This window comes from Aphis gossypii, chromosome 1 (genome assembly GCF_020184175.1).
Source record: "Aphis gossypii isolate Hap1 chromosome 1, ASM2018417v2, whole genome shotgun sequence".
NCBI classification, from domain to species: domain Eukaryota; kingdom Metazoa; phylum Arthropoda; class Insecta; order Hemiptera; family Aphididae; genus Aphis; species Aphis gossypii.
Window position 1 is genome coordinate 10,128,722 of NC_065530.1, and position 144,179 is coordinate 10,272,900.

Below are 144,179 nucleotides of genomic sequence, written 5' to 3' on the forward strand. Positions count from 1 at the left end.
TTTACATGTACGAGTCACGAGTGTACGACAATTTTATTTATTTTCAAATAAATACAAATTTCTGTATTATTTATTAATTATAAATTAAATAGAACTATAATATAATACATTGTGGTAAACGAACATGTCCATAATAATTCGGAGTCAGCATTCGCCGCCACTGCTACGTAGGTACTATACAGTTTTAGACACCAATAAGAATTGGAAGAAAATTTGCAAGTAATTTTGTAGTTAATTGAAAATTCATAAAATTGTTAGTATTTATATCTAAAGTTAAAAAAATCAACACAAAAGTTTTTCTTAAAACAACCAAAGAGACAATTTGAAATGTCATTATAAGAAAAATATTCTGAATTTGAAATTTTTACGAAATTGGGTAACAATAGGTACCTATAACGATTTATCCTAAAACGATTTCAAATATTTGTTATTATTAAAAAGTATAAGTCATAGATACTTGAAAATTTCACCAGTTACTTAGATTGGTATTTTCCGTGCATCATGATTTAATTTTAAGTTATTCAGGTCATTAAAACTAACCACCTTTTTCACCACCCAGTAAAAAATATATCCTAGGCTGACAAATCATCTCCATTCAGAATCGTTCTTAGTGCATAATGATTCATTGAATTCAAATTTTGTCAACTATACATTTGGCTACGACACAATTGAGCACAAAAGATCCTTTTTTGCTACACGATTAAGCAAATTTGTCGGTGTATCAAAGGAAATCGAAACACAAAAGAAAACCTACACTATTGAGCATAAAAAACTCTGCAACGTTGTCATTTTCAATTTTGAACAATATTACACATAAATATTTATTTAGATAATTATAATAATAGGTACAAAATATAACATGTCAAAATAATAATAATAATTTCTTTGTCAATAATATAATCGTATTTCAAAAATCTGTTTGATAATAATAATAATAATAAAATATGGTGTCCAAAAGTTTCAATCCCATTACGTTTTTTTAAAAGATTATCTATTTTTCATTCTCCAATTAATTTATATTTGTATAAATTCACTGGGGAAACTTATTTTTATAAAATAATTGTTGTACTACCAAGATTAGGGGTCGGCAACCCACGGCATGTGTAGCGATTTTATACGGCTCGCGATCATAATTTATAATTAGTTTTAAAGTATAGAATACCAAATTAATATGTTAGTTCATGATAAAACAATCAAAACTGTAAATAAAATAAGGTGTTTGGCCCGTGAAATTTTTATTTTTTATTTTTTGGCCCTTGACACTAAAAAGGTTGCCGATCCGGCAATCCCTAATCTAGATTCATATAAACAAAAATAGAAACTATACGGAATAAAAATATAATGAAATGTATTTTATGTGAAACACTGACACGACTATTGGTAATCTAACACTATAATATTATTTCTAATATAATATTTTGAAATTGTATCTTAATTCTTAATTAAAATAATTATCTTATATTTGCCTCTATGTTTAATACCAACGTCGATAACAATAAACAACGTTAATATTAAACGATAAGTCGATAACATTGACTATGAGCTAGGCTCGACTCATAAGTCATAAATAATGCATGAAAATAATTAATTACAATATTTCAGCAACTTGAATGTGGGAACGTTGGATAAAATATTCTATGCTCATTAAATTGTGTTGCTAAAAAGCTATACTATGTTTAATTGTTTTATGCTCAATCGTGTTTAACTTAGATAATTTAATTAAATAACCTAACCTAATAGAGGAGTATTCAGTTTCCAATGTTTCCATACTTCTTACCTTTTTATTAAATCAAGTTGATATACTATATACGTATATTAATAGTAAATTCCACTGATTTGTAGATGCACCTACGTAGATTATGCTTGTATAAAGATTTAACTATAATGATTTCATTGAATGATTACTCAAGTAATGTATTATTTTTTAACTATTTTAAATAACTTAAAATTAAGATGGACCATACGCCCATATAATGATGTAGTAGGGTACCACACCCACTTGCCAACCTTTAGGATTTTGAGCAAAGAAATGAGTGTATTGATTTTACAATGATGTGTGTTTTGTTCGTATACACGATAGGGAATAACAAACAAAGAATTAAGAAGACTGGGAATATTTACGCAAATCCGGGTTTTTTTAAAATCGATTTTGTGTTTTTGGTGTAACTTGAAAACGAATAACACTAAAAAAAAAATTTAATTTTCACCAAATGGTAATATTATGAATTATGATCATTTTCAAGTAGTATATAAGTTTCAAAATATTTTCTTTTAATAAGTAATTTATAAGAAATTGAAATTTTTGAATTTTTTTTCTAGAAATGCCAATAAACAACTTATAAATTGTTAAAAATGCTTGAAATCGTATTGTTATAATATATATTTTTTTAAGCATTTGAAATTAAAATTTTTACGAAATATCGAATATTATTAATTGTTTTGTAATTAGAAATTTATAAAAAAAGTCTGTTTATACCTAAGATTTGAAAATTTAATACAAGATTCTTAATACATTTTGTGACTTATATTGTAAAAAAAAAAAATACATTTTATTCATTATATTAATTTATATAATTTTAATTATATTGAATACCACCTATACTTATTAATATTACTTTTTCTCAAATGGTTTTCATTTTTTGTGGTAATATTTAAAAAAGAGTAAAGAGTAACCGTAGATAAGTACTTGAAAATGTTACCAAATGTTTGTATTATCATAAACATTTTATTTATTAGGTATAGAAAAATGTATTCAATTTTGAATTATATAAATTGATACATACAATAATATAATATATGAGTAAATACATATTATTATAATATAAATATATAATGCAATATTTGTGGAAAAAATGATATCATCTCAGGTACCGAAATACAAAAATAAAATAAATAACTTGTAATTAACTATATACTTATCATGAAATATATGATATATTTGGGCTAACGACCATTTTCGTATATAAAGATATTTATATCATTCATTGAATTAAAATTTAACAAATTAATTTACAGTAACCCACTTGTAACCTGCTGTACAGTAGAACGAATTCCATGGCCAATTAGACTATTTTTTAAAATTTATTTTAAAATTATTTATTAACTGGTCTTAAGATATTAATTAACGCAATGCGAAATTTTTAAATATATGCCTGTAATTTTTTATTGTTAAGAAGAATAGTTTTATTTTAGGAATAATTAATAATTACTAATTTTATCATTAGCAAATGTTTTAATTATTTTTTTTCCATTTCAAGGTGTTCAACTATATAAAATTACACCATTGATTTTAGTGACGATCGATGACTGTTTTGTATTATTAGCTTTTATAGATAAAACACTTAAAACTATAATTCTAATTTAAATATTATATATGTATTATATATTTATATATTTATAATAGTTTGTTAAAAATTACATATTAATTTTTTTTTCAATACTTAACACTTATTAAAATAAATAACAATAACCTACAATTATCATTTACATTTATTAAATTATAATATTATAATCTATAATAGTTAAAAATATGAGTAGGAAATTTACTGTCTAAAACTAGAATAATTCGTCATTTCAGATTGAGTATACTGCTATAATGGTGTGCTAATTGCAGCCTAAAGTGTTTTGCAACGTAACATAAAGAATATCTATTGAACAAATATAAACCCAATAACATAATTACTAACTAATAAGTTATTGATAAATAATAATAAATAATGTGAGTAGTCCAGATGCCACTTAGCTATAGGTGAGACAATGCATAATAATATAAGTTCTTGTAAAAAAAAAAATAATAATAAAAAGAAGAAGAAAGACAATTTGAATTTGCTAGCTGAGATTTTTGCCTGGTGCTTTTCATTTGAGTAGTGGTTTGGATACTTATTGTTGGTTATCTCTATTGCTGTACAAAACTTGTATTTTTTCAATTACTTTTCTATTTTGGCGGTTATTTAATTATTATTTAATAATTTAATAATATTTACCTATTTAAATTTATTAACTTAATAGAAATATTGCGTTATTCTGTTATTATGAACTAGCCTGTCAAGTCTTTAAATAATCTCTTACCAACAAATACTATCACACTCGCGTAGAGTAGAATAAGAATAATATAAACTATTATGATTTATACATTAAAAAGTCTTGTATTTTCTGAAATATTGTTTATAATTCACTATAACTGAAAAACTCTATGTATATTGTATAATTGTATAAACTATATAATTATTAATTATGATTATAATACATATTCTATACTTATCTTGAATAATGGCAATGTCTATCATATAAAAAAATAACCATTGAAAAAACGCAGAAAAAAATCCCACCGAAATTGAAGTCTACGAGAGTGCCATTGCCATATAATTTTTCTATTTAATATTTTATTGATTATAGGTACTAAAATACAATAATAATACATAAGGCTTTTTCTACATTTACTCCACCATCCACATTATCACTTGCATGGTTATGATTTGATTTTGATTCAGAGCTTTCTTTTTAAGATCGGTGTATAATTCTCTCATGCATTTTAATCGCAGACCTCTTTGAATATCTCCAAGTTATTTTGGATTTACCAATATATTTTGCAACGTACACATAACCAAGGCAATATATTTTTTCAAAACCTTTATTTGATTTAATAGTCTCCACAGTAAGTACAAAAAAAAATGTATTTATTGATAGGATATTATGTATCCATTTATCTTATCGTGTCTAAACTATTACATAATATTAAACTTAAACAACGAAAAAGAAACAAATAAGAACATAAATTAATTTTATGTTCACATAGGTAGATTAATTAATTTTTTACATATAATGATTTTTTTCATGGGTTTTTTTCCGTTGGTTTTTACATTTTTTCCCGTCCACCATAATTTCGTTATTCAAGGTAAGTATAAAATATGTATAATATTTTAAATATTCTTTAAACTCTCAATGATTCTATCATTATACATATACTTGAATATTTTAAAAAGTATAATATCATTTCCAATTTAATACCTATATAAAGTACAACATGGCTTATAAATTGTTGCGTGCTAAACATACTTTTTTTGTATATATAATTACATAATTAGTAGAGTTTAGAGTAGAGTTATAAAAATATATAAGTTTTGAAAAAACATGAAAAATGAAACGATATGATAAAAAACTTTATTAAAGTTATATTCATATTAATCCAGTAACCAACATCAAAGTAAGTTATGACGTATATATTATAAATCCATTTATTAATATATATTTACATATAAATATTATGCATACATCAATCTTATATTAATGAGGGGGGGCGGGAACTGATACAATAGTTTTAAAGGGGGCGTGAAGCTCAAAAGGTTGAGAACCCATGATTTACACCACTATAGAAAACGAAATTGTATATTAATCTATGCCACACTTTTAATTTCAATTGTTAGAATTTACCAGCTGATAAATTTACTAATATCGCATCAGCTATATTATGAATTATGATAATACCAACACATACCTAATCTAGATAAATTTAATCTAAAAAAAAAAATACATATATGAAGACTAAAGACAAAAGAAAATTGATAGAAAAAGTTTAGTTTCATCTTCAAGCTACAATAAGTATAAAAAAAAATGCGAGTAAGCAAGGTATTATTAGAGAAGAATTTATTATACAAATAATTATAATATTATAAGTATTATAATTTATATACTTTATATTATGTTGTTTAAGGCATATAAAAGGTAAATGTCATAATATGAAAACCAATTTGTTGGATAATATACATTATATAAAGTACGTATGCTTTTATACATTTATTCATAATTATAATATGACTGATTTTTATAAGTATGTATGTTTTGTTTTTATTTACTTTTTTAGTACTCTTTGAAATAATTTTAAGTAATATTCCAGAAATGTAACTATTAAATGAACTTATTTGATCAATGATTAAAAATACAATATGTTAATCGGTAAAAAAAAGATTGTTTAGTTATTTTAAAAGTGGCGCTGCAAATTGCAATTCGAATAAGGTGAGTAATAACGGCACATGCCTCGTAAACGTTTGCACTTTCGGCCCAAATAATATTTCACGTGTCCCGAACAAAAAAAAGGTTGAGTGTGGCTGTTGACTGTTGGATAGGTACATTGACTGCAAACATTCGTAGGATATGACCTGTGAATTTATAAACGATTTTGGCTCATGTTTAGGTTTGTTATATTGCAGGTTGCTAACATTCGTACGGTATGGCGTGTGAATATTTAAACGATGACCGATCGTCGACAATAACATTATTATTATTGTTATTACTTATTTATATTATTTAATACCTATAATATGGAAGTCGTATTGATCGCACTTCCGTTGACCACGATACTAATAATATGTCTTATAATATTTTTATTCTAGGTCACAAGCGGCGGCGTTGCCGCGCTTATAGTGGAATCATATATACATCCTATAACGATTTAGTATTCCACAGTACGTGACATGATGAACGGTAATCGCCTTTTGCAAAAATTATACTTTACATTCTTGCCGGTAGTCGTCATGGCACCGCCGTAGCCGGTAGCCACCATGGAATTATTGACGTTCGTGATAATGAATAGAGAATGGACTTAAAGATTTTTACATAATATGTCTAATTAATTCAACACCTCGATGAGGTCACGGGGATAAATGTATAGATGACTCATCCATTACAGATTTCATTGAAAACGTTTTGCTTTATTTATTTTTCGTATTATAAAGTATACATTTCAGAGATCAGAAAAATATATTCAGCCCATGTTTCATACCTACTTTTAGAACATATTTTATTAATGTTCATAAAAAAATCGTATCTGTTCATCTTTCGAGTCGAAATTATAGCGTTACAATAAAAAAAAATTTATTTTAATTAAAAATTTAAAATGACGTAAGAAAAATAAATTATAGAAATTGTTTATAATAACTGGTTTTTTTTTTTTTTTTTAATTACAACGGAAATTATGTAGGTATTTACTTCAAATGTAGGTAACTAAATTTAAATAATTTACCAATGTAATAATTATTTTATTAGTTCAAGCATATATATATACTAATAATATTCAAAATAAATAAAAATCGTATTTTCAGCATACATTAATAGTTTGAGGATTGTTAAGAGAATATTTTAAGATTTTAGATATTAATCTCTTAAAGCTAACAGTATAAATTATAAAAAATATCTGTAATATAGTGATGTTTATTTTATAAGCAGAGATTGGTTATAACTGTAGAGCCCGGATTTATGTATGCACTAAAAAGTATCAAACTATGCCATCAAATATGCAGTAAAAATCATTAAAATATACAACAAATATGCTTTTACAAAATTTATATTTAAAAATTCAAAGTTGTATTAAGTATAAAAAAAATATAAAATAATAAAATATAAATATATAAATAAGAACACGTATAAATAAATACATAAATATTACTGTTGCAGCCGACCAACATTTTTTCGCGGCAGCGCATTCATTGAAATATGCATTGATAGGCAAATACCTATGCATTTACGATCAATATGCAAAAATATGCAAAACAAAAATTTAGCAACGAATTAGGTTTTTCACTGAACTGTACAATATTTTTTATAATTTTGCAAACATTTTTAAAGGGGCTTAGTAGTTATCAGGGGAGGTAAGCCCCCCAAGCACCCCGGATATCCGTCAATGATCATTATGTAACGAAATATAACCACAAAAACTTTTTTTGTAACTTACAAGGAACTTCAGAATTTCAAACTTTAATTCCGGATTCTGGCGCGATGTCATCCCAGCACTACAATACCCTTCAAAATGCTTTGATTGATTCGAAATGTTCCCAAAATTGTGTAACCATTTTGAAACCAAATGTAATACAAAATTCAACATTCTTGACTAAATTAAAATTCTGTGAAAACCGTTTTAAGTCATCTGGTCATCACAGTGACGTCAGTACAGCGTTAGGTTAGATTAGGTTAGGTACTCATCCTTTAAAATGATTCGATTGATTCAAAATTTTCATTTTTTACCATTTTGTGTAACCAAAAACTTCAAGATTTCTGACTTTTTTTGTCAAAATTTCAAAGTTAATCTACAGTAGATGCTGATTTGCTTCAATTCAAACTTGTTTTAGAGTTTTTTGGTATAAAATATAAAGGGGGAGTTGCCTATACATTGGACCACTTTGAACATTTAGCAGTATTATAGCTAAACATGTAAACAACAGTTTAGCATAGTTAGTTTTTTTTTTTTGAGGTTTTAACGGTAAAATTTTTTTACTTTTAAAAAATTTATCAAGTGGTCCAACATATACAACCGGTTTCCCAATTTGAACCACCTATACTTTATTGGACTTCCTATATTTTATATCTATATTATACACTCCTAATATTTAATTATACATTTTTACAACACTCTTCATGAAACCATATTGAACATTTTTTGCACATGACCATATCAATGATTTTGTTTCTTTATGCTCTGATAGCATGTTTTAGGTCTTCTTCCGACCATTGTCCATATTTTCCACGTTATTTTAATGGTCCATTTTTGGAACCTATTGGTGGTTTCACAGCACGATTAAAGATAAACTGGTTACACAACTGATATGTAAAATAATACGAATTTGTGGCCCCTTCCGTTATGTTCAGTATAGGCTCCTAAATGCATGTAGAAATAATGTTTAGCGCTTCTAGCGGAGAATTACAATAACTATCAATTATTGTATATTGACTATTTTACGATTATAGATAATAAAACTATAAGAGTATAAATAGAATATATTATATGTATAAAATATAAATGTATAAAACTAAAAAAAGGAATTATTAAAAACATTTGTCATTTGTAACTTTGTAAGTTGTAATGCAAAATTTGTTTTTTGTTTATAACTTATAAAGTATAGTACTTGCCTTATACTAGCATTTAAATACTTAAATAGTTTTGTATTTTGAATATTTTGATACTTAATAAATTGACAATGCCTAAGTGCTGTGTATATTTATGTGATACAAAATATAATGAGTCCTTATTTAGTGTTCCCAAGTACTTAAAAAGAGAATGGGAAAAAGCCCTAAATATGGAATTAAAAGAAAAATCTAAAGTATGTAGGAAACATTTTAACCCGCAGGATATTATTTCAACATGGGAATCAGGGACGGGTTTGAGTAAATATTCTGTAAGTACCTACATTTATGAACTTAGAAAAACAGTGAAAGTTTAATAGTCATAAGTTTTAGCTTTTTATAGAATCTACCTTACAGATATTTTTTTAAAAGTAAAAGTAAAAATTACCTAGTTAAAATTAAAAATTAATTTTATTTATTTAAATTATTTTTTTTTATGTTAATTATATTTTAGATTTGTTTAAAAAGACCTAAACTTAAAACCGGAACAATACCTGTACAAACAAAGTCTTTCAGCACACCATTTGATGATAAATTAGTATTAGACAACAATAATCTAAAGCATGATCATAATTATTTTAAATTAACATTAATTGACTCTCCAGACGAAAATGATATTACTAAGAACACACATATAGTTAAAACAAAAAAGGTTTATTATTGACTTTTTATTCATATTTATGCTTAAGATATTTGTATATTTTTAAAGATAGAAATATGATTTTAATAGTTTTTTCTTTTTACAGACTGACATTACTAATTATGAAGGTGAAGATGATCAAGGCATTCGGGATATTTCTGATCTAGAATATTTTAAATTCGAACATGAGGTGACTCAGGTAACTAAATATTATTAAACATGGAATAAAAGCTAGATAGGTACCTATTAATTAAACATAATATTTATGTAGATTGAAGTTGAAGTCAGTAATGTTTTGACATTGTTTAAAGAAGTTATTGAAAATCTATCAGCAATAACTATTCCACATAATTGGTGTTCTGATATAACTGTACATGGAAAAAAAACAAATACTTTCATTTTATAAACTTTGTCCCTATGGAATAACCTACAGCCGTTCAATTGAAAAACAATTAGTTATTACTGAAGGTAAAAAATATATAGTTGTATAATATACCTACATAAAAGTATAAAAGCACAATTATATCTTAAAACAACTTTAAATTTACAAATTTAAATGTTTGTACTATTGAGTATATAAAAGTCCAATTTATAGCTGTCAAAATATTGCATTACAGATTCTGATTTGGTTTATCATTTGTATGGAGAGATATTTGATATGTCTAAAATTTTGAACACAATAGTGCCAAAATATGTAGATGATTTTAATTATATTTTGAATACATTTGATAAATTAAAAGTGTGTCAAGGTCTGCCTAATAACAATGGATATGATTTGATTAAAACTACATTTGGACCAAATAAATTCGTAGAATCTTTTGGACGCATTCAACATGCAAATTGTGCTAAAATTATTTCTGAAGAAAAACCTGGGTACCTATCTATTATTATATTATCTTTCAAATTTTAATTTTTAAGTATACTTAATTTATAGTTATTTTTTTTATTAAAATTTATCAAATTCATTCCTACTATAGTGAAATATGCAATTGGTGTAAGAAGCTGTATAGTAGCATAAAAGCCAAACTTTTGAGAATAAAAAATGAAAAATGTGTCAATAGTTTTTATTCTCCCAAAAAACAAAAACGCATTCAACATTTGCAATCCATTAAAAAAAATATGAAAAAAAAACTTTAAGAGTTAAATTAGAAATTAAACGATTGAAGAATACTTTAAGTGAAGTACAGAATCAAATGAAAAATTGTTCAGATACAACTATTCAACAATCATTGGAATCTGCTGGTATAAATACCAACCAATCCAATTTAATAAAAGAAATTTTTGCAGCAGCTAAAGTGAAAAATCCAAAAGGGCGAAGATACAGTGAAAACTGGATGATGTTGTGTCTATTATTCCAAATTAGGTAAATAAATTTTCTTTATTTACCTACCATATTTTAGTTATTTGTTAAATATTCATGATCTTTCATTTTTCCCTATCATTAATTTTATTAATGTAGATCACCAAGTGGATACAAGTTTTTAAAGGATCAAAACATATTACCATTTCCTTGTATCAATACAATAAGAAAACATTTACTAGCTATGAAAATTGGTTGTGGTTTTGATATAAATTTTTTCAAGCTATTTAAAAAGAAGTTTTCTGGGAAAACAGAGTACCAGAAAAAAGGAATTATAGTTTTAGATGAAATTTTCTTAAGAACGAGTATAGCTGTTAATAGTAGAACTTTAACTTATGCTGGTTTAGAAGACTTTGGAGATAACATAGACATAAAAACCAAAGGAACAGATAAAGCTGATCATGGACTAGTCCTGATGTGGCAAAGCTTAGCAGAAAATTTTACACAACCAATAGCAGCTTTTGCATCAAAAGGACCAGTCAAAGGTGAAATACATTTCTTAATCCAAATATTATATAAATCTATTATATCTATATGCATCATATTCCATAAAAAACATTCTATTATAGGAATTGATTTAGCAAAGTTAGTCATAAAGGCTATATTGTTACTTGAGGATGCAGGTGGCCATGTAGTTGGACTGACAAGTGATGGAGCCAGTACAAACCGATCAATGTGGAAAGAATTAGGGGTATGTCCGGAAATTGAAGGATTTAAAAATTATTTTGAAAATCCTTATGACAACGATCGTAAAGTTTTTGTCTTTTCTGATGTACCTCATTTGATGAAAACTATAAGAAACCGTTTACATTCAAATAAACAGTTAAGGGTAAGTGTTCTAACTGAATGAAAATATTATAAACTTCCTAAAAATAAATATTAAGTTATAAGTACCTTATTTTTTTGTACAGATTAATTCTTCAAAACAATATATTAAATGGAGTGATTACTATAATTTGTACTTGAATGAAGCTACTTCACTTTTGAAAGTGTGTCCAAAATTGACAAAGCATCATTTTGAACTTAATAACTTCACTAAAATGAAAGTTAAATATGCAACCCAGGTAGGTATAATATATTGGTAATAACTATAATAAATGTTACTATATCATTATTTTGAAATTAATTAATTAATTTTTTTCTAGTTATTTAGCTCTTCTGTTGCAGTAGGGATGAAGTTTTATAGGGAAAGGGGTACAAAGAATCTACAAGATTCCCGTGAGACTGAAATATTTACTAGGCAGTTAAATGATATGTTTGATTGTTTAAACCGCCGATTTCCGGCTGAAGGAATTCAGAAAAATAGCATTGATTTACAGGTTTTTTATATGTTGCTTGTGTGGCTTATAAATTTCTGTAAAAGTAAAATATTTTAAAAATTACATATTTAATGTTGTAGATTAGTCTTAAACAGGTGCGTACTGTGTACACAAAAAATAATTTCGGGGGGTTCTTAGTAGTTTTTGGGGAGGGTTCATAGTCTATATATATAAATATAGACACAACTATTAATTTTCGGGAGAAGGTTGAACCCCCAAAACCCCACCTGTATACGCACCTGATCTTAAATGTGTGTTTGACTTATTAACAGGGTTGCTAATCTATTTTAATTAACCATGTACGTGTTAAAAAATTAAAAAGATATTGCTTTGTCTAATAATATAATATTGTTAGATGTATATGTCTCAATATTCATTTGTTTAGATTTTACATATACCATTAACATTTAATGTATATTGGATTTAACTCTATTAAGGTAATATAACTATTTATAAAATCATTTAATTTTATATTTGGTCTCATATGTGTTGTTGATGTAAATCTAAGTATAATTAATGTATGTTAACACCAAAAGGTATATCTATAATAAATTGTGATTCACACAATATGTCTTTTGTAATTAACAGATTTTGAATAGGTCATTAATATGGCTGAATGAATGGGAATCTAACCTGAACAACGGATTTATTACAAAAAATGAATTTTTGACAAAAACAACTGCAGAAGGATTAAGAATAAGTTTACAATCTACTATGGATTTAGTGAATTATTTGTTAAATGATTGCAATTTTTCCTATGTTTTAACTGGTAAATTGAATCAGGACTGTCTTGAGGTAATATTTTTCCTGTATTATATGTACTTCAACTTCAGAACTAATTAAAATTTAATTTTTAAATTATAGAAATTTTTTGGGATAATTAGGCAAGTGGCAGGTCCTAATGATCACCCAGCCACCCCAACTTTTTTACAACTATATAGAATATTATCTGTATACTCTTTAGTAAAGGCTCCCAAAACCGGAAATTGTTCTGTATCCACTGGTGAACAAATATACTATTTTTTTTAATCTCAAAAATGATAATAATATGTACTTTGTTATATACCTACCTAATATTTTTTTTAGAAAATATTCCAGTTATTACAGTCTCAGATTTAAAAGATATAATTCTAGATCCAGAAAATACTCCAGACAGAATTAAAAAAATAGAGTCACTAAAAAAGAAAATTGATACTATTGTAGAAGATGGTCATTATGATTGCGATGATGTTTTTCTTGACCATGATTACACTGAACCAACTTCATTTGAATGTATTGTGTATTATTTAGCAGGGTACACATACATATATTTTCTGTCAGATTAATATTTTCTTTATTTAATTTTTAATATTTTTGTTTTTTTTTAATAGGTATATAGCAAGACGCATTATAAAAAATTCAAAGTGTGACATTTGTATAAACAATTTAAAAAGTTTCAATACTGAATTCAGGAGTGAAGCATGCTTAGTTAACATGAAGTCCCGTGGATATTTGATTAATCCTGATCAAAATTTGTATCAAATCCTAAAATTATTAGAAAGTTGTTTTGTTCAGCATGCAAATTCTGAAAATGCATTTGAACAGACATTTGAAGAATTTTTCAAAATAAATCATTTACAGCTAAAATTTCCTTGTACTGAGCATAAGTCTCAAGTTATGTGTGATATATTCACATACTATATAACTATGAGAATGCGTCAGTTCACATATATGGTTAACCAAGAAAATAAAAAGAGTAATAGAAATAAAAAAAAAATATCAAAATTAACCTCTGCATGATATTTTTTGTATCTATTGTATTTTTGTTATTATTTTTCTTACTGTATTTTTTTTAATTACCTAACTTTTTAGATTATTATTATGTATAGGTACTTTTAAAATTATTTAAGATGTACAATGTAATGTCTAATTTTATATTGCATCTCTATACTGTTGGTACTAGGTAATACAAATACAAAAATAAGAATAATATGATATAGAATCTGTATTACTCATTTACTTATTGTAGTCTTGGGTAACTTGACTAACTTCAAATATTCTGTAAGCCAATAAGTCAATCTTGAAACGGTTTCAATTTTTTTCCACCAGGAGCGTTACAGTTTAATTCTACATGCATTTTCATGACTGATCGGGAAGGGCCATTTTTTCACGATTAGTTGTGTAACCAGTATATCTTTAACCGTGTTTCACAGTGGCGTAACCAGGGAGATTTTCAGATGACTGAAAATGACAGTTTTTGGAAGTGATATAACATTGATGACGATGATTGATAACAATATGTGATAATTTCAAAGACGTCTTAAAACGGTTTTAAACAAATTTATGAATGTTTTAATCATTAGTTATGTTTGACAGCAGCTGCTGACTAATAGAGGTGGTCCAATTAAGACGCTGGTCCAATATTGGCGACTTTACCCTATTATGCCCTATGCAGGGCATTTAAATATTTTTATACTTAATTACATTATCATAAAATATGATACAAAAAAAAAATGATATAAATATGGTAATAAATATTACCATAAATATATTATGTATACTTAAATAACATGATATAAATATTAATGCTACCTAAATTAAAAAACAATATAACTTATACAGTTATACGTCATAAAACTATAAAAATTAATAAATTAATATTAATATTGAAAAGTATAGTTTACACGTCATTGTTTAATATTATACATACTAATTATATATTACGATTTTTATGTCACTTAAAACGATTCTTAATTGATTAAAGTGAAATCCGGTATCTGGAATATTGTACTAAATTTGGTTTTACATTTTTGTGAAAATGTCGAATCAATCGAATCATTTTGAATTTACGCGCGTGACGTCACTGTGATGACCGGTCTACTTAACACGGGATTTGGCCGATTTGGGATAAGTCAGCTGGAATATTGAATTTTGTATTACATTTCGTTACACAATGATTATATAATCTTGTGAAATTTTGGTGTAGAAATTCACATCTTGGGGGGCTGGAGTAAAAATATAAGTACCTATATGCTACAGAAACACAAGAATATTATTATATTTATTAACAAAATGTATATTATTGAACATTTTAGACTGAAATAGATATTTCACCAGAAGAGATAATATAACGCGAAAAAATTTCCGGGGCGGGGGAGGGGAGGGGTTTGAAACCTCGATCAACCCTCCAGGCACGGCCACGTATCCAGAAAGATACGTACACGTCCAGCAGCTGCTGCTGCTGCTGTCCTCTCTGAAACTCGCGTCGGACCCCGTTCAAGTTGGTAGCTGTTGTAGATAATCGTTAGCCTGCTGTTGGTAGTCTATGATGATAATAATAATTCGTGACAGACGCGAGCGCGATATAATCGTGTTATCGCGCGGATAGTTCAAGGCCAACGTTTATAGATAAGGTAAAAATTAATTTGCACCAATGAACCAAGATAATGTACACCGTCCGCCAGCAGCAGCTGACGTCGTATCTTAGCGCCCGACGTCGACGACGATATCGGCATTCGGCCGTCCGCCCGTCGCGTCGTCGGAGGTTTCAGTAGGCGCCAGGCACTGGTCCGGTATGCTCGTTCCGCGCTGCTGTTGAGTACGATCGCATTGCCGGCGAGGATCTTCGTCGGTTTCACCTGCGTCGCGTCCGTGGTCCGACGACATGAAGCAGCAATTGGAATTGGTGTCGGACAACCGCTGTTTCGACGGACAGCAAAAAGTCTACGCACACGACAGGTTAGCGGTGACGAATCTATATCGCATTATTATTATTATTATTATCGTACACGCACTACGCTCGCATTATTATGCAGTATAGGTGTCGACGAAATTTTTTCGATATGTGTGTCAACGAAATTGTTTTCTTTTTTATTTTTGGAACGTATCCCTCTCACCGACACGTTTTGCAACGTCGTCGACGCATTGCGAAAAATGTTTCGTTTCGTCATCATCATCATTATTTTTTGTAGCTGATTACCGATTACTCTTTCGTTTTTTAATAATTTAGTACCTACATTAAATTTTATTAGGTAGGTATATTGATATTTTTTTTATCGCAGTAACAAACCGTATACTTACCTAACCTTACGATAGTTTATAATGCACTAAGATATGCATACGGCGTATAGAAGATAACTTTTAACGATACACGACTAAATATCTTCATCGAGGTTACAGTACCGTCAAAACATAAATTCACAATAATATACTCTTTTTAATATATATATTGTAGATCTATCATAAACCAATATACCAATACTGTTATAAACACAGGTACATATTACACAACAAAAAAATAATGATAAAATTTATTAATTTATAATTGTCTATGCGATCCCGCATGATAATGTTAGTTATCATGTAAACAAGTTAAAAATTGTTTAATATTTTATGTTTAAATTTTATGTACATACATAATATATTATCCTAAGTATTGAAGTACATGTATATAAATAAAATCAATGTATTTTGTAAATATCTTGTATCTTAAATTCTTAAATCGTATACTTAACGTATATTACGGTAACCATAGTGAAATAGATTAGGAAAGAGCTTTATCAGTTATCACAGGATCGTTTGATTTTTATTATCTATGTTTGAAGATAATGTGAGAGGTGTACTGAATTACCGAATGCACGACTATAATTTATAGAAATTGTAATCCCCTAAGAGGCCTTAAAGAGAAATTGTACATCAGTAATCAGTTTAATAAGAGAAAGCACTTATATTTTTTGGCTATTAGTATTTATAATTATGTGTTAGATAATATTATAAGGATTTAACTTTAAAATTGAATTCACGTTACTTTTATTATAATTATTTTATATATATACAATGTTTAAAACATTGATACTTTTCTATAAAGAGTGTTTATTAAATAATCACTGTCTATAAATATAAAGAAAACTAAATTAAGGTCTTGTGTCAAAAAGTTATGTGCGTCATAAGGTCTGATATTATGTCCGATATCATAAATGAATTCAGGATTGTCACAAAAATCATATTATATAATATAAAAATTTAATAATTTTTCATATATGTCTTACATAAAATACGAGATAAAAACATTAATTAAGTATAAATAATATGTTATAAATTTAAATATTTGTGTTAAAATATAAGAAAAAAATAAGTAATTAATAAAATGTTTAAAATGAAAAATTTTAATGTGATAGCCTTTAGAAATTCTTTATTACCTTACGCAGTTTTATTCTTATCTAATGTTAAATACCTATAATATTTTCGGGATAGTATCTACGCCTATGTCGGCAAATTTTATAAAAAATAGAAAAAAAGATCATATAAATATTTACTACATTTTTTTTTCTTGGAGTAGGGACGGCATATTTAAAAAGGCCTAGGGCGGCACCTTTTCTAAATCCGGCACTGAATTTTTATAGTTTGATATTAATGATATTATAATAGTTAATTGTTTTAGAAATGAACGTTGAGTTTGTCTTTACGATTTCTTCGTTAACTTCCGTTTCCATTTGCTCTTTTTAACTTTACAGATAAGTTTATAAAAATCAACGATCGTCTCGGGAGCAAAATTGCTCGACCAATCAGAAATGTTCACATTTGTTATCAGTATTTGTGAAAATCACATATCATATTATCTGTTATTATCGATTGAATGATATCACCGTGAGCCGCCGAATTTTAAATATACATTATATTACATTAAACTATTAAAGTATAGACTTTTTTTCAAATTTTTAGATATCTACACTATACATGTTTGAATATTGTGTTATTATTATTGTCTATCAAGGACAAGGAATTATTTAATATTATATTATTTTATTAGTTTATTAAGTACTCATTTATTATTTATTAAATAAGTATTAAGTTTTGCCGTGTATTTTATATTTATATTGTAGGTATGGATTAATTATACTCTTGTTATACAGTTCAAAACACAGCATTTGTTATTTATTTTATATTAATGGTGTTAATGCCCTATAATTTCTATATACTGGCAGTGTCCTAAGATATTCATTTTAGCCTAAGATAAAAAAATCTATTAATCTAATTTATAAAAATATAGTCCGATAATCTTAACTTTACCAAGATTCCAGAGTATTCCATCTATTTGTAGAAAGTTTATCAAGATCCTTACTAAGTTTGAAAATTATTTCTTTTATTGAGATAAATATTTTCTTATTCATTCTTTGACTGTTAGAGAATACAGTATGTTGTGTCATTTTATATTTTTCATCATCTTTCATGTATATCATACATGTATCCAGCGCGACGATAGTGCGAGAAGCTAATTAAAAAAAAAAAGCGTAATAACCTAGTGTAGTATATACATTCATAATTATACTTGTGAATGTAGTGATTACATAATCAAATTAAATAAATGCAAACATATTCTTTCTTCGTCAAATATCAAAATAATTTATGTGAAATAACAAAAGAAATTATAGTTCCTGCTTCCGAAATAAATGAAATAGAAAAATCATTAATAAAAACAAATACAGATAAAGAATATGAACAGTTATTTTAAATAAAAAACTAATTAGAAGCTGGAATAGAAATATTATCATCCCTTATTTCAAATAAAAATGAAGTAACTGAGAAAGAAATTGCAGAAATGAATAAACATAGCAGTTCTTTACTTAAAAAATAACAAGGAAAACGAAAGATAATCGAAATAGAAGAAAATAAGAAACCTGTAAATAAGAATGTAGAAAAACAGAAACGATTTGTGACAAAAAAAAAGAAAAGTTGAATTACTCATTGGTAGAATAGAAAGTAATGAAAGAAAATTTCTAAAGGAAGGGTTGGTATTAGGAGAAGTACAAAACATACATACTTCTTATGATCATACTTATTACTTATTAGTAACTTATTAGTTATTAACTTCAACCTTTAATAGTATAACTAATATATTATAAATATTTTAATACCTATGTCCTTTTTTATTATGATTTTTTTTTTTACTATTAGTAGATTTTAGATTGGCAAATATTTTAACGTGATTTTTCAATTATAACTTATTTTTATTTAACTGTTACTAGACTTTTGGTTGACAAATATTTTAATGTGCTTTTTCAATTATGAATTGTTTTTTTTCGTGATTGAACGGAGTAACAGTTAAAGTTAATTCTATTTTTGTTGGATAAAAAAAACGTATTAACCAAAAAGTATGGCGCGTTAAATATTTGTATTCCTAGACTGAGAGTAAATTGAGTAACTATAAAAGAAAATAGTTTATTGTGGCGAATAATATAAAATTGGATATTTGTATGAACTCCAATGTAAACTAAAAACACGCGCGGCTGTGAAACGACCTTAGTATAAACTATAAAGATTAGATTATAGATTTAATTAAAATGTCTTTAAGTCTTTATAGGTATTAATATATTCCAAACGCTATAAAATAATAATAATATTTCGAAAAGAATATCAACATTTTTACAACACGTCTTTTATGAGAAATAAATTTTACAACACATAAATTTAATGAGACTTAAATTTGTGACATTTGAATTTCGAACATTTGACAAAAAACCAAACAAATTGATTCGATTTATTGATATTTTCGTACCATAGTTCATAGGTACTTATTACTTACAAATAGTTATATAAAACAATTACCTACACTTTATACAATATAGTACCCAATATACGGCAGTAACTCTTTCAAAGTATTTAAAATAATATTATTTGAGAAATTATGTTCCATTCTTGGCTAGAAAATTAAGTTGTAGTTATTATTATTATGCAAATAAATTGACCGTTGAATTGCTTATATAATTGAATATTTATGTGGGTGTATGTAGGTATAAGGTACCTATAACTGATTTAATTAAATTATTTACAATACTTGTACAGTAGGTATCGTGTGAGTCACTGTAATAAGTGTAATGGATGTTATTAATTTTGAATTTAATAATTTATAATTGTACACGATTATACGAAAACAGATTTTGAGTGAAGATATAGTTTGCAGCTTAGAGATATATTATCTAGTATATTTTATGAAATGTTTATTGTTGATATTTAATATTTAAAGTAATTTATTTTACTAATGGTATTGTGGTAGGTTGATTAAATTTTTCCTGAAATTATTGCATTAATTATTATATTTTAGTATCTGAGCGGAACGATGAATGTGGGTTGTATGTTTTTTTCTTTTTTGTCTGTCATCAGCTTTTGGAGTAGTGGAAAATTAAGAATGTTTGGATTTTAAAAAATGGAAATGTTTACTGGTAGAAAATTGGATCTAGGGAGTGCTTTAGGGGATCAACAATAAACAAATCTTAATATTTATTTTTTATAATCGGGAAAAAAAATTAAGGAACAACTATAATTTTTAATAAAATCGATTTTTTTTTTTTTTTTTAATGTAACTCGAAAATGAATTCTCGTAAATAATTGAAATTTTAAAATATTTCAACTACTAGCCTTGTAGGAATGAGAAATGTTGAATGTGGTTTTAGTTTTTTTTCTATACGTATCGATTTAAAAATATTTAAATGCGATTCTGCCCAAAATTGTTTTTCGTATACAATGTTAATAATAAGTATATCATTGAATTCTAATGTTTAAACTCATAAAAAATATTGTAACTTTAAATTATAGATTTTTTAACTGGTAAATTAATTAATTATGGGAAACCTTATTGTATTAAATATTTAAGTATTTTTACTTTGCAAATATTATTTTTATTGACAATTTTCAAATAACTATTAATGGTTCAAAAAGATTCAAAATAGGTAGTTTGTAAATTATATTTTGTATAGAATCATATAAAATAATTTAAATATTTAGTGAAAATCTTGAGTACTTATTTACTGTTATTAGATTCTGATGAATGTATCGATCTTATAATTATTATGTGCTTAATTTTATTTTTTTGTATGACATACATAGGTAATAAGAAATTTAAATAATATTTTAATACCTACTCACGTCTTTTTTTTTTTTTTTTATTATTATTATTATTTTAATGTAGTACCTCCACTGGGAGGCTTCTACGCTCTGTTATATACTTATATCTATATTGTTATTCTAATTCTTCATCAATTGTTCTTATTGTTCTCTTTGTAACAGATTGAATAAAACATATTTTATAAACAAAAAAAAAAAAAAAATAATATTTTGATTTTCAACTTTGAGGGTGGTTTCAGATAGAAAATTAGATTTAATTTTTTACTTGAGTGATTAAAATTGGAAATTCTTAGTATTTTTGAAAATAATCTAAATATATTAATGCATTTATAACCTATATTGTTTTTTAGTTATTAAAAATTTAATTGATTGAAATGCTTTTATTTTTAGTGCTGTGTTAAATTTCCGTATGAAATTTGCCATTTATATACCAGACAATTTGGAAGGACCTGCTCCAGTATTATATCATTTAAGTGGTATGTCATGTTCCGAACAAACTTTTATACAGAAGACAGGATATCAACGATGGGCATCGCATTATGGAATAATTGTAGTATCACCAGATGTTTGTCCAAGTAAGGATAGTTATCTAATTTGTAAAATGATAAAACTATTGTTACAAATATTGTATTGTATTTTCAGGGGTTACTTATGGTGTTGAAAAGAATGAAATTGAAGCTAAAGGCTTGTCATTTTATGTAAACGCTGTTAAAAAACCGTGGAACAAAAATTACCAAATGTATTCATATGTGAATGAAGAGCTACCCAGTATTATTCAGGAGAATTTTAATATCAACAAAGATAGACAGTCAATCATGGGTCACAGGTATGTTTATGTAAATTCATAGATTAACTATTTTTATGTATTGTATTGTAATAAATAATAATATTTCAGTATGGGTGGTCATGGTGCATTAATAAGCGCACTTAAAAATCCTGGCAAGTATCGTTCAGTATCAGCTTTTGCTCCTGTTTGTAATCCATCCAAATCTCCTGATATACAAATTATATTTAAGTGCTATTTTGGAGATGATGAAAAAGCTATTGAAGAATGGGATGCTACCTGTTTAGTAACTAAATATAAAGGACCAGAGTTAAATATCCTCATACATCAAGTAAAATAAAATATTATATTTAATATTTCTTAAGAAGACACTACACCCGCATGTTTAATCTTTGTCTTACAAACAGCAAATTTGTATTCAATTGAACCAATTTTGTGTTAGTTATTTTAGCTTTAGTATTAGTGAATTTTTATATTTAAATTTTTTAGCAAGATAATATGAGTATTGTAAATATTACAAGTTAAATGAATCAGTGATTGCAGAAATGTCACGAGTCACATATTTAATGAAATTGAGATATTATTAGTAAAAACGTATACTAGTTAGTCATGTGTTTCTAGGAGTTGAGAGTAAAAACATCTTTAGTTGTATAATTAGTATATGATATTTTAATTCTTAAATTAATTTTTGGTTCAACATATATAGTATACAGTTTTTATCAATTCTTCAAAAGCTTTAAATAATTGACTCTTGAGTTATGACATTTTGCAATCATTTATTCAAATATGTTAATATCTAACTTAAAAATTTAAATATTGTAAAAGTGCTAATAATTAAATTTTGATAATATTTTTATCTTTAACTTTATTATAGCTCAATTCGCTCTAATATTAAATTTAATAACACAATATTGGTTTTACTGAAATCAAATTTGGTATATTGTATCATATATGTTTGTAAGATGGAGACAACACATGGGTATACCATCCTAAATCAGATTTTAAAAGATTTCAATAGCATATTATGATACATTCATATTCATATTAAATACTTTTGTTATTACCTATTATTATTTATTTTTTTTTTTGTAGGGAAACGATGATCAATATAAAGAACAATTAAAATTGCAGAATTTTGCAAGTGCTTGTGAAAAGGCAGGGATTGCCGTTTCCATAAATGTAGAAGATAGATTTGATCATGGATTTTATTTCATTTCAAGTTTTATAGAACAGCATTTTCATCACCATTCTAAATTTTTGTGTGATTCTTAGTAAATTATTAAGTTTATTATATTTTTAAGTAGTATTATATTTGTATTATGAGTGGTGTGTCGAGACATATGTTACCTATACAACTTTATTTTAATTGCATAGTTAAAAAATATTTGGACAAATGGATTATAATTTATAATAAATAATCATTGCAATATGCCAATATAGTAGTGTTCTTAAATTTTAATACTATCAAACTTTGTCACGAGGGATTCCTTTAAATATAATTGTTATTTTTTTAAATTACTTTCTATTTTAAACAAAAATTTAACAGTAGAAAATAATATTAAAAATGCATCACTGTAAAACAAATGACGGTTTTACTATAAATCATTAGTAAAAAATAACAGTAAATTATTGTGTTTGTCATTTTATTTAATTACTTACAGTTTAAAATTGTGTAATCCATTAAAAAAAAAGGAGTACTTAAAATAATTAATGTTGTAAGTTTCACTACTTCTTTAAGTATTATTCATTAAATGCAAATTTTTCTTTAATTATACTCTGATGCTTATACTATTCAATCTTTAAGCACTTTTCTGTACTAGGCTATAAAACTATAATACCACTGTTTATTTATTTATTACTGAAACAAAAGAAGCTTTTTATTAAGGATATCAAATTTCTTAATGATTAAACATAAAAATATTCTTATAAGTACTTATTTTTAATAATAATTGGAAATGACTGGTGTCTTTTAGTACTTTCACTAGTTTCACTAACTCTGTAGACTGTGATGCTAGATGTTACATCTAACTGTTTTTAATAATTTAATATAATATCATAGTTTATGATACTTTACTGATTAATAAAATTGGTACAGTTTGTAATAAATCACAGGTGTTTACCTATAGATGTTAGCGTTGCAAATTTAATTTTTATAATTATTTTCTTAGAATCATTTCTGTGACAATCGAATGTCATTATTAATTAATATAATTCAATATATTTCAATATTTGTTGTATCAAATATTTGAATCTGTTATAATATATTGTGTAGCTATAATTTTATAAGTCATATTTATATAATATATACTCCTTACTGTAGGTATATTGACGATAACTTTAAATGTATGTTAAAATTTACAATATAATACAATTAGGTACAATATTGTGAATCAGATAAATATTATATTTAGTTAAAACTATTTTAATTCATAATTTTAATATCATTTAAATTATTTTCATATTTTCCCCTTAAATGCTAAAAAGTATAATTGTATATTATACAGTTTTTTTAAACTGTATTTAAACTTAAATTATAAATTGACAACATTGGCTTTAAAATAACACCAAATAGCATTTCAATATTCAGCTAAAGGTAGAATTTTAATTCATGTATAATCTCATTATTACCTATACTTAGTAATATTATTATTGGATAGAGTTTAAAAATAATATATTTTTTATTTAGTAATTATTACACTATTACAGTGTTCTATGTAATGTATTTTTAGCTATAAAACTGACATGCATAGTGGTAGCCAGACCTTATTTTAGGGTATGCAACTATGCAAGAACTAAGAAGTCTGTGTACCACAGTAAGCTGGGGGTTAATATACAATAATATTACATTCACATACTTAAAATTAACCTTAACTTACAAAATTCAACTCAGTGTTATTAGTAATTACTAAGAACCGGATTATTATGCATAAGCTATTGTTAAATATACACTCGATAATTCAAAAATATGTAAAAAAAATTCTTTATACTAAAATAAACTGACAATCTTAAAAATACTATTCATAAAAAATTCAACTTTTTTACTTGTATGCAATTATATAGATGCAATTTATATGAATTTTTATTCAAATATGCAAAAATATGCAAAAAAATAAATTAATAACGATATATAGACCACGGTATGTTGACATCTTTAATAAAAATTATTCTAGGTCAATATTGTAGAAGAATATGCATTTGCATAAAAATCCGGACCTTTGTAATTGCAATATTATTACAGAATATAATGCCACCTACCAGTGGCGTAAATTGGACTAAATTTTTAGGGTTGCAATCAGTTTCCAAGATAGACAGACTTGTGGGAGGCTTCGCCTTTACATATACACTCTATTGGTAATTGGTAAATATTATGAATAACCGCTATAAAAATAGGGTATATAATTTATTAATTACCGTCAATAAAATATGTATAATTTTCTTAAACAACATACGAATAGGTACATAAAACACAACAATTCTTTTATTTTATAAAATTCATATTTTAAATTTGTATAATATGTACTATACTAACATTTTGAACAGAATTTGTATTAGTTTTTTTCTAATAAGCAGGTATACCTATAACAATAAGAACCGAAATAAAAAAAAAACCAAAATAAATTTAGTTTGCTCAATAATATAATATTACAGCTGCCATAGACTCGAAGTAGTCAATAAATAAATACAATAAATACACATTGATATATTAATAGAAAATGGTTAATAACAATTAACAAAACTATAAATAGATGTAGAAAGGATATAGTATAATTATAATTCCAGTAATTCGAAACAAAATAAAACTTTGGTTCTCAATATATATAAGTTAGTAAATTAAATAATTATTGATACTTCAATTTTTTTTTAATTGAAATCGTGTGTATTGGGGTCGCAAAAAGATACTCTTGACCCTGTGCAGTGTGCGACCCCCAGTTTACGCCATTGCCACCTACCAAATTGACCCTTATTGCGTCTATGGTTTTAGGCCTTTAGGGTATGCAGTGATATATCCCGCGATCACCCAGGCTACGCCTATGCTAATATGAATTAATATATTCCTGGTAAAAAATTAGATCTAATTAGTACATGTTAAAAGTAAAAACTAAAAAGTAAACATTCCGCAATCCTATTTTCAAAATAACCTTTGGTATACTAAAACAAACAAAAAAAAAAAAAAGGGAAAACTGATTTACCTATTATTGTGTTAAATTTGAATCCAATGATAGGAATCATTGTATACAAATATACAATAAACGATTTTGAACGTAGATAATTTGACAGTCTAGGATATAATATTTCCCAGTGGATGGTGAAAAAGATGTTTTATGTTTTAATGATATTTGAATAGGTACCCCAATATTAAATCATGTACAGTCGTTCAGAAAATGCCAATTTAAACAACTGGTGTATGTTTTAAGTTTCTACGAATAGTAATTTTTAACTTTAACAAAAATCTAAAATTATTTGATAGTAAATAGTTATTTTACACGTGAATTTTTGATTTCATAAAAAATTGAACTCAAGATAAACATTTTTTTTAGTTGGCCAACTTTTAAGTTTTTTTATAACTATTGAAAGCCAAACTTATGAAAATCTTATACTAAATTTTCAATTTAACTTCTAAGCTACTTATAATATACAAAATTTTTTATACATTTTATTAGTTTTAACTACCTACCTACAAAATAATTTACAAATATTCATGATTTTGACGAATATTTGTCATTTGTCAATATTTGAACTTAAAAGTTAAAATGCTAAAAAAAAAAATTTGCCTATGTATTCTTATAATTTTTCAATCACTATAACTCATAAAACTAACTTATGACTTATGAGAAATTTTGTATTACATTTTCAAGTATTTTGACTTGTCCAAAAAAATGTTGTCGATATTTATAAAAAAAAAACTAAACAAAAACGAATATTTCAAATGCCTATAAATAGCATTAAATTAAGCGAAATATTTAAAAAATTTAATTATGTAAGGAAAATGCCAATCTTAATAACTGGTAAATTTTTCAAGTATCAATAACTTATACTTTTTAAATAGGTTGTAACAAAATATTTAAAATTGTTTGAGGATAAATCGTTATTGTTACGAAATTTCGTAAAAATTTATAAATTTATAATTTAAACGCTCATTACATTTTTCCCATAATGATTTTTCGAGTTTTTTTTTATATTTGAAGGAAAACTTGGTGTTCAATTTTTTAACCATAGATATAAATTCAAAAAGTTTTATGAATTTTCAACTACAAAATTTTGATATATTTTGTAAAAATTTAAACTTTAAACGCTTATCGATAAAAATTGTGACCAACGATTGACTTTGTATTAAATTTTTAAGTTTTTTTGGGCACCCAACATTTTTTTATCGACACTTCAAAATAGGTACTCATAAAAATCGAAAATTTCAGTTGTCTATAAATAATTAAAAAAAAGCCAAAATATTTTGAAAATTTGACTGTATATAGATAACACTAATATACACATATGGAGAAAATTTCAAATATCTACAATGATTCGTGTTTGAGTTACAACTATATAAAAAAATTGATTTTTTTGAAAACTACTGAACAATTTTCACTTTTGCCTCTATTATGCACCAAGGATATTCACTTTGCCTTTGGAAACTACATCAGAATTTCAAATTTGAAATTGAAGCATCATTTCGACAAGTTATGCTGACTCGAACTGAAAAAATTCACACATCATTGTAAATGTGAAATCAATACGTTCATGGTTCCATCGCTATTCGCTATAATATTCTTATCTCAGTGACCGTCGAAAGCCGGGCCAGCAGTTGTCCGAAAGTTGATAACAGTTCTTATCAGTTGTCGACTTCTTATCGTTTTTCGGATTATCACTCAATTTCTACAAAATTAACAGTCAACAGAATAGGTACCTATAACCTATTAGATGAATAATTAATATTATGAATATTAAAATATGTTGTTAATACCTAGATAGTTTTAATATATTTGGACAGTCATACCTGAAGAAAGAAATTAGAATCACGAGTCACGACGACTACATTAATTAGAATACTAAAACAATATGCGTGGTCCATTATTTTATATTAATTCTATGTTTTGGTGTGGATATCGGCTGTCCACGGTCTGCTCTTCATCAGGTCTTCCAGCTCACGCAGTTAAGTTTGAGCAGCGGCATACTCGACTGCACCAGGGCAAGCATTTTCGACGTTTTTATGGGTCACGTCAGTGTTCCGATAATAAAAAGCAGCAGTTGGATTTATTGTCGGATAACCGAAGTTTTGGCGGACAGCAAAAGGTCTACGAACATGACAGGTCAGTGGCAACTTGTAATACAAAGGTATCGTTTGAGGGGGGTAAGGTAGGACATGAATTTGTCTCTATATGATTTTTAAAAGCAATCGAATGGGTTGGTTGTTGATGAAAAAATGTAACTGTTTATTATTTTTACATTTATAAAAAAAATATGGAAAATTAAATTTGTTATTAGGTACTATAGTACCTACTGTAGCGCAATGAAAGATAAAAAAAACTTTGTTGGTAGTTGCCTATTAAATATTAAAAAATACTATAATATTATTATACGTACCTACGTTTTAATACAACTATTCGAAATTTTTATAGCCATAATACTAGAACTCTGTACTGGTAACGAAATCGTGAATTGGTCGGATACGAGATATGTCATATGAATCATTATATTTTTAAGAAAACTAACCGATTAATAACATTACGGATTGTTTGAAATTTCAGGTATGATTTTATTAACAATAAGTATATCTTAGAATATTTTATTTCAAATTTTTAGACTTAGGTTCCAGACTGGTCCAGTACCAGTGGCATAACAAAAAAATTTGGGCCACCCGCAAAAATAAAAAATGGGCCCCTAAAAATTAAAATATTGTTGTATTAAATATGACCCTTTAACCAAAGGCCCCAAATTACTGTACTCCCCCCCCCCCGCAAAGCGGAGTTTGCGAGCCCTCAGCTACGCCACTGCACAGACTTTTATACTAGTTCTATATAGAAATCTGTGAGCCACCGTCCAATACTATAATTGTTTGAATTATTATGATTAAAGATATTATCTCTAAACAGTAGCCATGTTATGAATATGAATTTAAAAATAACATAAAGTATTATAAAATTAGATACAGTAATAGTGAATACGATTTTAGTTGTGTAGAATATAGATATTATTTATTAGTTTATTATCATGGTTATCAAACTATTCGAATTATTGAAGTATTGACTAATATAAATTGTGTTACAGTTGGATTTTACATTGGTACTGCCACAAATATATAAAAAAATGTACACTGCTTAGAAAAACCACGTCAAATATTATTATCGAATTAGACAATAACCTTGTTGCTAATTGCTATGCGCTTCTAGCTGAACTTGTGGTATATTATATTCATAAATCATAAACATAGATTTACTGTTTTAGCAATAGTAGAAGTGCGGTATATTAGAACCCATAATAGGGTACCTAACCAAATTTTATAAAGGAACCAACTGTTGAGCTCGCAGTCAGCTGTGATCATATGTAAAGCAGCTGTCATAATGCCTTGACGCATTCTATTAGGCCGGCGGGGAAGTCGTCCCTTTTAAAAACCACGGTAAATGGTAATACTGTTAATTAAAAATTACATTATGATTATACTCTGTAACTACAGAATACTGATAATATATGTATAGTGTATGTATAATTTAAAAATATATGCTGTCTGTGACTATAAAATTTTATTTAATGAAATGATCGATAGATAATAATTAACAATGTAGGTATAAAAAATACATAGTATTTTACTGGAGCCCATAGTCCCTATGGTTCATATCGATAAGAAAAATAATCCGTTTCAAATGCCATTACCCCACCAAAGATTATGATGATGCATTGGTGGATATTGGGGGGAATTTGGAGAGCTTGAGCCCCCTCCCGCCAAAAAACGTAATCAAGATACACCAGACGGTTGAAACGTCTGAAAATGTGTGTACCCTAATGGGTACCTATGACAAAAATATTTAGTACCACTGTGGATGTAAGCAATTATCCGTTTAATTAATGATAGTTGTTGTAAACAATAATTGTCAAATAAACAAATGCGATATCGTGATTTAAAAAAGTAAAAAACTAAATGAATAAAAATGATAAAAAATATTTAAAAATCTAATAATTTTTTCAATTACATTTTTGAAATGATTAGAAAAACCGTAGTAATTGTCAATTGGTAAGAACTAGGAAATTAGTGTTGACGTTTTTATAATCATACAAATAAATTTATTGTGAATTGTTTATTTTGTTGATTTTATCATGTACATATTACATATATACTTTTAACTGATTTTATTAGATTATTTTTATTATTTAGGTTATTAGTTATCTATATATCTAAGTCTTCAAGAAATATTAATAATAATTTATTGATTGTTGTTCGGCATATGCATAATTAGAAAACTATAGCACTATAGCACTTCCAAATTGTGTTTTTAAATCAAATTGAAAATTGTCATTTAATTTTTAATCATTTTTTTTAATGGCTTTTTATTAATAAGAGTAGTAGTTACCTACAACAGATTATATAAGTATAATTTTTTTTGTTCAACTTACAAAATTATTTATTTTTAATATCTTTAGAAGGATTTTTGTATTATTAAATTATTTTTTGTTTGTTAATTATATTACATAATTTCAACTTAATATTCAGAGTTTGTAAGAAAAAAAATTCTTAATTAATAATAATATATTAATTTTAATATTTTATTTTTAATTAATTTTTTTCTTTCAAACATCAATAATTTTATATTACAATAATTCATTGTAGTAGGACTCATATAAAAGTATTTTAAAATAGGAACAATTTTATTATTGATAATTTGTTTTTTTAGTTATTACTTATTTTTATTAATCGTAATGTGCTTTTATTTGTTTTTAGTGTTGTATTAAATTGCCGTATGAGATTTTCTGTGTATATACCAGAAAATTTGGAAAGACCAGCACCAATCTTATATTATTTGAGTGGTATGTTATGTTCTGAACAAAGTTTTATACAGAAGTCAGGGTTTCAACGATGGGCATCACATTATAGAATAATCGTAGTATCACCGGATATTTGTCCAAGTAAGGATCAGTATTTAATTTATTGTAATAATATAACTTTTGTTACAAATATTGTATTGTATTTTCAGGGGTTACTTATGGTGTTGAAAAGAGTGAAATTGAAGCTAAAGGTTTGTCATATTATGTTAATGCTATTAAAAAACCGTGGAATAAAAATTACCAAATGTATTCATATGTGAATGAAGAGCTACCCAGTATTATTCAGGAGAATTTTAATATTGACAAAGCCAGGCAGTCAATCATGGGTCACAGGTATGTTTATAATTATTAGATAAATTTATTAATCATGATATATGTATTATAGTAGAAAAAAAATTAAGACATCTATTTTTATTAATATAATAGCATGCAATTTAAATCAATCAATGATTGCCAGTTATTGGTATTGATGTTACATTTTAAATTCATAGATTAACTATTTTTATGTATTGTACTGTAATGAATAACAATATTTCAGTATGGGTGGTCATGGTGCATTAATAAGTGCACTTAAAAATCCTGGCAAATTCCGTTCAGTATCAGCTTTTGCTCCTGTTTGTAATCCATCTCAGTCACCTGATGAACGACATTTATTAAATTGTTATTTTGGAGATGATTCAAAAACAATAGAAGAATGGGATTCTACTTGCTTAATAACTAAATATAAAGGACCTGAGTTAAATATTCTCATACATCAAGTAATGTTATTTAATAATATATTTAAATAATTCTGAATTCTTTATTTAAATGACATTAACACAATGTATAATGTATGAATAATTTTAATACTAAATAATATATTATATACATTTTTTACATTTTTTTTTTTTTAGGGAAAAAATGACCAATATGAAATAGATTTAAAATTGGAAAATTTTGCAAATGCTTGTAAAAAAGCAGGGATTGCAGCTTCAATAAATTTAGAAGAAGGTTATGATCATGGATTTTATTTTATTTCAAGTTTTATGGAACAACATTTTCATCATCATTCTAAATTTTTGTGTGACTCGTTTTAATTTATTAAATTTAATGTATAGCTTAAGTTGGATTAAACTCATACGAATATAATGAGCGGTGTGTCAAAATATAAGTTACCTACTTAAATGATCTATCCAAAACTTAATTTTGATTTACTTGATTAGAAAACGCATGGACAAATGGGTAATATTCAATAAGTGAATTGTAATAAATAATAATAGGGGAAATTTGAATGCAACTATAAATTATTATTATATTTAAAAACACAACTCTGGACTGAAATTTGTAAAAATTTTATAAGGTAATATTTTTTCAATATTATGCCATCAATGACTTCTTTAAAAGTTTTAGTTAGTTATTTCTGACTGGTAGTTTTTCTTCATGTCTAAGCATATTCTAAGAAACTTAAGAATACTAAACAATTACTTTTTAAAAATGCTATAAATGTGAAAATGTTTACATTATTGTTTTATGTACTTTTACAATATATCTAGAAAAAATGTATAATTCTTATTTTTAAATTAAAATAATAACTTAATTCCTTATGAAGTAATTGACAGTTGTATATCTTAATATTTATATGTAAGAAAGTTTGTTGAAAGTATTTTGATTGTTTTGAAAGAAACATTACAAACTATGTTTTTGTTCCTACAATATTGTATTGAAATAGGATTGTTGGAGACTGGAGTTAGTTATATTTGATAATTGTTAACATTGGGATTGGTACTGGGTACCGTATATTTTAAAAGAATAAAATAGACCAATAAATTTATATGAGTATTTATAAATTATGTTATTTGACTATAAAATATATATTTCTATTTACTGATATTTTTAATTTACTATTGAATTTGCAATTGATATCTTTTTTATTTAAATCCTTTGATGTGTTTATTTTTGTCATAATTATAATAATTAATATAATAAATCCTACAACAAAGAATTATTCTGTCATAAAATTATTCGTAATAAAGTATATTATATCAATGAATTAGTGGTGTATTTTAAGGTGCTATAACATTTCTATTGATCATCCAAAAATTTTATATATAATATAGTCATATAAGTATAGTATCCTTGGATTAAATTAGTGGCATACTTGAGTTTATGTCACGGAGACGGATAGTGGATTCAAGAAACGCCATTGCCTCACTATTCACCAAAAACCTAAATATGTAATATGTAAACGTTGGCGAGATATTAACAAGACAAGAAATAATTTTTTAACAAAATGAGGAATATGTCGGTTGTCCGTTGTACTACAGTGGTGGATCTAGATGCTAGATTGATGGCGCCGCTAGGCTATATGAAAAAAGGTGCACCTACATACATCACATCGATAAGGTAATAATATACATTTTATTAGACTTGACATTGATTGAAAACATTTTTTTTTTATGATAAGTGAACAAAATTCACCGCTCTAGACTGCAGCCTGCTCTGCCAATAATAGACATTTCTTAACCTTTAGCCAAAGTATTTAATCATTTATTTTTTGGTTGGTCGATCTGTACCTACTGTATAATACTTACAACATACCTAATCCATAGCAAAGTTGATAGATGATCTATAAACCTTGAACCCATAGACCGAGGTGTTATCTCATTAAATGTAGAATAAAAACAATTAATTAATGTTAATGAAAAAAAAAAGTCAATGGCAAAACTTGGTGCACAGATAAGATCGTGCGTCCAATGTACATATTATATAGTTAGTACAGATGATTTTTGTGTACCTACATCTAAGTGGATAATATAGTGGACGGCGGAATAGAGCCGGAAATAGTAACGATATTCTATTCGTTAAGTGCTATGAATTTTAGGTGAAAGAGAGGTATAATACCGTGTTAGCCGATCGCTGCACACTGCACAGATATACACTGATAGGTACTAAACGTCTACATACATGTGAAGATAGCGTGCGCGTTGTGTGCATCGCCGCTATATTGCCAACGATCGCGAGTACGAACGTAAACGGTTAAAACGCTATAGTACCGCGACAGGCAGAATAATTGAAGGATAGGTGTGAAAAAAAAAATCAAAAAAGATAAAACACGATTTTTGTTATGGAAATCGCAGTGCGTCGTTTTATTCGACGTCAACAAAATGTACTTATAATCACGAGCAAAATCGTACGAGACTAAAGCTTGTTACCATACTGACTCGGTGGGCGCGGCAGTCGGCGGTGCGTCGTTGGCCGTGAAAGCTGCCAACTGGGCCGATAGCGAGTGGACGGCGTCCTCGAGCGCGCCGAGACGCTCGTCAGCGGTGCGGGGCCCGATCGCGTCCAGCACGTCCGACGGCGGAAAAACGGCGGCGGCGAGACTACGTTCGGGAGCCGCGTCGGCCGCGAGCTCGGAGCTGAGGGACGCCTCCAGGATCCGGTCGGCGCGTTCGGCGATGGCGTCGAGCGGGCCGGAGAGGCCGGCTACGATCGGGCGCACCGATTTGGGCAGCTTCTGCAGCCAAAAATAGCCCAGCGTGGCGTCGCCCATGTCGTCCGGGCAGATGTGGCGCATGTCGCGGAGCAGCCGCGTCGGAGCCTGATCGCCAGTTCGCCCGGAGCGATGATCGACTGAATCCTCTTGGCCAGAGACAACGTGAACGCGTAGATGAGTCTGGCGCGCAGCGCGTCGTAGGTGATTGTTTTCCCGAGGTCGGAGACCGCGCGCGTGCTTTCCTCGTCCAACGCGGCCAGGACGTAATTGACCCGAGCCGCGTCGCTTTGCTCTTTGTTCATCATGTCGAAAATGACTTCCGCGTAGGTGAACCACTGCTTAGGCGAGTGCCGCCAAAAGCTCGGTAGGCCGAAGTCCGCGTTTGCAGCCATCTCGATCGTGTCGATCGCGGTCGGCGTGTCTGTCGGTGCCGACCGCGACGCGGCGGTCGTGTCGGCGTCGTTCTTCGGAGTTGGTAAGTTTTGCATGATGTTCGAGTCGGACCGCATGTCGTCGGATACGATCGGATAACGGTCTCGCGGAAGGACCACGCGTGTTCAGGCGTCGCGAGTTCTGTTGAGAGGTCACCGATGCGTGGAGATGGCGTGCGCGTATGACAATCGCGAGTACACGAACGTTTTTTGTTTAAGAAAACCGAAAAAAACGCAGTGTAGGTATACAACAAAATGTAATTAACAACAAAGTTAAAATACGAGCAAAATTATACGAGATTAACACGTGTCGGCGGTGGCGACGAAAAGCGTAAAAATTGTCTCGATTTTAACTGCAAAGCGTTCACGGAGGTAACGGGTGAGTTTTTAATTTGGAAGTGTTGCGAGCGGCCGCGTAAAAACCGGAGTGACGCGTCGGTAGACGGGCCGTAGTAGTTTCCCGGGCGGATTGCGCATGAGAAACGGGGCGCGGAGTATATAAGGTAAATCACGGTCGCCGACACGACACGCAAATATAAATGTAACAAAACGATTAAGTACGATAAATACAATAATAATTGGACAATATAACGGCGAACGCGATATGATAGTAGTATAGTACCGTATCACCACATACATATCATAGAAAACAGATAAATATACATATCGTCGCAACCATGGCTATATTTAGCTATGGTCGCAATCATAAACTAAGATTAATGATCTTAGTTCATGGTCGCAACGTCGTCCGGCTGTAACCTGTCGGTAGTCGACACACGACGTCGTGCACGGCACTTGCAAGAAACTGCTGGGTCGGCGTTACCACTTATCGACATATTTTATGTTCCAAAGTCCCTTATCCCTATTCGCTTATCTATCTCGGCGATTGTGGATGTATAAATAATTAAATGTCTTTCTGCTTAACCCAACAAGATTTTTTCACTGACGATGACATTTTTCTAAATTGCAAAATCCTTTGCTAATCATATCAGCATTTCTTAACTATCGTCATAGGCGTATAATGGTGGAAGCTAAGGGGGCTATAGCCCCTCCACAGAATTCCGTGTCTGGACTCTTTTCCATAAGAAAAAAATGACTATCGTGACTCGTATAAGCGTGTGTGATACTACTTTGTGTAGGTTTGTCATCGTCGATAAAGTTATGACTAGAATATTAAAAAATACATATTGTATGAATTTCCGTCCCAAATAAATAGTTTGTGTTGATTATATTTATTTTAAAATTGCTATTATACCAAATAATTATTAGTTTTGTGCGATTATATAATATGAATCAAACTTAGCTAGGTAATTTAAAATAATTCGGTTATATGTAAGGTACCTAAATACGACGACAAATATTGAAATATCTTATTCGAAAATACTTTTTTTAGCAAACGAATAATATATTATAAAGTTATGCATTTACAACAAATTTATATGCATGATCATCTTATATTCTTATGGCTTACAAGTTATTGGGTATTTGGGTGAACTATAATTTAACTATTCTCAACAAATATTTTCCAAAAGAATAACAACAAGGGTGTTTAAAATTCCACTTAACTGGTTCTTTTGTTATTGGAGTGTTTTTAAAATTCATTAACTGTAGTATATATGTAACTTGTAAGTGATTAAAAATATTATTTAAACGCTTTATGTTTATGTAGTCGTTCAATAATACAAAAAAAATATTTACTATAATACATTTTTTAAAAATATTATTGTCATTATCATTTGCTATATCAGCTCTTGAGTCCTATAGAGAGAAAATTGTTTTGTATTTAGAAGTAAATGTACTAATGTAATTACTTATATCTTTTTTCAATTTATCCTCATTTTTTGACCAAATAATGGCCAATATTGTTGACCATGTCTAAAAAAATTAAGAATTTCTTAAATAAACTTATAACTTATAATTACATATAAATGACAATTTAATTGTTTTAATTTTTATTAGAAATATTTAAAACTTTATTTTAATGAAATTCAATGTATAGTTACTTAATTATTATTGAGGTGATGGCTAGGACTCCGCACCGATCTTAACGATACATTTTGTAATGCTCAACACGAGTATGAGTTAACATTATAATAAATAAATACAGTGCAGTATGTCATTTAAATTTTAAATCTTTTTGAAAAAAAAAATTATGAAGGTAAACAACCACAGGGTGACGTGAAACATGATAAGTAAATAAAATGTTATTTAAAACGAACGAAGATAGTTCGTAGAGGGTGGAAATGTTGCTCTGATACATTTACCTACATTAAAAAAACGTATACAATAAAAAAAAACATTTTTAACTTTTTTCAATTTAACATTTTTAAAATTTTTTTATGGCTAAAAAATAAATAAAAAATAAGCATAGAAAATCCAATACAATGATTAAATTTGTAATTATGTTTATTTATTTATTTAACTCGCGCGGATACAATTAATAATAATATATAATATACGCGCGGTTGTAACATCAGGGTACGTAATAATTACGTAATAAATTGCGATCTACAGGTTAGTCGCAACGTTATAAATTTATGATGTTATCACTTCTTCTTAAATCACGCACTGGCGGACTGCGATCCCGTTGCGTTTTGCGACTGATCTGCTTTCGGCTTTTTCTTGCCGGAGAGCTCGTCCTGGATTTCCTGAAGAGACTGGTTTTTCGTTTCCGGCACCAGGAACCACACGAACGTGGTGCCTAGAACGCAAAACCCGGCGAATATGGCGAACGTGATGCCGTGATCGCAGTAATTCAACAGTGTCTGGTACGTCTTGACGACGCAGAACTCGATGAGCGAAGCGAGCACGCACACGATACCGATCGCCAAACCCTTGAATTCCGGACTGAACAACTCGCCGATCATGACGCCCGGTATGGGACCGAATCCCAGTGCGAACGTACTAATGTACACACCCAGACTGATAAGAGGTATCAGATTAAACGAAGACACGTCAACGCCGTGTTCCTGAAGCCAGAAGTAGTAGGCCAGTGTGCCGAGACATACGGCCATGACGGAGTCGGATATCAGCAAAAGTACTCGCCGACCGGCCCTGTCCACCAGTTGTGAAGACGCGAAAGTGAAAATGACCTGTGACGTACGTTAGTCAATATGACTTAATCATAATATAATATGGTACCTATATGACGTTATCGTTATCCCTGTCTTTGATAGATGTAGGTATGGAAAATATGTTCGATCAATTAAATAAAAAATCAATAAGTTTAAATTTCGTCTTCCTACCGTTTACAGTATATGAACAGTTGCCAGTTATAAATACTCACTTGAAGGATTCCGATGATGACGGAGCAGAGTTTCGGAGACACACTGCAGTTGCTGGTCTCGAATATGGACTGTGCGTAGAATATTAGCACGTTAATGCCAGAACACGACAAGAAGTTGAGCAGTCCTAAGACGGTGATTGCTGCGCGGATCGTGGCTCTGGACGATATCATATCCTTGAACTTGCCGGTGTGCTGCTTCGACTCCTCGATGTGTACTTGCAGAATCTCCATTTCGCTGGCAATATCGTAGTCCTTTCCGCGCAACCACACCAACGCTTTTTCTGCATCTTCCTTCCTGCCACGTTTCAATAGGTACATAGGCGATTCCGGTATCACCAATAGAACCAAGACGAACCAAATCAACGGTAGTATACCGCACATGATGGCCAGCGAATAGTAATTCACAAACGGCCCGATCGCGTAAACGTATAATATGCCCAATGTGACATTCAACTGTACGTACGAGCACAGTTCACCTGCAGAAAAAGTTCGTTTCATGTGACATATGTTATGGTCTTTGTCATATAAAATAATATGCTAATATAATTATTAATAATAATGTACATAGGTATAGCTTATAATATATCATATTGTCATTGACGGGAAATAAAAATTGTTTGTGGTGGCTGCTAGAAAACCGTAATACATAAATTTAAGTATTTAACCAACAAAAATAAATGAATGGTAGGTACCTATAATAGAGTGTAACATTATTGCGTAAGTGAAAACTTTAGGATGATTTATTTTTTGTACATAATATATATATATAAAAACTCAACAATAATAATATAAAATACTCGGTATAAAATACGAGTATAGGTATTATATATATTAGTCATTAATAAACCACAATACGCTTAAAAATATAATAGGGACTGCAGTTTATGGCGATCGATGAATAGTTTAAAAATATTAATTATAAAATAATATTGCTTTAGTGTATAATAATTATACCAAATATAGTGTATGAACATTTTAACATTACAAATAATAATAATAAACTGAGATAAATAGAAACAGGAATTACCTATATATTAATATAATATTATATATAGTCACCCGGTTACCTTGGTATATAGGGGAAAGTGGGGTAGCTCCGTACAAGAGGCAAAACTGTATGGTAAAATTTTATGAACATTGAGTCAAGATAAAAAAAAAAATTATTGATGTTTATTTATCCATGATCGTATGTTTATTGTTACTGATAAAAATTTACTTCAATTCTAATGAATTCCCGCTCAAATTTCTATTATCATAAAATATGTATAATCGCATTTTTTTTCTTCGCATAATATCATAATTAAAAATGTTCATACTTAATCTTGTTTGATTTGTACAAAAATCGATTTAAATCACGAAAAATTAAGTACAGATTATTTAATAATATAATTTGGAGTAATATTGTTTTTACTTTTTACTTAATTACTGTTAATTTAAAGCCACCTACTGTAGGGCAAAACCGTTGGGGCAAAAATGTATGCCATAATGCAAGCTGTCTATAATATTAATGAGTCAAAAATAGAAATATTTATCAAAACTAAGTATCAGTTAAACATGAAAATCACTTTAACAGTACCTACAATAAATCTCTACTCCATATCCTCCCTCGTCGCTGAGTGCGAACGCCTATGAATCATGATACTTGTATGTAATTGGTTAATGGAAGTCAAAATTATTTTATAAAAAATGAATTTTTTTTACAAAAATTTGTGTTATTGAACATTTTTTAATAAGGATATTGTGTATCACCGATTATATTTTTACTATTTTAGATCATAAAACTATCTTGCTCCAAGACTAATACGGTTTTACCCCACCATGGGGCAAAATCGTATTTTTAATTATCTACTTTCAAAATTTGGATTTTTTTTTAAAAAAATGTTATTGAAGCTAACAATATTTTTAATTTAATTACGTAATCTAATTTAAAATTTTTAAAATTTTGTAAGTTCTGCAGTGCTTAGAAGTTAGTAGTACGGTTCTGCCCCACCTTTCCCTACTTAAAGCTTTATAGCCAGTTAACAGAAAAATAGTTTTAAAATTATGAAAATAATAAATGCAGTTCTGCAAAAGATCGCTTACCTCTGATAGAGCTTTCAGCTATCTCCCCGATGTACATCGGGACAGTAGCGGTGATTCCGCCGAGGCAGGATCCGGCGATCAGACGTGCTACGTATAACATCCAGACATCGGTCGCAAAGTATATTATTGTCCAGCTAGTGATAAATGGGATGGTGAGACAGAGGATGACGGGTTTTCGACCGAAAATGTCAGCGCATTTGCCAGCTGGTATAGACCCGAAAATGGCACCGATGGCGATCAGAGAACCCACCCATGACCCTTGATTGGGTGTAACTTTGATCTTCGAAGTCGGAGACAAAAGCATTGGCATCGCAGGTGACATCCATGCCAACACCGTGCCAACTGCGAACGGTCCGACCGTTGCTGTAAGGAAAAAACAGACTGGTTAGTTATACACATAGTGACAGGATGTTTTAACAATGAAAGTAATATGTTTGAAGACTTTGATTAATCAATTTTAAATTGTTTATATTAATATTAGTGTGTGTGGTATACTCACCGGACAGAGCGGATGCGTATTGCCTAAACTTCTCACCCTCTTGTCTGATGGTCGGTAGTGCTGAACCACTGAAAACAGATAGATCCATGGTTAATTTTGTATATTATTCAGATATAAATATATATATAATTATACATTATTACACGATAAAAGTGGTCGTATGTAAGAGTATAGGTGTACGACACGCGAGAAGAGCGAAAAAAGCAGGCCCTTTAATTTTACGAGGTTCTAATAAGTTAAATCTATCACTCAATGTTTCTAATTGTGTATTGATGCTGCTATTGTTTCATATGAAAAAATAATCTTAAGACTCGGCTGACTATAATTGTTAGACTATAGGTATCGAAGATCAATTTTAATTTTCTAGAGATATTTATCTAGGTTGAATTATACAAATTTTGATTGCTTTGCATCAATTGAAAAATTCTTTTGGATTTAATTTACACCATAAGCGATTTGGTTACGATACGAGTAATTTCAAAACTCAATATAGTTCGTTAAAAAAATTAATTTTCTTGATTGGTATTACTATAAAAATGTACTCATAATTTTTTGTTGCGAAACATATTTAATTAATATTAATTATTTTAGGATGATATTTTATCTTCTTTAATTTTATAAATAATAATTATTATTAAAAAATACGTATTTAATTTGTGTGAATTTTGAATACGTTATTTATTATTACTATATTGTCTTACCCTGCAGCGGTTGTATCATTTTTAGGAGGCGATAAAGCTATGAACGGCTTCTTGGCGTGTTTGATGTCTGGTGGGAATATAGAAATGATTTCTAAGAACCATCGAATAACCAAATATGATGATGCCGACAATTTCCTTACTTTTGGAAAGGAATTCTCAAAAGTCATTTTGGATAAATCAAGTCCAATTGAAATAGTACCTTCAAACAAATAAAATTTTCGATGATTTAATTGATACAAGTATACAATTTAATAATACGTTTTAGTAATTATCTCTGTGTTAATGATTAACGTAATATACCATATACTAGGCTAGTTTGATAACTAAAAAACGCGCTTTTGAAATAATTAAATATTATATACTTACAATTTAAACAATTGTCCAATATTGCTTACTGTTAGAATAGGATTGATAACTGCCACAAACTTTTAATAATTAATGAAAAATAGATACTCGAATTAAATATAATTAATCAAAGTTATATTTTTATGAATATCACGTCAAATGTGAGAAGCAAATATAAATTATGAAATATTTATACTGTTTGGTCTCTTAGTTATAAGTAAACGAAATGAATTATTTTGTGAAAATCGTCAACATACATTAAAGCCAGCTTGTTAAAATATTACGTGACAAAAAAATAACATATAGTAACATATTGTATGCATCTAATAATATTGAATATAATATATGAATTTATTTAAAACGTATACACGATAATAGATAATTAGTTGCAAGTTACAGCTTTATACGTATTTAACTTTAGATGATTGAAATAATTGAAGTAATATTTTTTTATTCGTCAACTTCGTATCTTCGGTTGTTTAATTTCCAAATTTCTAAATATAAAAATACAATTTATGACTAATTATTCAAAATTCGGAGGACAGCGTCTCGGATACCAGATGTTGGGCATTGACGCTGCTTATCGGTACTCATGGACTGCAACGACGACGTCGGCGGCGGCAGTGGTGGCGGAACGGATGTCCGCGACATCGTACAGGGCGGTTGACGCTGTGACTGATTGCAACTGGCAAGACGTGCTTGCAACCGGCTGCAGCGTTTCCGAGTGCATCAGGACCAGTATTTTCGACGTTTCTATGAGTCACGTCAGTGGTCCGATAACAAAAAGCAGCAGTTGGATTTAGTGTCGAATAACCTGAAATTTGGCGGACAGCAAAAGGTCTACGGACATGACAGGTCAGTGGCAACTTGCAATACATAGGCATCATTTGAAGGGGGTAAGGTAGGGCATGAATTTGTCCCTATCTGATTTTTAAAAGCAATCGAATGGGCTGGTTGTTGATGAAAATATGTAACTGTTTAGTATTTTTTAATTTGTAAAAAAAATATGGAAAATTAAATTTGTTATTAGGTACTATAGTATCTACTGTATAGCGCAATGAAAGATAAAAAAAACTTTGTAGTTGCCTATTAAATATTGAAGAATAGTATAATTTTATTATACGTACGTTTTATTAAAAATATTCTAAATCTACTATCCAGTACTATTATTGTTTCAATTATTATGATTAAAGATATTATCTCTAAACAGTAGCCATGTAATGAATATGATTTTAAAAACAACATAAAATATTATAAAATTGGTGAATATTATTAATAGTGAATATAATTTTAGTTGTGTAGAATATAGATAATATTATTTATTAGTTTATTATCATGACTATCAAACTATTAGATCTATTGAAGTATTGATTAATTGTGTAAATTGTGTTATAGTTGTATTTTGTATTGGTACTGCCATAAGTGTATAAAAAATGTACACTGTTTAGATAAATCACGTCAAATATTCTTATCGAATTAGAGTATTAAACTATAACCGTATTGCTAATTGTTATGCGCTTCTAGCTGAACTTGTAGTATACTATATTATATTCATAAATATAGTCTTACTATTGCAGCGATAGAAGAAATGCGATTTATTTAGAACATTAGAACCTATTTTATAGGGTTACCCTATTTTAGGGTACCTAACCCAATTTTATCACGGAACCAACTGTTGAGCTCGCAGTCAGCTGTGATCATATTATGTAAGCTGCTGTCATATGTTATGCCTTGACGCATTCTATTAGGCCGGCAGGAAGTCGTCCCTTTTAAAAACCGCGGTAATACTGTTGATTAAAAATTACGTTATAACATGTTTATACTCTATGCATTATATTCTGTAACTACAAAATACAGATATTGATAATTATGTATAATGTATGTATAATTTAAAAATATATACTATCTATGATTATAAAGTTGTATTTAATGAAATGATTAATAGATAATAATTATGAACTGTAGTTCATGATAATAATTAACAATGTATTAAAAATACACAGTATTATATTGGAGTCCATAGTTCCCATGGTTCATATTGATACGAAAAAAGAGCCGTTTCAAATGCCATTACCCCACCAACGATTATGATGATGCATACTGCATAGGTGAATATTGGGGGGGGGGACTTGGGGGGCTTAACCTTTTTTATCATGTAGCTGTGTATGTATTATACACTTTTAACTAATTTTATTAGATTATTTATACTAATTATCTATTAGTCTTTAAGAAATATTAATTAATTAGATACTTATTTAGAATTTAGATTAATAATGATAATTTATTAATTGTTATTCGGCTTAAATAGAAAACTATAGCACTATAGCACTTTAAAATTGTGTTTTTTAATCAAATTGAAAATTCACATTTAATCTTAGTTAATAATAATATATTAATATTATAATATTATTTTTTTAGTCAATTTTTTTCTTTCAAATATCAATAATTTTATAATACAATAATTCATTGTAGTAGAACTCATAAAAGTATTTTAAAATAGGAACAATTTTATTATTTATAAGTTGTTTTTTTAGTTATTTCTTATTTTTATGACCATGGATTTTATTTCATTTCAAGTTTTATGGATCAACATTTTTGTCATCATTCTAAATTTTTGTGTGACTCGTTTTAATTTATTAAATTCTTTGTAGTTTTAAGCTAGATTATATTCATACGAATATCATTATATTTACCTAATTAAATGATCTTACCAAAACTTAATTTTGATTTACATAATTAGAAAATGGATTGACAAATGGGTAATATTTTATAAGTGAATTGTAATAAATAATAATAGGGAACATTTGAATGCAACAATAAATTATTATTATATTTGAAAACACAACACTGGACAGAAATTTATAAAAATTATATAAGCTTTTATTATTTCAATACTATGCCACCAAAGACTTCTTTAAAGTTTTAGTTAGTTATCTTTGACTGGTAGTTTTTCTTCATGTCTAAGCATATTCTAAAAATCTTAAGAATACTGAACAATTTATACTTTTTAATAATGCTATAAATGTGAAAATTTTTACATTATTGTTTTATGTATACATTAGGTATACCTTTACAATATATCTAGAAAAAATGTCTAATTATTATTTTTAACATAAAATAATAACTTAATTCCTTATGAAGTAATTGACAGTAATAGGTATATGGTATACCTATATGAAAGAAAGTTTAGTGAAAGTAGGTATTTTGATAGAAAGAAACATTAAAAACTATGTTTTTGTTCGTACAATATTGTATTAAATTAGGATTGTTGAAGTTAGTTATATTTGAAAATTGTTAACATTGGAATTAGTACAGTATATTTTAAAAGAATAAAATAGACCAATAAATTTATATGTGCATTTATAAATTGTATTATTTACTTAGATGATAAAATTATGCATTTGATTGACATTGTGAAGGTAAATTACAATGACCTAATAATGCAGATATCACTGGTTGACTTTTATCTGCACCTAATTTATTTGAAAGCCATCCTAAAGCAACACTGAAAATAAAAATTATTTTTATATTACTATTAAATACATACCACAAACACCTACGAATCTTATATTTTAATTCCTAGTTCCTACACGATTATAACATTTAATCATTTTATTATTTATATTCACATACAAATCCATAATAAGCCGTTTTCTATATGTATACAAAGTAAAGTTTTTAAATCTTTATTATAATATTTAGTATAGGTAGTAGGTACTTATAGTATGTAGTTGTTGTGTTAAATATAAAGACGATGAGAAATAATTTTGTATTAAGTTTTAAATGATTGTTTTTAGTCTTTGAATATTTTTCTCCTTTCAATTTTAAATAATTTTAATATTGTAGTTTACTTTAAATTTTAACTCACTTCCAAACAGGCAATAATTTTGAACTGAAGTTTGTACCAGTTTTTACTAGTTTTTTAGATCTTTGACACAATGCTTTGACTTCTTTACAATTCACAAAGGCTCCGTCTACGTTTGCCATCATATTGTCAATTGTCGATACTATGGTCCATGATAACTCGTTTATTTCCCAGAATACGGGGTTGTCGTGTCTTTTAACTCTAGGCGCTGAGCCACCGCGTGATGGCGATGAATTTATCGTAAGTGTTGCTCCAGATTGTACCTGAAATTTACCAGTAAAGATTTCAACAGGGGCTCGTCGATGCTTATCAATTATGATTTATTTATATAACATATTCTATATGTTTCATATATTTTTATATAAAATGTTTAGGTACTATTATTTATGCACTTACCGCCATGGCGTCCATAACTAGATTCATGACAAATGTACCGAACCCCAAGAACGCAATAGCTGTTAAAGTTAGATCGTACATATCCGTTGCAGTAAGTCCCCGTTTTGGTTCTCTGTCAGGAGTATGTAACTCGTCATCCGATTGACTTAATGTTTTGATACCTCTGGTTGTAAGATCATGACCTTTATTAAAATGACGCAAATTATAATTTTAATTTGTGTATAATATGTAATTAAGTACCTATATAAATATAATGCAAAGCTGGGCAAGTTAACGATTTTTTTTAACTCGTTAATTTATGTTGTTTTAAAATAATAAAATTAAGTTAAGTTGAAAGTTATTCATAATTTTTTTCGTTAACTCGTTATGTTAAACGTTAATTTTGAAAAAAAGTAACTTAATTTATTTTGAAGTTAAAAGTTTCTAATTTGCAAAATAAAAAAATTCAGACACATAATAATGTTTATTAGATAGTCTTTCTTTACGCTTAAGAAAATTACTGAGGAAATTTAAAATAATACATCAAAATATTAACTAGCTATCAAAAAAAAAAAAAAAAATAATAATAATAATTTTCCAAAAACCTCATTTAAAAATTTGCATTATTCTTTGGACGAAAATTAACTTAGTTTAGATATTTTTGAATAAAATTAACTTGAAGTTAACACTTTAAAAAAGTTTACTTTTAAAAAAAGTAACGAGTTACTCAACTTAATTAAAATTAACTTAATGTTTTAACTTAATTTTTACTTTTAATTCGTTAATGCTCATCATTACATTATATTATGATGTAATTATATATATTTATATAGATAATGCTACAATCGTTCTTTTAAATTAATTTTAATATACTTTGATGTTATTTGGTGCGGATAAAAGTTAACTTGAAATATAATCGGTGTTAGCAAGTTTGCAAGGTGCTAAAAATACGAAAATATAATTTTAGAAATCCTCGTCATATATTAATATATGATATATATTATATACCTATACCTAACCTTTTATATTTTTCTCTTTCCAGAAAAAAATTGCATGTATTTTTGTTTTTTTTTTTTGATTTATACATATTTGTTAGTTATTACAGAAAATGATAATGATAATATTTCATTATTCATACGAATTAAAACTTACTCACTATTTACGTTTAATTTTTTTGTTTTTATTTTATTATACTATCGTACCTATTTATTTTAAATTATCGTACTTCTACTTGTTTATGGGTACATATTTAGAATAAGCCATAAAAACTATTTGAAATAATATTTTATAATATATACATAGGTAATATTATGTTTAATCGTTTAATGTTTATACAATGAGAAATTACTACATTCGCCATTTTGGCGTATTCGGTAATTTTTAGTGTACTTGATATATTTATAAAATTCTAAACATTTTTTGTATTGATTTATAATACTAAGTATATTTTTGATAACTTACTAACTTCAGAGTTATTTTAGAATTATTTTTGCGTTTAAATACAAAACAAATATTAAAACAGTACAAGTGTATAACACTGATAGTATTTACTTGGATTTTCAGTTGGCGGAATCAATCCAGGATGAGGATACTTTGGCGAACGGCTATTTAAAGGAGGTAGATAAGAGTGACCGTTTGATGGTGTAGGTGATCCATATGATGTCGGAGAAGAGTGTGATTCGTATGACGACGGCGGCGGTCCATATGATGACGGAGGTAGTTCATGATGAGAAGATGGAGGTAGTTCATGATGAGAAGATGGAGGTAGTCCATATGACGACAATGATGGTATTCCATAATCCGGTGGGTATGAAGGTGTTTCATTCAAAAATGGTGGAGGTCCATAGTTAGTTGGAAGTAATGGTGGTGCATGTGTTGGTTGAGTAAAAGAGGGTTGGTATGCTGATGAAGGTATATGGGTAGATTGTGTAGGGTTGAAATCAGGAAGACCAGGGTACGGTTGATTTGGTTTTTTGTACTCTTTATCATTATCTATATCGTACTGTGTAGATTGACTTTGCGTAAAATCCACACTGACTGTATCACTGGGGCTAGAAAATGAATCTAAACCAAAAGAAATATTGTATTCGCTTAATGAATAATTAATTTGTCATTAATAAAACGTATAAATTATTTATTATATATTAATTGACCGGTTAAATATTGTTATTTAAAGTGGTAGGTATTTATTTTCAATTTCAGAATCTTCCACGATTTACACACCCATTTTCTGTAAGTAATATTTACTTCATTAGAAAAGAATACAATATCAACGTATCTGATATGATATAGATCTAAACATCCAGATGCTTTTTTATACTCTTAAATGTGTATTATTATTTCGTTAAACGAAATAAATTAATTTTTAGATTTTGTAGGTACCTAAAACATAAAACTGAAACCAACTGTATTTTGTTGATAAATTTAATTGGTTGACAATTTTACTTTTAAAATAATAAGAAATAATGATTATTTTAATTATCTTAGGTATTTTACGAGTATAATACTTAAGTAGTCTATAACTAACATTTTGTTTTTCAGTCTTTTTTGTAGGTATTTACTGTATTTTACCTTCGTTTGAGTGATAAGGATTTTTCAAATCTTTAACGTCATCTACGTTCTTCATGGTTTCGTAGTCATGTGTTTCTAAGCCTAGAAAAAAAATGTACTTTAGGTATTGCAATTTAGAACGGTATGCATAATTACTTTCATTATTTTTATTTGTTACAGTGAATCCAACGGGTTTTTCGTGCATTCTAACGTTTAAATCGTATTCATCATAAATTTTTTTCAATAATTTTGTTCTAAAAATTAACGTGAAAGACATATTTATTGTTTTTATCTATTATACAATTATTGTATATGTATATTTTAAAAGTAGGTATACTTGATAAGCCATGCATTGTAAGCAGATGAGCCTGGATCAGTTTGCATTATTGACGTTTTACTCGTTCTATGACTGTCTTGGGACATCGATCGGCTTTCAGATGACGTACCGTTTGTAATATCTTTTAATATTTCTTCAACTATGTATTTTCGACAGAGAAAATCATTTATGTTTTTTCTAAAAGAAATTGTAATACATTCATTAAATACCGACAAATTACTTATGTATAAGGGTTAAAGAAAAATATTGGACCATGATGATCATTTAGCTTGACGGTCTAGCCAAATATTATTATTGAATAAAATTTGATACCTATGAAAACAGCTATAAAAGTACTACTAAAGTGCTAATTTGATATCAAAGTAAACTAATATCTAATTTTATACCTAAACATAGTTTTTTATGAAAATATTTCAAAGATAAAATTCTACTAATTTTGTGTTAGAAAGCGTGGAACAAGATATTTTATTATTTTTAGTATAGGTAATAGGTATAATATTAACAACAATGATGTTCTTTAAATAAATATTTTTTTCCTCATTTTTTGAAAATGTCTATTATAATAATTTAAAAATACTTGGAAGTAGTATCAGTTATAATAGTATAGATAGTATAGTGGATACGCATGGGCGCCCATAGGTAACATTTAAGAGGGGGGTGGGGGTCGAAATAAATTTTTTTTCAAATGTAAGATAATAAAAATAATAATAATATTATGGTAATATTAATTATATTAATTAAGCTACAAGTTCATAATATTTTTTTGTCCAGGGGGGAAGTGCCCTATCTTGCCACCCCCAATGGGTGCCCATGCGGTTACCTATTTTACTCAATCCATCTTGTACTGTATATTATTTTATTATATATAATTGTAATATTTTATTATTATTATTATTAGGTACCTATTTAGTTCTTAAGTAATTTTGGACTTGTTTAAGTTTACTAAAACTTCTTTCATAATTAGCAGTTGTTACTGGAATAGTAAAAAATACTCTCAATGGTAATTTTATTTTAGGATATAACTAATATCTTGTAAATTTTGTCTGTTTTGAAAGTAAAATAAAAATAATATTTTTTAAGCACAATTTTTCGTTTCGTAGGCACAGCTTGCATACTCTTGTTAAGCCACTGATTATAAAAGTTTTTATCCTGCTTTAAATCACAACTTTATTTAGTTATTTGACTTAACAATAAAAAATGACATTTAAAAGTAATTTGTTAATCTAATATTCTAATGTAATTTTGTAATAATAATCGGTACAATAAGGTTATCAAATAACTTTAATTTTTTTGTAAGTTTCTAATATGTTTTTAGGTGGATATCAGATTATCAGAAAATAGTTTTGTAAATTTCATTGAACATTATAAAATATGTTATTTAAAAATTAACAAAAATTTTTAAATAGTACCTAAATTTAATTTAATTTTTCAAATACAATCTCATGCAGCTATTAGGTATATGATTAGGTAGGTACCTAAGATTGTGGTGGATTATATAGGAGTATATTTATTATTTGCTTATAGTTAGGTATTAGTATTAAATAAAAACCATACCTGTGAAAATTCATGGTTGTTAAAGCGTCATTTAAATCTCCTGCAATTATTATAGTATTGTTACGATTTTCATCGGATTTTGAATTATTGATCATGTCGGATAAGCCTAATCCTTCAAACACTAAAGCTTCCGGGAAAATGTCATCTGCATGACTGCAAGATAAGCATGTTGCCAAACCGATGTATAATATAATGAACATTTTAAAACCGACTGCCCAGTTAGAATACATCTAAGGCAATGTTAGCACTATTATAATATGTCACTATACTCACTGTATAAGTGTTCAACAACCGGAAAACTTAAACTACGTGAGTAAAATAAAACGATTATATCTAAGTAGTTATCGTAGTTATTTAGACCATAAATTAAAATGCGTTCTAAATTCTAATACATTATATGTAACCGTATAAGTATACTGTATAATACTGTTAGAATGTCACACATAATGAAAATTGAGAGTACTATAATTTGTGAAAAGAACGATTATGTATATTTTCATAATTAGCTATGTTATATTTTATGGTTTTCATTTATTTAATAAGTATAACAATTCAATGATTACACCATTATAGGTATTTATTTACATTTTATATAATAATATACCTATAATTCAAAGATTAAAATTAATATGGTCAATATAGATATTTAGTATGCGAATTGCAATCAATATGAATTATTTACTAACAAAAAAAAAAATAAATAAAAATTCGTCATATTTATTTATAAATTAAGTAAATGTATGAAATGTAATTACTTTAGAAATGGTGAATAGCTAGTTCTTATTTTAAATACATTACAAAATTGTAAATACTTCGTTTAAGATATTAGTAAAAATCGATTTTTTATTAATACATTTTGATCACGAAGGTTTAAAATATTATAAAATATTAGATAAGTATAATGACAACCTTTTCAAATCTTAAACTTATTCAATACAATTAACATCAAGTGTAATCTATTGTACTTTTTAACTTTTTAACTTTACTATTTTAATGTGTATAGTAGGTTATATTTTACTAGTTATACATTGAGAGAAATCAATTTTTAACGTACAATTTATAAATAAAAACTATACATGTGAAATACTGATATATAATAATATATTATTTATGGTTTTCAATATTATATTTTTATATAATATTATTATATCAATTTAAAGTTATGTGTGGTATGTAAAATGAATAAAAATGATTATTTTGTGGATAATATTATATGGTTATATTTTATTGAAGCAAAATATGAAGTGACGAGTGACAAAAATATTGGTTTTAAATCGAATTTGTTAAAATATTTTTTATGTGATTCTGATGTTCTCGCTTTTACAGATCTAAGTATACGATTTGCGAAGCGACTATCGAAGCACAAAACGCTAAAAATGATGCAGTGTAAACGACAGCCGAAGTCGTTCCGGATATACTGACAATTGTTCCCATACACATGGACAAAATGAACTGAGCTACGAATACCATGGAACTGACTACGGCTACATCTGTACCCAAACCTCTGATTTGATCATCTGCAGGTTCTTGACCACAGACACTGTCAGCAAACTGGAGGGGAAAAAAAATTTGAACCGAAAATCTCAGTTATTTAGAACGCGAGATAATAATCTGATACTTACCGTGTTGGTCGAGTGATAATGGGCGATAAGCAAATACGGCATTGTGAACATTGTAGAGTACATGACACCGGCCGCCCAGGAGAAGAATATAACGCTAAACTTGTGCCGTGTGACTGCCATTAAAAACATACCAGTAGAATAAAACAGCAAACCTCCCACGTACACTCGTTTGGCCCTGTCCAATAAACATTTCTGTCAAAACAATATAAACTCGTAGTAGGTACCATACGAATATAGTTGTTTCAGTGTTTACCCTAATCGTTTTATGAGTCTTTCGATTACACTCGAATAACAAGCACACGACAACGAGTACATTGCCATACCGATCGATCCAAATCGCACGCCTTGTTCGTAGAGTATTTTCTTTTCGCTTCCTATCAAAGCCTAAACATCATTTTTAGTTATATTTTCTACTGCGTTAGGTAATGTGTCATCACTTGTCAGCAAATCAATGTGGCTTTAATCGTTTTTATTTTAATTATAAACCTACCGTGGGATCTCCTCCGAATACAGCTTCACCCACATAATCCGTAAAGTATAACGAATAGCAAACGTGAGCCATCCAACAGAACAAATTTGTTAGACACAATAACTTAATAGATTTTGGCATAACGACTATGGTTTTCAAGTAGTGGGCAAACGTCGCGTGTTCCTGTAAAAGATAATGACATAATGAAAAAAAAAATGTATATTATCTTAATAGGTAATTAATAATACAAACGATTTTGGTCACTAATAATCGATAACTACTGGTAATCTTACGGGTATAAGACGTGGTTCGTTATTCTCTACTTCAATTTCATCAACAGTGTCTTTTAAAGTTCCATATGACTTTGGAGCGTATTCAGTAAGTTTATTTTCTACATCGATATCCTATAAAATGTTCATTATGATTAAATTCAGTTTATTTTTGAAATTATTTATTTTGCTAACTTCATCAGCTCCAGTGATCAGTATTCTTGTTTGATTTGACTGTAGTATTTTTAATGGCATCTCTTTAAAACTACTTACAGTATAAGTAACGCAACCAATAAAAAGAAAAGTCACTAATGTGAATACTGCTCTTACGTGACCTCCCATCAATTCTCCTAAATATGTTTGGGTTTTTTTAAGAATTAAAGTTTTAAGCAATAAAATATGTTTTTACCAAATTTTAATGAGTCCCAATCAATTCCACCTAAAAGATAACCGATACATCCTCCCAGACCGGCCATTATCGTGAATGTGCTTAGACCTTTGGCATGGTCCTCTGTGTATATTTTATAACGTTTGAGTCATACTTGTAAAATCTATTTTTATTCAAAATTACCTGGGACACAAATATCTAAAAGATAAGCTCTCGCTGGGCTTTGACAAGCGTCTGCATCGAAATCTAACAGTACTGTACCTAGTACCGTAAAAAATATTGCCCAGAAATTGTTTCCTGATGTCGGATCTCCTTCCACCCAACGTCCCAATAATTTTCCATTTGGTACCAATATTAGACCTATAAAAAAAAAATATAAAAATATTTTATATTCATTCAGAAATTAAGTATATGAGATATATGATTATATACAATATGTATTTAATATTTAACACACTCAGACACTCTGTTACAAATAAATGAATTTTATGGTGCATGGTGAGGGGAGGTAAATAAAGAAAAAATTAAAATTACAAGAGTGCTGAGTGAAGAATCCTCCTGTTGAAGGAACTTTTAAAGGACATTAGATACAGTTTGATTTTTGTAGCTCACCTAAAAATACTCCACAAGCTAGCATTATGAGAAATGGTCTACGTCGGCCCAACGGAAGTGTGCATCTGTCACTTAAAGATCCTAATATGGGAGTAACGAAAAATCCAATGCAAGGAGATACAGCCCATACAAGAGTCATATGTTGATGGTCTACTCCAATGTTCAATAGTGTTGGAGATACAAATGCTGTTTCTGCTGCATACGAAAATTCAATTCCCATCACGGCAGCGGATATGCGTACTAGTTCACGTCTAGTCTTTTTTCTATAACACACGTTTAAAATTATTTTAATATTATAAATTAAAAACACTAATTTAGTTGATTTTTATCCCTAAATTAAAATAATCAGTTTTTTTCTATGAACTAAGAAATATCAATGAATATTATTGGATTTACCTAAATATATGAGAATACTGTTCCATATCAATTTCAGGTGGACTTTCGCCTTCTTTTTGGTTTTCTGGACGTTCAGCCAGACCAAATGACTGTAAGAGCTCCAAAAGTGTTCGAGGGCGTTTTTCTTTCCATTCTCCCCATTTATCTTTTAACGAATCTCTCCAGGTATGTAAAATACCAATTGGACCTTGGTACTCGTGAAGTTTTTCCACCATTATAAATTTATAAATCACCACTAGAATTTGTTAATTTTATTTGTATGCTTTTAAGTGAAAAGTGAAAAAACAATCGTCAGTTTTTTTCAATCGATCAAAATTGCCAGACCTAGAATCATAAACATAGATCATTTCAATATTTTTTAAAATATAAATGTTTATAAAATAAGTCTTAATTTAGAAATATTTTATAATATATATATAAAATCCATTATATAAACATATATATTATACATGGGTGAGAAATATATGTATATACAATTTATATAAATATATTATACCTATACATTATATTACATTTAATATTTATAGTGAAATTTAATAGTTTTATATTTTACAGAAGATAAAAAATTTTAATAGCAAATTCATATTTATTATAGTATGTATTATTACTTATTTAGAAATCGATGTTTGTGTTGTAGTCGTTATGGTTGTCTTAATTAATAATCAACATAAATATCTGCAGGACTTTGCATTGAATTTTGGCATATGTCATGGAATATCGAACTCTGAAGATACTGTTGTATCAGTTAAAGAAGGTCAACTGTGTTCATTTTGTCTTCAGTGATTACTGCATATATATAACAAGGAAGTATTATGTCCTGTAATAATAATTAAATTTTAGTTAATGACAATATAATATCATATGTATATACTTATGTTTTCGTGTAAATTTAGACTTAATATTATTATTCTATTAAAATTTGAATGTTTTTAGTACTTTAAGTTAATTACTTATCAATAATATTATTTTAGATATTTACTATTAAGCAAATTTTTCATTAAAGTTATAATTAAATTGCTATAGAAAAAAATATAAATAAATAACTAACAGTGTTTATGAAATATAGTACTGCGGTCAAAATTCAAAAAAAAAATTAATTTTTCACGAATATAATAATTAATAATGAAAAAGAACCTATTGGTGTACATTAATTATTAAGTACCTACCTACTGGCTACTGCATAGATTAATAGCAATAATATTTTATTATTGAATAATATAGGTAATAATTAATAATATTAAAATAATAAATAACAATGTACCTACTTGCGAGTTATAAATATTTAAAACGTTACGGTATAAGTTAAAATCATATTAAATGTTTGTAGCAGGTAATTAGTAAATAAATAACTGTGCAATATTATTGTCTTATCAGATGTTACTTAGGATGTGATTACGAAAACATCCGTTAGTTTTAATTAAATAGTTCAACAACGCATAATATTATTATTAGTAAAATATATTATTTTGTTTGTACCAAATACATTTTTATACCTTATTATTATTGTTATTATTTAGGTTGATTTTTAGGCAGGAGTAGTTGTTAATTTAACATTTATCAATATAGTATCTTTGCTATTAGATTTGAATTAATGAATAAAAAATATTGATAGACAATTTATATAGTCATTAACTGAATAGATAGATTAAATTCATAATAGGAAATGATAAGTATTTAAAAAATAGCGTATTATATATTGATAGTTATTACTTACCTATTCAGTAAGTAAAGTAATTATAAAACGTCATTAAACTATGTTTTCTTTTTATCGTATTTTAAAATACTAAAATTTTGAAAAAATGTTGTGGTTACATTTTAAAATTCACATAGATAAGCAATAATAAATTAAAATAATACAAGTAAAATTACTTTTAAAACTACTAGACATTTGTGGTGAATTTTACAATATATTTACAAATTATACTAAAAAAAAAAATAATATTTATAACTGTATACTACAAAATACATACCTTATTTTCAATTAATGAATAAACGGTTAACTTTAAAACAATAATTTATTCACATATTTGTGTTTAAGTTCCGAAACATTATAAATAAACGAGAGGAGAAAAAAGGTGAATGCGCTTTGCTCAACGCGGACGAATAGACTAAAAGCGTTAGCGTGATAATCCAAACAAGACACCCTCGATGAAGTTGTATTTTTTCTCCGCTGAGTCGCGGAAACATTATAAAATAATAAATATACAATAATTGTTAAATTGTTTTTGAATTTTCCATACATTTACGTATAGTGATTTAGGTTGAAAGTGTTAAAATGATTCACAAATCAACGAATAAAGCTGATTTTAACAAAGAACCATTCAAAATTTGTTTGCATGTTAAATTTTAATTAGTTATAAATTATATGTTAGGTACACTATTGTAGTATTAAGTAATGTTATTATATGTATTATATAAAAAATGACAGTTCTAAATTGGTTACAGTTTGTTTTGCATCCATGATATTTAGTAAGTCTATGTATTTATTTTAAAATAATTTTTCGATTGATTTTTATTTAACATTGACTATCCCGTATAGATGTATAGAAGACGCTAAAATAAATTGTTCTGATGTTATCGAAGCAATTATGTTTATTGCGCAGAATTTGTACTTACGCGAGCTCGGCTATTAAATCTAACGTAATTGTGATTAACTTGAGTGCGACAACCACCTGGGTACTTTTCAATTTTTCACGTTTTTCTTTTTAAGTATTATACAAATCACGTGAAAAAAATAATGAAATAACATAGCACTCTATTATTCAAAATGCATTATCCTAGTTTCCTTTTTATGTATATATATATTTATTTTTTTGTTGTTGTTGATAAGTTGAATATATAGGTAACGATTAAGAGAGTATCGTACGACTTCATAACAGCTGAAGAAACCCTATAACTCGGTCAAATGTAACTCTTTTAAAATTGATTTTCACTTTAATATTAGAACCTATCTCTTTCGAAGTCAGTGTTGTATAATTATTCCTTTTTGGGTTTTGATATCCAAATAATACAAATTGTATGTAACAAATAAATACTAATAAAGTATAATACTTCAAAAATTTAAAAATAATAATTGTCACTGTCAATATTTTTAATGATTTTCTTCCGTTTGAACTTTTTCACATATATTTATAAATAAAATAATAATTGGTAATAAGTACCTAATAACTGAAGACCGAATTTAATTGATATTGCAATTTTTTGTAGTTATAATAAATCGCATCTGATCAAATATATAGTCGATATTATATATACTTTATATATTTAGCTATTTAATTTTATATTGCAATTTTTCGAAAATGTCCACGTTTTAGCAATATTTTATAACTTCGTGTGTTTAAATGAACAAAATATTTAACTCAGTTAAATTTATTGTCTAAAAACGATATTATAACTCCTGAAGTCCCGAAACCTATTATTACAAGATAAAATGGTTAAATGTCCTTATCTATGCAAATTATTTTGAAAAAATTAAAAATGTGATTGAAAGTTTATAAAACAATGCCATTAGTGAGAAACAGCTTTTACAAAATAATTCAGTCAAAATATGTAGTTTAGCAATCATAAAATTAAACCTATCCTGAGTTATTGAAGTTATTCGAGTTATCTATTAATTTTACAAACTTGGAAATTGGAAGAATCGAATAGTGAACTACTTAGTAGTTAATAGTATGAATATGTTTAGAAAAATCAAAGATATTTTAACAAGTATTGGTATTTATGATTCAAACGGGGAAAAAATAAAGATAAATTTATATATTATATATATTAAAGATATATTTATGTATGTAATTGAAAAAAATGAAAAGTATAAAACTATTACTATTAACTACTATATCTATCTACTATCTTACTATGAAGTTATGTTAGATAAAGCAGATATTAATTTAGATATAACGTCTATCGTAGGTATTGCATTTTTTTAAATATACACCAATAACCAGTGTTTAGACGTAGAACAAAGATGTAATTTTAATGTAAATAATTTGGAAATGTATTTAATTATCAATTTGAATTCAGATAAATTAACATTTATCTAATTTTATTTTTTTGAATTCATTTAATTCAAATAGAGAATTAAAAGTTTTTTTTTAATATAAATTTTGCATTTTCATAGTGGAATTTTCAATTTATTATCCAATTTTTACGTATTTTTTGGTGCAATTATACAGTTTTGATATATTGTATTTTTTGTGTATTTTCAATGCAATCAAAACTGGTTTTTAGTAATAAGTATTAACTAATTAATTTTTAATATTTTAATTAAATCGTTAAGAAAATACGACATAAAAGAAAGAATATAGTGTACCTATATTATAATGATTAAAATAATTTAAGCCCAAACAAACTGACTTAAACGAATAATAATTCAAATAAAATCAATGTGAAAGTATAAAAACACAATTTTTAGTTTTTTAGTTTGATTTTTAAATTTTTATTATTTACCTGGAAATAATTTGGTTTTGATCATTTGATATAATGCAAGGCAAGTAGAACAATTAGCTTAGGAATATGAGTGATATTTCTATGATCAATTCGCGTACAATGGAGGCGCAGCACGCGTATAACTATAATTTATTTGATAAGCACACCAGAATCTAATAGCAATAATTATAATATAAATTGTCGAATAGGCAATAGGCATGCTATCATTATAATATATGGACATTTATTATGCAAACTTTTGATTTCAATATTTACTTTTATATTATACACTATATTACACAAACATATTAACAGACGTATAGTATATGCTTTTAAGATGAGCGTTTAGACTGTTTGAACTTTCTCATGGGTGATATAACTTATATATATATAGGTAATATAAGAGTGGCAATATTACTTTTATAGTAATATAGAAATACTAATCAATTAAATACTATGTCAAATATTTTTTTTTACTACATTCCCTAATTTTTACTGCAAGATTTTGTACAGTAAATTAAAAAAAACCTTATACATCCAAACCAAGCTATTACATAAAATACATTTTCATCTATTATATTCTAAATACCACGATTTTAAAATGATCGAGAACTGGAATTATTAAATAAATTGTTTGAACATATTACATTTTTTCAAATTAATTCATAGTAATTTTTTTTCATTTTTGATATATTTATTAGCTAACATTATTTTAATCTATAGTTTATATTTATTATTGTGATATACTTAATCTAACATCAATCAAATAGAATGTGTTCAACAAAGATTTTGCAGCCTTTGCTGAATGTAGAAGAATGCGTTACATTTAAAACTTATTCGTGGATTAATAACAAACCAAATTGATTCTTTATATTTATTGCTATCCCAAATTAATTTCAAAGTCTCTCCTCGAACATCTCATTTTTAAAACACTTTCCTCATTTCTAGCGCCAACACTAATTATTATTTACAAAATGAGCCTCTTAAACATATATATCACTTGCCAAAGAAGGGCCTTTGATGATAGTTTGTTTTAATGTTTCTCATTTTATTTATTTTATAATTATCCATTAGGAAATTGTATTGTAAATTACAATTACAATTTGTAATGTTCTACTTTTATGTATTTATTATTATACCTACTGTTATTAAATGTAAAAAGGGAAATCCATATATTTTTAACAAAAAAAAATAAATACAATGTTGTTGAAAATTTATTTAGTTTAGTAAAATTTTGATTTTTGTATAAATTTCATATATTTCGTTTAATTAGATTTATCAAAAATATTCTTTTTAGATAATTAAAATTAACTATATACACCTGCACTTTATAGTGTATATATTACACATATACATATATATATATATATGTAGGTAATAGATTATAATATATAATATTTAATAATATGCCTACTATACTTAAATTGTTTACTAAATTAAATACATTTTTCTTCAAAGGTTAAGGAAAAAAATTATAAATAAATTTAAAAAAGTTGTTAATACCTTGCACATGACTTCTAATTTACTGTTCTACCCGTATCTAAGGAAAACTACAAATAAAAAAAAGTCAAGTGGCACTCGGGGACGGCCGCGATAAAGCTATTACATATTAAATAAATAAGAAGTTAATATAATTTAATAAAAAAAAAAAAAAATTAATAACATAAAATAATATTAAAAAATTAATAATATAATATAATATTATAAAATATATAATATATAATATAATATTATTTTAAAAATGTATTTTCAAGTCACCACGCCAGGTCTGCGATAAAAGCTATGCAATAGCTTAAAAATACCGATTATTATTATTTTATTTTCGGTAACCATGGTAACAATTTTTTGGTAACGGTCACGCTTTTTCGTTATGAAAAATGTATTTTCAGTCACCACGTTAGGCTTGCGATAAAAGCTATGCGATAGCTTAAAAATATTCCCTATTCCTCTACCTCTTTTTCATTGTGTTCTGGTGAATTAAGTATTATACATTATAGTTGAGCTTATATATTATAATCCAATAGAGTAATATTATGTTTTAAATTGTTATTTCTGGTACAAAACTTTATTGGTACATTTACATGTTGCATAATGTATAACATTAAAAATCATATTATTATTTTACGCTGCATCGTAGAATAGCCATCTAATTATCGTCTGAAATTAATAAACTTATAAACATATAATGTTTTTTTTTTTTTTTTTAAAAAAAGAATATTGGATTTTTGTGCTGTTAAAAAGACGACGTTTGGTATTTGTAGGAATAATAAAAAATGTAAATAGATTATCTAGATACTGTACCGCCGTAGGACGTAAAACACAAACGATTGTTTTTGTTATTACAGCGAAACGTCTTATTTCTACACGGTATACATGTAATTGGATTTTATCGTCTTCTCTGTATTCCATTCGGACAGTAAATAAAAGCTTTCTATTGGAAGAAAACGTTTAACTCTCCTTATTGTTATCCTTTTTGATAATCTTATGTTTTTATTGCCATTATAATCGTATTGAAGATATTCTCCCAATCACCAGAGGATTTGTCGTGATGCTAGTAATAAGTGTCATACGATTTCAGTGACAGCACCTATGTAGGTCGGTTTTTTATTTTAAGAATCGATATATGAACATATTTTTTAATGATGTCGTATCGCTGTATTCTGTTCGCTTTTTAAGAAGTAAAAGTAAAAATTAGTCATAATAATGATAATAATAATAAATACCATCATAAAAATGAACTCACTCGTATATTGTACATTTATATACAAGCCATAAGGTATTCTCTGGTAGCCGGTAGGTCTAGCCGGTCTAGGAATATTAAATAATACACGTATTGTAACTTATAAGTTATAAGAAAATGAAACGGGAATAGTTTAAAATAATGACAATAATTTATGTTAAAAAACTAAATTAAATTGCGTATTTTTATAATTTATTACCTTATCATAATACTTTTACTATGATTAGTGATTATATTTATTTGATGCCGTAAAGTACTATTTTTTTTAAGTAATAAATTAATAATATGTCACTTAAATCCTGAGATAGTGGCATACGTAAGCCACCAATTATTGTAGTATTTGCTTAAAATTATCATAACCAATTTTGGTTGATACAACTTAGATAAATTATTGAAATATATTACAAATCGCCATAATTTTTCCTCTCTAGACATTTATTTACACATTCAATACACCCACTCACGAAACTCTTTTTATGTACGAGTAGTGTTAAAATAAAATCCTTAAGTATATATACAACCTAAGATAAGGTTTGGCATCATTATAATCATATTAATTTTAACGTTATATTATATCTATATGCCACTCGAAAAAAAGTAAAAACAATTTAAAATAATGAACATTTTTTTTTATATCACAGTTATTATGACAGGTTCAAGTTATTATGTGTTATCAACAATTATTTCTCGAATGAGTTTGTATGCACCGGTAGACTAATAACAGCTGATATATGTATAGCTATACTTAATAATAGTTTTTAATTGCAATAATTATATAATCGGCTACAGCAATGAATCATGAATAATATTAGCACACATTATTGAGTTACGACTATTATTATTACTAAGTACTACATTGATGTGGCAATGAAAAACAAAATGTTTAATACTGACATTAATTTGGATATAATATTTGTTAAAATATAAGTAGTACAATTATATTCATCACGAGACATTATGTATTATTAAATCAATACTATTTGTTAAGTTATAATAAGGACGACGGAGTGCAGTGTATAATAGCTGTTTTAATCCTACTTCTTGTGTGGGATTCAACAAGCAGACAGCATTCATCGAAAATTTTTCAAACGGTTGTTGCCACACCTCCGACCACAACACCGTATGGTGAGCACTGAGCAGAGAGCATACGTTCGACCAATTTGAACGTGTTAACATATGGTAGTTTTGCGTTGTTGCATTATAAAAGTTGATAATTAATTAATGATACTATTTATCTGAGAGTGTGTTAAAACGATAAAATTACTATAAATAAAATTTGTCGATAGTAAATTGAATCAGTAAGATCGAATTAAAATGGCAATAGTTTAATTGAATACATGAACATTAAAGTAATAACATTAATTAGGAACGCTGGATAGAGGGTTGTTATTTTATACATATTTTTGATTATGCCTGCATAGTGTGTGTTGAACACGATGGAAAGAAATAATTCAAAAGGTAAATTTTATTTTAGTTGAATAGTTATACAGCGATTATTAAATTTCGATTTTTAAAACAATAAAATGTTATATGGAAATAATTTATTTTTTATGTTTTAGAAAACGTTAATTCTATGTGTCTTATGAGCCCTCAACAGATGCATTCGGATAAAGATTTCAAAAAGTTGGGTGAGTTTAAATCTGAACTATATAAATTAAACTAAGCATTTATTATTATTAATTATGTGAAAAATTAATATTTTAGAATTTTTTATCTTTTAAAATATTTTAGGAAGTTTGGCTAGTAGATACTTTTTATGTATAACAGACATTAAAATAGCGTTGGTAGAAAGTTTAAAAAAGGTTATTTTATTTGACATGCATTGTAGGTAAATCGTAGTATCGATATTTAATAAATATAGTATACTTCGTCTAATTATATAATTTTGGTTGTAACAAATTAGTATTGCTCTAACTAAAATCTATATAAAAATGAATAATTTGCTTAATATTAATAGGTACTGTTAAAATTTAATTAAAGCATTTTTAAAATGTTTACCTTATATCGTTATAACTATAATATTAAAAAAATATTTTAAAAAAATTATAAAAATTTCATAGTAGACTTGTTTGGAAACGAATGTTGTACTTACTACCTACACAACATGTTATTAATATATTTTCATTTTTAAATAAAAGGAGATTTCGTGAGCTATAATACTATACTCGTATAATATACAAATATTTATAGATATAAGCATACAAAGAAGAATATTAAGATATTTTTTAAACTCTTAATAAAGAAAATAATTATTGACGTCGATAGTTAAAATATTATAATATGTATTTTAATCAAAGTAATCAAGTAAATAATTACCAAGTAATTAGATATTCTAAAATTAAGTCATGTTAAATTGTAAATGAAACATTTAAACACGTATTTAAAGTGTTTAAACATAATATTTGTATACTATCTAAAATATTTATGTTTTATTTTAAAATGTTGATAATTTTATGTTTTTTTTTTCATTAGGTAAAATTTTATACGAGTTAGTAAGATAAATCAATTAATAATATATCAATTATTTATATAGTTTGAATTTTAAAATTCAATTTAGACTCAAGAGTATAGATTAATTAAATTTTATGTACGATATAACATTATACATGGGTATTTATTATTGATATAAAAAAATTGTAATTTTTGGTTAAAATGTATTTAAATACAAATTTAATTTAGAGAATCTTAATTGATAGTTTACGTAAAAGTAAATTTCTCTTTATTAGGTGCTTGATCTAAGTTGTTTGATATATTGGTATATGAATAGGATTGTACTTTGGTTTCGTATCGTGAGGGCTATTAAATTATATATTATTATTTTTAATGAGGATTTCTGTGGTTTACTTGGTTCACTTGATTAATAGTTTCTAGCTAAATTATAAGTGAGTGAAGTTAGCAGTACAATTTGATCACTAATTTCTGCTATAATAGTACAAAAATGTAGTGCTGAATTAAGTTTTATTCAAAGGCACAATTTTTAAAAATACATTTTTGTAATTTCTACAAATAGGCCTCATATTTCTTCAAAGATCAATTAATAATAAATGATAATTTGAGGTCACTAACCCTATAAGTACTAAATTATTAATGTATAGTACAAAAATTAGTAATCGATTCGTGTTTTCTTTAGCCATTATTTTTGGCGTACTTTGACAATAAAGTAAAAAGTAAATTGTATTGTTTTTGTTATAAAGTTCATAATCATAAAATTGTATACTCTAATTTTATTCTTAAAATGTTTATATTTGTGAATTAATGTATTAAAAGTAGAGCGCAGATTTCTATGCAATTGCATATTTTTTTTCCATTTCAAATTTTTGGATTTTTGTCAGTAATCTTTATGAATCATAATAGCTTAAAGATATTGGCGAAATTTTTTTTTGCATATTTCTGAATATTTAATGGTTATTGTGTAGTTTTGCATATTTTTACAAAATATAATAAAACCGAAAATTTTAAAAAATATGTGTAAAATAATATTTTGTTAAGTAGAAATATTAAAACGATTTTGTTGGCATTAAATAATAATTAAAATAAAAATAAGATGAATAATCGATTACGACAAATGTTTGTGTCTACCTATAATTTTAATTGATTTTGTTTTATCAGTCAGTTACCGACATACCATTCGATTACATCGTTTGTCGTTTAGTTCATAAATCGTGAGTATACTAAAAATAAGTAGTTTGATTTGCAACAAAACTCGAAAATGGATTTCCTCTACAAACAGAGATACTGAGGTTTTTACTATTGACGAAAATATAGTATTTGGCAACCCATGCGGAAAATCTATTATTTGTGATTTTAAAAATACATTAAGTTGTTTTAGAACCTTAATTTTTTTTTTAAATAATTAACTATTTGTTAATAAATAATTTATTTTTATTAACTTTTAAATAAATAAAAAAAATCTTGCATACTTGTTGCATATTATATATTTTTATGGCATATTTCGATACTTTTTAGTGCATAAAAATCCGAGCTTTAAATTATTATAAGACAAGTATAGTTTTATTAATTGTTTGTTTATACTCTCAAAAAAATTAATACCACGATATTGCTATTTACTGATCTATGTTTATTGTTTGTAACATAATATATTTGGTGTATTATAGGTTTGCCTATGCAAATATTATTTTTTTTGTGCTTGTGCCAATAAATATACACAAAATAATTGTGTATATATGTGAATTTGTTTAGGAGCTTAATTTAAATGGAAAATATAAACAACAATTTTTAGAGCATTTAACTTTAGATCAAAGCTAATAATATAAGTGCTCATCCTAGTATCTATAGTATTATGTATCTAATTAAAAAGTTTAAAAAGTTTTTTTTTTTTTTTAGAAATAGAAAATTCTAAATGTTTGATAACAAAATCTGTAAATTTGGACGAAGCTATGGACATTATTGGTGAGTTAGTTTGTATAAAATTTAAATGTCTATACCTTAATATAGCTATCTACTTTTTAGTTATTTGAATAATCAAGTTGTTTATAATACACTATTTTATCACTATTATATTAGGATTTTTACTTTGATTAATTTTCATTAAAATGTACAGTGGTAATTTTTTTTTTTTTGAGAAATATTTTTAGGCTTCACAAAATTTAGAACTTTCCGATTTATCGATGGGTTTAGTCGTCAATAATTTTATAATTTACGGTGCAGCTTAAGCTACATTTAACCGTATCCTAGCAAATTAATTAATATTAATATATTAATATATATATTAATATTAATAATAAAATTAATTAATTAATTAATTAAATATTTATATTAATGTTAATGTTATTAATTATTATTTAATTAATTAATTCAAATTTAAATATATATTTATATGTATAAAATCTATAGTTCAAAAAAACATTTTTAAGGGTAATTATTTCTTAATCTTAAAATATTTAAATACATATTTTACAATTATTATAACAATGGTTTTTTGTAAGAGAATAATATGACGTACAAAACGTACGAGTATATCAAAAAAAAAAAAAAAATTATAATTATTTTAATAAAGTAACTCAACTATAGAGCGCTTTATGATGTTGGTGGTTACTTTTATAAGTATAATAAATTATATATGATGCATTTAAGTATAGCAACAACATCACTAGAGCGCGCACTAAATTATGAATATTATCTATAGTCTATTTTGCTTTCTATCTTTCTATCCATGTACATTATATACTTTATTAATAATTAAAAAATAATAAATTGTATATACTATATGTATTATATATATATGAAATTGCAACAGTACTTATCATAATATTATAATTAATATTGTCCTCGCGGTAACAGTATCTTATAATGATATTAATTGCATTATAGTGCTATCGTATGGATCCGGCTTTAGAGTACAGTTTAATTGTTGTACTGTATCTATAATTCTTATATTTCCATTAATAGGTATTATGATACATGCAATATGTACCGTAATAAAATAATTCGGTCTGACGCATATATTATAGTATAGAGTATACATATTTATATAGTCGAGAGGCAGTGGCGCAACCAGGTAAGGGTTAAGTGGTTGTAACCCCCCCGTAATTTCTCCGAGGCCACAGTACTCCTTCACGTCAGTACACCTGACGATATATATTAATATTTTGTATTAATGTAATCCCCCCCCCAAAAAAAAATTTTTTTTTTCTAGTTGCGCTATTGCCGAGAGGCGTTTTAATATCCAAACAGCTCTCCACCCTCCGCTGGTCCTGAACTAGATACGTTATTTCATAAATATAAACAACAACATAGGCGCCCATAGAAATTTTTTAGGAGGGGGCAATGTTATGATTTGTTGTATAATAAATAAATAAATAGTAATTTATCTTAAAACATTCAATTTAAAATATCTTTTTGAAAAGCCAGGGAGGGGCAAATGTCCCAGCTGCCCCCCCTTCCGGGTGCCTATGAACAACAATATTAATTTTTAAATTTTTCTAAAAAAACAATACCTATATATTTTTTAAAAACAAAAATAATGTGAGAATCTGACATTTCACATCACTCTTGTATACGTCATTTGTAGCAGTTATAATATTTGGAGACAATGAATACTTTTTATTGAAGTTACATTGTGTTATATTTTTCAAATCTAATTGACCCTTGGACTGGAAAGGTTAGGGTCTTGGATTATAAATGTATGATTATCTATGATAAAATATTAATTTAGTTTTATAATATAGGTAAATTTAGGTAATTTTAATGTGAAGGCAAAAACCAGTTAATAGTATTTTTTTAACTAAAAAATGATGATAAATTAAATTCTGTTATGATTTTCAAACTATAACAATTTGTAAATATACATAAAATACATAATACGAATAGACTACATACATTAATTTAGATAATAAATTAATAAATTATCGTAATAATTTTAAGTTTTTTTTATTTATAAATATAACTAACCCGACTTTGTTTTATTTATATAGATAATAAAATAATAATGTTTCGATTTAATTTGGACAATTTTCAGAATTAAAATCTCCAGGTAAAAAATGCTAATAATATTAAAATGTTGATATTTGTAAAGTCATGTGGTAGTAAAAAAATTATTTTTTTGGACATTCAAAACAAGAAATATTAATATAATGTTTCTATTAACAGGATTTGGGAGTTTTCATTACTACTTACTATTCATTTGCGGATCGCTTTTCGCAGCTATCTCCATTAGTGTGACATCAGTGTCTTTCATTATACCATCAGCACAATGTGATTTTCAAATGACTTCTGTCCACAAAGGCATTCTTAATGGAGCTTCGATGATAGGTACGAATTTATTTATGTAATTTACTTAATTTTTTCAACATTTGGTTTTTTTAGGAATGTTCTTTGGATGTTTTATTTCGGGTTACATGGCGGATTCTAAAGGCAGAAAGTATACATTGATCGTCTGCATGTTGATTGATGGTATTTTCAACATCATATCTAGCGTTTCTCAGATTTATCCAATATTAATATTCTGCAAGTTAATGAGTGGATTTGGGTAAGCAAATATTTTTAATATAATTATCTAAACAGGTTATGTAGGCACTTATTAAGTGCTATTGAGTATTTAACGTATCCACATTTAAAATTGTGAAAATAAATCGGTATGCATTCTTAGAAGATTTACTGTCTATTATATAAATTTTATACTTTATTACATTTATCTCATTGATTCAAATTATTTATTTTTAGTGAAATGTTCATTACGGGTTGTGTGTAGTGTAAAAATATACATACCTATTATAATGATAAAACGAGTTCAAAAGTAAATAATAATATATTTTTAAACCATTTTTAGGGTGTCTGGTGTTACTGTATTTTATTCATATCTTGGAGAGTTTGTGAGCACCAAAAATCGTGAAAAATTTCTATGTTGGATGGAACTATTTTGGACACTTGGTGTAATTTTACTTCCATGTGAGAGCACTAATGGTTTATAATATTTAGTTTCAGGTCAAAATGGTAAACGGAAAATTGGCACGGTCTATTAGTTTCCTTATGGTATTTGAAAAAATATCCATTGTCATTTCTTTAGTTATGTAATTATTAATAGTTTGATGAAATCTGTTAAATACATTGAAGAACTAACTAAATTATGGGTTGCTTGTATCCTACAAGCTTATTAAAATAATTATTCCACCCTTCGTAATAGTTATTTGTTCGATCGCAAACATTCAAAGACACATAAAAAATATTTCACAAAATTGGAAAAAACATTGGGGTACCAGTAGCACCACTGACATAGGTGTCATCAAAATATTTAGCCACTATAATTCTGCAGGGATTATTGTGTATAAATAAGTCATTCCACTGAATACTTCATTAAGAGGTAAAAATGCTAAAGCATTAATCATACTGAAATTTATTCTAGTATTTTGTTATTTTTATAAACAGAACTTAGACCTATTTTTTGAATTTTTAACCACATAGACTGACATAAGTGAAAAAAAAATCCTTTAACCTGTGACCAAATTACATTATCATTTGTCGTTGTAGATTAGAATTATACTTCCTTAAAATATCATGTAATACTTATTTAACGTGTAGATAGATACTTTATGATTGTTTTTTTTTTTAATAGTTTAAGAATCCTTGATTCTTAACGACTGTATTAATATTCCATGTTCAAGACGACTGTACCAATTTTCCGAAAATCGGTCAAAACATCTTTTCAAAAATTTCTCCGGTTAAAAATATCTTCCAATCCTAAAAGAATAGGTATATTCTGAAGTCCCTAAGATTAATATCAACATTGTTATTATCTTCAAAATAATTTGCAACAAGATAGGTCTTTTGTAATTTGGACCTAAGGATATTTTATATTCGAGATATTTTTATACGTTCTATAATATTTAAATAGAATCTATATCAGAGATTCCCAACCGGGGTGCCGCGAACTTTATTTAGGGTGCCACGGAATTATTTGAAATGTATTTTTATTATATTATTTATGTCATAATAATTAAATATAAAAACATATAGTTAATTTTCAATGTAATAATTTGTTTTATAAAAAATATAGTGTATATAGTATATTATATTTTCATCTTACTAATTTTGTTTATACTTATGTACTGTTAAATAAAACCGAAGTTGTTAATAGGATGCCTTCGAATTTTTATAAAATGACTAAGGGTGCCAAGAGTCAAAACTGGTTAGGAATAATAGTCATTATTTATTATAGCTAGTTACCCAATATTTATAATTTATAAAATTATAACCTTTATGTTTTACATATTAATTTAAGTTAAGTTAAATGCTATAAAAAATCAAATAGATATTTCAATAAATGATAAATTTAATAAAAATACCTATATTCAATTATTAACATTTTAGTGTTTTTCAGGCATAGCATGGTTAGTTATACCATTAACATTTAGAATCGAATACGGGTTCTTTTTGTTCAGGCCATGGAATTTATTTGTAATTATTTGTGCTCTTCCGAGTTTAATATTTTCATGCTTGTTGGCTAAATTGCCAGAAAGTCCAAAATTCTTACTCGCTAAAGGTAAACACGACGAGACCATAGATTGCTTGAAATTCGTTTATAGATGGAATAATAAGACTGATGATGATTTTCCGGCAAGTTCAAGTATTGTTGTATTAATTATTAGTCAATAATCAATATAGTGCTTTGTTCAACTACTGTCAACGAATATTTATAACACTTAATTTATTTGGATTTTAATTTTTTAGGTGACTTCATTAACGTTACCAGATCAAATTTATGAAAAGAATAATAGCTTCTTTAATGGACTCTACAATAGTATTTTGGACCTGTTTACTTCTAAATTCAAAATTGTAGCTATCAATACGTGTGTTATACAATTTTGCTGTACTGCGAGGTAACATAATGGTTTAAGTAAATACAAGACAGATAATGTAGACACATATACAATAAAGTATTTTTTATATTAACTAAATGGTTCTATATTTTTCTATATGCAGTTTTTACATGATGGTTTTGTGGTTCCCAGAGCTGATGAATAGATTTCGATGGTATGAAACATCGTATTCAGGTCCTAAAAATATGACAAATATGTGTGAAATTGTGTCTCTTTTTAAAATTGAACCCGAAGAGATTGATCTTAAATGCAATGATGAAATAAATCAATCTGTATACGAAAACATTCTCATCATTGGCGTTGCATGTATACCTACCAGTATAATTGTGCCACTATTAGTCAACAAATTTGGAATTAAATTGTTCTTAGGTTTGAAAATATTTTTAATACATTTTGGTACATATATTTTTATTTTATTCGTTTTAAGTTAATTTGTTATGTATTTTTTAGTGTTGAGTTTTTTCGGGTCAGGCTTGTCCTCCGCTTGCTTGTACTTCATTACGTCTTCATTTGAGAATGTCGTATTATCTTCTATATTTGAAGCTCTTTCTAGCTTGGGAATTGGTCTAGTATTTTGCATAAGTGTTGAGCTATTTCCTACAGAGTTCAGGTAAATATATAAAATAAGAAATGATTAAAATTCGTAATATTTTGTCATTTTTAGGGGTGTTGCCGTAGCAATTGGTTCCATGTTCGGCAAAATAGGTGCGGTACTTGGCAATATTGTAGTTGGAGTTTTTATTGATGCACATTGTATGGTTCCTATTATAGTATCGTGTTCTCTTTTGATTAGTAAGTATAATGATAATTTATATTTCTATTATAGTATAATATGTATAGGTAGATTGATCTAATTTTTCCAGAAAATAAATTGCATATAATTCTAGATTTCCATAAGACTGTTTATAAGAAACCAAGTACATTAGCTATTCAATTTTCAAATATTATATATTAAAAATGAAAATTCCAATAGTTTTTAACCAAAAAATAGTTTGTATATTTTTGCGATCTGAGTAATGTGTATTTTTAAAATTTTAAAATTGATATAAAAACAACTAAATGTGTAAGATGTTACATTACATTTCCAAGATTGTGTTGACAGAGTTCAAACATTTTTATTGATACTTTTAAATTAAATATTAAAAAACGTTTAAAATTTTAAATTCCTATATAATAAATAGCATAAAATAAATTTAAAAGTTTATGAAATCTCTTTGTGTACAAGAAATGCTAATTTAAGTATTTAGAATGTTTCGAGTTTCTGTACCATTTTTTTTCTAATAAGAAATTAATAAGAAATTAACATGAAATAATTATAATATTTATAAGTTATATTATAACACATTTAAGGGGATTGTAAGCGTCGATTTTTTGTTTTTGTTTAACACACTTGGAGTTTTTAGACGTATTTTTATTGTAATATATCAATTGATCTAGTGAATCGTCGAAGCAATAAGAGTATTTAGAACAGATTTCAATTTATCTTTAAGTTTACTTGAGATTGATTTCATCGAATTTTGGTTTTTTGATTTTAACTTTTCCAAAAATTAAATATTTTTATGATTTTGGATGATAAAATCAATTTTTATAAAACATGTCTAATTTCCTATGTTCCATGTGTGTTAGACAAAGACAAAAATCATCGCTTTCTATCTTTTTAACATTTTTAATTTTTTAATAAAACTTAGTAAATCTTGTTATTAAATGTTTAAACCTTAGTAATAAAAATCAAGCATTTTATGAAATGTTGACCCTTTAAAAGTACTATCTAATTTACTTCCATAAACTAAAATTGAATTTGAAAATGAATACATTTTTAATGCCTCAAGATAGTGATGACTGATGAAAAAAAAAAATTAATAAATGTAAAAAAATACCAATTTCATTGTAAAACCAATAAATTCAAAGTTTTGCTCAGAATTTATAATATGCATGATATATTAATATATTATAGTTATAAGTAGTAAAGTAGAAGTGATACTTAAAATGTAAATACTATTAAATATGAAATTCCTGATTATCTATTTAATACCTATGCATTTTAAATGTAAAATGTTATTTGTTAATAATTTGAAGTATATTTATAATGTTAAAGTTTTTTATTTCTATTAATTAATTCAATCAGTTGTAAATTTAATTTGATTTTTTAGTTTCAGGGTTATTAGTATTAACATTACCAAGAACTGGAAGAAGTGCCATAAAATGAAAATGTAATATTAAACGATAGAATTTAGAATTTGTATTATTAAAAAAATATTAAATATTGTTTTTTTTTTATTTTATAAATGAAAATTTTACATAAATTTATCAGCGTTAAATAAACATTAATTAAACCTGATAAACAAATATTCAAAAAAAAAGGGGGGTAACATATGCCACTCTGCTGTGTATTAGGTATATAATATGTAAGATGTATATATAAGATGATTCTGAGTGGAGACCATCTGACAGTCAATATATTACTAGAAATATATTTCGAAATATTTTTTGATAAAGTTGTTAAATAAAAAAATTAAGTTCATTTATTTTACTTTTAGTATTATGGTAGGTCGATACATTTTTTTTTGAAAATATTATATTTATAATATTATTAATACTTATTGATTACAATAATATTTTATTTTTTTACCATATTTTATCAACATATATAATTCAAAATTTAATAAAATATTTCAGTAAAAATAGTTTCATACACCATAATAATATAAATCAAAAAAATATCATTGTGTATAGTAAAATTTTTTATAATATAATGTAAGTACGTAAAAGAAGTTCCCACGAAAATTGTTTTTAAATTATAATAAAAATAATTAACATTGTTAATATCATTAAAATATGTATTTTCGTCTAAATTTGAGCTTAAAATGTTTATAAAAAATAATTGTTTTTACATATTTATTAGATTTTATGGTCTTAGTATTGGATTTGTTTAAAAATTTCCGCTTTTCAATGACTTTTATTTTATTTTTCCTGATCATAAAAAGTACTATCTATGATAGTTCGTTTTCGAGTTACATAAAAAATTATTAATTCGTTTTTGTCAAAAATTAAACCATTTTAACAGTCTCGAAAGGTAATGACAGACAAAAAAAAAGTACTCGTTAAAAAATCTATACATTCATCAGGGCTATAAATATATTTTATGATCGGAGCGTTCAAAATCTAAAATACATTATAGTATTATACCTATATCTCAATGTCTAACGTATGTAATACGTAAAATAACTTTATACTCAAAAATCAAAATCGTTTATTGTAGTATTTTGTGAATGTTTGTTGATTTTTTTTTTTTTTACTTTTTGTTGTTATTATACAATATGTACTTTCGTTTATACATATTTAAAATATATTTAATTGCGTATGACGTATATAATAAATAATATATTTTAATAGATAGTAGAAATAGTATAATATTATATATTTATATGTTATGCATATAAAAATGATTAATTACTGGTTAGTATAATTAAAAATAAAATAAAAAAATAATTAACATAATACTATAATGTAAGTACGTATAAAAATAAAATATTAATTTTCTCACAACTCATATTAGTGAAAATATTAATTCATTATCCTTAATCTTTCTTTCAGTAGAAAAATATCACTTGACGTATCTAATGACACTATTCAGTACCTATTTGTATTCAAATATACATATATAGTGTGGAGTAAACGCCAACTTGAAACGAATCAATGTTAAATACAAATGATATAATTATACACCTGCTAAAATTTGTGTGAGAACAAGTGGTGTGTTATCTAAAAACACTTCTTAAACGGTATAAATGGACAGATTTGTATGACAAATAAAGTGTAATCTTAAAATTTAGTATTAAATTAATACTATTGTCCCATTCGGATACCTAGTGTTGATGATAAAATCAATACACCTTTATATTGTAATAACATGCGGTTTCGTGTTCAGATACACGTGGAATTATTAAAATATCTTGAAACGGTTGCAATCGCACATCGATTTGCATCGTACCTACCTATAATCTCTTATATGCATCGCAAAATTAAAAATATTTTTGTGTAACAGATTCCCGTGACCAATTTAAACGCGTCAACAGTTTGCTATCGAAAGTTATGCTTATGACAATTGATTGTTATTAATACTAATGATTGTGTTAATACTATACACACTGATGGATGTTGGCCGACAAAATAAAAACACTAATATAATGGCAATTAATTTGTTACGATCGTTTTATATTAGACGTCTGAAATAATTATTCGGACATTCATAGAAGTAACTTCAACTACATACACGCTGCTGTTGACGCTGCCACCACCTAATCGCAACGTGGTGTTTTTATTTTTGAATACTATATTGTCTGTTACTCGTTTTGAAAATGGACGAAAATAAATCAAAGGGTAATTACGACGTTAATAATGGTTATAGGCTAGGTAATTCAATTTTAGTAGATCAATAATTTTGAAGAAGTATGGAAATTATTTGTTTATTTTAGACGCCGAGGATTCTGCTTTTATTGTAGCTCAACCTGTACACTTAGATGATGCAATCGAAATGGTCGGTAAGTAAATTGAAAATAGTATATAACTTACATTTCAAATTATTTAAATAATTATTTTTAGCCTATACGTTTATATATCGTATAAGTACTAAAAAGATAGTCGGGTATGTGAGTACATTTTTAAATTTCTTGACATCTTAACAAAGTTACTCAAATATAAAAGCAATAAATCAGTACCTATCAAGTATAAAAATTGTATTGTTTTTTAAATAAATAAATATTTGTTATATTTCATAAAAAATATTAATGAAACATATATTTGTTTTTGTTTATAGATATTTTAAATTATAAGTGGAATGATGATGGTATATAATTATTGACGAAAATAAAAATAAAATTATTATGTATAATTATTATATATTTATTAGAAAAATTTATTTAGATTACACATATGGAATATATAATTTAAAAATAGGTATTATAGAAATATTTTAAATTATAATATATATATATATATTATATTATATAACGAGAGACGTGTAAATCACTTTGCTCTATAGGCAATAATTAGAAGGTCACTAGAATAGTAATAGGATGTGTTAAATTTGATTTCAATTATCAGTCAATCGAACAATGATTCTGAGCGGAGAACTCATAAATTAGAAGTGGAGCTCCGTCAGTCTATATTTTATTTTTAAGGATATTTTATTGTAGATACATTTATATTCCTATTAATAATTTATTTTCTTATAGTAGATAGAAATAATTTTTGCTCCAAAAATGGAAAAAACACACCATATTTATTTTATTATAATTATTGGACATAACTAATAATTGTTATTAACTATTAAGTCCTGTTAACCAGTGTCAATTACAACAGATGAAATAAAATCATCACTACTTTTTTTTAAATATATTATATTTGTTAAAATAAGACTAAAACATTTATAAAAAAAAATGATGTTTTACCATTTTCGATATTTTTCAATAACTATATAGTATATACACTTATGAGGAATATTGTTTTAAATTTTCAAGCTTTCAAAAATCGTCAAAAAAATATGAACTACTTAGTAGATAGAAATTTATAAAACTTTTCTTTTTACTACTAAGTTTTGAAAATTTAATATAATAAATAACACATTTAATATTACACATAATTATTTTCTATATCTGTATAAAAGTATTGAAAATACATGGCCGACATTTTTTTTATATGCCTTTAAATTAGAATTTGGACAAATTAATTTTTTTAAACAATGAATAACTATGAAAATTGGTACCCACCGTTTTTCCCAAAATGAATTTTTTCTCTTAAATGGTATTTTTCATAAAAAATTAAAAAAATTAAAAAATGTCGTTATAACAATATACAGTGGTATATTTTCTATACATTATATATTTTTAAAATTATTTTGTTTTAATTTAAAAACATTGTTCGTAGGAACTTAAAACTTTTTTGTTCATTAAATTATTATGAATTTCACTATACGTAATAACATTTTTGATTAATTTTATAGTATTTATATTTGTAAATTATGAATCTATTTTTACAGAAAGGTGTTGAACAATTTTGAATCATATACGTTTTTATAAAAAAAATGGTATAAATACCTATTTAAATTGTTGTAATAATTAAATACTAAAATTCAGTAAGCATTTTCGAAAAAAAAATATTAATCTACTGTAGTATCAAAAGTAAAATATATGTTTTTAATAGATATGTATATTATAAAAAAATATCATGAAATATAGTTTGAGATATAAGCTGACATATCGTCTTCGCCCATAATTATGTATTGTATACAATGATATATCATTGAATTAAAATTTAACACATCCTCATAATGTAGTGTATTAGTGTCCCAATCGACACCTCATGTACAGTAATCAAGTAGGTATTCATTTGTACCTATACCTTCTTTGAAATAAATAAACTTATTAACTTATTTATGTTTTAATAACCAGGATTTGGTAGTTTTCATTACTACATATTATTTATTTGTGGATCACTTTTCGCGGCAGTCGCTTTTAGCGTGACGTCAGTTTCTTTTCTTGTACCATCAGCCCAATGTGATTTTCATATGACTTCTGTCCACAAAGGAATTTTAAACGGAGCTTCCATGATGGGTACGTATATTTTGTCACCCAAGCGAAAGTTATTCATTCCATATTAAATGTTTGGTTTATTTTAGGAATGTTTTCGGGATCTTTTATTTGGGGTTACGTAGCTGATTCCAAAGGCAGAAGATATGCCTTGATATTGTGTATGATTATGGATGGCGTTTTCAGCATCATATCTAGTGTATCTCAAATCTATCCAGTGTTAATATTTTGCCGACTGATGAGTGGATTTGGGTAAATCAAACATAATATAAATATAATGTTTTATGATCGGTGTTGCACAGGTGTTGCATATTATAGTGAATAATAAGTATGATACTCGTATAACACCAGAACCTTTGTTTTTTAGATCATTTAACTGTATATTGTATCTAAGTTAATTTGTATAGTTCATACGAGGAATTTATATATTGGCTTCATAATGTTTGTAGATTTTTTTTTAATTGGTTTCTGCTGAGCTGTGAAAACTTTCTCAGGTACCCGATATGAAATATCTCAAAAGCTTCACTATGTAGATTATACCAAGAAGTGTATAATATGTGCTCCTTTTTGTAACTAAATAATAATCTATTAGTAACATTTTAGAGTTTTTCTAAGAATAATGTGTAAGGAAGAATCACAGAACATCGAAAAATGTTTAGACAAGTGCTTTAGAAAAATATTTAATCTCACTAAGATACTCATATACAGTTATAACGATAAATTTAATTATTGATAAATATATTTATGTATGATGTTAACATGTCTTAACATATCTATTATAAAAAATATATTTTTTGTTCGTATACAGAGTGTCCGGTGCTACAGTGCTATATTCCTACTTAGGAGAGTTCATTAACTCAAAATATCGTGAAAAATTTCTATGCTGGATGGAAATGTTCTGGACGAGTGGCGTAATATTACTTCCATGTGAGCATTATAGTATTTGAATAATAACAACTTGCATAAAATAAGGTTCCGGGTTGACGCCTGACTAGCGTACATTTCGTAGGGTGTCCTCGAAAGTAATACCGCCAGCGATCTTTATTGTTGGTAGATTATCACGTATTGATATTTATTGATAAATGATAATAATATAATATTTTAATACCTATATCATACAATTTAAAATTATATCGGTGAACAATTATAGTATGTTCGTCGAACGTTCAACAAACGTTTATTATTAGTATATCAAATAAAAAATTGTAAAATATGGATTTGGATTTTTTAAAATATGCAATTAATATTATATATGCCAAAAATATGCAGTGTACACTAAAAGATTAACACGTTTTAAAATTAATAAAATATTTTTCTTAACTATACTAAGAGGACGACGTCGTACCCGCATGTGCTGTCTCCTTGACTCCTTCTTACACACGTATATATGATAATATTATGACAATTAATGTTTGTTCGCCAGTTTCAACAGTTTCAATAGTCTGCTGTTAGTTTTGATATTAAAGTGAATTGATCTATTATACAATTTAAAGGTAAGATTATTATCTTGGGCTCTTGGTAGCTTTTTATTAACTGTACTTATTACTTATTATTTTTAAGTAAATTATGATCATTTTAAAATGTATAGTTTCAAAAAATCATAACTTTCTTAAATATAATAATATTACTAAAAATCTACGTGGGATCCTATTTAATAATCTTATATTTAAATTTTACTATAGGTAATTTCACCCCAATAATAAAACTAACAGCACACTGTTGACTATTTCATTATTAGACGGAGATAACGTATGGACGTACGACGTCCTCTTAACGCTATTCAAATATATCATAAATTGATATAAAACAATTACATGGTGTTTTTATATTTTCTAAAACTCTGTTCGACATCACAGGACGTAAAAATGTTTAGTAACGAAATATACCGTAAAACAAGTATTATTCAAAATAATATGCAATAATATGCATTTTGTCCAAAATATACAAAAACATGCAAAATAAAACACCACCATTTACATTATTATAAGATGATTCGTGGACATTAGTGACAAAAGCTAAGAAATTGCAAAAAAAAACATACTGTTGCATATAAATCTTAACCATAATTAAACCTACCGTTTGTTAGGTATAGACGTGGTTTAATAGCAATTATTATATGTCAGCAAAAAACAATAAAAGAGTCGCTTGTGATGTCATAATTATTATCAATTATACATTTAACTCATTTAAGTATTTGAGACGATTTATTTTCGTGTTATAAAACGTTAACATTAATTTAAATTAGTATATTAGACCGGTATCTACTTTTTTAAAACACTGTCAATTTTCTTATAAAATTTATATTGCAATAGTAGGACGTACTATGCTCTAATAAAATAAAACATTGATACAGACAATATTATATTGTTAAAATATTAAACATATAGTTCAACGACTTATTACTTAAAAATCACAATTATCAACCAAATTATTCATATTTAATGTTAAAATAATTACATTAAAAACATAAATAAAAACTATTCATAACATGTACCTATTATTTACTTTAAAAGTTAGAAGTATGCCTAATATGTATTATGTATGTATCTTTTATTAGTTTTATATTTTGTAATGTAATAATATATTGCTATTAAATTAAGACTACATTACTTTAATATTGTCAATAATTGTACTGTTGCATGCGTTGAGAATTGGAAATATTATCAAATGATAATGTAGGAAATAGATTTTTCATCAAATTTTAGGATCATATTTTTTTTTGTTTCTTAAAATTTTTGTATTCTCATGTTTGACTTGGACGATTAAAATTTTTAATCATATTGCAGGTAAAATTTTATAACAATACAATTGTGTATTGTAAAAATATAATACTAAATAGATACATGCTTAATAAGATAAATACGATTTATTGACATATTGATTTTTAAAATCATCCTTTTATTTTAATACTTAATGCGCTATTTTTAATGGGTAATATTAATGAAATAATTAGGTAACTGAAAATGATTTTACATTATAGTTCATAGTATACTTAAATATATTTATAAATATACTAACATTTTATAACTTAAGATAAATAAAATAAATACCTAAAATATAATAAAATATAATTTATCCCATTAAGCAATTGATAAACTTAATAAAAAATAACACTAGTATTTTTTAGGTGTGGCGTGGTTAATTATACCACAAACATTCCGAATTGAATATGGATTCTTTTTATTCAGATCATGGAATTTATTTGTGATTATATGTGCTTTTCCGAGCTTAATATTGGCATACTTATTGGTAAGATTGCCGGAAAGTCCAAAGTTTTTACTCGCAAAGGGTAAACACGACGAAACAATTGATTGCTTGAAATTCGTTTATAAATGGAATAATAAGACTAAAGATAATTTTCCGGCAAGTTAAAATCTTATTTATTGATTAATAACTCTCAATAGGAAACTATGAATAAATATTTATTACATTTACTTTATTTTTATGTGAATATTTTAGGTGACTTCATTAATATTACCTGATTGTATTAATGAGCAGAGTAATAGTTTTTTAAATGGGCTCTACGAGAGTACTGTTGGACTGTTCACATCTAAATTTAAATTTATAGCTATAATTACATGTATTATACAATATGGAGCCACTACCAGGTGATACATCATATTTGTTAAACGAATATCAATAATTTTCTATACCAAAGTTAGAAATTCAATAAATTAGTAAAACATTTATTTTTGCAGTTATTATATGTTGATGCTGTGGTTTCCAGAGCTGATGAATAGGTTTCGATGGTATGAAACATCATATTTAGGACCGAAAAATATGACAAATATGTGTGAAATTGTATCTATGTTTAAGACCGAACCTGAAAAGATAGATCAAAAGTGCAATGATGATATAGATCAATCAGTGTACTTGAACATAATCATTATTGGAATCGCATGCATACCAACAAGTCTTATCGTGCCACTATTTGTTAACAAACTAGGACTCAGGTTTTTTTTAGGTACATACATTTTATTTTTAAATTTACAATACTAGTATACATTTTGTTAAAAAGGCTTTCGTGTAATATTAATACTTACACGATTTACATATAACTGATAAGTAATAATGTTTGATATCTTTTATTGAGAATTTATAATATGGTACCTAAAATACTAAGGTTAGTAACTGAAGGTTTATAACTGACTACCTGTATAAATATTTTACACTTTTTAGTTTATTTAATTAAAATTGAATCATAATAATACTTATTTATTTACTATAATAATATATACACATAACTTTAATTATGTTCATAAAAATTCTTAAATAATCATAAAATATTGAGACTGAATATTTTATGATGATTTAATATACAAGTGCCTACATGTAAATGTTAAAATAAAATGAAAGAATCATAATTAAACTAATTTAAGGGAATAGATTAAATTCAAACTTATTTCAATAATAAAGATATTAAAATATATGAAGAGAGAAAAAAATTGAATTTATTGATAACAGTCTTAGGCAAACATATAAATAAGACAATTCATTTATTATATAATACAACAGTCAACCAGAGGAAGGCATTATTTAAATACAATTATTATTCTGATAAGTTTTTTACAATTATTCGAATAAAATATTAATTGAATAATTTTTATTATTAATTTTCTAAATAATTATTTGGATAATTTTCGTTGATTTTATTTGATTAAACAGTGGTTGGTGACTTACTGATTTAAAACACGCAAATATTAAAAATAATATAATTGACATTGTATTTTGTAATACAATTGGAAATTTTATTTTATTTCATGCAAAAATATAATAAATTATTATTAAACAACTACAAAACTATACATAGAATCATAGAAGAAAACAAATAATTATAAAAGATGAATTACTACAATAATTAATAATAATAATTTTGTATAATACCATTAATACCACTAATCACTTTAACAAAAACAAAAATTATTTAAAAGCTTATTTATTTCTGGTATCGATCTGTTTAAAATAAATTGTATTTTTTAAGATTATATAAATATATAAAATATTATTACCATTCATCTAGGAAAGTAAATATTATTCATTATTTAAATATAGGTAGGTATATACTAATACGTAATATTACAACATAATACTAATTAATTTTTGAATTTAAATACCTAGCATAATATATGATAACCATGTTAATTAATTTAATTGTAATCCATAAAGCATTAAACAATCTTTAAAATATTAACTATTTAAAACTTATAAATTTAGATCTAAACTTATTAGTTAAAAATGTAAAATGATAATTAAACTAATAAGAGTTAAATGTTGTGTTTTACTTTAACTGAGTAAAATTGGATTTCTTTTTTTTCTAGTGGTAAGCTTTTTAGGATCAGGTCTATCCGCTGCTTTGTTATATTTCATAACGTCTTCACTTGAGAATCTCGTATTATCTTCAGTGTTTGAAGCTCTTTCCAGCGTTGGTATTAGTCTTATGTATTGTATTGCTGTCGAGTTGTTTCCCACAGAATACAGGTAAATTTAAATTAGATTGAAATAATTATTATTAAATCATATATTATATATATATATTTTTAGGGGCATGGCTGTATCTATAGGTTCTACTTTTGGAAAAATAGGGGCACTTATGGGTAATATCGTAGTTGGAGTATTTATTGATGAGCTCTGTGTAATTCCAATATTGGTATCGTGTTCATTTTTAATAAGTAAGTAGTATTGTATATTTGTATTAGGATGTATGACCATGGGTATAATAATATGTATGTGTAATATTATATTATGTGAACTGTAATATAAATAAAACATCGGCCATTACGTCTTACTGTTATAAGTTATAAATTCCACATTTTTATTTTAAATTTTAAATTTGTTTGATGTTTTTATTAATATATTATATTTATATTGAATGTTGATGCATTCAAAAATATTAATTACAATTGTATTTATAAACATAAGTTTATTTTCAAATAAATAATAATTTAAAATAAAACCAGAACATATATTTTAAAAAACCTCGAAAAATGATGAAAAGCAGGAAAAATAATAAGTTTAAAAGTAACAAGATCTCTGAAATACATGTCTCTTGTCTCATGAATATTAACCATTAGGATAATTTAATGTATTCTAAATACTCTAGATAAGATTATTATTAATTAATTATTCTTGTCTTTATAATTCTATATTAATTTGTTACATTAACTATTTAGTTTCAGGATTGCTGGTGTTGACATTACCAAAAACTGGGAGAACCAACATAAAATAAAATTATAATTTTTGATGAGATTAATTTTAATTTGTATCATTAAAAAATAGTATATCCTCGTTTTATGATTTTATAAGAAAACTAATATGTATAAGACCTACCTAATGTTTTGTAGATATGTAGAGTGGTTATTGTATTACTCAATTTTATGTATTATTATTTATTTTATAATTTTGTTTTCTGTAGATTTAAATAATTGTTTTACTTTCATTTGTATTAAAAATCAAGAGTTATTTGAAATCAAAATAAATTAAACAAGTATTTTTTTTTAATTACATTGGTACTGTAATATCAAATCATTATATTTACAAACTCACTTAGTAAATATCTAGTATAAAATCTATATTTTTTTCGTGATGTGTATAGGTTAATTTTGGATATTTTTCCTTTTTTTTACGAACATTAAGTACTGAACGTGTTGTTAAGAAAATACAATTTTTCGTTTTAAACCGGGTTTTTAATCACGATTGATTAGATCATTATGGGCACATTTTAAAGCTATTTTATGCTATTTTATGCTATTATCTTTTTATTGTTATTTAAAATAATTTTGATACTGTTAAGTCAATTGATTTGATGAATACAAATAGATTCGATTAAATGTGATACAGGTAATGTATGTGGGTAAATGATAGATTTTTTTTTTAATCTAGTGAGAACAACTTATGAGGAACCTTTTAATATAATTCATGGACGAAAAAAAAAATAAAAGTTAAAATTGTTAAGTATCTATAAATAATATATTACAAAAAGATCCAATATAATATTATGTAAGCTACACTGTGTTTAAAAAATAATATTATAATTATTTCGTGAAAAATTCAATTATTACAATAATCAATAATAATTCATTTTTGATTCACGATAAATAAACAAAATTTATTTTGTTGAATTTGTTTTCCTAATTATTTTGAAAATTACAAAGAATAGTTTACCTTGACTGACCAACTACAATATCAAGCACATAGTTATTGAAGAATGAATATTTTTAGTGCTCTTAAAGATGGCGTTAGATAAAAAAAACATACGTCATCATAGTTGAACCTTTGCAATATGAATCAGAACTATTTATATTATTGGTTACTAGATTATGCCATGCTTCAATATGAATGAATAGTGGCACTCTTAAAGAGCTTGGAGTTATCTTTTGAATTTTGCCTAGCCGTACTTTGAACTATAAATTTAATATTTCTGGCATAATATGTAGCATATCAAATTAATTTTAATTAGTCATTATCTATTAGTGTGATTTCATGTGAACATGTGTATTTCCTTTTCTCAGTACCTACCTATAGTTCATAATTTAATACATTGTTGTTTAATCGTTTATGAATGACGAAAGAGAACGAATAATCGTAATTAATAAACGTTTTCATGGTTATTGATTATACTTACGTACTTACCCATAAGTTATAATTTAAAAACATAGATATAATATTTTTACAAAAACAAAAACGAAAGGGACTCCAGCTCGAGTTTTCTTGTGACTTCAGGTCACTACCCACATAATAATATGACGTGTTTGTCTCAAAAGTATACATCGCGTCCTAGTGGCGTAGTTATGGGGGGGGATATGGGGATAGATCCCCCCCAGAGCTTTTTTTTTTAATGTTTAAATCATTGACTTATTGAGCCCCCCACTTTATGTTTAACCAATAAATTATATATCCCCCCCCCCAGAACAAAATCATAACTACGCCACTGGTATAGGAATTCCCATATAATACGGTATAGTTTAAGACGTCATATTATGACCGTAGAGTATTACCAATTTTACCGGTGTCGACTATGACGTTTGCAACCAAAGCAGCATTTGTACAGCCAATAGTAGGTTTATCGCTCGAATCAAGCTTTGAAACTAGTACGCGGTGTACACGTGCGAGTTCTAAAATGCCAAGAGAAAAAAAAAAGCACAGATAGAGCGTCGAGAGTGAGAGAGAGAGAGAGAGAGAGAGTGAGAGAGAGATGGCGTATTTCATATTATAATGTCTATTATCTGTTGATATAAGAACGAGAAAGCTAAAAGCATCAGATAGCACGCTTTAGTAATGTTTCGCTGCAGCCTCCGTCCCCACCGTCGGACGGCGAATGGTACGATATTAGCATTTATTTTCATTGCGGAATCATTGGCGGAATCGTACACACTAAACAGGACGTTATTTCGACTGTGAGACCGATCGTCGTAATAATTATATTATCGCTATAGAGACGTGTCGACTTGATGTGTACATTGTGTACATTACACGCACTCTTGCACGGTTGAATTCGTTTCTTCTTGTTTTGCGGTCGCGAAAATTCGGCAGGACGCGCCAAGTCCACGCGGATCCGCAACCGTACACGACGACGAATAATAAAAAAAAAAAATATATTACACGTGTTAAAACAATCGGTTTATCGTTACAATCACGGTTTGGTGCTGTGTTATCTAACGGCCGTGAATTACGATGCACGAATATTATTATATTTAGTATTCGTATATAATAATATAATATAATCATTATGCGCCTATCGTCGGTGTTGTTATTATGGTCGTAATAAACGACTTTTACACGTATTATTATTACAGTTTAATAAATCGACTACAAAACATCCAAGTTTAAACCGATCGTTAATAATAATATATTATAATATTATTGTCGTTTCGTGCGTGTTCACGTTCAGCCGCCGAGGGATGAAAATATATTGTACGCGCTTACGCGTAAATGGACAAGAGGTGAGCAACGACAGTAGGTACACGTACATAAAAAATCGTATATTTTAAACGCCATAGGTTGCTATGTAAAACGTATAATTTTATAATTACTTATGTATGATTTTTTTTTTTTTTTTATCATACTCGTTGAAAAAGTTACGATGCCCACGTTCAACTACGTATATTGTTTTTATAATGGTAATAGATTTTTGTCTAAACGTGTGTCCAAAAATGAGCGACCCACAGAAGCAATCAAAAAGTACTCAGTTTGTTGCAGTACAGCAGTAGTATTGTGTCTACTTCAAAATATTTGTTAAATATATAATTGTAAATCAATATATGCCTTAATTTAAATTGATATATCTCTGCAATAGCCGATATGTTCGTATTTTTCTTCTACAATATTAAAAATGGTTTTTTACAAAAAATACCTACATGATTTTGAAGAATATAAAAAATTTAGAGATGGAGTTCTTTACTCGAGTTCAAAATCTATTTACAACATATCTATACTTCAAGTATTTTCCTTCACAAAAGAATATACAGTAGCCCCACTATATTTGACGAATGTAATATACATCACACGTATTATATTATTTTGGTCATAGTAAAATTTTTGTTAAATAAAAAATATACGTTTTGATAACAATTTTATTTAGAAATGTTGCTTCGTATTTTTATTCCTAATTAATAATAAACATAAAATATGTACTATCATTAATTGTTTATTGAAATTAATTTTGGGAATTTATATTTTAATCCGTGATCAGGTTAATCTCTAGACCCACCTACCTTTGGTATAAAGTTTATCTAATGTACGCCTTTGCTCCGTCGAGTTTGAAATTATACTAATTTGTACAATTAATTTAAAACATGTTTGTAAGCTATATAAGCTTAAATTATATTTATACTATAAATAATAAATTATTTTAACCTTGTACATTTTCAGTATATGATTTAAACTTCGGAATTAAACTTATTTTTATTATTAAGACCTTATTCAATTTAGAGTTCGTTTAAGTACATAAGGATCAATGAGAGTGCCTTTTATATAGGTACTATATAAAGGAGTACCTATATTATGATATATTTAGTATTTTTTTAAAATTTTTTTTAATATTCTATCTAACGAAAAACCATTATTTTATTTAAGCAAGTAATAAATGAAAAATACTTATACTAAATTTTTCTTAAATTTGATCACGATAGAGTGATGATAAAATGATAAAATTGTATATTCAAGCGCCTAACTATTTTTTTTTTTAATTTTTCTATTTATTTACTATACATACATTATATCGTCAATAGGTAATTAATCTATTTATATTTTAAACTGATAAGAATTTTGTGGTTTAGAAAGGTTTAAGTGTGATCATACTATGTAGAAAATACTTATTTTATAAAAATTTAGTACATTTTAATAAAACAACTTATTAAAAGTATAAACTACATCTAATTTTCTGTCAGAAACCACTCTTAAAGTTGAAGATTTAAGTATTTTTTCATCTAGCTATTGTATTTACATAAAACATACATAAAAAAAAATTTCGGATAACTGAAATGTTTACAGAAATATTTAATTTTTATACATTGTATACATTTTATATACTTAATTATACTTAAATAACATAATATAAATTTACCTTTTAGTTTTATATTTCTACGAACAGGTATTTTAATTTTTAAGGTATACTTTTATTAATGTGTAAAATGTTACAACTGTTACAAGAAATATATTCGAAAATAACTCAGTTATCATTCGAAGAGTAATGGATTATAAGACTGGGATTTTTCGAATGTTTCATGCTTAGTATTGATAGGTACTCTCCAACTTTATAAAACATGTATAAAATGTCTTCTAAAATTTGTTTAAGATAGTATAAATAGCATTTTGTGCAAGAATATTTGATTTTAATAATATGGTTTGTTTTTATTTATTTTTTTTTTGTTTAGAAATATTAAAATATGTTTTTATAATATTCTATAATAGTATACTCTTAATTTAAAATACTTATGTTAAGATAATAGTTATATTGTTGTAGTCTTAGCCTTAGACTATAGGGTATATAGGGTATCATATGTTAGATAATTTTGAAATAATACTGTTGTTTAGAGAACCTGAATGCACATGCATAGCATGATTATGATTTTTAATGATTCATTTCTACACTTAATAGTATACTCGATGTATAAAACAAAGAAAAAAAGCATATTAAATTGGGAGTATCATTATCATAATATAGGTATTCAAAACAGCAAAAGATAATATGACAATGAAAAATTTAAGTTTTAAATATATTTTAGCATTAAAAAGGGTTGGGTAATTATATGCAGTGATTTACAATTTTTTTATTTAAAGAATATAAAAATAAAATAAAAAATATCTTGCTCTGTAATCAGTATAATGTAATATCAAACATACTGTGTTTTCTTAGCTTAAACTTCTATAGAGATAACTGTAATTGCTTATTGGTTTGAAATTATAATGGTATATATGTTATTATTAGTTTTGGTTTCGTTTTTACACGTATTAAAAGTTAAATTAAAAAGTATAATTTGAACATAATATATACCTTAACAAATTATAAAATAAGATTAGATGAAGTTGAGCTTTGATCACAATAGTTTTTTGAACGAAATACTTAGTGCATTGTGACATACTCTATTTCTTTAACACCGTTTAAACCAATTAAATGTAATTCGTATACTACAGGTATTACAGTATGTAAGAATAATACAAAGAATAGGAGATAAAGAGAGATAAATGCATACATTAATTTTTTTTATAGTAAATAGATTCAAGTACGTCATAATAATATCAGTATTTCAAATTAAAATTTTTAATAACTGCTTTCATTATCCCAACACGAAAATGTTTTTAAAACATATTAAAGTTAAATTTTTGTTGTTTTTTTTTTTAGATCACTGCTAAATAATCGAAGTCAGTATACATTTACAGATGCCTTTGAAAAAAGTACTAACTTTTAATCCAAGTATATTATCTAAACAAATAAAAAGTCTCATAGAAGTACATATTATATACAAATAAGTTTTGAGTAGGTATTCAAATTTCAAAACTGACTTGATAGAATAATTATTAAAAGGATGTGTTCCCTTTATATATCGTGTCGCAACATAGCAAATTTAATATCCGTAGAAGTATAGAACCAAAACTGTGGCCTCTATAGGTTATTAAAGTTGATTGACCTAATATAAAATTTAAAGATGCGAGCATTATATGAAGTTTCTATTCCTTTATTTTTACTAATATTGTGAACCAGAGTATCAGTGAATAGTCATTTTGAAATAAATAATTTAATACAATTTCGTTAATAAGTTAAAATATTAGAATTTTATTAAAACAAATAAATGTATTAAGTTTAGCTAAGTTTAATATTTATATTAAATATTATTTAATATCTACAGTTTTGGTTTTAGAAACGTTACAATTATAATATGCTTATCGTAGATAAAATTAACAGTTAAATAAGAATATCATTTTCGTCCATTCTTGAATAATGTATGTTGGATTGTCGTTATTATTTATACGTTAAATATTAATGTGATATAAATATAAAAACAACGAATTTAACATTTATTTATTTATATTTAATTTGATACGACTTAAAATTATATGATTTTAGAAAGTATCGGACGTTTCCAAGTTGAAGTTGTTATCGGTTATTTTCAACTGGCTGGTATAATAGTGTTCGACTAGTTATAATAACAATAATAACATGACCGAAAGCGTCGACTTAAAAACCATGACAAACGAAGAAACTACTGAAGCAAAGTGCGAGCAATCGTCACTATCGGACGAAAATAATGAAGCATGGCAAACTAAGGGCATCATGTCAAAATTGAAGTTCATCTTTGACCACTGTACAATCGAGCCAATGTTCGGATGTTACATCATGACTAGCGTTCTGACGGGGCTGTGCACTCAAAACTTGAACCTGCAGAAGGCGTGCCGAGTGAATTTAAAGCTGGCGAACAGCACGTGTTGGGCGCTGGAGAACCGGAACTCGGCCGATTACGCCAAAGAGGAAGTCATGGTCCAAGAGCTGGTGACCGGCATGATCATATGGAAAACGATGGTACAGAGTAGCATACCTATGGTGTTGATAATATTCGTCGGTTCGTGGAGCGACCGAAATCACAAGCGCAAGCCGTGCATGTTGATACCCATTGTGGGCGAGTTACTGACCAGCATAGGGCTACTTGTCTGTACTTATTATTTTTACGAGTTGCCCGTGGAAGTAGTCGGATTGGTGGAGTGTCTGCCTCCAGCTATGACCGGCGGGTGGATGACAATGGTCATGGCGATATTCAGCTATATAGGCGACGTGTCTTCGGTAAGTTTGACATCGACCATATAAGTCGATGATATACGTTAATATAGTGAATATAGCTGTTGTTGACTTTCAAAGAAATTTTAACGTAACAAGCAGGTGTGAGATTGAAACAAATTCATATACATATTATACCTAATCGAAACAAATACATTTTAGATTTAACAAATTAAAGATTGTTTCCAATATTATTGTATATTTTTGTTGGCTTTCAGGTAAAATACCGTACACTAAGAATCGGAATAGCGAATGTTTTCTACTCGGTAGCCGTTCCAATCGGTACCGCGTTGTCCGGCGTATTGTTTCGTGGACTCGGATTTTACGGTGTCTACACCATAGCTATAGTGATGTACGCATTAACGATTTCATACGGAGTGATATTTATTAAAGATATAAAATCGGAGAAAAGTTTAGAAAGCAAAGAACCGCCAAAGTCTACATCCTGTTTTTATTTTATCGAGGATTTTTTTAGTCTGAGTAACATCAAGGAAGCTATTCGTGTGACGTTTAAAGAAGGACAACACAACAGAAGATTAAGAATTATTTCTTTGTTAGTTGTCGTCATTGTCGTAATGGGTCCTTTGTATGGTGCGTAAATTAAAATACAAATATATTTATAATACTACCTATAATTTAATTTTACCAAATATCTTGAAATAGTATAAAATATTATACAGTATATTTATACATACAAATATAATATGTATGATACCTATTTTATTCATTAATCATTAATTATAATAATATTCACTTAAATTGTTCATAACGTCCGTTTAACATATTATTTTTTACGTAATACATTTTAATAATTAACAACAGATTTATTGTTGAAAAAATATTATCACTATAAAGTATAAATACCTTTCTATATTATTTAGCAATAGAATTACTATATAAATGTATAGTTATAGCCGTTATAGGGTACAACTAGTACAACTAATCAATTATGACAGCGTCAGATTAGTTATGTAAGCTTATGTTTATGTGTTTGGTGTATTATAAGGAATAAGAACATTTCTCACTAATTTTTTATCGTGTAAATAACGTTATATCACGAAATCTCACATAACTTATTGCAAAAATTGTTATTATAGAATGTAGATATCATTTTTAACGTCGCCGTCGTCGCGGAAGTAGTGCGAAAGCTGTTTCCGCGGCGCCGTCGGTTCAAATAAAAAAAATAAAAAAGGTACCTCTATCATTATACCATTATATATTAATGATTGTCAAAATATTATATGTTCTTACTTTATAATGAAACTATATATACAACCGTAAAATATTGTTATTGTATTGATTATATCTAATCGATTTAACAGAATTTTTGATTTTTAGGAGAGATGTCAATGATGTACATGTTTACACGGTTAAAATTCAATTGGAACGAAATCGATTTCAGTTTATTTTCCACATACGCTATGGTCACCAATCTTATAGGTTTGCAGTGTTGTAAAAAATACTATTTTTGTAATGTACTAAAGTATTGTAGTATAATTTTAGGTATAATTTAAAAAATATTATTTATTTTTCTCAAATTGTAAATTATATTAATAATTAGATGTATTCAATAGGTATATTCATAATTTTAGATACGGGTTCTTCATATTTTCAATAATTTTAAACATAATTAAAAGTTTTGAGTGAAGGTTTTAAGTGTTTTAATAACAAAGTTCAAATTATTTACAAAAAAGTAGGTAATTTAAATTTGTAAATAATTATTAAAGTGAACACATTTTATTATTTAATAAAAATTGAAAATATTATCAATTATGTATACATTTAATTTTACGAATTTCGCTTATATTTTAAAATTTAGTTTGATCAAACCGTATAACAATATTATTAGTTGTTTTTTTAGATAAAGTTAAACTACTACTATAGGTATAATGGTATATATTTAAAACACTTAAAACTATACTAGTGATACTGTGCAACAATAAAATGTCATACAATAATCTTAACTTTTAGCATTTTTTTTTTTTAAATTTAGGTACGATGTTTTCAGTCGGTGTATTCAGTCATACGTTAGGAATCGACGATGCCTTAATTGGAGTAATGTCATGTATGAGCAAAATATTAGCAGGATTCGTTTATGCGTTTGCTCCGACTGCTTTAATATTTTATATAGGTGAGTTATAAATTAATTTTTAGATTAACTTGTTTAGTTTATATTTTTATAAAATTGTAGAATATTTACTATGAAGAAAGTACAAAACTAAGGAATTTTTAAAATTTATAAAATCCATTATAGTCTAATAATATTTGATATTTAATAGGATTTTTTCTTTTAGTTATGTTAAACCTAAATATGATTGAGTCACATTGAGTCAAAATTATGTTATAGACGTAGTAACAAAAAAAAAATTATCTATATGTTTACAGCACCACTTGTGGAAATTATAAATGGAACATCATTTATTGCTATGAGATCAATTATTTCCAAGCTCGTACCGTCAGATGAATTAGGTACATTATATTAGTAATTAATAAAAATATTATAATGTTTATGATGCTGAAATTATTTTAGGTAAGGTAAATTCAATTTTTGGAGTTTGTGAAGCCATAGTACCATTGATTTATGGACCAATGTATAGCTCTGTGTATAAGCATACATTAAAGACATTTCCTGGAGCGTTTTTTTTACTGGGAGGCTTGTTAACGGCTCCAGCAGCAATTATATTTCTGTAAGCACTGTTTGAGTTTGAAGTATTTAGTACTTAGTATTTGAATATGTCGATTATATTATGTAATATAATAATCAACCTTGTAATAAAAAAATGTCAATTAACATATTATATTAAATTTTAATAGATGGATGTATAATGAACATCGAAAAGAACGACAAGTAAAAGAGTCAACTGCAGTCAACAACGGAGTAGACAATTCCGAAGAAATACAAAAAGAAAATAGTTTAGACATCAGGTTATCCTCACAAAATTAGATAACCTCATTAAGCATACAAATACAGCCTCTTAGAATTTAAGGGCTATTTTGAAGTTGCATTGGACAATAAAGTATTGTATTTTAAAGGCACATGAATTGAGTGATACAAAGAAATGAAATGGCTAATGTCATTTACTAATGAGGTGGTTTTTTTTTAATCTTCCTATGGGTATACATTTTCTTAAAAGACATAATTAATATTTGTCACATTTTTATATAAGTTAGGCGATGTAAAAAATAATTTCCAAACAATTTATAAAAAAAATTACTTACAATATAGAACATTCGTATATAACTATAAATATTCAAATTAATTTACTTATAGAACTATAAAAATGAAAAACTTGAAACAAATAAAGAGATAAAACATTCACAGAAAATATAGATTTCATGTAATTTGTAATAATATAATAAAACAAATCTAAATGAGCAGAATTACCAACAAAAACGGATTGATTAAATAAAAACAGGTAGGTCAAAACTTTTTTCTTTTTTTTGAATTTATTACCTATATGATTGTCGAAAATCTGTTTTTACCAATTGAATTATTATTATTATAACTATAGACAGTTTAATAATATATATATTTATTTATTTATTAATTAACATTCGCAAGGTTAAAAGTACATTACTATGCAGTCTAAATTTAATATACACATCATGCATACTTATACAGATAAAACCTATCTGTAATCAATAGACATTACATAATATTTAAGTTAGTGTTTTACATTGAAATTTTAAAAGTTTATGTTCATTAGATAATCAAAACAACTGGAAAATCAGACTAATTTTATTTATATGACTGATGATACTTTTCACTCGACGGCTAGTTAATGTAATAAAATATGATTTAAACAATTCTAGCTAATATACAAATTGTATTTTAATTAAATGCAATTTAAATATAAATTAAGTAATTTTGGTAGTGATGATCATGATTGCAATTAAAATATAATTTTTAAAAACAAAACTTAGCATACCATACAATTAAAAATAATTTCATAGCTTGTATAAACAGTAACTATCCGTATCACGTATTTAGTAATGTTATTCAGTAGTAAAATAGTCTTTACAAATTTTATCTTAGTCTGTTTTCAAAATATTATGATTTTTATATTTTGGACTAGTATAGTTAATAAATTCTTGATAATATGATAGTTGGTTACACGCAAATTTAAAAAATATCGCACGTCTTATGTTTTTTATTACACATTTTATTCAGTAATAATAGATAAGATACAGCTCTTCTTTTCAAATACAAAATCAAAGAAGGTGCTTGGGCATAGGTACTTGGTACTTTTCGTCTGCACGACGATGCTTAGTCGAGTATGGTAAATAAATCAAGTATCTAACTCTGGAACAACGGACTGTGGCGTTGGAAATTGTAAAGGTAATGACTACATAGTACAATATTTTTTTAAGGTTTCTTTGAACTGCCTCGAAAAAATTGGATCAAGTGAAAATACTATTTAGGTAGGTATCATTAATAATACGAATAATAAACTAAAATTAAAATGTTTTTTCAATATCTATAGTAACCTAGTTATAAAATTATTTAGAATGACATTTAAGATATATTTAAAAATATTTTACAAACATTTTTTATATATAGTAGTACCGATGATTTTATTTGTATTGACCTATTCATTTTGCAGTCTATAAATAGTACATTAAAGTAATATATAATATTCTATTAGAAAGTACAAAGGTACTTTTATACATATTCATGTATGACGTATTGACATGTCTAATCTATCACCTCCGAAAATTGCAAATTAGAACAGAAATTTAGATGGAAAAATATGTAAATATTTTTTCTAAACTATTAGAAATAATAACTATCGTTTGAAGTATTATATTTAATTATTTAATATCATAATATTATGAATTTGAATTATTAAATTTAAAATGCGTATAATTTTTAAGTCAAACACTACACATTTTCTTGAATTTGACATTTTAATGTTATAGGTACCTATTTCCCGTAAAATATAATATAGTATGTGGTTTTACCACTGGAAGTGTTTGAAGCGATAATACGAGCTAGGACATACTAATAGGTACATATTGTTATTCGTTAAAAATTCAACTTGCTAACACAGATAACATTTGTTGTTAACTTTTCAAGTTTAATCATGATCAATTGAATTTAATACTATAGCTAAAAAACAAAGTTTGTTTTCCTGAACTCGTATATTGTATTGTGCGCGGGCCAGACAGAAAATAAATAGTGCACGAACATCCTTTTAGGATTCTATTTATTTTTCAGCTTTAACATTGGTTTTTAAAATAACTTATTCAACTACTACTATATATGTTTTGGGTTAATAACGTATGCTTAGCATGAAGGTTGTATAAAGCTTTAATCCTGTGTACGTTTTAAATCTGTTGGACAACATGAAATTCTTTTTTCAGAAAAAATAATGAATTTATTTTATCTTAATAATATTAAACCTATAATTGATCGAACAACCCATCTCTTCCACTCATTTTTAAAATATAATTTAATAGTCTTTGTATTAATTACAATTAATAATAAATATATTACCCCAGTGGGGTACTGATGAGGGGGAGGGGGTTAGGGGTTTTTCCTCCAATAAGTAAAACAAGTATAATGATTTCTTTTATAGAATATTACATTTAATATAAGTAATACTTATTAAATTAATTACATTATATATATATAATAATATATCAATGTAACTCTTCCTTTACTATTAAAAACTTCTGATTACACCACTGTGTTACTCTATTATATTATATTATATTAAATACCTACATAATAATGTTAATAAAGTGTTTTAAAAACTTCCATCTTAAAAATATAGATTAAATATTTAATTATAAACTTGTATGTAATTTAAAATATAATTGTTAAAATTTTAGTTAACAAAATATGATGATAATAATTGAATAAAATAGCAAAATAATAACGCAGCGTGAACTTAATTTTTTTTCCATTGAACGAGAAAAAACATTGAATTTATTATGCTTTTAAAATTATGGTTAAAAAAATCTACGAGGTTGCTATGGTAATCTCATTATATTAAATAAATAAATTATCAGTAACTAGGGACAACTCTACGAAAAATCTAATTTTATATATATATATATAAAATTATATCCAAATTTAGCGAATTTGTTATTTTTTGGTTTGTATGATAATGAAATTATATTATTCGTTGGTTGCTGAGGATAATCAAGGTAAAATAACGTAAAATTATAATATTTTGACATTTATGTCATTTTTGTTATTCTTTGATTGCCATGGCAACCTGTAACTAATGTAACTGTTAAAAAAAAATAATTTTGTATCCAGCCTAAAAACATAAATATGTTAAAACCAAAACATATTCAACATTATTAAGATATTTAACTAATAACTATATATTCTAATCATATTGATTTCAACTCTAAATGTCTATCCTTGTCAATTTTTATTGAACTTAACAAGTATTTTGGAATTAATTAATAAAACCTGCTAAAATTCCATTAGAATTTTCTTCAGAAAAATCAATACTTATCCAGAATTAAATACTGTGTCATTCAATTATTGCTGTGATTAAAAAAAAATACATTTTTTAATGCATTTTTAGAACTTTAAATGTTAAAGTTAATTAAAAAAACTTTCATTCATAATGTCTTCAAATTAAATCTTTTTTCATCATGGAAAAAGTCAAATCGAATTTAATAACTACAAAAAGCGATAAATATTTCAATGATCTTAGGGTAATAGAGGTTTAGAAAGATTAAGCAAGTAAAATTGATTTAAACATGGTTTTTATAAATTTGTCAGAATGAAAAATGGACTAATTTAAATTGGACTTGCTATATATTGCTTCTTTTTTTCCTACAACTTGTATAACATCTTTATGAAATTAATTTAAATACTCGGAATGGTCTCGTAAAAGAAATTAAATGACTTGCATGGCTGTCTGCACCCTTAATCAAAATCTGAAATGGCTTTTCTATTTATATTATAAGCTGTATGTACTATACTTATTTAAACATATCAATTTATCATAATATCTTTAATGGAAAGTTGATAAAATATATTAACTTTCATTTAAGCAGATACTTGATAATACCTGTAGTATTTTATGATATAGTATTAGGTTTAGGTATTTAAAAATTTATTTTAACTGGTGATGACAAGATAATTCGATTTGAATCATACTAAAATTAACCTCACTGTTACTGTTGTCTATTAAATAAATAATTTACATTTTAAGTAAAATATTTTTATAAAACTCTTGCTATTAAAATAACTTATAAAGTGATTTTTTTATTAATTTTTTTTTATTATATAAATAAATTATTAAAATATAAAAATAAAAAAGACTACAGAGGGGTATTATTTATAATGTATAAGTATATTAATTTTGTTGCCCTTTCCCTCACTTATCGGTACTAATACGATAATTTATTTTAATATAATAATTAATCAATTTAAATTTATTTATATTCAATTAAATATAAAGTGTTTTTTTTTAATTAGTTTGTTATTGTAACATAATTATTTACCTTTTTATGAGAATATCTGAATTAATTACCAAAAAGTATTGTAAATCCTTTTAGAAGACTGATTGCTTTAAATCTCTAAATCTCTAAATGATTAATGAATACTATGGAATTATTTTGAGACATGATTTATAAATATTGTGTAACCAATTTGAATGTATTAAATAATTCTCATTTCTGTAGGTAATATAATTGTTCTTATTATAATATGATTTACGTGATTTTTGTTTAAAATAAGTAAACAAAATGAACAGGTAAATATATTTATATATATATAGTTATTATTAGATAGGTAAATCAATAAAACCTAGTTGTTTATATATAAAAAAAAAAATAAAAAAAAATACGAAAACCTTGAAAGTGAATCTATATATGCGTATAATTAAATAAAACCTCATGGTTTTTATTTTTATGCTCACAACGTAAGTAATAAAGGCAATATTATATACTTGAATAATTATATACAATAATTTAATTTTAGAGTTATGCATTTATCGATAAAAATAAATTATTTAACAATATTGCATAAAAAGCAAAATATTATATTTAGTTAATGTTATAAAATTAAAATACGATGAAAATTTAATCTTAAAAAAATAATCATTCAGTAGGTATATTATTTATTAAAAAAAAAAAAAAATGATATCCATTATAGACAACTTATTTCATATGGTACATTTTTAAATATCAGAATATTATAGTAAAAAATTGTTTATACAATTTATTTTTACTTTTAAAATAGATGATGCTTTATACAAGTTACATAGCAGTGTCGTATGTTAGACTGTTAATTATTCATTTTAAAAATTAAATATTGTGATTGGCGTGATAATTATTTTCCTAATTATATACCCAATAAAATCTTTTGATTTTGAGTAAAAAAAAAAAACTCGTCTGTCGCAAAGGACGACGGTATAATTTATCTGTCAACTGTTTGTACACGATACACCTATTAGTTCTGGCGTCGTCGGTACCCATTATTCAGTGACCAATGTACAACGCATATTTTAATATTGTACAATATAGTGCGTTGATTTTAACTTAGCCTTCGGTTCGTGGAAGTTACAAAACTGTGTAAGTAACCCAACATAATTTCCTGATTTCTGTTCAGGTCACGTCGTATCCCCAAACACTACCGCACTTCCCCAATACCTGTGTACCTATAATAATATGTATAATACATATCCGTCACATCGCGTCGTACGCGCGCGTGATACCTATAAACATATAATACATGCTTTGGGTGTATTTGTTTTTTTCCCGTTTCGATTTCCCACTGCCTTACTTCTTCTGCTCCTCTGCCGTTGGTACCGTCCCTATCTCCCGTACACAACAGCGGTTGTGGTTTGCACAAACCCACTACGACTACAACACACTGCAGACAATGGTTGGTTTTTTTTTTTTTGCTAAGTGTAAATTATAATGGAATACATTATTTGGTGGGGTCGACGTGTGCAATGCATCGTCGATATTAATGTTTGTCGTCGTCGGTGAAATTAATGATCACCCGGCCTATTGTCGAGTCAGGTGTCTGTGTGCGGTCGTTTGTGTGTATAATACGTATATAAGTAGTATATTACACGTATTACGTATATATATATATATAAACGTGTGCGTATATGCATAGTTTGCCAATGTAACGCATTGAATTCGGTGAAAATTTACATTCGCAGCGGCCCTTTTCTCCTCGTCTTCCGCTGTCTGCTTTTTTTTCCATACTATCGATTTAGCCTTTCCTAGGAAACCCCACAAATACAACGGTTATATTTTTAATACATTTGGGCGAACGCGCGCGCGTCTGCTTGTACCGTCCGTGTGCGTGAGTGTGCTTGTTAATGCTAAAAGCGATTCTCGTTCATTCATGCAAAAACGTTTAACCGTGACGGACATAACCGCGGAATGGCGTAGCTATATACTTGTAGGGGAACATGAGTGACCCCGGGGGATAAACGTGATGACGCCGCCGGGTACGCCACCCAAAACAAAAAGTACAGGTAATACTTCTTTTGATTTCTATTTTTTTTTTTCATTTATATATATATTATACATTAAATTACCTACAGTATCCGATATGATAAGTATGAGTTCTGATCAATCGTACTGTCGTAATGTGCTGTGAAGTATAGGTACCTATACAATATTTGAATATTTGATAACGTAACAGAAAAAATTTTATTTTACTAATGTACCGACCAAAATACCGTTAGAATCGAAGCATTTTGAAATGTCGAGGATATTTCTATAGATATAAAAACTGGCACGTCAGATCATAGTTCTTTAAACAAACACATAATTGTACAGATTTTAAAATACCAATGACTGTACTTTTATTTATTATTATTATTATTTTTTTTTTTTGAGGGGAGGAGGTTTAATAATTATACAATTTTTTGTATAATGTGCTTAATTTAGGTTAAAATATTTTAGCTCGGTACGTTTAAAATTATCCAATTTTTTTTTTTTTTTAGTGTAAGAGAGAAGCCACTCACTTTTTACATTCCTTGTGCGTGATTATAATGTTTACTTATAGACAGATAGAAAGTAACCAAATCACTATTTTTAAGCCTTTTAGGAAAATTATTGAGTACTGATTTGTATAAATATTTCACTTGAATATTTGTGTGATCGGATGGTAGGTTGTGATAACTATAACAAGTATAGACTATAGAACTTAATAGCAAATTTTAATGCTGTATTCATTGTAGATCTGGTGCAGTGTTTGATTTGAAATGGATAGAAGGCTTTAGTTATCAAACAAACAGTTTTTAGTTATACTTTATATTATATATGAATACAAATAAATATTATGTTACATATGTTTAACATATTATATATCCTTAATATAAAATATTATAATATATGCTTATTCGATAAAGATGCTAAAGAGTCTTAAGTATCTCTAATATTACATTTTAATATAGTTCTCTGAAATGCCTGGCAACATTTTTTTATTTTTATATAGATAAAGTCTATTTAATATTGTGTTTTCCGATTGTTCAAATTCATTATTTTATTATTTAAGTTTTAAAGTATTTAATTTTAAATTTTTAGTATGGTTTGGTTATAATAATTACTACAGTTAATATTATGCTCGGGAAATTGCTATCACAATCCAGTTCGTTTTGGAACTTGCATGTGATGGATTTTAAGCATGTTGAAAGCCAAAATTATATTTAAATTTTAAATTTTTTATATTATTATTGAGCGGAAATTGGCAAAAAATGAGTATTTTACAATAACGGTTTACTTATTCATTTATTTTAAATTTATAGCGAGATATTTTATTTAACATGAAAACGGTCAATATTTGGTAAGGATAAAGTACAAAAAAATAAAATAATTTTGAAATAATATCTATTTTTGCATATTATATATTTATTTTTAGTTTTTATTTAAGATACCTAATATTGAATTAGTCTAATCAAATGAGTAAATAGGTACTAATATAAATTGAATAATTGTTCATTAAAATACATTCTATTCATTTTTTAAAAGGGTTTCGAAGTGATTGGTGGATATGGGAGGATTCCAAGTTGATCAATCATTAATAATTTTAGCATCACCTTAAAAACTAATTAACTAATTAACTTTAGATCTAATTGTGTCTAAATTATATGCAAGACATAAATTTTGTTTCAAAAATATAATGAAATATTATGTAGGTAGCTACTGAACATAATTATATTATATAGTTAATTAGTTTAGGTATAATATTATTATAAAAGTTATTTTTATTTTATGTATTTTGTTTACTTACTTTACCCAATTTTATATGTGCCTTGAGATTTTGTATCAAAAGATCTAAAAAAAAGTCTTATAAGCCCCTTTTGAAATTATAAGTCGTACAATTTTTTTCAACTGTATTATTGTCTATTGATGTAATAACTAAAAAGGTTTCTTTTTAACAAGATTGTTAAAATAATTGTTCTACTAGTGATGACAACCATATATCATTATGTGCTTAAACCATTTTTCAAAAATTGCATCAATTTATTTAAAAACCACATATATTTTCTATGTCCACAGTCACGCAACAGGGTATCGATATTTGATTGATGTACATAATATTTTGTATCTATTTAAATAAGCTAAATGTTTTTTTTTTTGTAATATTGACGCGAATCTTATAAATATTTAGGACTACATTGATGGATTTACAATTTAAAATGGATTATTTTTAATAAAACATAACTACTGACCTACCGGCTACTCCTGTGAAAATGTCGTATGTATATTGTATAGAGTTTAAACGATTAAAAAAAAAAAATACTTATGACATACGCGTTTAAAACGGAGTTTAAAACTTTAAGAGCGATTAAAATTCATTTTAAAATTAAAATGTGCAATGTCATGTGAAAAAACTAAGCTTGTGATCCTGCAGGTTACGAATACTAATATTCTATTTATGTAATTACATATTTTGTACACCACACACGCATATTGGCGAGCGTATTTGAACCTTATTATAGAAAATAAATTACTACGTATATGAATACATTGCGTGTCGAATCGTTTGAATATACTAGCTAGTTTCATGGTCAAAAGAGTATCCTTATCGCAAATTCATAGATATTATTATGTTGCACATAGGAACAATAATAATGGTGCTAGGTTTAATCATCGACATCATTTCCATGTCCACTAAATATGATTATATGGCATCGTTGTTTTTATATATCTTTTGTCACGTGCTTTTATAAAAAAAAAAAAAAAAATACTATGAGTCTCGAACATTCGGTAGCTTAGACTAAGACTATATTATACAAATTTGATATGAATACATATTATTAGATTAGATTAACTATTCTAAGTTATTACAATTTACTAAGGATACTAACCACATATATTATTATGTATAAATATAATTATTAATATGAAATGATTCATTTTAGTTACTCGTATTATACTTTTTATACTTGTCTAAAATACTTTATAAAGTACTGTATTGAATATTTAAATCGCATTATTCTGTACACAATATTTGACAACTTGAATTAACTTAATATACTATTATTGTTCATATATTAATAATTAATAAAATTAAAAAAAAAAATATGTAGTTCGTTCCAAAAATATATATTGGCTTTTATGTTTAAAAAATATAAAAATATTTAAATGACAAATATATATTATATCACAATCTGGATTATGATAGGTAGCAAAAAATTATATAAATATACATTTTCTAAAAAAAAAAAGTATAACATTTTGATAAAAAAATAAAAAATAAAACAGACTCATAATTTTTTATCATACATTTGTATGTAAACATAACTATACAACAGAGATGGCCAGAGAGAAAAGATTCGCGTGCCATCCAATATATTAACAAATGTGGAATAGCCGAAATGGAAAAAAGGTCATTTTTAAAAAATATATATTTAAAAAATACATATTTAAATATTATATCAAGAACACTTTATTTTTTTATAATTTTTTCCTATAAATTATAATTTAATAAAATATTATACTTTTTTAAATACATAAATTCATATAAAAAAAAAATTTTGTAAAAATGTTACGATAAGATGCGAGCCGTAGTTTGGCTACTCCTGCTATACAATATAATATATATATATATAAATAGTAATTTTGAAAAAAACAAAATTGTCGAACCTTAAAATCATACAATTTTTTGATTATTCGTACAAGTTATTTATTTTGGGAACAATAATACCGTCATACCGAACACGATGTATTGTAAAATATAATATTTTGAAAAGAAAACTGTTGCAAAATTTATAATTAAGCACCATTGTTGATGCAAAAATATTATGTGTATATTGTATATACAGTGTACACTATTAGAATAAATTAAAGGCGATATTTATAAAATATAAATATTTAGTATTTTAATGATTCTATTCAATATAATTATACATTTAAAACAGTACATTACGTTTGTTTAAACGACACACTCATAAATCACAACTCACAAGTAAAGTTGTCTTTTTATTTATATATAAAATATTTCTCTTTATATTTTCAATATACTTGAGTATACATATTTCGCTTTAATATTATTAAATAAATAATAAATTAAAAAATAAATAATATGTATCTTATTTTACTAACAAAATATTTTACTATATATACTTTTGTTTTTATGTCATATATTTTTATTAGTTTGGTAGCAATATCGTTTGAATATAAATGTCATAGTATGCACTGACAATGCATTAAATAAACTGATATAATATCTGTTTGAACTATTATATAGCCTATAAGCCTATAGATACGTAGGATTTGCGAAGACCGTTGTGTCCAATATTGTAAATTTGTAAACCTGTTGCATGGGTGGTTCGTATTTAAATATCATTTATATTTTATAGTGCTTCTTTATCTTGTTAGTTATCTGGTTGATGGTTGACCCAGTCCAAGGCACTCATGAGTATAACGAATAATTAAATTAAAAACATAAAATCTTAGTAAGTGTAACACAAATCGTATGTAATAAAACACTTAATTCCGTGATGACCAACTTAATTACTGCACACTTTTCATTTTCATATAAATTACTTACTAAGTTTAAACAGATATTAAACTATTCCAACAAACATCAACAAGAAATTTCAAAATTATGTATTGCATTTTGTATTAAACACACGTATCGTAGACTTTATGATAGGGTGACTACTGACTATATTTCAAAAAGAAAAAAAACAGGACACTTTTTTGCAATGAGTAAAATATAGGTATATTGATTGTCAAAACATGAAACAATATAATATACAATATTCATATAATATATGTATTATAAATACTACGAAAAACGGGACAATCTTGTTTAAAACAGGACGTATGGTCAGTGGTCACTCTACTTTATGATATTATTTAGTAACGGGTGCAAAGTTACCGGTTGAACGTCAATTAGTGTGTATATTAAGAATTTAGAAATTCTATTTTATAATTCACGGGAGAAAGGGATTTATCGATTTTTGATTCTTATTTTCGGCACAATAAGTATTTGTGAAATACACAAATAAATTATAATACTCTATATTTTAATTTTAGTTTACTCGACATTGTTTTAGCTAAACCTGAATTAAATATAATAATATTTAAAACTTATTATTTGGTTTGTAAAACCTAATAAATACATATATCTATAAAATATATGTAATTCAGTAAGTATGTTGCTGAAGACATATAATATTGGCGAGGATTTAAGCGTTATGTTAATATGTAGGTATAGTGGTTTTCTTTATATGTATTATATACATGTACTGGATTATAAAAACCTCTATTTGACATTGAACTCGATAGCTGTTTGTTGATATATTCTTAACTCGGAAGGTAGCTAGAACATTTTTAAATATCTAATAAGTTTTTGCACATTTTTTTTAAACTTTCATTTTTATAATAATATTTATGTGGCAACGTAGTCTTGAAATAAGCATAATATTATTATTTTCTGAATGTTATTTAATCGTGTTATAAATTTTTGCAGACAGTGAAGAAAACGAAGACGTAAAAGTGGTAGACATCGAAGATGACTCAGTGTTCGCCATTCGAAAGAATGATGGTAAAAAACACGTACATTTTTCGGAAGAGACCATCACAGTGATGATACCTAATCCACCCAAAGGGTTTTGTGACTCGGTTAAAAAACTGTTGGACTTTGTTTGCTGTTGTGGATGTTGTTTTCCAAACTACTTATAATAATAAGCTTTGTGATAATTAATAATATATTTTTTTTGAATATTAGATATTATAATGTATACTGTATTATATACTACATTACACTGTTAACCAGCGCTATCGTGTGTTCTTATATTAAATTTGTAAATAAAACAATTAGAAAATATTTTACGAAATTTGTCTAATTTTTTGAATAAACATAAAAATATGCGTATATATATTGTTTTGAATGTATTTACTTAAACATTTATTTTAATTATTATCATTATATTAATTTAGTAAATTTCCATTACAAATAATGAATAGGATAAATACAGCGGTGGGTGGCACTCTATAAAGTCAATAGAATAGAGTTTTAATTGGTTTAAAAATAAATTTTATTTTTTAATTTGATCGTAATAACTTTTTTATGGTGGAAAAAATTATCTAATATATTGTCTATTACTATAGTGGATTGAGGAATCGATGTAGATTGTAGTTCAGAGATGTTATTTTTGTAAGAATCAGGAATTTTAACTAAGAATAATTGGGAATTCACTAGATTAATAACGTTTAGGGCCGTTCTTATAATGTCCCACTAAATTATATTTATCTGTCGGTTAGGTTAGCGTGCATTTGGGGACTTTAGTAACGAGCTAATAATTAATTATTTAATTTTTTTAAATTTTATCTTTTTTACAAAGCTTACATGGGTCGTGAAAAATATAGGCCTAAAAAAGTGGGTCGCGAGTCCAAAAAAGTTGAAGACCACTGCTCTATAAGATCAAACAATATTTTAGAACACAATTATTTATTAATACTATTATTTTATCATCAATATTTTTCATTAAAATATTTACCTGTCAGTAGCTGTTTCCAGTTTTTCCCCGATTAAAGTTAATAGGTAATCTACACAGTTTTTGGAAAGACGAAATCTATATATGAATTCATCATCTCCTTAAATATATCATAGTAGTTTGGCCTGTCTTTATATTGTTGTGGTCGTCTTCGGCCAACATTATTAACATCATCGATAAACTCAATCAAATTATTTAAATTATTCATTTTAAGTTAATTATTTTACTGTCAAAAAAATAAAAAGAATACAGCGTCACAGCAAAACTACACAGCAGTAAATGAGTTACAGAATAGATCTAACCGATAAAAAGGAACATCACAACAAATTCGCAAAGTACCAGCAAAAATATAAATATCCAGTGCTTATACTCTATGGATTCTTCCCGCTAGCTACTTTAACTGGCAGTAAAGCTTGTCGCTAATAAAGTGACCGCTATCTCGTAGTTAGTGGTAACATTTTACGTGACGGTACAATGTAATAATTAAAATAATAAAAAATAATAATAATTGAAGTATTAAAAAACAGCCACTAAATGTGTCCGCTATATTAGTGTACACCTTAGCAGGACATTGTAATAACGGCCCTTAAAATGTTTGCTATTTATTCAAAGTACCTGAAATGTGCTGCGGCTTGTAAATAATTATTACTTACCTTCTTTGGCAATAAATATTTAAAATATTTATGTTACGTGAATAATGTTATGTGTCGGTGGAGCGAAGGTTTCTGCCATGTAATGCTAACATAAAGAAGAAGACGTTTTTTGTTTATTAATTTTTTGTACATGACAAGCAACTTTACAATGCTCATATAATAATAACGTAAGTGCATATTTATAAATAATAACTAATAAGAAATAATTTAAAAATATATTAAAAATAAGTCAGAATACTATTAGTTCATCTTTTGTATTGGTATGGTTATTTTGAAACAGTGTTAGGAAATTTTAACTGAAAGTTTAAGTTAATTATGTTACAATATCATTTACGTTCAATACTAAAAAAATGAAAACATTCAAGTTCCTTTTTCCTTTTTTTATGAAAGAAAATTTTTAACCGTGAAGGTTTGTATATTTAAAATAATATATATATTATATAATTAGATAATCTATTATAGGTAATACAATCAATTAACTATAAACTATAATATCTTTAACTGAATCTAATATTATCATTAGGGTATCAAGTTAGTTTATAGACAATAACTAGTAAGTATTTAATTATAACTTTTAAGTGCATATTTAAATTAACTTAATATTATATTATATAATAAATAGTAATTAATAATTATCAAATACTGAAAAACAGCAATGGTTACCAGATAATAAAAATGCATTTTAATGAATATAATATCACCTTTTATTAATTTGTAATTATCTAACACTAACATTAGACTGCAAAATCGTATAAACTTTTCAAATTTTTTTTAAATATTTCATGGTTGTATAAAATAACTTTTACCATAATGGAAGTAACATGTTGAAACATGAACACAATAGCAGTATTAAAAAAATAAAATTCATTTGAATGACCTAAAATATCATTCAATATTTCCTTTATAATTTTGTCCATGTTAAAGTTTGGCTTATAGATAGTTACATTATTGTTGTCGTAATAAAATATTCTGATATTAAATTCTTTTACCGACGGGAAAACTTGCTTTTTATAAAACGAGATACCGTTTGAAAGTTACATACATATTGATGTACTAATATTGCCTACACAATACGCCAAATATCGGTTGTAACGTCTTGCTGTAAATACATAAATATAATATTATTATACTCACTAATACTGCAAAAACATGCGAATTAAACTCAATATTTTTTGTTCTAGTAAAAATTGGAAATTTATATTTTAAATAAATATTAAAAGTATAACCTTTTTAACCTTTTATTGAGTATTTTTCAAAAATCAATATTTTATAGATTTCCAAAATATGTATAATATATATATTCAAGAACAACTTTTATGTTCTATAATCTGCAGAGCAAAATATTTTAGATAAATTACATGACAGATTTAAATGACATTTATTATGGTTTAATTATAACTGATATTTTATGTAAATTCTTACTTAAGAACTAAAAATGCGTCGCTACTCGCTAGCTACCTATATTTCAATAAATGGAGAAGTAAAAAAAAAAAAAAAATCGCTAACTTACTTTTCTATTTAGTATTAAGTTTCATACTATGCACTTCGTCACTCTATTGATTGTATTAAATTTATCATCGACAATAAATCACTGTAAACCAAGGGTCTCCAACCTACGGCCCACCAAGTAATTTATGTTTTGAAAATAATGTATTAGTTTTCATTGTTTTTTATTTATTAATTAATTAAATATAGTCATAGTTATATACTAATACTAACTAATAATAAAAAACGTTAGTTATCCTTCAATTTCAATATCTCCTTATTTTTTAAAAAAAATTTGTGTTAATAGCTTATTTTTTTATGAGCACCTAATATGGTAGAATAATAAATATTTTTCAAAAACATGACGCATCTACGTATATACTTTTATAGCATTTTATAAATCAATGTAGGTATAGAATTATGTAATTAAGAAAAATAAGCAAAAAAGTTTAAAATTAGTCCAAATAGTTTTGAGCTTCATGGTAATATAAATAATGGTGAAAGTAAAAAAAATATTCCAATTTCGTCAACTTTTAAATTTAAAAGCATAAAAAAATAAAAAAAAGTAATGTTCAACTGTATTTTCAATATTTTGATATTATCATAATAGGGACCTTTGAGGAATCTTCTATTCCATTATGAAATTGTTTTATCAAAATAGATATTTTGTTAAAAAATTAAATGTCTTTCAATATGTAACTCAAATATTTTTAAAATAAAATCACGAAAATACAAATCGATTCATAGTGTAAATATTGTCTCTATTATTCCTATATTCCTTTCAGAAGAACAATAGATAATAAAAGATTTTTCAATCACTGGTATTGAGTAAATATAACTGTTTTTATATTTTTTGTTAGATTTTCAATTACTAATAGAAAAATCGGGATATTTGGAATTTCCTTATTTTGACACTCCGAAATACTAATTGGATCAAATTTACTACCAGATACCAAACTTAATGTTGAAGATTGGTGCAGTTTCTGTTGCAAAAAGTATTGTCAGATTAAAATTATACATAAGTACACCAAAATAAAATAAAGTATATTAGATTCTCTATCTAAATAATTTTAGTGTTCGTTGTTTTTACAACGACGTTATAATGCATAGAGCGCAGCACTTAATTTGATTTTAGTGTCTGACTGCAAACGTCGAATATATATCTATAATAATTACCAGGGTTTGGGACTTATAGCACTAAAAATCACTAAAATATGCGTTTATATATTATCCGATAAACCTAAAAATATGCACTAAAAATGAAAAAATAATACTTAAAATTTAAAAAGCCATTAAAAAAAGGATTCATTTCATATAATTAATATAAAAATCATTGTAATTTATTTATAATTATTAATTAATAAAATAAATAAAAATAATAAAAATAAAATCTTTATAAAATATAATTATACATCATGGTTTTCGATTTATTGAATTACTACACTCAAAACAATTTTTTGTAATTAATCGTTCAACATTTTAACAGGAACTTATTTATAGAATATATAAAATAAAAATATGAAGATAAATTTTTTTTACCTAAAAAAAAATATTCGGATCTAAAAGGGTTAATACTTTTTGAACAATAATATTATCCATCAATCGTTAAAAATCTTTAAATATACAAAAACCCCAAAATATGCAAAAAAAAATGCAAAATAATATTTCATAATATTTGAATTCTCCGCACTATAAAACGTATTTGTATATCACTCTGCTATGTTTTACTTCACCTATGATGGATATGCAAATGCTATAAGTCCCGAACCCTGATAATTACTAATAATATTGTTCTCCATAATACTTCTTATACAGGTTTTTACTTACTACAACATGCGTGCGTGGGACAAGTATAGATATAGTTTACGTGGTGTTTACCATTATCTCTCTCTCTCTCCCTCTCAAAAAAAAATTGTTATTTACTACAATATATACATTATACAATTTTTATAGTACTTTTTCATATGCTTGAGTATATGGATAAAAGTATGATTAACGGGAATATGTTAAGCTATGTTAAACTTGTAAATTTGTGCAGAAATTCCAGTAACATAGAAATAAACGTATCAGTAGAATCAAAACAAAATTGTTATTTAAAACTAATAAAATAAGTATCTATAAATAATTAGAAATATAAATATGTAAAATATAGTTATTGTTGTTTTACTTATCTTATATATTCTTACCTCTAGGTCAAATAAAAGTGAATGCATCTGTTAAGAACTGATCTAAATGTTGTAATAATGATGTCGTAAACTTGTAATTTAGAGGTCGCCGAACTCGTATATGTTGTCTCCGTTACACATCGTATAACATTGAAAATGTACGTTTAGCAGGACTGCCAGAAGTGATTAAGTGTTGTTAGATTTAATATTCAAGAGAATTAATGTATAATCAAACTCAAAGGTCTAATGTGTACTCCAAAGATTTTTATTGATATTATAGTATATTATGAGCATTTAAAAATTTCAATATATTGTATATTAATAAAAATATAAATTAAGCCTTTAAGGTGCCAAGATAATATTCTTACTTTTAACTTATGAAATTTAAAAATATAAAATGCACAATATTTTTATAAAAAATTGAAATATGCTATTCAATTAGAATTTTCTTACTTAATTGTAAAAAAACAGCATTTACTTGTATGATTTTTCTCGGAAATAAAAAGGATGATTTACAGAATTTTTGGGACATAATATATATATAATCACCTATTTGATACTTACTATATAATTTATTCAAAACATTTTAATTATTTTCCTTTGAAGATGTATTATAATATAATACTATTTTGATTTAATCTGTAGTAATCAGTGTCAATATATGATTATAAATTATTGTTTATTGTCTTAAAAATAAACTTCTTATATTCGTCTAAAAATAAATAACAATGTATAATGTATATATTATATTTATTTATTATTATTATATTTAAGCTATTGTACATAGTATATTTTATGTAATGATAAGTGATTACGTATAGTAAAAATGTAACTAATTTAAATTAGTTAAAATTAAATAAACTACATGAATTAGTTTTAATTATAATTATAAAATACCTAATAAAAAATAACAACATGGTGGACTTTGATGTATTTTTTATCATAGTTTTCGGAAAATGTATATTTACAACAGTTAGAGACTTAATGTGATTGTTATATTGTAGTCTATAACTTAGAGGTATTATAGGTATGTAAATATAATAAATAAAATGAAATATCAATAATATTTCGTAATAAACTATAATGTATTTTTCAAGTATACTTTAAAAATATAGATTTAATTTAAATTATATAGCCACAATTATTATATTCAGAGTAAAAAAAAATTAATAATGATTTACTTCTTAGTTGAAATTTGTCTTAAGAACATATAAATGCTATTTTGGTCGAATGGACATTGTCTGTAGGCCGTCTTACACTCTCCATTTTTTCCCGCTTCAAGAGCTGCTTTGAATCTTGAACCATCAATCATAAAATTCATTAAAGAATTTCTAAAACAGATTTTACAGTAAAAAGTTATTGAAAAAACCCATTTATTATCGTGACTTTAAAAATAAAATAAACATTACATACTTCGTTAGAGTATTTATTGAATTATCTACAAAATTGTTGATCCCTGATTTTTCTTTAACTTGTTCTGTGGATTGTATATAAGTGCATAGTGCTTTTTGCATACATTCTGTTGTATTTATATTATATTTAGACATTGATTCCTCAAGCTTTGTGACCATATCATTTAAACCAGACATAATTTCCTCACCTAAGTGATAACAGAATTATTTACCTTTTATACCATATTTATATAGCAAAGAAATGAAGTACAATTTATTAAATTATATAATTCTAATTGATATATTAATAGCAATAATTAGGGAAAAAATGTAAGAGCCGTATGTAATAAATATGAAAATTAATTAAAAATGTACAATTTTTAATTATAAACAAATGTGATGTTTTTACTCACTTCTTCCATACCCCGAATAACCGTTTCCAACTGGTTGAGCGCTAAAAATATTGGTTGTCGCAAATAGTAAGTAAAGAATTTTTGGAATGAAAATTAGAATACCGAGTCCAACAACAGCACCAACAATCAGACCTCCTATATCAATTTTCTGTGATCCATAGGTACTCATTGAATTACCTTGATATCCCTTAAACAAATAATTTTACTTTAGTATGATTTATTTGTATAGCATGTATGCAGTATATTTTTTGTTCCTCAACATCTAATCCAAAAACTCATTTGCTTACTTTTCGTCATTTACTAAAATTAATTGGTATACAAAAATAAATTTTATATTTATATTTAAAAGAAACAATTAATATAAAAGGTCTACATTTTTTTGATTAAAAAATAATTATAAACGTTTTAAATGTAATGAATGTGTTTTTATACTGCAACATATCATATTGTTGTGTTTTTGCTTGTACTTACGCCCATTCCGCTTGATGCTCCACCATAAGATGACGGTATGTATCCAAATCTAGCCTCATGAGAGCGTCCGGCATTTGTTTTGTTTTCGTTTTGTACGCCTTCAAAATATGTTACAGGACTCGGTAGTACTCCACTATATAGTTAAGACACAAAAGTTATAAATCGTACAACTATACGATTGAAGAAATTAAATTAAATCTCGAATTATATTATTTAGATAATAAGGACGAATATTTAAATGATAAATTAAAACGTCATAGTGCAGTGTATTAATATAAAAATAATAATTAAAAAAATAAACAATTATTATTTGAGTATGTTGAGATTATACATCGTAGTTGGGTCTATGACTTTTCGGCGCTGTCGTTTCGGAGATAAAGACTTTTGGCTATAATTGTAACATTTTTTTGCACACCTACTAAGTTCACTACCTATATTATTATATATTTTTTTTACTGATGTTTATATATTTTTAATCTATATTATTTTATACTAAGAAAAATATTTATGTATATCTTTTGTCATTATCACCGAAACGACAGCGTTACATTATACGTGTAAGTAAAGTATAATTCTAATGAAATTTATAAATGCGATTTTTTTTTACGTACCTATTCTTCAAAATAGATTTATAATTATAATTCATATTTTTTTTTAATTGAAATTATTGATGGCCAATTTAAAATTGTGAATGTGTGTATGATTCTAATAAATTTGAGAAGTGTCTATTATATTTTAGTTATACTAGTTGATAATCAATTATAAAACAGAGTATAGACAAAAATGAATAAAAACATTTAAGTACCTATAGGCTATATTTCATTAACATTATTATTAGTATTAATATTATATATAATATAGTCCTTTAGAAATATGATATGATTTTTATTTCATTCTAATTATCTAGATGTTGAAACTTATAGGTACCCTACGTCATAATATATTGGTTTTAATAAAACCTAACCTTTACCTATATATTTAAATTATTGTTAATTAAAATTAAAAGTTTAATTATTTAATAACGAATATTCAGTAAATGTAATGTTTAAGTGCATAAATTAGATGACATTTAAAAAATATTATATTATTTATTTATTATCAATATTTTGAAATATTATGTTTGAATTACTTACTTGGATGGCATTTCAAACGTATTGGGCAGCGCACAAACGACCAATTGAATAGACGCCAACACATAAACGAGTGATTTGAACACCTGGAAAAACAATGTTTAGATAAACGTGCACACATTTTAAAAACCGAAAACACGTGTTTATTTTTGCATACCATTGCAAAGCAGTGAATGATAAATTATACAGCAGCTTGTGTGTTGAAAATTGTAATGTCTCGAAAATTAGTAAACACAGTAGTATATATTGCACATGAGACAATATGCGGATGTCGCACATGGGAAGGAAAATAAAAGTGAAAATGCATAATAATCTGTCGTAGGAACAGAGTTTTTCCAGAACCATTGTTGGAGGCTGTTGATGAGCAACCATTTGTGACTCAGCACTGGTAAGTTTTTTTTAAAAAGAATAATAATTATTACTTCATATTTACGTCATCATTGTACTTCTGTTATGTTATCGTTATGTGTGTTTTGTTTGTTGTGCGTTCACGTAATAATTTGCCTATGTCTTTGGATACGTAATGCATTAGTTGTAGTGTTTTAACTGCATTAAAAATATTATTTTCAAAAATGTAGGGCATATTAAACGCCAACCATTTTTCCGGTGGTTAAGTTTTACTCTCATTTATTATTTGCATAGCACACACAATGTAATATTATAATAATATGTTAATGTTTCGATAAATACATGTTATACATTAGATACAGTGTTTCTTGTATCATTTACTTTGTACTTATATTAATAATCAAATATACGTTGGTCGGGATTATAAATAATAATTTAAATAAAAGTTGTTTAGTGACTACTGACTACTGAATCATTGGACACCTACGATGAAATGATGTTTGAAAATTTGATTGTATAATTTTTTAAAAAATATAAATTTTTAAATATTTAAATTTATTTTGTATGTTTTCTCTTGGGTTAAAACTGGCTGTAATTATGTATATGAAGATGATAGGTATATACCAAATTTGAATATTGATCTATGCAGATAAGTATCATTAAATATTTGATTTTTGATTTTCAACAATTTAAATTATTTGTAACACTAGTTTTGGGTAAGCAGGTTTTGATCTAAACTTTTGTCCATACTATTAGTACATATAATATAATTTAAATATACTATAATAACGATTCCAAAATGTTGTACTCAAGGGTGCCAGCTCTTCTTGTAACATTAAATCGGACCTTGAAAAAATCCGACTTACTGAACAAGTTTGTATAATATATACTGACAAATGGTTCAACAAATGGGTGGATTTTCAATTATCAATAAAATATAATAACTGATTTATTTTACTAAATATGTATATTATATAATACCTAAATACATACACCTTAATTTGACTGCAAATAAATTGTACTTCTTTTATTTATTTAGTATACATTTTGTACTTAATACTGTTAAAACTTGTTTATTTATAATTTCTTTTGTATATCATGTATGAAACGTCGATAATTTGATTTAGTGAGATTAATATGAACAGGAATAAAAAAATTCAAATTACTACAGTATGATGTATTGGTATACGAATAATAAACAACTTTGAGTAATACCTACCTAAGTGTATAAAATGCTTATTATTAGGTAGGTACATACATTTATAAATTATTTCCGCAATTATAAATTGAATTCATAAAAACTAACTAGTTACCTATATAAATAAACATATAAACGTATAACATATAACGTTTCCTAAAAACATTTATAATAAAATTCATAAAATACTTTGAATAATTTTATTTTAAATAGAAAATCTACTGTATATTAAAAATTATCTGTAAAAGTTTTTGGTCCATTTTACTATTTTTGTTTTATGATTCTTGAATGTTTTTTTTTAAAAAAACCAAAATTATAAACTAATTTAAGAACTATCAAGGTTTTTTTCTAACTTTTTTTTTTCGTAGACTACATACCTAGTAAATAGTACCTAATATAAAATACATTAGATACATATTAAAAACGTTACATTTTTTATTCAATATAGGTTGTCATAGGAATTTTCAACTTTTGTAGTATAAAATATTTTTTCAAACAGAATTCATTAAAATATTCTAAAACTATGATATGCTGTATTTTCATAGGTCGTAGCTATCTATTTGTATTCATCTATATATTATTGCTATGCGTGGAAAGTATTATCACAAAAGATACCATTTCTTCGTTTGTTGTAATATTACATACTTATTGTGTTTTAAGGAAAATAAAATTGTATTAACAAGAAAAATATATTTTTTTTTATTATAGATCCCAAGTAAAGAAGCCAATCACAATAATAAAATACATTTTAATGATCAAAAAAAAAGGAAAATAGAATCAAACATAGTTAAACATGTAACAAAAAAAAATTTTATTTTGAATTTGCCTAACCGATGTATGGAAAATAAATTAAAATCATCTAAAAAAATTCAAAATCAAATCAAAGTAAAAAAAAGGGAGTCAGAATATTTTAAAAGTAAGAGTTAATACAAATTTTAGTTTTGATTAGAGAAATATAGCTATTATTTATACATAAATAGATATACAATGGTTATGGGATTTTATTTTTCGTTTGAACGGCTATCACGTTTCTGATCAAAAGTTCTATAAAAGTTACATAATTCCCTGTGATTAAAAAACAATAATGTAAAAATACTTCACATTTTGACTAAATATTAATATAAGTAAAATCTATGTATAAATAAACTACATTACCTATTAAAAAAATACGTTTAAGTGATTATAGTAATAATAATACCTACCAAAACATAATATAATATATGACAATGAAATAGCCAAGTAATCAAATTTAAAAAGGTTAGGTCAATGGGTATCGCTCTGCTGTACATTAGGTCTAGGGATCGAATGGATCACTATTAAATGTGTGTTAAATTTGAATTCAATAATAATCATTGTATATCAAAAACGATTCTGAGCGGTGACGGCTTGTCAACTTATATCACTAAGTATATTTCATTATATATTTTTTATCTTAGATTCCCCGAAAACACAAACTAGGCTTTTATTTTTACACATCAAAGTACCAGAAATCAAGGACGTTTCTGAAAATCGAAGCACTTTCATTGCCACAAAAAGTGTTTATAGACAAAAAATGATTGCATCATTGTAAAACCAATATTTTCATCGTTCAGAATCTAAAATGTATTATAATTTTAAATTAAATAAAAGCAATTTGATAACTGTCACATTTATTAAATTCCAAAATTAAAACTACAGTTAATAATATATCATAATATAATATTGTTAGATATATTCAGTTTAATGTATTACTACTTAGTAGTCGATATAATTATATAAATATATACTATATTATAATAATTAATAAATTAATTTTTTTATGAAATATTTAACAATCCTACAACGATATGTATTGGTTTATTTATAAATTTGACAATAATTTATAAAAGAAACGTTATTGAATAATAAAAGTGGTTTTATATATTTTATATTGGCTATAGTACCTATATATTATAATTATATATTGGTACTAATTACAATCATATGAGTATAGTATTTTATAGGTATCTACTACTATTATTACTAATATAGTTATGAATAACTTATGCTGGATTGTGTGAACAACTACTAAACATTTATGAATGAAATGTGAGCTATTGATTCCTTAAACATAATCTATAGTAGCCCACGATTGGTCTAATACATTTTATCGAAGCATCAATCAATTTTTCGTGGTGGTTAAATAAACATTTAAAATATGCATATTGCATTACATTACCTATATTTTAATAATAATACCATTAGTAGGTAGCTCAGTTTTCGAGTGAGTTGGTGTACAGGTGTTGGCATATCGCTTTGTTCAATATATAAATGTCTAAAATAAATGGGTGGTAATATTGTTTAATTAAACCTATACAAACGAATTCCTTCAGTTTTATTTCATTTTAAAAATACGTTTTAGCAATAAATTCATCCTGATAATGTATATAATATTTTTAGTACGAGTGATTATTTACAATTTTACAATATATAATATACAATTAATACAATGAGTAATAATTAATAAATATAAAATCAAATATAAGGACAGGGTGGCTTGTGAGTAAAAGGAATCCATTACCACTATAGGTACTTAAAAATTGATAACAAAAAACATTTAGTGGAGCTATCAAAATGTTGTCATAACACATCACGACCACCATAAATTATAACTTATGCTATTTATTATTAATGCTACTACCATGGAGTGTAATATAAAGTAAAGAAAAACTATTTGTGTGTATTATGATAGTACGAAGAACATTCATTATTCATGTATTCGAGAATACAGTACGGTTCAGTTTAATAGAAGTATATAATATACTTAATATTACTAAATATTACTACCTACTTTACTTAGGGCTGATAATTTAATTTTAAATGATGTAACATTAAAATAATAATTTACCCTACAATAATATAATAAAATTGAACAATCTGATTTTAAATTTAGGTTAAATGCAAAATTATTCAAATTAAATTACCCTTTTTAATTACTTGTTTTCCTAATTTTTGCGGAATCATTATCTCACTAATATTATTTAACCTTTTGATTATGTTAAATTATTATTTAAATTCAATTTTTTTTCCTTCGGACATAATAAGTACTATATTTTTATTCAATATAATATGCAAATATCGATGTATACTGATAATATTATAGCGTTATTTTAAATTATTGTTGAAAAGTTAAATTATATAATAGCGCATTGCATTTCCGTTTGATGTTATGTTGTTTTATTACACACTTATTTTGTATTTGCACCAGCGTGCTGTATAGTAATAGTAGATATGCAATTAATACATTTAGAACTAATTGTATTAAAATAATTCAATTCTTTATAACTTTCAACCTGTTCTTAATTATAATTAATACCCATTAATTATACTGATTTTACTAGATTTTAAAAAAATAAAAATAATTATTTTTAACGTCAATTTTCAAATTATGTAAATGAAAACACTAGCAATAACTAAAAAAAATATATAGTTTTTTATTTAACAGAAAAAAATTAAATTAAATTAAACGAAACAATAGGTATGTAAATAATAAATATATTTGAATGGACAACTATGAGATAGAGTTCAGTTTTGATATGGATGAATGTTGGTGTACCACATTTATTCAAATATTGTAAAACGACACAGTTTAAACTGTTTAAAGCAATAAAAACACACAGAAATACTTATATATATATATAATGAAAAACCATTAATATTTTATAAACTGCATTAATATTCAATAGAATTCAAAATCGGTAAAACATATTTTATTTATATAATATATTAATACGAGCTTTAATTAATATTAAATATATATATATAACATATTGTATAACGTAACTTAAATTATATTATTATTTATTATAGTTATGGGTAGGTTTACTAAATATCGTGGAAGTAGTGATGGGAAAGGTCTTATAGCAATTACTGATTAGGTATATTAAATATTATATTCATAATAATAATGTAAAAATTCGAATATCTTATGATTTTAAATATTTACTCAATCGTATTTCAAATTGAGATTTTCAGACGTGGTATATAAATATATATATTAAAGAGCAAGCATAAATTGTACACGTATATTTTAAAATATCAAAATTAAATAATCTTAACTTGATCGTTTTATACGTTAAAATAACTATTAAGGCTGCTGATTGCATTTTAAACTATAGCATAATAATTATAATAATAAATCATACGCTCGTTGTGTACACTTATTTATGAGTCGGGTTCTGGCAACTCTTAGACAAAAGTACGGAGAGAGTATTACAACGCATTATATTATTGTAACGAACTTCGTAATTTATTATATTTATCGACGTAACATTTGGCGTGTGTTATCGATATTCACAGCTGAACAGGTGCCTGCGAAGTCGGTTTGGGATTTTGGCGGCACTTGGTCGTCAAAACTGGCAGGCGTCCGGTTCGTCGTGGACACGCACAGCACAGTGGGCATAGACAATAGTATACCCGTCAAGGTATTAGACATGCCGGCTGGCACGAAATCAAACGGTTTCCTCAACAAGGATTGGATGGTCAAGGCCAGTGCGCAGTACAGCCGTCTCGGGCCGGTCTCGTTGTCTGCTATAAACAGAGCGGACAGGAACGTCGCCGTGTTTATCGGTAACTCGGGTTTCAGGGGGGGGGGCTTGTGCCCAAAACGAATCTTAAATAATAATCTGTTCATTGTAAAATAATATCAAATAAGTACGCATCTAAATACGAATTTATGTGATCGGCCGAATCGCACAAAATTCACCAATTCAATTTTTGATTCAGCCCGCATCGATATATAGACGAAATTATAGGTGGAAACCAGAGAGGTATTTAGCGCACTGAAATATTTTGTTATCACATCCAAATAATTTGATTTATCGTGATATCTGTTATGCTATATTATAATTTATTAATTTTTATAATGTGACGAACGATAAATTGACTACGGACTACTATAGAGATCAATTGATGATGAAGATTTAACAAATCAATTAAAACCCGAAAATACCATTTATGAATTATTTGCAATTAAAGACAAAAGAATTGCTTAGATATAGTTACCTACCTACTATAAATTCTTCATTTAAGCAATTAATTACAAGTATAGTGAAATAAGGAAATAAAGTCATTATATTTTGTATTGTAAGCTTTGTATCATTTTAGCGATCCTCAAATGTAAGACATAGTTGTGGCCTAGTCACGGTTCCCAATCCCTTTAATTAAAATACTTAATTATTTAAATATTTTAAGATTTTTCAAATACAAAGTATAATCGTATTATGTATATATTTATATGTGTACTTAGTAGTTAAAATCCATAGTTAAAAACGATTGGTTATTTAAGTATGATACAAAATACAAATTTTGATTTTGGCGATTGCTAGCAAGAAAATAAAACCAAGGACAGTATGAACAGGTTACGGTTTACCTAGCGAGATATGTAAATACCGATTTTCTGAAACGAGACCATATTATAGACAAGGACACTAAAAAATAATAGGAATTTTAGTAATGCAAGTAGGTACGTCACGTACGTAGTAAATGTGAACAAGAATAAAACCTGATTTCGTTTATAATTTTGTTGGATTCAAAATTGAGAACATTAATTTTAAAACACGAATTACTCGTAGCTTTGCTTATTTACTAAATAGTTGTAAATTGCTAATAATAATAAAAAAATTACTGAAATGAAATATATTTTTAAATATATTATTAAGTAGCTATACAGACATATAGTAGATATTGTGTATTTTAGAGAATTTATTAAACAGGAACAATATATAAATTATTATTTTGATTTACTTTTTAGGATTTGTAAACTCTCAAAACAATAAAGATTTTGTTACTGGTATGTGGTCTATGGGAAGAAACTGTAAAGATAATTTGGAGACTCATCAGTCAGTGTTTAACATACCGGATGTTCTGTTTAAAGACAGCAATGAACAAGGTGATTAAAAATTGAAACAATATGTTATTTTGTTAGTTCCTGTGACATAACTTAATAAGTGTCAGTTTTTATAAATACAATCTTGAGGTGTTTTCATTTAAATAATTATATACTTTTTCCGGAAATGTAGAAACGTGAAATATTAAATAGTTTTATTACTTTTTTTTAATGTATGATGTAATCGTTATTAACTATGATGAAAACATTATTTAATTTAATAATTTTGCATTATTACCGAGCACCTTCAACAACAGCATAGTACGAAAAATATTAATAAAGATATATTAATCAGTAATAATATCTGATACTTAACTGAAAAAAAATAAAATTAATTTAATTAAAAAAAAAAAAAACTATTTTATTTTAAAATAATATTTTGAAATATTTGTTAATTATTATTTTTTATTTTAAGAGTACTTATAATTTAATTGTTGAAGAAATGTACACTATGATATAAATAATGATACCTATCTAATATACATATCTGAATTTAAATATATTTATCAAGTATAACATGCAAATATTATTGCAAAATGTATGTGTAAACACTAATATATTAAAGTTAAAACATTAATTAGAGACGAGAAATTATAAAATTATAAATTCTATCATTGTTATCTAATATATCGTAAATATGTTTTTCTATTTTCTAATTGTAATTATTGCCCAAAAATATTACATAATAATAATTATAATAAAAATATGTACAAAATCATAATTATATTTCATAACTTTATACAAAATATAAGATTTAAATTGTTTTAAGATTCAATGTTTGATCAACATCTTACTTTGTTTAAAATGTATGATAAAAAAAAAGAATAATTTTGTACAAAGTAAATTTAACTAATTAAATATTGATATTATAAATATTATGTGCATAAATTGGATAATGTAGAAATTGAATTTTTTTTCATATAAAAAGTTTATAAGTTATAAATTATAACTCTTGATAAATCTATTAGTTATTTTATTTAGATTACTTTTGAAACTAAATTCATTAAAAACAATTACAGTATTAAATTTAACGAGTATGGATGGTAATATATACATTTATTCAGATAAGTTATTTTATTTTTTTCTATATAGGGTGATTCATTAACGTAAGATACCTACTTATTATTTCAAAAAGTTTTAGGTAACTTTTAAGAAATTTTTTTTTTGGAAATAATTTATTGAAATTTACAAATACTCTTAGCCCTTAGGATTTTTATTATTTTTTTTCTGTGACAAACTTATATCACATTAGGATTTTTATATGGTAACACCAATATTAAAAACCGTGTAATTATAAAACTTTTTATTTTAAGAATTTTCATTTAAATTATCAATTTTTATTCAATAATATTCGAGGTATAACACAATTATAGGAAAACCTTTATGTGTGTGTTTAAACCTGCTGCTCTTTCTATTTCATGGTTAATCATTCAAATTTCAGAACCAGAATAATCAAACGCTTATAAGCTTACTATATTACATAAACCATATAAACTGGTTGTGGGTGAGTGTAGTGTTGTCACGCTAAATACCAAAATATTTTTCAGAGATAATAAAACGTTAATTTATTTAGTATATACATATATCTATTCATATATTATTATATAATAAATTAAGAATATGTGAATAAATCATGAATAAAAATCTTCAGTATTAAAATTTGACAGTAAAATATTACTTATTACTCATATTAGTATTATTACAATAAATATGTATTAAAGGTACTAATACGATACTATACTATTAATACTTTAATTATCTTTTAACTGAGATGAGTATACACAATATTTAACTTCTAGTCTTTGCTAACGAAAAATACTATAGCCCCTCCAAAAAATACTTAACTTTAAAGATCTATATATATATATATTTGAAATTGTACACATGAGTTACTAGATAAAAATCAAAAATTGACTCTAGTAGTCTTGGTTCACACACAAAAATAAAGGTGAAGAATATAATGCGTAAAAAAAATATCGAAATATTGCAAAATGTTGAAACCCAAAAATTTAAAAAATTTAAAAAATTTAAATTTTTTTTGAAATATGAATGATGGCTTACGTTAAATTAATCACTTTGTACATAATATGGTTATAAAGACATCGAGCCATATCCGTTTCCTTTCATAAATGGTTTTAAAACGCAAGTACTTACCACTTAATTCAAATTAACACATTCACTATAGATCTCCAGACTATAGTGTGGAGTAATATCACTCGGCACTTACTATACAACAAAGCAATCACATTTTTTTTCTTATTTTTTGTTTTTAATTGGAGTAATGTTAAAATTAATGTACCTAGATTAAAAAAAAATCCAACAATGTTCAAAAATCCCATGTGTCTAATTTTTAAGTTGTTTTTTTTTAAGATTGTGCTGCATCTATAATGCCAATTTTGTGTACCTATTGAAATCTTGTTTTTTATTGATATGTCTGAAGCATAAATTTTCTACATTATTATTATACTTATAATGGAGATAACAGGATAACATGTTATACAATTTATGGTCAATATAGAAAATGTGATTCAATAAGTTATCAAAACTGTAAAATAAGTAACTAATTACAAATATATCAAGGAAATACTAACTGTGATGAAACAAATATAGTAAAACAATGTTTTACATTTCAAGGCCATTACAAATTAAATAAGGATTTATCTACCTAAAATATGAATTTGGAGTTCGATATTCTAGAAACTAGATACAACAAGTATTTAAACTTATATAATACTATAAAATAAAATATTTTTATTCATCTTTAAACATAATAAACACAAGAACTGATGATTTATTACATCAGTTTCGCGGAAACATAACGTTTATTCCTATTTACAAAGGCGTTTTCAAAAACTCAAGGCTAATTTTAAACTAAACTTATACTTATATTACGAATATGAACAGGTTAGGTATGCTATATGGTAAATTTGTATTGCCTAACAGGCTTAAGCATTACATACACAGTACACACAATACTTTCGATAATAATTTGCTTAACCCTAACAAAATATCAATAATAACAGTATGAACAGGTATAATGTAAGACTAAGTCCATCTACCAATCTTTCTCCTAAAAATTATTTTTTCTTATACCATTAATGGTTTATTACTGAATTAAAATATAACACATTCATGATTCATGACAGTAACCTATTCAATACAAAGAATGAGTTTTTTATTAATTAAATTAAAATAATGTATAAGGTAACCTAATAAAATCATCATATATAATATCATTAATTATATATGTACCTAATTTAATTACGTTATTACTTATTGTTATTAGAAACGTTCTATAATAAATTGTCAATATTGTGAAAATAATATTTACATAAAAAATCACATTATATAATAATCATAACTTAAAATAGAACTCTTAAAATCAGATTTCTAGGAAACAATAATATTTTAAACTTATTTCGTTTTTACTTTCTTTCTACAGTTCATGTTGCTCTTCTCCAAGATTTACTAAACTAGACCAAATAAAGTAAAAATTCAAAAAATTGCTCAATTTATATTTACATGTATTATTATGTCTACTTAAAAATTATGGAATCTATTGCGTTGCACATTCTTTCTATCTAAAGTAGTATTCTATCAATGAAATCATCACTGACTATATCTATATCTTTAAATTGTAATTGTATTTTTATTTTTTATTTTTTAAGTTCTAAATATAAAATATTTCAAGTTGTACCATTATACACACCTACGGAAAATAAAAGTAACCTCGAACTCATATATAATTATATAGGTTAAATTCTAAGATGATTATAATATTGTAAAGGTACTATAATAGCTTAGTTAATTATTAAGAATTTCTATTGTTTTTGTTGTTATATATCTTGTGAGAAAACACTTTAAATCTTGATACTATAGCGGAGAAATATCACAATGCAATATGTACACGTATTTATTATTATGTTTCAAAATTTCAAATAATGCGCATATTATTAAACCTAATAATATTTTGAAATTTAATTAGTGACTAGTGTTCTTGAAAACGAATAATACGAATACGAGTAATACTTCTGTTAAAAATTCATAGATTGACAAATTTTGTTTTAGCTTCAAAATATTTACGAGATACTGAAGTTATCCATGAATATAAAGTGATTAAAATGATCATTAAAACATAAATTTGTTCACGTTCTATGTAAAAATATTCATAGTTTACTTTCTTTAATCTTAAATTTACATACTATATCAAAATTTATATAAATTGTTATTATAACATTTTTTTTTTGTTTTTCACATATATCTATAATTTAGTATGTTATACACAACACACAAAATCTATTGATAGATGATAGTTAAAATTAATTTAAGTGCAGTAGTTTTAGCTAGCACAATATATTGCATTTGGTTTTTTTTTAAGTTTATTTAATTAAAATATAATCTTAAATGGTATTTTTATTAATCTTTTTGTTACCAAATTTAGCAATAAATAAAAAAGAGTCAATAATACATACATTGTACATAGAAAAAGTGATCAATGTTGAAAATGTCCACTTGGAAACTTGTAAGTAGCGATTATTAGGTTGGTAGGATCACCGTTACCTATCGTGCTCATTAGTCATTATATTTGAAGCAATTGTGTTAATTTCATTTAAATTCAACTTATTTTTAGAATTTTGAGCAAAATCAATATATAATATCAACTATATTAAATTTAAATATATAGTAAATACAATCTATAAAAAAAAATTGCATACAAAAATATTAAAAACTTTCTTTGAAGTTTTGAACACAAGAAAGAATTTTAAAGTTCACCAAAAATGTGGTTTTTGGTCGAGTTTCTTTTATATTTTTTAATCATGGGATTTCATTTAGAACACTGATTTTATATAGATATACATACTATATTATTCACTATTTTTATATTCATAATATCTTAATAATTAAATAAAAAAAAATTATCAAAATGTAATTTTTTGATTTCTATTGATAATTTACATATTTCATGTGTAGGTATAAAGTGTTGACATTTTAATACAAGATAACTTTTAAAGTAGTTTTATGTTCAGTAAAATATTTAATTTTTAATTCTAGATGTATAAAGTATGAATATTACATTACTACATTTAACTGATCTTCGGTTAGAATTATTTTTGGAGTGCATAGATTTATACTGCTTTCAAATTTATAATTTATTATTATTATAATAATACATTCTTCATTCTACGCCTAAGTGAAAAAAAAAGATAAGAGTCCTTGAAATCAGACTTCTGATTCTCTTTGCATTTATGAATATAAAATGACAAGAACATTCTTATTAATTCGTTCATTATCTAGATGATTACCGCAAAACATTAGTTATTATTAATGAGATCTTTATAAGTATTACAAACACTTTTTTATGAATTTAAAAAAAAACGTAATGCATTGTTTTTTAATGATAATTACGAGCGGTCTAATGTCAGTACTTTCTTTGATTGTTGTGTAATTAGGACTTGTTTAATAATATCAATATTTATCCTCATGTTTTTATTATATAATTATATCACGTTATGAATTACGATGTATATGAAGTATATGACAGTTAAATTAAATTATTTATTTTTATTAGCTAAGAAAACAAAACAGTTATTATCATTAGATATAATTTTAGACTATGCATGATCAGATATACTCATCATTATTATTATATACACTATACAGTGAATAATTAAAGCCCTAAAACAAAAATCCTCAGTTTTCGACTGATTTTCATAAAATTGTCGATAACAGATTCAGCAAAATCCGTAATGTCTTCATAGGTTACTCTTTAATATTTATTTTAAATTTACAACACTGATTAAATGTTGAATATAGTAAGCTCACAAATAGTTAACATTTTATAAATATATATTGTTGTCATCAGTTAAAGAAAAGAAATAAGTTATTATGATCAAATATAATTTTAGACCTGTATTTTATATTTGGTCTAAACAGTCCAAATAATTGGGTTAAAACATGTTAATGGCCAATTAAATTAACACCGTATAGGATCAACGAATGTCTAATATTATTATTTAGTGCAACTACTTACTTAATTTTTTTTTTTTTTCAAAAATTGAATGCCCTTGAATTAATGCTCAACTAATTTTTGGTAAAGCATGTCAAAATAAATTTATTACTGATGTAGTTAGTGATGTACTTTCTTAGTATCCTATACAAGTCCTTGATAAAATTATTAGTTCAGTTACTATACGTCGTATTGACAAATTTTTATACAGTTAATTACTTTTCGTATTTTTAAATTTAAGATTGGCTCTACAATGATGTGTTTTTTCTGTATAACGTGTAAACAATTTTTTTAGAGAGAATTATAAAATTGTCATTTTTACAAAATGTTTATTTTAAAATTTTTTGTGATAACATTTTTAAACTATTTTGACTCTTTTTGAGTTATATGTATAGGTATATTGTCATTTGACATTTCTCATTTAATTTAGTTTTTACTTTTTATAAATGTTGATAAAAATGTATGACTAGGTCAAAAACTTTGAAAATATATTACAGATTCCTAACAAGTTATTATTGATATATCTAATAAAAAAAAATTATCGTTAATCTACAAATATTTTTTATGAGTGTCTGGAAAAATTTAAATTTGAACTAAATTTGAACTAAATTAGATATTTACAAGTAAAATAACGATTTATTATCAATTTTTTTTTTTATTTTGTATTATTTTTGATACATAAAAACGAATAACTGTAGATACTTTATATTTTTATTAAACGTTTATATTATTATTATTATTGATTACACATCGTACACTTTTTAAATATTGACGGAAATGGTTCATTTTGAGTTATTTATAAACATTTAAAATTTAATTTTTTAGTTTTTTCTTCTATAAATAATGTTGATAAATAATTTTGGCTCGGCTAAAAAACTTGAAAACTGAATACAAGTTTCCTTGCAAATTTAAAAATGTTTATTTACGATTATTGAATAGAAATTTTAAGTTCAAATGTATATGAAATTAAATATTTAAGTGAAAAATTATCATTGAACTCCATACATAGTGGTACTCAATTACGAGGTACATTAGTGAGGTTATCTATTTTCCTTCTTATAATATATTATGTTTATGAATAGATGTATAAATACTAAAATGAAAACAAGTAAATATATCGTTTTTTTAATTTTTATTTTATACTTATAACATAATACTAAGTACTAACTAACACGAATATACAATATATTGATACATTATTTGTTCAGTCTTGGATAGTAACATTCCATCTACTTAAATTATCGTAAACAAAATGATGATTTATAATTAATCCCATAAGCTTTACCCTATTATGTACGTTTGATTCATGTAACAATGAATCACAAATCATAAATAGTTAAATATTATTTAACAATAAAAATATAGGTCACATAAATAGATTTAATAGGTACACGTCTAATTAAAACACAAGTTGATGATGAACCAGCAAATCCTCAAAAACACTATTGCCACAACTGTTTTTAATAGTAAGTGAGCTTTGCGTAATCTGAAAACAATTAAAATATTTATTTAGAATAAAATCAATAAATAATAAGTGTAAAAATAAACCAAGCAGTAGTGGTAACTACATACTATAATTTAGATTTATTAAAAATGTTACAACTTGATTTAATTATGAATTAATGTATTGATCAATAAAAATTGGTACAAAATTGAACATGGAAGTTAATAAATACTGTATAGTGTACAGTTGACCATTTTTATTATTTTATCAACACAATAATTTATTAAAATTTCCATGAATCCACTTACTTTTCCCATTTGATTCTTGCGCTTTTAATTGTATGAATGTCATCTTTCACTAAGTATAAACGTAAACCAATAGCACAAGCTCGTGCATAATAATCCCAGGACATTTCTTTTATGTCAAAAAAGAACGTTTTTTTATCAGCTTCTGACATTTCTTTCCACAGTGAACTGGTGTTATTGTCATTGAATTCCCATTGATTATTTGCAAAGAAAGCTAGTGCAGCGTTGGCTTTTTTCATTTTTTTATAGATATTAGTAAGCCTGTAAATAATTAAGACATTAATCTATATTGTATAAATATTTTTATTATACGCATTTTGTTTTATCCTTACATTGGCTTCCTGCCAGTCATCTGACATAAAAAGTCCAAAAAGTAACCGGGAATTGTGTGGAATAATAAGAACAACAAGGAATATAGATATGGGTTATTAGTTGGCATAAACGAGTAGTACCAAACTGCATTGATGGTGGGCCAATTAGGTAGTCCGTATTTTTTGATGACTTCGAAGAAATTTTCTAAATTTATTGGATTCTGCTTGGAACTGACGTAATTAAAAATAGGTGGATTTGATTCACTGAAAAAAAAATAGTAAATAAATGATAACGTATTTAAAACAAAATAATATAATATTTATTTAACCTTCAACTTAAATTTACAAAAACTTCAAAACTCGATAAGATATATTCGATCATTTTAACGCGTGTTATTGTAAGTGTCGAATCTATCGAAAAAAAATCTTTTTACTAATTATATATTTTATTTTTTTATTTTAAGATAAGTTTTTTTTGCGGTTATTGATTGTATAGGATTTCAATTCTGATTCTTGAGAGTGATAAATAAAATAGCAAATACTTTAGATAAATTAAGATCAACTTTTAAAGATTAGTTGTCAGTCAATGCTAAATTCTAACTGGTTAATAATATCCATCAAAAAAATTATGTTTATCGATAACTTACATTGTTGGTATACTTTTGCTGACTTTATAAGCCGAACATATCAGTGCATTAACAACCAGATCTACTGGAACTAAGTCAACGACCTTGGTAACATCACAGTGATGTGTGTGAAGTACACCGGCGCCGACTCCCACAATCATACCAATGGGTCCATAAACATTATCGATCCAACCTCGAACAGGTTCATTGTATGTCGAAATAACTGCAATAAAGTAATAATGTTTAAATTATAAAATTATAAAATATATTTACAATATATTCATATTATCAACAAATTGCAATGTACACAACTTACCGACTGATGGTCTGAATATTCCAAACGGCAGTCCAGTAGACTCGTGTTTAGCTAAATCTTCGGCTAAAGCTTTTGTGAAAGTATACGTGTTTGGCCAACCAGCAGTTAAGCTGAAAGTTTAATTATACTTGTTAAAAATATTCATATTACATTGTATATTATTATAGATTTGTATAAAAATATTAATTTACGTACCTAGGTGTGATTTTTTCTAATTTTTTATCGTCGTTTGCCGAAGTCACCAAGGATATCACTCCATCGTAATTATATGGGGCTCCATAAAATTTTTCCTCGATTTTACTGTGTACACAATTAGCATACGCAGTTGATACGTACATACATGCCTATAAACATTTATTTTAATAAAAAAAAAAAATTAATTTATTGCATTTTAATTACAATAATAATTAGTTTAAAGGTTAAAACTTTATGAAAGGAATAAGTATATTGATAAATTACAATATTAATCTATTGTTAAATATACCTAAAATATTATTATAAAAATAAAATTGTCTTTAATTATTTATACTGGTCAACAGATACAAGTATATCATATAATAACAGTGAGTATACCTAAAATAAAATATATACAAACATTAAATATCTAAGAAGATAGAATGAACTAAAACAGCTAATAAATTAATGTTTCGAGAGCAAAAGTAGACTAACAAAACTATAAAAAAATAAAATAAATTGTATTTAATTATAATCGAATTTACTGTTCTCAAATGTAATTAGACATTGACGCATGTAAATGTTAATACACACTTTTAAAATTATTTTTATTAGATTACAACTTAGAACTATATAATATACTTCTGACCAACGTTATTGTGTTAATTTACTTTTTAAAAAATAAAAAAAACACATAATAGGTAAGATCAAGTTACCAGTTTGAATACAATTCCAATATTATAAATGCATAAAGCAGGAACTAAAACCAGTATCAGTTAAGATACATTATTGTACTACGAGGAAAAATCTGCCTACGACTTGCTTTGATTTCAGTGTCATTCCAAGACCTTCAATGCAAAACATGACTAGAACTAGATTTTGAAGTCGTTGACCATACGGAATACCTACATTTTTACAGATATTTATTCATGATTAAGTACGTACGAATAAAATGAATCTTATACAACCAATAATCGTAAGAAAAAAATATTTATCTACACATACTCTGTGCTAAGTTATACACAATATTTATTTTTAACGTAAATACCTATGATGAAAATTATTTCTATGTGTCATTGTGTAATTAGATACCTACAATCAAATGTACACTACTTAACCGGAATTGTACTGATTTTACATAAATAATATATATTGTGTATAATATGCTTGTGATGATCTTCATTCATTTAGCTATTTTATCGTTATCGTAACATTGTTGGCATTTAGTTCTAGGTATTGAGGATATTTTAAGACTTAAGCGGGTTTATAAAGTTGAGTACCTTGAAGGTCTGAAATAAATTATTCATAAATTCTAACTATAATATGTCTTTTTTTACTCCTCTCTGGACACAAATATTTTAGGCATTCAGCCCCTACCATCGCTACCATTTTTCTTTCCTAAATAACTAAATTACGAGTATAATGTCCCGACGAATAATTTGGAATACATTTTAACTGATAAATTTTTCATGAGTTATTTAGCTTCAAACAATTTGTTTATCTGTTATCATTTATTGTTATTGTTAAATACAATTGTTCAATCATTGTGATTTGTCGCAATTTAATATTTATGTAGTCAAATTGCATGATATAAATTGTGATTTGATAAAAACCTAAAATGCTAAAATTAGAAAAAATTATAAAGTAAAGTAATAAATGGCTGTTAAAAAAAAATTTAATCATGGACCGAATAGATCAATACCCCTTTTTATATAACTATACGCCTATACACGTTCCAACAACACGTACAATGTAAATATTGTAACGACTGCGTCATTGTAGAATATTTTTTGCTTTTATTTTTTTTTTCTAACATTACGTAACTTATATTGATAATACCATTGTATTTTAATGATATTGACCCCTTTGAGCGTAGAAATATTGTCTAGTACGTTTTTAATTATTATCAAGTGTTAAATAATTGTTACCTTAAGATTAGTCATTTCTTTAGCTAGGCTTATAATTTCCCTTGTTCCAAGGACATTGATGTTGATTGCAGTGCGTATATGTTCGTCAAACCTGATTGTAGCTGCTGCATGGAATACAATATTCACATTTTCTGCCAATTTTTGTCTGTCGCAGGAAGATATACCTAATCCTGGCAAGGACGCATCACCAGCAATTGCAGATATCTTATGATAGAACTTTGGCCTCTCGTGTTTCAATCTCATAAACAACTAAAATATCATCACGAATATAATTTAGAATAAACGCATCAATAACTTTTATTTTTTTAATAAGTATAATTATTAATAATTTAATAACTATTAACTAGGCAGGTTTTAGTATTTTACCAATACATACTTAACATTGTTAAATATTATTCTTTGTGTGACAGAATGTGATGACACATCTTGGAATCATTAAAGTGCAATAATATATTTTATAATATTTAATATAATAATATATTAACGAAACAATAAGGGTCATCCGATGAATTATTTATTATTAATTTGTCGTTTCTTTATGAAAAATAAAGGTAAGCGGGCAAACCACTGCGACATCGATGTATGTGTTCAATAATAACGAACTATCAGTGACCCCATTTAGAAAAAATATATATGCATAGTAAGCACTCAATACTGTAAGTCACGTATCCTACTACAACTGATATATCCATAAATAATATTGTAGTAAGGTATTATCATAAGATGTATCTTTATATCTTAAAAACATTAATTAAAATGTTTAAATAGTTCTAAGCATTTTTATGATAGCATACGTCTACCGTAAATGCACTTTGATTTTTTCCAAGATAACAATGTAAAATGTTTTGAAAATTAACATAAGAAGAAAATGTTTTAAACTTCTAGTATAGTTAAATATTTTTTCTCAAAATATCCGCTCAACATTTATTGGCGAGAAAATGATGTTTTTATAACTAACCATCAAAGACATTATGAAGACGTTAATAAGTCAACTTTAAAACGTAGCTCTTATTTTTTCTTTTTTTCTATAAGTTATTTAGTATTAGAATTTTCAAAGAGAAAATGTAGTAAAATTAAACTAGCTTGTTTCTGTTATTTTGAAAAACAACATTATTTTATATTGTTTACAATAAAAATGTTGTTTTAATGTATCATTATATACCTAAATGTCTTAAATAGTATAAATAAATTGGTTTCTAATTATAGTAATATGAAAATATATCAGTGCTAAACATAATACCTTAAATTTAAATAATTAAGCATTTTAAACATACACTTTGCCTAGAAAAATTCGAATATCAATTTATAACGAACTTATAATTGAACAAAGAGTTATTTATTTAAGTTGGTCTAATATACTTGAGTATCTATAATTCAATTGTATTGAGATAAAATTTCTTGTTTAAAAATGTAAATGATTGAATAATGTGTTTTTATTATTTATTATACATTCATAAAATAATTTCTTTTCATGAAGAAAATATAACTGTATAAGTTTATGTAAATTAAGCTATTGTTTCGTACTGAAAACAAGTTATATCAAACGTATTACTATCAATAATATTAATTATTACCTTCTTTCTATTAATTATTCAAAAAATATTTACTACAATTTTTAATATATCTGCATGGTGATTAGAACATTCTAGATGTATCGACATTTAATTTATGATGGTCTTTAATGTTTGTTTTTAGTATTACAATGTTAATCATTTAATGCGTGGTTTAAGTATAAAATTCATTAAAATATTAATTTATAGTAAAACACTTAGATAACTACACTGATTTTAAATGTTTATAAATCAAGTAATATACACTTTTAGTTTTCAATTTTGAATTATTTATTTTTAACTGTAATAAATATATTTATAAAACTTATAAAACCTATCTAAATTTTTTAATTAATCAATAGGTATAAATAAAATAAAATTATTTTGTATATTAAAATATATGACATTTCATTATTTAGAAAACTTAAAAATCTTAATAAATTCTTAACTAAACTGTAAAGATTATTGTTATTTAAAATTAAATTTATTAATAAAATGGTCTTACCCTGTCTTCAAATATAGCATCGATACGTTCATTAACATCCTTGCCTTTCTTATTCCTAATCAACAAGTAGATATGCTTGAGATTTGGACACGATCTACTGAGCTTTTCGATCAACATTTTCCCCATAAATCCAGTTCCACCAGTTATGAAAATAGTAGCATCTTTATAAAACTCTTGCACATCGGATCTCGGTAGCTTGTCGGTTTCCGCTAAGGTTGTAGGATCTTCAAAACTCATTTCTCCGACCAATTGCAACGGGTTCAATGGAAATTCGTCCGTCACAATATCCTTCATAATTTCATCGTAGGTTTTTTTGGATTTTTTGGATTTTTTGAATTCGTTTTTTCGATATAGATCTAACGCCATTTTTCTGTATGGGTATAAACAACTTTGGGATTTTTTAAATATTACGATAATTAAGTGATTTTATGTTTTCATCCAACTCTAACAAAATGTCAATTAAATTGTATAAAACGGTCAATTAAAATATTACAAGTAAACGAATTTGAGTAAAAAAATATATAATAAAAAAAAACTCAACTACGTTTTACTTGAAATTCAAAAAAATAACACACTGCACAACCGTAAAGGTTTAAGCACTTGTGTATACTTTGGAGTGCGAATAACGTCTGAAGACAATTCTCACAAGCTTGTCTACATATTATTTATTTTTGTCCTTGAATTCCGCGTCAAATGTTCCTATTGGAGATCGTTGGCCGTGGGACGACTTCCTATCCTCACATTCAGTACAACTTAATTACTCGGTCAAGGTAATGTTAAGTATGAATTTCGATTTTTTTTTGAGATCACAAATAAAAAGCGACCATTTACATTAAATCTGCCTTTAATAATCTAAACAATTGCATCTTTTGTAGATTATAATAATACAATTCTAAATTCTACACATTTTTAAAAATGTCCGTAAGAACATTATTTTAGAATATTTAGTTAGAGTAAAACACAGTACCTAGAAGGCGGATTTGTTATCACTTATTAATTTGTCATGACAATTTTATTTACACATTATAAATAATACGTAAAATACAGTTTAAAAAGCAAAAGTGCATTATTTTTTTTTTTTTTTATATCAAATAAAAAAAATAACTACCATTTTAGATTCTAAGAATTGTTAATAGAAATTAAACAACACATTTTGATTTATTTTTTTCATTTAAATAAATTAATAATTATTATATATTATATTATAATAGCCTATAATTATAATTTATATGCTATATATATATATATGTATACATATTATTTGTACAAATAAATAAAAATGATTTTCTGTAAATGTAATACATCAAAATAAAATAAAATATACGCCAAATGGCTGTAACTACATTGGGTTTGTGTAAACAAAGCGTTTAAAACATACATATTATGTACACAGATTATAATTATAGTTTTCTAGTTTATATAATTTTGACAAATACTGAGACGTATTTAAATTATGTTTTGAATTTAAGTACAAAATTCAAATTTGTAGTTACAATTTATTTTTAAATGAAAAATATATCTCATAAGAGTTAAACTTAACAAAATTATTAATTCATAATGATTTTCAGCCAATACAGTTCAAAAATAAAAAAGAATATCAACAAAATTTTAAAAATCGCCAAATTTGCAATGAAAAACTAATGAAGTCACCCAGCTGTATAATTACTATAATTTCTGTCAACTGTAAAGTGTACCTCTTCATTGACTAGGTCACTGAAACGGATGTATTAAATTTGAATTCAATTATAAATCGTCGCTTACGAAAAACGATTCTGAGTGTTGACGGTGTCTGACTTTACTTCTAAATATATTTTATTATTAATTATTTTTTGTATAATTTATTTATGTACCTACCTATCTATAAAGTAGTAATTTAGTTTTCTGTTAATAAAACAAAAGATAGAACCATAATTTTCCAAAAATATATTGTTATGTTGACAGTTTGGTAATGTAAATGTATCGTAATATACGCAATTTATTATTTTCACAATAATATAATATGAAACAATATAATAAAACATGTCACGAAATATACTTAGTTTAAGTTATATAGACTGACAGACCGCCTACACATAGAATCGTTTTTCGTACCTATACAATGATAATATTATATCATCAAATCAAATTTAACACATCCATATTAGGACCGAATCTACATCTAATGTATGGTAGAGCGGTATCCACTTGTCTACGTTTTTTAAAATTATATTTTATGTTATTTCATCAAAAATATAATCATTACGTAATCTGTTCATATATAAAACAATAAATGAATGTGGTGATAAAAATAAATAAATAAAAAACATTAATTAAGAAGTGAAAAATACTCTCATCGAAATAATTTCAACAAAAATATGTATTTTATTGTTTTTATATAGCATGTAAAGTTGAAAAGTAAATTACGAGGGGCTTTATTTATTTTTCGATGGATAGGGCAAAATTATTAAGTTGTTTTATTTAAAAATAAACTGTGAACAATAAGTACTTCAAAATATTATAGGTGCTTTTAAATAAAACAGAAATGATTTTAAGAATTGTCCAGTAAATCCGCAGGAATATTTCAAAAACGCGAGATAAGTTAATTAATAATAAAATATATGATCAAAAAAATCAACTTTAAATAATCATATATTAAAAGGCAAATACATCAAGCTCTTCGTACAAGTTTGAATAATGAATATTCACATTAAATAATACATTTTTGAAAACATTCTCTAAGTTTTAAATCACAATAACTACAATTACTATTTTTAAAACATCCAATAAATATTATAGTTTACCGACCTCTTCAAGGATATATACCAAAAGTTATCAACTTTTTTTGACTCCTGGCACCTAAAGTATTTCAATATTAATATCATATTATCGGTACTTTATAGTAGTATATCAAGTATTTAGGTACTTATATTTTATAAAATATGAATTGAACATTACAGTTTTACCAAAGATTATATAAAACATAATAGTTTTTAAATAATTTGTAACTTATATAAGCTATTACATCATAGCTTTAAACACACACGCATTATTTTTCTCAAAATCAATGTTTTTAAACTGTGAAATTATGTATAATTGCTTTGCACTTGAATTACATCATCCTAGTTGAGAACTACTAGCGTATACAATAAGCTTGTGTGGGAATCCTAAAGATATTTTTTTTATAATTCTTAAAGTGTAGAAACTTCAAACGAATTCTCGAAAACATTAAATAAATAGCTTTCTAAACAATATAACACAAAAAAAGTTACATTTTTTTTACCTCCAGAAGATCGGGAAGCAAAACTTAACCCTCACAATATAAAAAATAGAATACTCCTAGAAACATCGAGTAAAATAAATTCTGGAACTTAAAATTTTAGATTCAAATTATTACGAAAAAATAAATCATAATAACTGACTACATAATTCTCATTTATTTATACTAAATTATAATTAAATATAAATGACATCACATACGAGTAACGAGTTATCAATTATTAATAATATTCATAACAATTTTTTGGTCTTTTTTGTTATTCAATTATTTTAGGGAGATTTTTTTTCAATAAAAACCATTCTAAAATAATAGGTATGTTAATTATGCACTAAAAACTAACCACAAATCCTCCGTGACGCTAATTTAAACTGCAGCAATAGCTGGACAAATACTCTATATAATAGTATTATATTATATTACAATAGAATTCATAGTGTAAAATATATTATATAATTATTTCAATCGAAGTGCCTAATATAATAAGTTATTAAATAAGAGACGATGACCGTGAAGACAATGTGATAGTTGCTGCCACAATGCCATGATAGAACTATCAGACTACCAAACACGAAAAATTAATTGATATTAGATTTGGAGAATAATTTTTACATACATTTTTTTTATCATTGAAACTAGCTTTTATTACAAAGTTTATTTTTAAATAATTATCCCATATTTTTAAAAAAATTATTAAATGTATAGAACTTGTTATACCGACAAAGATAAACTTCTAGCGACGTAAAGTTTTGTTATTTTTCCCAAACCTTTAACCAACGTTTTTAACACCGTCCATTATTTATTTATCACGTTAAACACTAAACACTATCAATATTCTCGATGTTTTAATATTACCTAATCAAATATTTTAGTTGTTAATTCTTTAAAAGAATATATTAGATTTTAGATTTTAAGCATATGGATGTTATATTATATAGATTTGATATTATAATGATGTGTTTTATCTAAAGATACTTTCTCGTATAAAAAATGTTCCAGTCGTCGATTTCGAGAAGGTTTCTGATAACAGATCAGATCAAGTTTTTTACATAGGTAGGCTAAAAACAGAAATTTCATGGTTTTTTTTAAATTAATTTGGAAAAAACAAAACAAAAAAAAATGTTGATTTGTTAAAATTAAATTTTTATTATTAAAATAATTATTACCTGACCACTAAACATGGTTACCAAAAATATAGACTATCTCGTTTAGACTCGTTTTACATCACATATCCATATTCTATGATTTATCATTTAATACAAATTTAACACATTTATTATAGTGACCCACTCAATAACGATCTAAGTACAATATCAACATTTACTATAAAACAAAGCGGTAACATATTTAAAAAAATTTAAAAACAATTGTATTAAGCAACACTTTATTAATTTAAATACAATAAAATCAATATACCTAAATACATAATTAAGATGTGAGTTTTAGATTTTATCACAGATATAAGCAACTACATACCTATTTAGTATCAGTACTACTGATTCAGTAGTATCTATTATAGTTACAAAGAGTGATTGAACTCATATAAAATTATTATACTCGAAAATTGTAGAAACTTTATCAATATATACCTATGTATAACAATCATCTAATTTTTTACATTATATTTAAAAGTTTAAATAGAATAGCAGGTAAGATTCACTATTTTTTTATTAAAAAAAAAAAATTAAACTTGTCTAGTTTTCAAAGTTCAAGGACGTTTGTTGTTGCTTCATTTTTTGCTATTTTTTTTTTATTATTACTTTGATCTAATTATTGACCATGCATACATGCACAGTGTCATAATGTATACTATATGTAAATAATTTAAATATCATGCATATATTACGGTCACAATTATTTTACTACGAATGCAATATGGATCTCGAACATTATACCGAAGAACACGGAACGTTAAAATCCATAGAAGGTACTGCGTCTAGTGTCACTAATTCAAACAATTTATGAAGTCTGACGTGTTGGAAAATCGTCTTGTTTCCTTCAGGTCGGCGCGAGCCAGTATCTTATGCATTATTTATCAGTTTGTGTGTTTTGAAAACACATAGATAAGGTTAACTAAAAATAAAGACATTCATAAAATCATTTTTATAACTGCAACATTAAATAACAAAGATGAAAGAATACTTGCGGCGAATCACCCTATATACTATATTTAATAAATATTTCTTATAACAATATTATATTGTGAATTGTGATGTAACTATAAAAGTATAAATTCAAATTTTCTATTACTTCAAGGTTTATAAAACAGGCATAACACATTCGAGCGATACGTCCTATTATTTTTGAAATGCGGCTTCAAAATGCAATAATAGTTGGAAACCAAAAGAAGCAAAATTATATTTCATGGCCAGAAATATTGACTTATTAGTTTTCAATATTTTTTAAAGATATTATCAAACTATAAAATAATAAGTAAAGGCTACATTTGTGTGATTTTGACGAATCGTGTTAAAATTTAAACTTCAAATATATATCATGCCAAATCATGCACCGTGTACATTTTATATATAGCTATTAATTATATAAATCTATACCTTTTTTTTTTATTATTCACTCAAAGACATTGCAATATTTACACGCTGGCCAACGCAAACCGCCCTATCATAATTCATAAACATAACATGTTTTATGAACAATAACACAATTTATGTAAAATAATAATGTTTTAGAATAATAATTCGTAAATATAAATAATTGTAACTCGTTTATTTAAATAGACTGAATATACATGAGTATATTTTATTATAGTGAAAATACGTTTAATATTATTATATTTTATTCATTCTAAATAAATTATTCTCAATTGTGAATTTATTTCTAAAGTTTTCCTTGATCTTTATGTTACTTATGTAGGTACAATATAAACCATTTAAATTTTAAACGATTCAACATCAAAGAATAAATGATAAATAAATAAAAAAAATTTAAAAATGGATAAATAATCACTATGTATAAGTTTTAACTAAATTAATAAAATTAAGATGATTGTTTAGATTATGTTTATTAGTACCTATACCGTTAAATATCAAGGCTTAATAAAACAATAGTTGTTTATAGAATATAGCCACAATATTAATTTAACGTATAGGTTTTCAATCCATGCCTACTAATATATTTCTATGTGACCTACAATAAACAATTAATTATAAAATTGCTTTAAATAGTATTAAAACAATAAAACTTACAAAAGGTCTTATTTTACATTTTTAAACTTTTTGAGCATAAAATTGTATGAAAGCATTATTTTTAAAAAAAATCCAGTGCTTGTAAATAGCTTATTGAATATGTCTAAATATCTTGAATATTTCATAATGTATAAAAAATGATAAAATAAACAATAGTAGAATTTTTCAAATTTCTATGATTACTATTTTTTAAGTAATAATAAAATAACAAAAATTGTTTGATGAAAACCGTAATTATATGATTGAATATTATTATTTGACATCTCAGTTAAAATTTCAATTGCAAATCCAAAATATTTAGCATAGGTATATCTAGAAAATGCTATTATTAGTATTTATTTAAATTTTTATAATTATAATTGATTTAAAATCAATACACTTTTGCCTCGCTCAGAATTTAAAATATACGTTACAGTTACAACCTCAATGTTTTCGTGAGATTAAAAACAGACTTTGCAAAAAAATATTGATGGTTGTTAGTGAAATACTTAACCAGTGACCAAGCATTTAAATATTATTATTTATATTATAAAACATTTAAAACATTTATTTACATGTAAATAATGTATTTGTGCACTATAATGTTTTAAATTTAATATAGTTATAGGTACATTTAAATAATTTCTCCAAAACATTAAAAATTGTTAGATATATTAATTTTCACATAAACATATATAGAGAAGATATTATAGCACAGTTCACTTGACATAAAATTGTATGTCTAGTTACATGGGATAAACTGCAGATTAGATTAGGTATTTTCCTTATTTTGCGTCTAGTATATGAAATTTAATTTTCCCTTGAAATAGTAGTAATTATTTACTGACTTAATATAGTTATGTTTAATGTTTCTTCGAATATATATATATATTATATTAATTCAATTTAGTTTATACATAATAATAACTGGTTTTAATGAGACATTGAGTTTATTGACAGTGACGAGAATGTTGACTTCAATTTACTACAATTTGGTATAATTTCATAATTATTATTTGATACACCCATTTTTAATTCAATATATTATTATGTTCCTAGTTCATTATACTTGTCCGTTTTAGAGTTGTAAACATAAGTTTAAAAGGAGAACACAATTTTGTCCATTATTTAAAACTAGTTCATAGTACGATTATTATATTTGTATTTCTGGAAGTTAGTGTAAAAAGTTATGATTATTTGTAATACGAATTTTTAACGGATCTAATCAAAGTAAATTTATACTACAATACATTAAAGTAATATATTATTATAGTTAACATAAAAAATTGTAACCGAGATAAAAAGGTTACTTAAAGGTTAATTGTATATAGAATTATATTGTTTATTGAGTTTTATATTTAAATACATTTAGAAGTCTGGATTAATATTGTATCTTTTGAACTTCCTTGAGTCTAACTTATTGATCGGTCTGCACGAGTAATTATAACATAGGTACTTTTAGATTCTGAATGAAGCGATGAACGTTAGTATGTGTTTTGTATCTCTATCATCACCATTTAAAGCAGATAAAATGCTTCAGCTATTAACCTAGGAGATAGTTTAGTTTCTGGTAAAAAATTGGATGTAGTTAGTAATTTTTGATGATGGGAGGGGGGATCAAGAGTAAAAAATTGCTAGTGATTTTTTCAATAATCGGAAAAACAAAAAATAAAATGAAGAAAACAGTGAAATTTTTACGTTAAATTAACTTCAGATTAAAATGTATTTCTTAATGTAGGTTATAACTTATATTAACAAATAAAGAGCCATAAAAACTTGAAATTTTCATCAAGTGTTTACATTATCATTTTAATATTTAAATTTTTTTTAATACATGGAATAATTTTCAAAATATCTTTCCTTTTTTATTCTTTAGCTATTTATAATTTATATACAATTTAAATTTTTGATATTTTTATAAAAAACGATAAAAAAATATGAATGAGTAAAAAAGAAAAAAAAAGTGAATATGTTTTCCATCGATTGTATATAAAATTTTATAAATATATTTTTGTTATTTTGAATTTTTGGATGCACTGTAAGCATGTGCAGTTTTAATAAAATATCACTAAGAATCGGGTTTTGAATGGAACCATATAAGTAGACAAGCAATACATCATTAAATTTAAATATGGATTATATATTTTACAACCATCGAGTTTAACTGTTTGTCACCGAGTGATGGCTTCTAACTAGAAAAATATGAGTATAATTCTTTTACGAGAATTCTATTTAGATTTTAAATTCTGAGTGGAGATAATATAGTTTTTTTTTTTTCATTTAATTGTTTTCATAGCTCATTCATAGATTATTCGTTCGATTATCTCCAAAAATATTTTTATGTGCGATGATTTTAATCACAAATAGTTATTAAAGTAAACATATTCTTTAATATAAACTAACCTTCAGCAGATTCGCAGCAGTAAATAATGCCAATGTTTTATCCATGTATTTTTTTATTTTTATTTATAAATATATCATATTATATTAAATAAACGTATTAATACTCACTAAACAGTAAAGCGGTTATCTGATGAATTTTTTTTTTTATTTAGCATATCACATTTTTAATTTCCAATAAGTTATCAAATATAAAGTATTGATTAATCAAATAAAAAATTGATCATGGAACTAGAAAAAAAGATATCATTAAAAAGTATCCTTAATAATACTCTGCGTACACCTTACATATTTTGAATTTGGAAGTTTTCAAAAAAATATGATTAATATACCTAGTAACTTTACTCATCATTATTGGTCACTTATTAAAAAAAAGTAATTCATTGTTTTTTTAAATTTTACTTTTTATACGTCTTTGTAAAATTGAATATGTTTATTTTGTTTTTAGATTTTTTCAGTAAACAAAAATTGTTCAATGACGACGTGCGTTATAAACATCACCTTGTGAAAAAAGAATTTATATTCACCATAAACCCAAATTGAATGTATTT

The 144,179-nt window shown here is 25.8% G+C and overlaps 10 protein-coding genes and 2 long non-coding RNA genes across 21 annotated transcripts; 7 read left to right on the forward strand and 5 right to left on the reverse strand.

The window, feature by feature from the left end:
- The first annotated feature begins 5,283 nt into the window (after window positions 1–5,283).
- On the forward strand, window positions 5,284–5,996 carry LOC126549458 (uncharacterized). The gene is made up of 3 exons (XR_007603565.1): window positions 5,284–5,625; window positions 5,711–5,773; window positions 5,861–5,996. It is a non-coding gene; the product is annotated as an uncharacterized LOC126549458 (long non-coding RNA).
- Window positions 5,997–15,543: 9,547 nt separating this feature from the next.
- On the forward strand, window positions 15,544–32,777 carry LOC114128193 (uncharacterized). Its single transcript, XM_050197930.1, has 10 exons — window positions 15,544–15,928; window positions 21,482–21,666; window positions 21,734–21,917; window positions 21,987–22,206; window positions 22,968–23,146; window positions 27,929–28,180; window positions 30,805–30,989; window positions 31,058–31,241; window positions 31,447–31,666; window positions 31,802–32,777. Exons 1-10 carry the CDS (start codon window positions 15,855–15,857, stop codon window positions 31,982–31,984), a joined length of 1,866 nt encoding a protein of 621 aa, XP_050053887.1. The 5' UTR covers window positions 15,544–15,854; the 3' UTR covers window positions 31,985–32,777.
- A 4,425-nt stretch (window positions 32,778–37,202) lies between these two features.
- LOC114128198 (facilitated trehalose transporter Tret1-2 homolog) lies at window positions 37,203–41,549 on the reverse strand. Its single transcript, XM_050197306.1, has 5 exons — window positions 41,383–41,549; window positions 40,682–40,749; window positions 40,183–40,545; window positions 38,101–38,576; window positions 37,203–37,906 (listed from the first exon to the last, which is right to left on the reverse strand). Exons 1-5 carry the CDS (start codon window positions 41,547–41,549, stop codon window positions 37,376–37,378), a joined length of 1,605 nt encoding a protein of 534 aa, XP_050053263.1. The 3' UTR covers window positions 37,203–37,375.
- Window positions 41,550–44,348: 2,799 nt separating this feature from the next.
- Window positions 44,349–50,843, reverse strand: LOC114128195 (uncharacterized). Of its 2 annotated transcripts, XM_027992652.2 has the most exons (8): window positions 50,409–50,843; window positions 48,855–49,031; window positions 48,674–48,771; window positions 48,539–48,619; window positions 47,519–48,031; window positions 45,989–46,170; window positions 45,596–45,855; window positions 44,350–45,232 (listed from the first exon to the last, which is right to left on the reverse strand). In XM_027992652.2, the coding sequence occupies exons 1-8, from the start codon at window positions 50,636–50,638 to the stop codon at window positions 45,121–45,123; spliced, it is 1,653 nt and encodes a 550-aa protein (XP_027848453.2). In that variant the 5' UTR covers window positions 50,639–50,843; the 3' UTR covers window positions 44,350–45,120. The 2 variants fall into 2 exon arrangements, with proteins under 2 accessions (XP_050053262.1, XP_027848453.2); XM_050197305.1 differs by having other exon boundaries at window positions 44,349–45,232; window positions 48,539–48,771.
- Window positions 50,844–51,600: 757 nt separating this feature from the next.
- On the reverse strand, window positions 51,601–58,693 carry LOC114128194 (proton-associated sugar transporter A). 6 transcript variants are annotated; one of them, XM_050197293.1, is made up of 12 exons: window positions 58,611–58,693; window positions 54,773–54,981; window positions 54,165–54,488; window positions 53,769–54,031; window positions 53,340–53,516; window positions 53,178–53,279; window positions 52,964–53,118; window positions 52,793–52,903; window positions 52,521–52,682; window positions 52,284–52,414; window positions 52,031–52,205; window positions 51,601–51,959 (listed from the first exon to the last, which is right to left on the reverse strand). In XM_050197293.1, the coding sequence occupies exons 3-12, from the start codon at window positions 54,377–54,379 to the stop codon at window positions 51,729–51,731; spliced, it is 1,722 nt and encodes a 573-aa protein (XP_050053250.1). In that variant the 5' UTR covers window positions 54,380–54,488; window positions 54,773–54,981; window positions 58,611–58,693; the 3' UTR covers window positions 51,601–51,728. The 6 variants fall into 6 exon arrangements, 5 of the variants coding, with proteins under 5 accessions (XP_050053250.1, XP_027848449.1, XP_050053248.1 ...); XM_027992648.2 differs by lacking the exon at window positions 58,611–58,693 and adding an exon at window positions 56,781–56,937; XM_050197291.1 differs by lacking the exon at window positions 58,611–58,693 and adding an exon at window positions 56,135–56,335.
- A 3,650-nt stretch (window positions 58,694–62,343) lies between these two features.
- LOC114128197 (synaptic vesicle glycoprotein 2B-like) lies at window positions 62,344–72,971 on the forward strand. Of its 2 annotated transcripts, XM_050197128.1 has the most exons (12): window positions 62,344–62,787; window positions 62,889–62,957; window positions 65,674–65,739; window positions 67,939–68,100; window positions 68,155–68,317; window positions 68,618–68,736; window positions 70,166–70,401; window positions 70,516–70,664; window positions 70,768–71,033; window positions 71,115–71,274; window positions 71,329–71,456; window positions 72,815–72,971. In XM_050197128.1, the coding sequence occupies exons 1-12, from the start codon at window positions 62,766–62,768 to the stop codon at window positions 72,868–72,870; spliced, it is 1,596 nt and encodes a 531-aa protein (XP_050053085.1). In that variant the 5' UTR covers window positions 62,344–62,765; the 3' UTR covers window positions 72,871–72,971. The 2 variants fall into 2 exon arrangements, with proteins under 2 accessions (XP_050053085.1, XP_050053086.1); XM_050197129.1 differs by lacking the exons at window positions 62,344–62,787; window positions 62,889–62,957; window positions 65,674–65,739 and adding an exon at window positions 67,764–67,822.
- A 1,251-nt stretch (window positions 72,972–74,222) lies between these two features.
- On the forward strand, window positions 74,223–83,752 carry LOC114128208 (synaptic vesicle glycoprotein 2C-like). 2 transcript variants are annotated; one of them, XM_027992669.2, is made up of 11 exons: window positions 74,223–75,077; window positions 75,140–75,205; window positions 77,114–77,275; window positions 77,341–77,503; window positions 78,060–78,178; window positions 80,379–80,614; window positions 80,711–80,859; window positions 80,950–81,215; window positions 82,570–82,729; window positions 82,793–82,920; window positions 83,422–83,752. In XM_027992669.2, the coding sequence occupies exons 1-11, from the start codon at window positions 75,023–75,025 to the stop codon at window positions 83,475–83,477; spliced, it is 1,560 nt and encodes a 519-aa protein (XP_027848470.1). In that variant the 5' UTR covers window positions 74,223–75,022; the 3' UTR covers window positions 83,478–83,752. The 2 variants fall into 2 exon arrangements, with proteins under 2 accessions (XP_027848470.1, XP_027848472.1); XM_027992671.2 differs by having other exon boundaries at window positions 74,224–75,044.
- A 1,775-nt stretch (window positions 83,753–85,527) lies between these two features.
- LOC114128202 (uncharacterized) lies at window positions 85,528–93,606 on the forward strand. Of its 2 annotated transcripts, none has more exons than XM_027992659.2 (8): window positions 85,528–86,203; window positions 89,814–90,524; window positions 90,737–91,109; window positions 91,857–91,958; window positions 92,512–92,649; window positions 92,904–92,987; window positions 93,049–93,205; window positions 93,333–93,606. In XM_027992659.2, the coding sequence occupies exons 2-8, from the start codon at window positions 89,907–89,909 to the stop codon at window positions 93,460–93,462; spliced, it is 1,602 nt and encodes a 533-aa protein (XP_027848460.2). In that variant the 5' UTR covers window positions 85,528–86,203; window positions 89,814–89,906; the 3' UTR covers window positions 93,463–93,606. The 2 variants fall into 2 exon arrangements, with proteins under 2 accessions (XP_027848460.2, XP_027848461.2); XM_027992660.2 differs by having other exon boundaries at window positions 85,528–86,190.
- Window positions 93,607–99,474: 5,868 nt separating this feature from the next.
- LOC126549072 (uncharacterized) lies at window positions 99,475–105,847 on the forward strand. Its single transcript, XR_007603215.1, has 2 exons — window positions 99,475–99,982; window positions 105,439–105,847. It is a non-coding gene; the product is annotated as an uncharacterized LOC126549072 (long non-coding RNA).
- Window positions 105,848–111,727: 5,880 nt separating this feature from the next.
- LOC114128201 (uncharacterized) lies at window positions 111,728–114,510 on the reverse strand. The gene is made up of 6 exons (XM_027992658.2): window positions 114,331–114,510; window positions 114,177–114,259; window positions 113,044–113,176; window positions 112,573–112,759; window positions 112,182–112,368; window positions 111,728–112,099 (listed from the first exon to the last, which is right to left on the reverse strand). The coding sequence occupies exons 1-6, from the start codon at window positions 114,331–114,333 to the stop codon at window positions 111,946–111,948; spliced, it is 747 nt and encodes a 248-aa protein (XP_027848459.2). The 5' UTR covers window positions 114,334–114,510; the 3' UTR covers window positions 111,728–111,945.
- A 1,672-nt stretch (window positions 114,511–116,182) lies between these two features.
- LOC126555929 (uncharacterized) lies at window positions 116,183–121,864 on the forward strand. Its single transcript, XM_050211015.1, has 4 exons — window positions 116,183–116,350; window positions 116,428–116,635; window positions 120,037–120,306; window positions 121,490–121,864. Exons 1-4 carry the CDS (start codon window positions 116,243–116,245, stop codon window positions 121,633–121,635), a joined length of 732 nt encoding a protein of 243 aa, XP_050066972.1. The 5' UTR covers window positions 116,183–116,242; the 3' UTR covers window positions 121,636–121,864.
- A 6,882-nt stretch (window positions 121,865–128,746) lies between these two features.
- Window positions 128,747–135,426, reverse strand: LOC114126643 (fatty acyl-CoA reductase wat-like). Its single transcript, XM_050198634.1, has 8 exons — window positions 134,791–135,426; window positions 132,736–132,984; window positions 130,829–130,977; window positions 130,634–130,743; window positions 130,339–130,540; window positions 129,713–129,955; window positions 129,384–129,641; window positions 128,747–129,117 (listed from the first exon to the last, which is right to left on the reverse strand). Exons 1-8 carry the CDS (start codon window positions 135,154–135,156, stop codon window positions 129,027–129,029), a joined length of 1,668 nt encoding a protein of 555 aa, XP_050054591.1. The 5' UTR covers window positions 135,157–135,426; the 3' UTR covers window positions 128,747–129,026.
- Between the last annotated feature and the right edge of the window lie 8,753 nt (window positions 135,427–144,179).

Excerpts from the sequence above, each read along its gene's own strand:
- LOC114128193 (XM_050197930.1), top strand. The coding sequence starts at position 15,855 with ATGAAGCAGCAATTGGAATTGGTGTCGGACAACCGCTGTTTCGACGGA. Across the intron at positions 30,990-31,057 it reads ATCACCGGATATTTGTCCAA|GGGTTACTTATGGTGTTGAA; the intron begins GTAAGGATCAGT and ends TTGTATTTTCAG. Across the intron at positions 31,667-31,801 it reads TAAATATTCTCATACATCAA|GGAAAAAATGACCAATATGA; the intron begins GTAATGTTATTT and ends TTTTTTTTTTAG.
- LOC114128198 (XM_050197306.1), bottom strand. The coding sequence starts at position 41,549 with ATGACTTTTGAGAATTCCTTTCCAAAAGTAAGGAAATTGTCGGCATCA. Across the intron at positions 40,750-41,382 it reads AATGATACAACCGCTGCAGG|TGGTTCAGCACTACCGACCA; the intron begins GTAAGACAATAT and ends ATCTGTTTTCAG. Across the intron at positions 37,907-38,100 it reads TCATCATCGGAATCCTTCAA|GTCATTTTCACTTTCGCGTC; the intron begins GTGAGTATTTAT and ends CGTACGTCACAG.
- LOC114128195 (XM_050197305.1), bottom strand. The coding sequence starts at position 50,638 with ATGTATTCTAACTGGGCAGTCGGTTTTAAAATGTTCATTATATTATAC. Across the intron at positions 48,772-48,854 it reads TACAATGCATGGCTTATCAA|AACAAAATTATTGAAAAAAA; the intron begins GTATACCTACTT and ends GTTAATTTTTAG. Across the intron at positions 48,032-48,538 it reads TCCTTATCACTCAAACGAAG|ATTCATTTTCTAGCCCCAGT; the intron begins GTAAAATACAGT and ends CTTTTGGTTTAG.
- LOC114128194 (XM_050197293.1), bottom strand. The coding sequence starts at position 54,379 with ATGGTGGAAAAACTTCACGAGTACCAAGGTCCAATTGGTATTTTACAT. Across the intron at positions 52,904-52,963 it reads TGATCACTGGAGCTGATGAA|GATATCGATGTAGAAAATAA; the intron begins GTTAGCAAAATA and ends AACATTTTATAG. Across the intron at positions 52,415-52,520 it reads TATTCGGAGGAGATCCCACG|GCTTTGATAGGAAGCGAAAA; the intron begins GTAGGTTTATAA and ends AATGATGTTTAG.
- LOC114128197 (XM_050197128.1), top strand. The coding sequence starts at position 62,766 with ATGGAAAGAAATAATTCAAAAG. Across the intron at positions 65,740-67,938 it reads CGAAGCTATGGACATTATTG|GATTTGGGAGTTTTCATTAC; the intron begins GTGAGTTAGTTT and ends TTCTATTAACAG. Across the intron at positions 68,101-68,154 it reads TAATGGAGCTTCGATGATAG|GAATGTTCTTTGGATGTTTT; the intron begins GTACGAATTTAT and ends TGGTTTTTTTAG.
- LOC114128208 (XM_027992669.2), top strand. The coding sequence starts at position 75,023 with ATGGACGAAAATAAATCAAAGGGTAATTACGACGTTAATAATGGTTAT. Across the intron at positions 75,078-75,139 it reads TAATAATGGTTATAGGCTAG|ACGCCGAGGATTCTGCTTTT; the intron begins GTAATTCAATTT and ends TGTTTATTTTAG. Across the intron at positions 78,179-80,378 it reads TGGCGTAATATTACTTCCAT|GTGTGGCGTGGTTAATTATA; the intron begins GTGAGCATTATA and ends AGTATTTTTTAG.
- LOC114128202 (XM_027992659.2), top strand. The coding sequence starts at position 89,907 with ATGACCGAAAGCGTCGACTTAAAAACCATGACAAACGAAGAAACTACT. Across the intron at positions 92,650-92,903 it reads TGCTTTAATATTTTATATAG|CACCACTTGTGGAAATTATA; the intron begins GTGAGTTATAAA and ends ATATGTTTACAG. Across the intron at positions 93,206-93,332 it reads CCAGCAGCAATTATATTTCT|ATGGATGTATAATGAACATC; the intron begins GTAAGCACTGTT and ends AAATTTTAATAG.
- LOC114128201 (XM_027992658.2), bottom strand. Across the intron at positions 113,177-114,176 it reads ACGTTTGAAATGCCATCCAA|TGGAGTACTACCGAGTCCTG; the intron begins GTAAGTAATTCA and ends TTAACTATATAG. Across the intron at positions 112,100-112,181 it reads TCAATAAATACTCTAACGAA|AAATTCTTTAATGAATTTTA; the intron begins GTATGTAATGTT and ends AATCTGTTTTAG.
- LOC126555929 (XM_050211015.1), top strand. The coding sequence starts at position 116,243 with ATGATATGCTGTATTTTCATAGGTCGTAGCTATCTATTTGTATTCATC. Across the intron at positions 116,636-120,036 it reads GGAGTCAGAATATTTTAAAA|CTGAACAGGTGCCTGCGAAG; the intron begins GTAAGAGTTAAT and ends CGATATTCACAG. Across the intron at positions 120,307-121,489 it reads GAACGTCGCCGTGTTTATCG|GATTTGTAAACTCTCAAAAC; the intron begins GTAACTCGGGTT and ends TTTACTTTTTAG.
- LOC114126643 (XM_050198634.1), bottom strand. The coding sequence starts at position 135,156 with ATGGCGTTAGATCTATATCGAAAAAACGAATTCAAAAAATCCAAAAAA. Across the intron at positions 130,744-130,828 it reads TTAGAAAAAATCACACCTAG|CTTAACTGCTGGTTGGCCAA; the intron begins GTACGTAAATTA and ends TTAAACTTTCAG. Across the intron at positions 129,118-129,383 it reads GCAAGAATCAAATGGGAAAA|ATTACGCAAAGCTCACTTAC; the intron begins GTAAGTGGATTC and ends AATTGTTTTCAG.